Source organism: Telmatherina bonti (assembly GCF_933228915.1).
Source record: "Telmatherina bonti genome assembly, chromosome: 10".
Classification (NCBI taxonomy): Eukaryota; Metazoa; Chordata; class Actinopteri; order Atheriniformes; family Telmatherinidae; genus Telmatherina; species Telmatherina bonti.
In genome coordinates, this window is record NC_136628.1 from 29,658,502 (window position 1) to 29,766,001 (window position 107,500).

At 38.7% G+C, this 107,500-nt stretch overlaps 4 protein-coding genes across 4 annotated transcripts; 1 reads left to right on the top strand and 3 right to left on the bottom strand.

Moving 5' to 3' along the window:
- Nucleotides 1-1,824: 1,824 nt before the first annotated feature.
- c1qbp (complement component 1, q subcomponent binding protein) lies at nucleotides 1,825-4,662 on the bottom strand. The gene is made up of 6 exons (XM_079247193.1): nucleotides 4,280-4,662; nucleotides 3,181-3,331; nucleotides 3,004-3,094; nucleotides 2,800-2,895; nucleotides 2,594-2,719; nucleotides 1,825-2,510 (listed from the first exon to the last, which is right to left on the bottom strand). Exons 1-6 carry the CDS (start codon nucleotides 4,530-4,532, stop codon nucleotides 2,361-2,363), a joined length of 867 nt encoding a protein of 288 aa, XP_079103319.1. The 5' UTR covers nucleotides 4,533-4,662; the 3' UTR covers nucleotides 1,825-2,360.
- Nucleotides 4,663-5,402: 740 nt separating this feature from the next.
- dhx33 (DEAH (Asp-Glu-Ala-His) box polypeptide 33) lies at nucleotides 5,403-13,518 on the bottom strand. Its single transcript, XM_079247185.1, has 12 exons — nucleotides 13,209-13,518; nucleotides 12,551-12,711; nucleotides 12,227-12,454; nucleotides 11,966-12,136; nucleotides 11,533-11,718; nucleotides 11,255-11,366; nucleotides 10,056-10,215; nucleotides 9,759-9,847; nucleotides 9,546-9,673; nucleotides 9,229-9,432; nucleotides 9,056-9,142; nucleotides 5,403-6,850 (listed from the first exon to the last, which is right to left on the bottom strand). Exons 1-12 carry the CDS (start codon nucleotides 13,417-13,419, stop codon nucleotides 6,542-6,544), a joined length of 2,046 nt encoding a protein of 681 aa, XP_079103311.1. The 5' UTR covers nucleotides 13,420-13,518; the 3' UTR covers nucleotides 5,403-6,541.
- A 4,711-nt stretch (nucleotides 13,519-18,229) lies between these two features.
- On the top strand, nucleotides 18,230-35,407 carry p2rx1 (purinergic receptor P2X, ligand-gated ion channel, 1; the record flags this gene model as incomplete). The annotated part of the gene is made up of 14 exons (XM_079247457.1): nucleotides 18,230-18,366; nucleotides 22,438-22,582; nucleotides 26,331-26,402; nucleotides 26,700-26,763; nucleotides 27,957-28,044; nucleotides 28,140-28,220; nucleotides 28,383-28,524; nucleotides 28,642-28,787; nucleotides 30,608-30,698; nucleotides 30,798-30,863; nucleotides 30,953-31,048; nucleotides 31,453-31,536; nucleotides 31,674-31,761; nucleotides 35,298-35,407. 14 exons carry the CDS (start codon nucleotides 18,230-18,232, stop codon nucleotides 35,405-35,407), a joined length of 1,410 nt encoding a protein of 469 aa, XP_079103583.1.
- Nucleotides 35,408-37,241: 1,834 nt separating this feature from the next.
- Nucleotides 37,242-72,204, bottom strand: camkk1a (calcium/calmodulin-dependent protein kinase kinase 1, alpha a; the record flags this gene model as incomplete). The annotated part of the gene is made up of 16 exons (XM_079247176.1): nucleotides 37,242-37,314; nucleotides 37,977-38,024; nucleotides 39,423-39,526; nucleotides 41,547-41,675; nucleotides 42,950-43,037; nucleotides 45,455-45,528; nucleotides 45,864-45,917; nucleotides 48,053-48,252; nucleotides 49,999-50,087; nucleotides 51,862-51,883; nucleotides 52,239-52,275; nucleotides 60,472-60,605; nucleotides 62,293-62,344; nucleotides 64,570-64,623; nucleotides 67,718-67,765; nucleotides 71,872-72,204. The coding sequence occupies 16 exons, from the start codon at nucleotides 72,202-72,204 to the stop codon at nucleotides 37,242-37,244; spliced, it is 1,539 nt and encodes a 512-aa protein (XP_079103302.1).
- Nucleotides 72,205-107,500: the final 35,296 nt, after the last annotated feature.

The window sequence follows — 107,500 nt, forward strand, 5'->3', positions numbered from 1 at the left end:
TCTTCACCACCACTAGGTGTGTAATGCCAGAAGAAAATGTCTTTTTGAATCCCATTACTTTTTCAAGTTTAACAATTTCACTGTTCTTATATTATAAATTCCAACAACAAGATACCATGTTGTTGTTGTGGGCCTAAAGTAAAATAGCAAAAAAAAAAAAAGCATAGAAAAAATTTTCTCATGCTTTCGTCTTTGTTCAAATCTTTTAGGCTTAAACCAGAAATTCACAAGATTAAAAAAAAAGAAAAACACCACACCTGTGCAAATTATGCCTGGAAGGCTACGGTCGCTGCTGATAAGCAGTTGATCATTAGCGGATCAGGAAAAAGACAGACTCCAAGAATGGAGGGTTTATGGGCCATCTTAAAAGAAAGCTGGCTTTATGTCACTTTTGCGATGTCAGAAATGTTTGTTTAAACAGCTTTTTTCTTTTCATTTCAATATGTAAAAATAAACGTGGATTGTAATTTTTCCCTTAATTATATCATTCTGACCAGATGTTCACCCAAAAGCCAAAACTCCCCCTATACTTCTTTTAATATTCATGTATGAGGTTTACTAATGTTTTGAATTGACTTAGAGTATGAATCCTTAAAAATAGAACTTGCCAAATAATCGTGTACACCAGGGATTCTCAATCCTGGTCTCCAAAGCCCGGTGTCCTGCAGGTTTTCCTACCTAGTGTCCCTGCTGGAACACACCAGACTCAGACAAGCCCTGCATATGTCTGCTAAATACACATTGATTTAAATCAGGTGTGTTGCAGCTGGGATCCTTGGAAAACCTCCAGGACACCGGTCCTCGAAGACCTGGATTTAGGATCCTTGGTATACACAGTATACAGTAGTTATGCTACATTTTGGTGCAGATACTGAAGGATGTCAGCTTCCTCTGCTCTGTCGCTTCTTGTAAATGCTTCTTTGTCGCATTTTTATATTCCAAATGAACTCAAAGGTACTTGTATTGTTCCACTACTTCTCCAGGATGTAAACACTGACTTGTTTATTCCTATTACTTTTAGTTTGTGCTGAATATGAGGTGATTGTTTTCAATTCATCACTCATATTGAATGACCAGTCCCCTGAACTCAGCTTCTTGTCCATCACTCATACAACCCACAACTACAGTCTACAGGGTCATCAGAGTATTTCTGGAGATGATAGGACATCAAGACTTTGTATAGAAAGTCTCGGTGATTAAGATATTTTAATGGACTTTTAAACGATCCCTTTTCTTCCATTTTTATAGTTCAGTAATTCCTTCCAGGATTTTATTTATTCATGTAGTCCACATTTAATATTGGCTTTAAATTGTGCAGAACCATTAAAGGATTTTAAACTTCTCACAGCATTAAATGTTATGTAAAAAGCACATCACATTTAATTGAATAAAACTGATTTCTCGTCAACTACACTTTATCTGCACATTCATGTCAAAATCCTTTTGTCAATTGTTTGCAAACCAACATACAGCTGGATTCTTCCCACATGTTCAGCTTAATGCCCTGCATGTGGGATTTAGTGACGTCTAGTGGTAAACTTGTATACAAACCATAATCTTAAAACTCCCCCTTTCATTTACAAAGGTTACATTTCAGATAACTCTAAAACAAATAATCTACATGAAGTCTAAGACTTGTTTGTCCAGTTGGAACTACGGCAGCAGAAGAGTGCAAGATGGCAACATCTTTAGAGATGGCCTCATATCAAACCATCATCAATAAGTAGAAAAACCCTCCACACATACTGCATTTCTTTACACCTACTTTGTAACTTTACACTGAAAAGTCAAATCCATAAAAGAGCAATCTACATTATTTGTGTAAAAAAAAAAAAAAAAAGACCAAATTTATTCCCGTTATCAAATCGTTTTATTGGACTGATTTCCCATCTCTGAAGAACATTGTTCACAGTTGAACTATTTTAAAGTTGAGCTTTATCTTTTGTTACTTTGCCAACCTGAAATAAGACTTGAAAGCTTTTATCTATATAAACAAAGGCTGTCACATATATTCAAATGAAAAGTGACCTCCTTTTATCACTTTCAAAACATTCACAAATGCTGACTGCACCACATCTGCCATCCAGGATTGAGTCTTATGGTTTCTTCACATTGTCACTGTGGCCTTTTACACATTTAATTTAAATGACCTTGGTTAAACTACAGAAAAATAAGCCACATTTGAACAAAGATGAAACATCTGTTGCCGAGTTTTAATGTGCCAACTCTAGGCGACTCACAAACACTAACAAGTCATCATCAGTCTCTTTGGGGGCATCAAACACACACTAACCAGTCATTATCCACCGTTGTCAGGCTCTTGGTTGTAGAAAAGGGACTATTATGGTTTAGGTTTAAAATTAGTTACATTTTACAAAGCCTTGGAGATCTTCCAGGAACTTGATGTACTCTTGATGCTCGATGGCGGTGCTCAGCTCCATAAGTTCATCAGCGAAGGTGTTGTCAACACCACGGTCAGCCAGGAAGTCCATGAGGTGGTCATACAGCGCCTGAAAATAATGTAACAGTCTTAAGGATAGAAAGATGGAGCCCTTGTATTTTTTTTTTTTTAATTCAGTGTAGCAGCTCTTACCCAGTCCAGAGAGTCTGTGTTAAGTGTGTAGCTGGTTTCCTTCCAGTCTGAATCTCCCTCCGGCTGGAAACTGACTTCCCGGATAGCAAAGATGTCGCTGTCCTCCTCGCCCTCACCATGACTCATCTACAACATGGAAATTCAGCCTCTATAGTTACCTGAAACGTATATCTTTAAAGGTGGATTTCTTTTTATTATTTAATCACCTCATCTTCAGGAAAATGGCAATCAAATACAAGGACATGTTTTGCAGCCTGTTTAGTTACTTCCACCACAAAGTTGGGTGTGGACACAATTTCTGGCTGAAAAAAGGAAAGAGATTTCAAGTTAATCACCTTTCAGGCAGATGCACTGCTCATATTTTTTTATAAAAGCAGATCACAAATACAAGGAAGACTTCTAACGCTCACCTCTTCTGCTGATTTCTGCTGCTGCCCTTGCTCCGCCTCCTCTTCAAAGTTTGGTGGAATACTATTATTGACATTGAATGTGACGGTAATTCTGAAAAACAAAAGGAGAGTCAACAGTGAGCTCATTTACTGCCACAATTTTGTCTACACGGAATGAGTACATTTTGGGGGCCTTACTTTTCTCCAGAAACATTTTTTGTGAGTTTAGCCTCCGTGCCGTTCATCTCCAGCTCCCATCCACCTGACATTTTGGGAAGAGCTTTATTTTTCTGGATCTTTTTCTCTTCTTTGATTTCATCAGTCAGGAAGTCACCAAAGGCTTTGTCACCTGTTGAAAATAAGCAGCAACATTGTAGGAGGGTACCAGACCGTATACACAGCAATCTTGATGTCAAGATTTACCTCATTCAGTATAATTTTGAGTTTATCCAAAGAGGCACAATTATCAGCTTTTACTTGAGGAAAATTAAACCATGTTAATGTGTACTTGAAGCAAATTAACTACACTGTACATTGGATATGGCAAATGTCCCAAAAATGATATTCTATGGATCAGAGTGTCTTTCACTAAACTACTTAATGTTATCACATGCAAGAGGAGGGAGTCTATTAACAGCTTCCAATGACTTTAAGTAAACTAATCCCTGGTACTCAATGTTTCCACCTCTGAGTATCTGTACAGTACAAGGTAAACCAACTCTTCACAGTACAAGGATGCTACATTTCACACAAAGGGCCCCGTTTAATTATGTGCCATTTGCGTTTGTTCATTTATGATAAGTAGTAGGGTTGTGCCGAAATGCCTACGGCCGATTCGATTCGATTTTTGGGTGCTGATTCGATTTAAATTGCGATTTTCAAAATTTTTCAATATTACTGATTTTTGTATATTAAAAACAAAAAAAATTTACAAAACTTTTTTAGCTCGCCGTTTTCCTTGATTTCAATTAGGAGAAAACACAGTAGCCAGATCATAATTCTGCTGCTATAATGCCCAAGTAAAAAGATCAATTAAAAAAAAAAAGAAAAAAAAAAGCAATAAAAATGACAAAAATTTACAATGGATTATTTTTATTTATTGGGGGAAAACAATGATTTTATAATAAAAAGTCGATTTTGAAATTGTGAAGCAAAAAAATCCCGATTTTCGCACCCCTAATAATAAGTAGTGTTAAATTAATGACTTGTCAGCCTACATTTAAAACCACTTACTGACTGCAACAAGGAGTTAGCTCACCAGCTAATTGGCAACCTTAAAATAAAACCGGAATGTTACCTTCTGTGTGCAGCCCTCCACATCCACACGACCCCGATGGACTCAACACCTTAGAGCTGAACAGTTTGGGCCTGTATCCAGACGAAGCTCCGTTATTACTGAACATCCACAGAGACCGGGTGAAGGGCCGCGTTGTTGCCGAACTGGGAGAGCACAGTGTCGGACAGCTGAGCGGCAGAGCTCGCGCTGTGGATGTCGTAGCTGTAGAAAGGCGAACTGCGGCTCCAACCGCGCGCACTACCGACTTTAGCATGACTGTGTAAATGTAAAAAGCAGTGCAACAACAAAATAATTTGATTTAAGCTCACACAGGAAACCCTGAACACCACCCAGCACTACTGCTTCTGGAAGACACAGACAACACGTGTGGAAGGACACATTGACCTAGCGTCACTATGACCTCTGCACCGGAAGTAATACTTCAAAAGTGAAAAGGTTACCAATTTTAAAGAAAAAAATTAAAAATGTCATTTAAAACATTTTTTAAAAAAATAAATGGAAGATTAATAAATGAATAAATATTTTAAAATTATTACTCGTGATGCAGCTAGTGGTTTCCGCCTTGTGGCTACAGTAAGTATCGACCCAGTTTCCGTTTTGACTTCAGTAAAACTGGAAGGTTTGGCCAAAAAAACCACCTTAAAGTCTCTTTTATACAATCTGTGCTCTAAGCTAATGTAATAGAAAGCTTACGTAATATCTCCCAATAAAAACAGAGAGGACTTGGAAATCGATTAAAGCAGAATAATGTCTGATATGGAAACATCAGTTGCATCATTACTTCCCTGACACCGGATTAACAAATTTCTGAGCAGAAGTGGAAGACCGGTTGTGAAACAGTTGCATCATTAAAAGCATGTAGTTGTAATGCCAGCAGATGGTGCTGTTGGGCAACATGTTTAAACTCCCAATGGGTTGGTCACCATCACCATCTATCTTCTAAAAGGGTCACTGGGTTAAAACTTAGATATTTCCATGTGTCTCTCAGAATAATTGCTCAGGCAAACTTGTGCTCTGCAACAAATGGAAGACATATTTTTTATTATAAATTATAACAATTGTTATTTTTGAAAGACTACAAAAGAATAAACATATTTATGCTTAATAAATTCATCAAAGGCATGCATTAAATTTTCCTTTTACATGCAGACATGTAAAATATGTGCAGATCTTTTTTTTTTTTCCCCCTTAAGAGATTCTGTAAACAAATGTACATCATATTTTGGCAATTCTCCACAGGGAACCATAGATGCATTTGGTGTCAAAGTTAAAAAATGTTTATGTAATTTATTCTGGTTAGTATATATTGTACAATCCTGAGTCCAGTTAAAAGAAAGGATACCAGTATTTTCCATCCTGTTCTTCAAGATGATATGATTTACATTCTAGAGCTTATTGAGGACCTGAGTGACCAGATCATTGCCTATCATCTCATGCACTGTATACACTAACAGTCAGCATACACATCTGTGTGGGGGCTGAGTACCTGTGCAACACTGTAGAGAGAAGACATGCCGATTCTCCTGACATGCATGTGACTTTGGGAACAAATGGCTTAAACTGATGAAGAAAAACAGCATGCACAAGCTAGCATAGCAAAGGCTGTATGTTAAATGTCATAGCAAAAAAAGTGTCACGATGTGAAAACTTATTAAATTTTTTTTTTGTTTTGTTTGGTTTTGATAGGTTAGCATAAACTTACAAACTTTGTAAATAAAAAGACCATTCTGTATCAGCTCCAAACTATCTGCTGAGAAAGTTTAAGACTTCTTTAAGCTTCTCATTGCTTCTAAAAGCTATTTTTTAAGTGGCAAACATAGCCTTTTTTATGAAAACAGCCATAACTGGTCTGTTACAGCATTTTGAACACTGTTAGTAGTTATCTTCGTTCAGTTTACAAAAATAAAAAGTAGCAGTTTGACTGTTTTTAGTCCAGTATTAAACATGCTTGTGTGAAGTAATCTGTGCTGTAAGACCACATGCAACACCTAACAAAGAACCTCCTAAATAGATGCTAAACATGTAGCTGAATGGTGAGATGGAATTCTGTTGCACAGAAGCAGCGCAGCCTTTAACAACTGATTGTTTAAGGCCGCGCGGACAACTTGACAGAGGCCTTGACATGCAGATCAGAAGTGCTAACAGAAACAGGTCCATGTCAGCTCAGAGGTAGAGGAGTTCAGGAAAGTTCACAACATACTTTATCCTACACTGACTTGCAAAAAAACCCCCAGGACATTAGGATTTGAGGCAGACGTCCTGTTAGCTCTTTGTGAGGTGCAGTTTGCGGCCGAAGTACTCCGGCGCTGCATCCAGCAGCCAGTCAGCGTCCACCAAACAGAGGTCTCTCATGTAGCACCGTGAAGTGTGCAAGAGCTCATTAAAGATGACATAGGACGGCTTGGCCTGGAAAAGGACGGACGAGGGGTGGATAGCCACGGGCTGGTGGGTGTCCAGAGCCAAGTAGCTGCCGTCAGGCTGCAGCTCTGCAGCGTTGGTGAACATCCCGTGAGCGAGGCAGCGGCGAATGTTTCCCATTTCTGATCCACACGACTCCAGCTTCAGATTCAGCTGGGAAGATGGGAAGTGTTTGGTTAAAAGAGGTCAAATGAACTGGTTTGGTCAAGCAATTCAATCTATCAGAGATGTGGTACACACACAAGCAAGATCATCCTTAACAAGATCTCTGCATCACCAATCCTCCTTTTGACTGATGGAGGGGAGGTGTTTATTGCCATGTCCCCTGTCCCTTTACTGCAGATAAAGACATCCATTTTACCCAGTCCTCCATCTAATATCAACCACATCATCAACAACGTAGGATCTTCATTTTCAACAGGCAGTCATCTTTCTACATGTTCATGGCCATGAACTACACAAAAGCATCTGTGATTAATCACCAAGTCACTGAACAAATCATCCACACTCCCTGACTGCTTCTTTAAACTCAATATTACCATGTTCAGGTGGAGATGTTAATTCCATTTCCCTCATCACACTGGCTAGTTTCTGGGAGGGTGATCACTTACACTGACTCCTCCTTCCTGCCCACTTATTTCTATTTCTTTTGTTAAGCCATTTGTATTTTCAGGCACATTTTAAGTCTCCTATTGCCAAACTCCCTGTGATGGACAGGTGAGCTGTCCAGGGTGTACCCTGCCTCTCACCCAAAGACTGCTGGGATAGACTCCAGCATCCCGGTACCCATAAGAAAATTAAAAATGAAGCAAATGGATGGATGGATATTCTCAAACTCTGATCCTTCATTGCTCAACATGTTTGCTTCTCTTCCCATTTTGTGAGGATTTACCTCAAAAATTAGACACAGCTTATCTTTTATCACTCCGTGTTGAACTGCTTACTCAAAGGAAGATAACCTTTCTACGGTTTTGGCAAAATGCAGTGTGTAAAACATTATTTCTATTTGTCTCTAATCATTTTACTAAAATAACTTTTGATTCTCTCAGAATGAGAAATTTATGTCTACTTGCTGAGGGTCCACATATATGGCAGCTGCCATATCAATAAAATAAACAACTACTTGATCTTTGATATCAACAAAACTGGATGGTTGACTTCAGGAGTAACGAGAATAAACTTAGACATAGACATATATACTGTCTACACCTTGGCAGAAAAGGTGGTGGAGGAATACTAGTACCTCAGAGTTCAGCTAGACAACAAACTAGACTGGAAATGCAGCACAAAGACACTTAAGAAAGGACGGAGGAGATTCTGCTTCTTAAAAAGCTGAGATCATTCAGCATCTGCCCCCAAATGTAGCTCATCTTCTATAAGTCTGTTGAGGAAAGTGCAACCAACTTTTCACTTATCGGGCAGCAGCATCAGAAACAGCAAGATGGCAGGTTCTGTGCTGGGGAAAAACTCTGGAGCCGCTGGAGCTGATTGTCCAGTAAGAATACCTGCACAAGCTGCTAAAGACGATTTCTCCCATTCTCTACACAACACTTTTTTATAAAGAACAACAAAACCTTGCTATGAAATGAATTTCCCTCTGGGATTAATGAAGCATATTTCACTTAATTAAATTTCATTTCATATTTGAGCCACAATTTTTACTAAGGTGTCTCGAAAGGGACAAACAACCCAGTTTAAAACTGCAGTGGTGATTGCATTTAAAAAATGCTAGAGCAACAATTAGGATAGGTAGTGCCTTCAGAAGATCATATAAGACAGCACACATGAACACAGTGTTGAAGTAATTACTTGTTGCGCAGTCACTGCTACACCTGAGGCCACTGAATCCACTCACAGATGAAAATAAGTTTACTTCCAGAAGAATTTTGGCAACTGACAGCCACCGTTCATCCACTTGTGCTTGGCATTTGAAGTCATTTATATGCCCATCTGTACCACTAGATGTCAGTGATTCTTACAAACTGTACCTTTAAATAGTTATGTCCAACAGCTCATCACATTTTGCACAACTATTTGCTTTAGAAATACTAATTACAAGTTTTCTTGTATGACTTGATTCCACACTGTGTGTTTTTCCATTCATTTACAATGGCAGTGGAGCTCTCATGCAAATAGTTTACCTACCAATAGAAATGAGTTGTGTGTGTGTGCGTGTGTGTGTGTGTGTGTGTGTGTGTGTGAAGATCAAACCTCAAATACTGTAATTAATGTTACTATTTTTTTTTGGTCTTCATTGCCAAACAACATGTCAGCCCTTCCTGTTTGTTGAGTCAGAGTCTTACTTAACGAATTATCTGAACACATCATTGCTGAGTCAAGAGAACAACAGATGTTTACCTTGAGGCAGATTTCTCTTAACTGTGCTTGGACCTCTTTCACCAGACCCATGTTCCTGCTGTTGACGAAGTTCTCCCGACACCACTCCTTCAGATGTAGACATGCGATACATTTCAAAGTGAGCAGCGGTATTTCCGTGTTTACTTTAGTCATGTACATTTACAAACTCCTACCTTATTACCGGAGACTTTCTTGAACGCTCTGTAAATGTTGAGCAGTGTTACGTGGTCTCCCTCACTGGAGGCGAACTTCTTGCGTGCTGCGAGGACTTCCTCCCGCCTGGCCGGAGGGTTGTACAGCACGGTGTCCACTGAGAGCAGAGACACAATGCTCAGGATCTCCTCGGAGCAGGAGTAGTCCGGGGACATTAGGATGGTCTGTGAGACAAAGCATACGAGACAGAAGTGTAGAGATAAATTTTTCTGCACAATGTAGATTTTTTGGAGGCAAAATATACAAAAAAGATCAGAGCAGAAGCAGATCACTTTACTTTGGCATATCTGGGCTCAAGAGGAAAGCTGGCCATCTTCTTCCCCAAAGCAGTGAGGAGAATTCGCCCTTCTTTTCTTTCCACGGCTCCCAGCAGCTCCAAATGCTCCGCAGCAGAACGGATGGCCTCTGGGATAAACAAGACACATTGCTACCACTGCAAGTCCTGCACGGACCGGAAATGTACAGAGGCTCATGACCAATGGCATATCACCTGGAGAAGGCTTGGACATAAAGTCGAAATTCATCACATCTGGAATCCCTAGTGCCATGAGTTGCAGCATCACACCGGCCAAGTTACACCTGCAAAAGGCACGCACACGCACGCACACACACACACACACACACACACACACACACACACACACACACACACACACACACACACACACACACACACACACACACACACAGGGAGCAGAAAAGCTATTTAATCACTCTGACCTAGAAATATCAACACACAGAAGCTGCTGATCCGCACGCAGCGAGCATCTCAGACTTTGTGTTCTACCTCTGGATCTCAGGCACCGTCATAGGGATGAGATTGTCGAACTCCTGCTCCGTGTAGAGCCGGTAGCAGAAGCCGGAGTCCTCCCTGCCAGCCCGACCCGCTCGCTGCCATGCCTGCGCCTTCGAAACCCGCTGCACTGCCAGCACCTCCAGTCCGCTGTCTGAGAGCCAAACATTTACACACAAATACATGAACCAACAATGCAAAACACGGAGAAGCCTCTGCTTTAGAAATAAAGATGGTAAATATCAGGAGGGTTATGAAGTGAAGTGAGTCAAGCTTAAAACACCACATTCGAGCACTATGATACTTTCTTGAACAGATGAGTATGGCTGCGGAGGGAACTAAATAATCAGAGTAAAGCAAATACTCTGTAGATTAATCTCTGATAAAGACTCACATGTGCTTTATTATTATTACCTGAATGAACTACGATGTTACACTGCTTACAAATCTACTTCTCCAGTTTCTTTTCTCTCAGCAATGAAAACGAAAGAGCCGGATGGCATCAGAAATGCAATTTCCATAAAAACAAACTTTTTCCAAGGATGCAAGATAATTGTCGAACATCTTAAAATTGAAGAGTTTGTAATGTAATAAAGATGCTCCACAATCATAAAAGTCTCCAGATGCAAAGGACAAACTCATAAAAGTTAGCATCAGCTTGTAGTTGCTGATGCTAGCTGTTTAACATCAACACCCAAAAGAAGGAGCTGCTTTCCCGGCTCTGGCGGTTTTTAAAGTAATTTACCATCAGGAGGATAAAACTTAAGGTTTAAAAAGATAGTTGAGAACTAAATGTCTTCCTCAGTATCAGAAAACTACGTGAGGAAAGGTTCGGCATGTTTTTTTGATTTTCTTTTCAGCAGAACCTGAAACACACTCCGGTAATAAGGTTCTTACTCAGACCGTAAGAACAGCTCAACCACAAAGTGGTAGAAGAGAGGTCCTAACCATTCCTGATGTTTTAAACAGTAGTCAGATTGTATAGAATCATCCTTCTTCTCACTATTCCTTATGTACGCATGATCTAAATCACTACATTCAATCCTTGCTTTATAAATCAACATTTTCAGATGCCCTGTGGTGGGTTTGGGTCCTTCTGGAAAGCCTACAAGATAAAATACTAAAAAAGTGAAGTAAGCATTGAGCTGATATCTTCACATGTAAATACATGTGTGATGACTGAATCATCTCACCGGGATTGAACCGTTTGGCCTTCACCATCCCTGTGTCTATGACGTATTTGATCCCAGAGATTGTAACTGATGTCTCTGCAATATTGGTGGAGAGGATGACCTTCCTGCAGCCCTGGAAGGCAGCAGATGGGACAAACTTTTTTTTTAAAAAAAGCTGCAGCATAATGTCAAATGCACAAATAAGAACAATAGAGCACCGTGCTCCATCATCAAGGACCACTACAGAATAAGAGTGCATGTCCACACTGTTGATCTCATGTGTTTACAGATGAATTTACCTTTGGAGCTGGCTGGAAGACCCTGAGCTGCTGTGCTGGGGGTAGAGACGCATACAAAGGGATGACTACCATGGGGCCACAGCTATCAGGAAGATGCTTGGCGATGTCTCGACATGTCCTCGCCAGAGCCTCAATCTCCTCTTGACCTGTCATGAAAACTAGGATGTCGTGGGAAGGTGGTGCCTCCTGTGCACAAGCAATGAGGACAGCATGTCAAAAAGGATCATCTCACTTATTTAAGTGTGCAACAAAACTGTAAACATACAGATTCTCTGCAAAGCTGAAGGGAAAAGAGGTCAAGCGCATGTTCGGCTTTGATTTAAACTTACATAAACGTAAGATTCAGTGGGCGAGATCTGTTTTGTCAGGAGCCTTAGCTTATCAGTTAACCAGTAACACTAGGTGTTTCTCTCCTAAAGAAAGTGAAGGCTACCTGGTGGATTTGGAAAATAGAAACAAGTGCAGCTTGCAGATAGTCCGACTGAGTCTGCTTGGTGTAGTAGATCTGAATGGGGTGCTGTCTTCCCTCTAGGTACAACACAGGCGACTTGTTGAAGTACTCGGAGAACAAATCCACATCCATTGTGGCCGACATCACTATGACCTGTTACGAAAAAGACAAGAAAAGTTTTCAGGTGTGTGAACAGAAACTTTTAAAACAGAGAAACCTGAAGCTCCGACATCATCCTCCTACCTTCAGGGGGATCTTATTTTGTTCTCTGCGTCTGCGCTGAGCGGTCTTAACCACACCAAATAAGACATCCGTGTGCACAGTGCGCTCGTGAGCTTCATCCAGGACCACTACAGTGTAGCGCAGCAGTAAGGGGTCTCCGATGGCCTCGCGCAGGAGCATGCCATCTGTCATGAACTTCAGCTTTGTTTCTGAAGAGGTGACATCTTCAAATCGCACCGTGTAGCCAACCTAAAAGGAAGACTTGAAATTAATGCCACAACACAAGAAGTTTGATATATGCAGAGTTATGGGTTTGTTTGTTTGTTTTTTTAATGTTTTGGATACCAGCTTGCCAAGTTGAGTTCTCTTCTCTTCTGCTACTCTTCCTGCCAATGAGATTGCAGCAACTCGACGTGGCTGCGTGATGGCGACTATGCCCTGACGGCCGATACCTGCTTCATACAGATACTGAGGGATCTGAGTGGTCTTTCCAGAGCCAGTCTCACCTGAAGCACAAGGACACAAAAATGTGACAAATCTATTTAAAAAAAAAAAAAAAAAAGCATTGCACAGCTCACTGCTGTGTAGTAATACAATTCAATTCAATACAATTCAATTCAATTCAGGCTTTATTAAGGACATAGAATCTAGGTCCTTAGAATTTAAATAAATAAATAAATAAATAAAATCAAATGGAAAAAAAAAAAACCAAAATGGTAGATACAATTAAAAAAAAAAAAGAAGTGCAATGCAAGAAGACTTACAAACATAGTGCCAGTTTGTCCCATATTAAATGTGAACCTGACAGAGCTTATTCTAGGACAGACCAGAGCTTGTACAATATCATTAGACAGTTTCAGAGCTCTGCAAATGAATGCAAAGCTCCCATGCTTTCATTAAAAACTGCATTTACTATAAATGTGCAAATTAATCTGCATTTCAAAGTGGACTTTAGCTGGCAGTCTGAACCATGGTGTAGTAGTGTTGGATAACAGTTCTTTACCGATTACAATGGCACTGTGAAGCTGCCTCAGCTGGTTCAGCAGCTGAGGTTTCGCCTGGTAGATCGGAAGCTGTTTCCTCTGGACGTCTATAGGAATGGTCACATTTCCCTTTCGAGGCAGCAGCATTCCAGGTTTATTCTTCTCGAGGCGGAAAAAAACAGACCCCGGCTTGAACCTTTTCGCCGGAGGAGGGTCGGGGTCGTGGGGCATGGTCTAGAGGAAGGAGCCGTGGAAACGAAAACCTCTGCTGCTTTTTCTTGCGACTCTTTGGTGTCAAATAGAAATTAAAGAAAAGTTTTGTCTTCCTCGCCGAGAGACGAGCGTCAATGCGGATGTTTTGCTACCTCTGCAAAAACGTCACCACGTGGTCACATTCAGCGCACGCGTTTGACGTCATCGGCCTGTCGCGTTCAGAGAATGAAGTGAATGTATGGAAGACAAATAATACCTTATATAATGTCATTTTATCTATCTATCTATCTATCTATCTATCTATCTATCTAGCTGTCTACAGACTGAAAAAGCAGGATAATTTATTTTTAATGCAGTTTTTTTAAATATACTATTTTACTGGCAGGGCTAAAAGCTAAAAAGTACCAAATAAATGTAACATGCTAAACAATTTATTCTGTTTTCTTTTGTTTGATATTATTTCACTCCATTTTATTATTTAATTTTTATTTATCTTTTTTTAAATTTATTTAATTCTTATAATATTATCCCACTAGAGGTAAAAAAGAAAAAAAAAAAAGAAAGAAAGAAACAAATATACACTGTGTCTGTTAAATGTGCAGAATTTACAAATAAAGGTTTAACTCTTCATACCCATGACTTGGTTGGACACATTACTAGTGAAATATTTGTTTGTCTGTGGCAGTGATTGAAGCCAAACAAATCAGGATCCTACAATGCATGTAGTTTAAAAAGGTTATGGCTGCTTCTTTAAATTTTGCTTAATTGTTTAGATGGTTGCTTTGGTTGAATTATCAGTTAAATATTTACTGGAAAGAAGATTTTGTTTTTATTTTTATTTATTTTTTTGTTATTTAATATTATATATGCCACCTTTTTTCAGTCTTTAGTAATACTATCATATGGAATTACTTTTAATACATTATTGCAAAATAATCCTCCAGTTATGAAGGTTAGGAATAACAAAAACCATATTGTGAATATATATTTTGCATTTTAAATTTCCTTAAAATTTTTTAACTCCAAAATGATGAAAGCTAGTGTATTGCTTTTCAGTAATTTCCAGCAGATGGGAATAGAAATTGGTGTTGATCATTTTTTTCCCTAAGAAAAACAACCACAAATTTAAACCACTACTTTTTTTTTTTTTTTTTTTTTTTTAAATTAAATGCTTCTTTTTCATTGCAATACATTTTCTGAGACCTGACTATGAAACTGTAACAGTTAGCTTTGTGGATTTGTTTTATTATTTTACATTCTGTCATGGCGTCAAGGCCTGAAAGAGAGCTCAAAGTTGTACAAACATAATCTGACAGGATCACCTTTTCCCTCAGGGGAATAACAAGGTTATAAAGCTCAATGGAAAATGTAAGCAAACACAACAGTGGAATATTGTTTTTCTTTATTCATCTGCAGCTTGACTAGCTCTTATCATGCTTCCTTCAGCCGTATTTACATTGAGAAAAATAACAAAAATCTGTAGTGGAAACGTTTAATCTGTGACAATCTGGCTGTTGAATCAAACTTTAGATTTTGTTTCACTTTACTTTCAACAGACTTTTGGACTGTAGTGGTTCAATTTGTGGAAGGAATGTCGAAACCTGCTTACCGCAGAAAACAGGTAATTAAGAAATTCACAGGAAATTGTGTAACATACTTGGTAACTTGGTCCTGACAAGCAAAAATATCGTTTATTTTTCTCCTGATTTTGTCATTCAGTGACATGTTTGCCAAGATAAGCAGCAACTTTTTAAAAAAAATTTTTTTTTTCCAGCAAAGAGATTCTTTTTAAGCTAAATCCATGACAGCTACTGACAGTCTGTTAGTTTGACACTTTGCTGCTCAAACAGCCTAAGAATAAATTAACTTATTTGTTATTTTACTTTAACACCATCCCATGCAGTGTCAATATTAACTGTTATCAACCCGAGGTTCAAATTAACAGTAACAATTGCTACTTGGATCTGAAAGCACACCTGATGTTTTTGTTCAGGATTTAAGTGAAAAGTTTCTCAGACTTTTCCATAATACATGTTGTTGCCACGAACATTAACAATCATCACAGCATGAATTCTGCCAGTTATCACAATTGTTTTTTTTCTTTTTTCTTTTCTTTCCTTTTCTATCCAGCAACATCTCCCCACTACAGCTGTCTGGATTGCCATAGAGCTGTTATTGGCAGATGGTCAGTAATGACCTGGCACTCCAGGTCAGGCTGGTCTGAGAAAATGAAACTCTCTAATTCAAGGACGGACTACTCTGGGAAAGTTGGGAGGAACTTCTGTGTTTTTCAGCTGCTCCAGCAAGCAGTTTAACAAAATATACAAATTGAACTCGCTCTGGACAGTCAGAAAGCTCCAACATTCAGATGTGTAAACAGTTAGCGTGTGACCTGTTTCTCTTTTATAAATAACACTTTTACTTGGTTCAGCAACGTCATTGTTTTCTTCATTTCTCTGTAGACGCTGGTAAAGAGAAAAGTTCTACAACTTAACATTCCTGAGATTTTGACCCATATGAACATAATAGAATTATGCAGTGACTGCAGATTTATTGAATGAACATACAGGAAGAAGAAGGGTACACTGTGGTCATAAAAGGCCATGGACATGGTAAGAAACAATACTCAGATTGCCTTTTAAACTGTACTATACATGCTTGTTTTGTACTGAGGGGAGCAAAGTGTGCCAAGACAACATAATCCACATTACACCACCAGCACATACAACTGCATGCCAAGAGTAAGACACTGACTCATTAATCCACATCCAGAATTTACCACAGGGACATCAGAATGCAGGTGAATGGTGACAGGGAGAGGGAAGGTCCATACAGGGTTACGATACAATACAATCTGCCATCGGCAACAATGAGGAGGCCATAATAAAATCTTTTTTTTTTTTTTTTTTTCTCTTGTCCAGCATTTAAGCAGGCAAGATGGATTTTCTGGATGCTGTATTCTGCTGGGCAAATTTATTTTGCCAAGAGAAGCATCATAGGTATAATGCTCCCCTTGATATTCTGGATTTTTATTTTATTTTTCTATTTATTTTGCATAATTGTTTGTATTACAAAGTTTGTACTGCTGGACCGGACTGGAGAGGACAGAAGAGGGACAGAAAGAGAATGGAAAAGAAAAGAAAAGAAAAGACACCTCGTAGAGACAAAAAGAGAGAAAGAAAGACAAAAGAAAGAATGAGAAAGAGAATGACCTACATACATTTGCATGTACATAAGCACGCATACCCGCTTATCTATACAGATATCTATACACCTATACATTTTGTATAGGTATATACACACACCAGCCATAATGAAATCTGCAACAGTCAGATATCTGCAACGAGTAAGCCAAGTCCTGAGAAGCCAACTCAATGGTGAATACAAGATCCTGGCAATGCCCTGCCAGTGATCCGATTCACCTGGTAGGATAATAAGCTGGCCATATGAGGAAGTTTAGACCACAAGTGTTAAAATGTGAAAGAAGCTCATCTCAAACTGTGTCCAGTAGCGCTACACAAAGCACAAAGAGGGAGGCAGAGGACTCAGAGCATCCAAGATGACAATTCAAGCTCCATAAACACATTGAAAAGGTAAAGCACCAAATGAATGTTTCAGGTACTGAAAACTGGAACTGTTAGAGGAACCAAAATGGAAAAACAAACTGAAAGCACTAACCACCGACAGATAACTGAAGTGGTTATGAACTATTGTTGTTATTATTCTTATTGTTCTTCTTCTTATTATTCATATTATTATTGTTATATGGCTCTATAATAAGGATAATAGAGCCATATAACACCTTTAGCAATCCATGTAAAATCCCCACAAATCCTTGCAAACCCACTGGATTCTCAGGATAGCCATTTGGTAGTCATTTCCTGAAAATATTCATGTGTTTTGGAGCAAAAATGGTTTTAAACTGATTTTGATCAGCACTTTAAAATTAATTCCAATATACATCCCATTGACTAATCTCTGGAGATTACAAAGCACTTGGCACAGATGACAGAAAGAGTTGTTCCGTGGGAAACCTTTACTGTAATATTCCAGTTTACGCCAGCTGTTTTTATCTGTGCACAAGTGAGTTTGCAGCTTTACTTCCTCTTGCAAAATATTTGAAATGCAAAGCTTCTTGCAGCAAAAGAATATAAGGGTAAATTGTGAAGCTGGAGGAAAAAAACTGCCTGCATGCCCCCACAGAAAATGATGATAGCACATAAGAAGGCTTAGTGTCTGACAAATGGTGACATGAGAGAAGGCAAGCAGGCGGAACTGTGGAATCGGCACTATGTTTGTGTTGCTCTCTATCTCTGCCTTACATGCAGGAAGAGTGTGTCAGTGGAGACGATAAGGTTTGATTGCACTCAGTGAGGAGGAGGTCCGGTGCTTGCTGCGCTTTGCACAACAACTGTTGGATTTTTTAAACTTCCAAAAAAAGTTGAGACTGAAATCCAACAGATGTCTTTTCACTAAATTAACAAGATGCACTGAACAGCTAGAGGATGTAGAAGAAAGAAAGGTACAAAAATGCATCTGGCTGAGCAGGAGAGTGACCCTGTGCACAGAGAGAGAGAGAGAGGGAGGGAGAGGGAGGGAGAAGACAGGGTGGGAGGGAGGAAGGGAGGGAGGAAGTCTTCCACTTCAGGACGTCTCATAAAGCGTGTCAGACGTTACTTATGAGAGGAGAAAGAAGACCCACTCCACTAGTGAGAAACAGAGGCAGGGGCGATCAGTAAGGGATTTTTAGGTGTTTTTTCCTATGCAAGTGGGGTAACGAGAAAGACGCCCCCTCCCACCTTCTCTGTGGGTCAGCCAGTGGGAGAAGATGAAGAGCCAAATCACCAGTTGCCTCTCTGACTTCTTCTTTGAGTATGAGACTCCACGCCAGGTGCTGGTGAGGAACAGAAGGGTGGGAGTGGTTTGCCGACTGATCCAGCTGGGGGTCCTGGTTTATATCATTGGGTAAGAATCACTCGTACTTTTTCTTTAATTTTGTTTGTTTGTTTTCTTTTTTTTTGTTGTTGCTCATTTTAGCTTGCATGGAATGGCCTCAGAAACATTTGTACGACTGAGTGCTAAACGAGAAACTGACCGGACGGTTTGCGGTGTGGGAAAGAGATAGCTGCTGTCACCCACCGTGTCCTGTTTGCAGATTAAACAGAGGTGGTAAACAGATCTCATCAGATAGCAGAACACATATTACTTGTTCTTTAAAGGTTGAGACAAAAACCTCTGCATGCTTCTGCACTAACTCATGCTGAATCAATCTCCACCTCTGCACACTTGCTTGGACATGTTGAAGTTGTTCCACACAAAATTCCTCTGAAGAAGGGTAAAGTCCTAAACCAGTTGACAGCACTGCATGTAGATTTTTTTTTATGCAAGTTGAACATGAATCAAGAGATGTTTGTTGTGCATTTGTCTAAGTGGAAATTCAGTCCTGCATGCCTGAGCAGAAAAACCTGGGGAAGTGAGTGTGATGAACGCGCTGAGGCATATGCTAGCCCAGATAACAATCATCCAGTGCACATTTTGCTGCCAACAATGCTGAGATGTATTACATTTTGCTGGTAATACTGACAGTTACCAAAAATGGAACGAAGAAATACTAAATGAAGGTGGTCTGAGGTTGAGCTGGTTGGAGGTTATTTTGAGATGACCCCTCGCAGGTTTGGGAACTATACCAGAAGTGATTTAAACAATCAAAAGAAGTCCACAATGATCATTTTTGGAAATAAGAATAGTTTGGAAAATGTGATTTAAAAGAAAAAAGAGGGAATTGCTGTAATTTGGGTTTTATATCAAGCTTCCTTTGTGCATACATTGCCGTTCTTGAAATTTGACCTTATTCCACCTTTTGTCACTTGCCTTTTGCAGCCACCAGTCTATAACAAGGTATGATGTTCATGTCCATGAGAGGACATGTAATTTTAAAGCCGTCCACCTCCTCCTTCTTTTCAGGATTTAAACAGTAGAGACAAGCCAGAGCAGGAGTGTGTCCTTGTCTCTCAGCTGCTATGCAGGGAAATTCAAAACCTTTGGTCATTCTGTCAGGACTCTATCTTTATTTTAACCCAATATTTTCCACAAGATGCAATTACAATCAGAAAAAAGTGAATATATACATATATATGTATATATATATATATACATATATATACATATATATGTATATATATATACATATATATATATATATATATATATATATATATATATATATATATATATATATATATATATATATATATATATATATATATATATATATATATATATAACTTAAAAGAAAACTAAGCATCTTTGTCATTAGTTTAGTTTTTATTTAATTCTTGATCCAGTCCAACAATAACAAAAAAAAGGAGAAAAATAGATAAAACATAATCCAAAAACAAGAATGAAAACAGACAGAAAGGAAGAAAAAATCTTATATAAAGTGTCCCATTTTTAAATGACAACTTAATGTAATTACATAAATCCCACGAGATTTAGAATATTTGAGGGGAAAATGTATTAATCAGTTGCAGGAAAATCTCTCCACAAAGTGCAAAGAACAGCTGCTTCTGCAAACCATAACGAGTATTTTCCTAATTAACTTAATCTTTTTACACTTATAGCTTGATGCCAATCCACTGGTTTTTTTTCCCTTTTAAGATTTTCTTAAATGTTTTCTCTTCATTTTAGTCTTTTTTTTCCCCAAGCGAAGACTAATCTTGGAGTGTGAAGTTGGAAAAAAAGCCGAACATGAAGGATCTTCCTCCCTGCCTTTCAATTCTCTCTCTCTGCTTCCACATATACAAACCTTACTTTGACTGCTGTTTTATTTTATTTTTGTTAGATTCTCCCAGTATTTCCATGCTCATATGTTTCATTATTCCATTCATTTGCTCCTCAATGTATGTTTCTATTTGTGTAATATGATTTTAGTTAATGCTTCTGTTGTTATGAGGTTCTTTCACTTTTCAGTGTCAAAAAAATGCACATTGGGCTTTCTGCCAGTGGGTAATTGCTTCTCACACCCTCTATAAAATAGCTGTGCATGTTTGACTATATATTTGGTTGTACATGTGCTATTTACTCAGTGCACACCAGCTGTTGCCTTTATCTCCTTGCGATGCTCACGCGCCCGCATAAAACAATAATTTCTCTGAAGAAAGCAGAAGGTAATGGAAATCAGCAGCAGCCTTGATTATCTACTGTTTGATTGATAAAGCAAAGATATCCTGGGACCAGAAGTTCTGCAAGAGAACTCATTGCCCTTTTCTAGGGTCACAAGTGAAATAGATCTGATTATATTAGCACTGATTTTACTTTTATATGATGTTACATAGACTCAATAAGGCTGTCCTGGGCTGAAATACATCCATATGGGGTGTTAATTAAAATGACTTGCCTCCTCTTATTATCACGGTAGCAACTGCACATGACTTATAAACGTGTCGATAACAGTCACGGTCCTGTTGTTTAAGCGGCTCTGCACAACTTTTCTACCTTAAAGCCCTGTGCTTCTGGCTCGTATGATACACCGATGGTCATCTTACAAATTCCTGCAGCCTCTATTGCGGCTGAGCAGCAACATTTCACAATTTGTTTTTCCAGTCCGAGCATCATGTGATGGCTGCGTTTTGATACATGGTAAACATGTCACACTCTAGTAACTGGATATCAACACAATGGCCATTTTGAATGCACATCATGGCTGTTTCAGAAAAAAAGAAGGAAACAGAGAGCGTGATAAGACCAGAGTCATCATGGGGCTGACTTTTACTGGCTGGAGAGGGCTCAGGGAAGAGGCAGGATGCATGATGGATGCATGGCTGAATAAGCCTTCATTAAGAGGCGGCAAAGTGCAAAAATCTGTCAAGGTTCAGTAGTGCCACGATGGATTTCTGTCTTAACCATGATGCTTTTATTTAACTCTAACCAAAAGGCATAAATTATAATCATACCCAGGAGATTTTGTTGGCTAAACTCAATGAAGGAGTGTGTTTACATGTAACCAGGGAAAACAGCTAATTGGTCTCCTGGAAGTTGAAAGTGATCCTGCACAAGCAGTTAAACTCAAGCAGCAAGTGAAGAAGGGGTGTCAATTAAAGGTTTTGCAGTTGGATTACCAACATAAACCAGAAATAATAATAATGATAAAAACAAACATTCATCATATGTTGGCCACATGACATCTTCATGACTATAAGCAGTTAAAAATCCATTTATTACAGTTCCCATCCTGTGATGTTGTAGAACCCAATCTTAAACATCTGCTGACCATTGCATCATCTCATTAATATTATCAGATTGTGAACATGTGGAGAAATGTTCACATCTAAAGCTTCGTACAGAGACTTAGCTGGATCCATAGTGGAAAAGTTTATATGAGTTGTATTTCCCCTCTTGTAGTGGAGGTACTTCACAGGACAGTGATATTTTTAAGGATGAAAACAAATAATAAATTTGTTGGTTGTAATTCAAGTTGCTCCCAACATTTTTTTTTGTGAAACTGCTACCTAAAAATGCATGATAGCTGTAATACACAGAGGCATAAAATGGCCACAAGTATTTGAATAAGTGAATTGACATATCTCCTTTTGTTATCACAATCCAAAATCTTGCAGGCAGTAATGAAGCCTGAATTTTATAATGGCATTCAAGTGTATAAGAAATGCTATCTGTATTATCAGCAGCTGAGCTTTTCTTATGATCCACAGGCGGTGATCATCTTTTGATAAGGCAAAATATTTACTTTCTACTTTGAGCTTCTTTGCACTGTTTAAGCACAGTAGCTTTCCAGCATAAGCTGTGGCAGCTAAATAACTATTTTCTAGGATTCTGTGTGCTAGATCTGTCCTTTTGATGAGGGAAGGACACTCATTTGCACATGTGTCCCTATCAGCCATGTTGCTGGCTGTGTCGAACGTCATGGTAACATCACCCATACACATGCCCTTGCTGTTGGGGTTGGATGGTGGAGCTGAGGAGGAGAGAGAGCCTGTGTCTCTGACAGAACTGACAGGATGCTCTCTCTGTCTCTCACAGGTGGGTTTTCATCTATGAGAAAGGTTACCAGTCTACAGACACAGCGGTCAGCTCCGTCTTCACCAAAATGAAAGGAGTGGCTTACACCAATGTGAGTGGGAGTGCTAGAGTCTGGGATGTGGCCGACTACGTCTTCCCACCTCAGGTCAGTGATGTGTTGGTTGAAGTATTCATGCTTGCAGGAGCACCTAATCCACTGGATGCCTGTAACATGGCTATTAATTTGACGTGGATTTGTTTTGTACCTGGAACAAGTCAACGATCATTGCAAGGATTGTCGTAAATGTAGGTCAGAGTCACATAAAGTCAGCATTCACAAGTCTGTGAATCAAACTGTCAGGATGAATAAGCATCAGGCTGAGTCAGACAGTAAACATCAAAACTCTGCTCAACAAAAGAAAACCGGTCAGGTTAAACAACTTCAACACTTATTTTCATTCAGAATTAATTTTGTGAACATTCATTTGAAAGAGAAAATAACCTCTTTGTAATTTCCAAGGTTTTACACATGGTTCATAATGAAAAAAAAATCATCTGGTCTCTACCTTAAATATCACGTATTACACTTACTGTGTCATCATTTATTGAACAAAAACTAAATCAAACTACAGAAAAAGTGTGTGAAATAAGGACCTTCATATGAATTAAGAGAGTAAGGAATAGTCTTACTTAGCTTAGAGCTGCACATCAAATTCACTTGATTTGTTGAGGTGTAAACACTTAATTTGAGCGATAAGGCCTATTTGTTGTGCTGTTGTACTCATGTAAGTTTTACCACAATGGCAAGGAGGAAAGACATCAGAAATGATCTGAAAGAAGCTTTTACTCATCAAGCTGGGCTTTAAGGGTTATAAGGCCACGTCCAAACAATTTGGAGTCAATCATTCTGCCTTGAGAAAGATAATTCACAAGTTATAAGCCTTTCTGGGAGTTTATGTCCCAGCAACTACAGCCCCACGTCAAACCTGGTGATACTCAGAGAAACTAAATGAGGAAAAAATGCAAAAGCTACATCTCAGACTCTACTAAAGTAGTGATGTTTATTCATAATGCACGAGATTGGTGAAAAACAACCAGTACAAACACCTCGTACCAGCTGTCGAGCATGGGGGTTAGCGGGTGATGATCAGTGACCACCGGACCTGAACACTTTGCACTCATTAAGTTAACACAAACTCCTGCTTATACTCAAGTTTTCAGTCTAATGAAGTTATATGTCTGATTGCTAAAGCTTTGCTGAAAGGATGACAGGACAATGACCTCAACCACAGCAGTATATATACAACAGATTGGCTGGAAAAGGAAAAAATCAAGACAGCTATGAGCCTGTCAAAGTCCAGACTTAGATGCTGTGGTGGGATCATGACAGAGCTGCGCATTATCAAGTGCCTGCAAACGTCTACACACTATAACACTGTTTAGAAAACTGGAACCAAATTCCTCCACAACAATTTGAGAGACCTCACACATCATCACACCATGCAGAAAATGTTTGTTTCAAGTATTTGCCACTAAATGGGGTTCAAGATTTTACTTCAAAGAGTTTATTCGGTTTCTTTAGATACTGCTTCTTTTGGCAAATAAATAGTGATGCAATGTGATTATATCTAATATGAGGTTGTCTTTATCTTCTTTTAAGACCTGCAGGAACCAACTAATATTTAATTTTGATGTCCTGATATGTAAAACTTTGAAAGAAGTTTTGCTTTATTTTTCCCATGACTCTATTTCATTAAACATCTGTTTGCTGTTATGTCAGATCCAGTCAGTGTACAGACCAGAATGATGACGTGCAAACACTCACAGGTTGGAAAACATGGACCTCGTCATATAATGGCTTTGTCAATATAAGCGTTCCCAAAGTTTTGCCGTGCAAAATTATGGTAAACGGCCAACCGAAAGAGATAGTGTGGTCAAATACACTTCTATGTTTACTTAAAACTTTGCTGCGTTCTGTTATCTGTAAGAAAGAGACAAAGATGACACAATGATGTTTGCCATGTTTGCTTTGACTTTTGGGTGTGGACCTTTCGTCTTTTTTTTATCCAGCATGAGTATGAAATTCCCAACCAACAGCATGAAAAGGCTTTTATTTCAGAGCACGCTTTGATCAAGCAGAAATCAACTAACAGCTTTATTGTAAAATACACCTTGTTGTGAGATAGTTCCCTCAGTCGGCAGCGCTGTGATTGATGTGAAAAGAGACTCATCAGTCCATTCTTAAATTCACAATGAACCATTGTAATGTGGAATCTAGCAGCTTGTTTCCAATGAAGCATAAAAACAATACAGTCTAAACAACTAGATTCCCATGGAAACAAAAGAAAGAAGCAAAAACATATTTTAAAAAAAGTTATGTGATTAATTGCTTAAAGCAATCACAAATAACAGTAACATTTTTTAATACACCCCACATAAAATTCTTGCCATTTTGAAATCCAGTGCCAGTGAACCTAATTTGTCACTGCATTTTAGTGTTAGTTTGGTTTAAGATGTGTTTCAGAGACAGCCTAGACTATTTCAGCCTATTAAAATGAGGCAAAGTGCAAATTTTTCTTGTGATCTCAGAAATCAAAATGAGGCACTTTGAGAGAAAAAGACCATTAGTTTGGTTTTCTTCACAGTTAAAGAAAAACAAAGTTAAAAATGGAAAGTAAAAGAAAATTTAAAAAGTGTCCATGGTGGTGTGAGGGTGCATTAGTACAAATAATACAAGTAATCTGCAAATTTATTACAGCAATATTAATACCATGATTTTAGCACATGCTGCTATGCAAAAAGTTTTTATTTTTGGGAAATGTGTTGACAATGCCAAACTGCATTTTTCATTTATAATGCCTTGCTAAAGCCAATTTGGCCTGTGTTAAATGGGATCAATACTTTTTGTATAGCAAGTCTGATTGTACAGTAGCAGCATATTACCAACACCGTTGTGCCTTGAAACAGAATACACATGAAATTTTAGATATTGAGTGAAAAGATGAAGTTAGATATGAAATTGTCACTTAAATTGACATGTAGCTAAATAGATTAGGATTACTTTAAAATGTCTCAGGATTACGCCTTTCCAGAAACCATGTTGTAGAGATATTTTGTTTCGACATGCTGATTAAAACACAACTTGTTGAGTTTTAGGAGAGGATAAGGACATGGATATAACTTGTCATTAGGCTTAAAGTAATAAAAACACAAACGATTAACACAGTCATGCTTTGAAATAAAACAGCTTATGTTAAATACATAAAGACTTATTTTATAATCCAACAGTTTTCCACACATCCAACCTGGCCCGCAACTTTGTTTGAGTAGATTTAGTGGCTCTATGATCGAAACTCCTACTTTTTGTTTTGCCCCTGTACTTACGTAAGATACAAGTAGCCTCCTAATTTGCTAAAACAACATGCATAGTTTTATTTCCTTTGGAAAACTTTTAAAATATAACACCAAGGTAATACATACAGAAAAACAAAACATAGATATTATGTAGCATTTAAAAAAAAAAAAAAAAAGAGAATAATAGTTCATTATTTCATTGTGTTTGCTAGCTTAAAGCTAATATGGTACGTTGGTTGTTGCATTCATAGCTAGACAAAAACTAACACAGACTGTACACGTTGTCCAGCAATGTAATTTGTAAAAGAGATGAGGACAAGATAAGACTTGGATGGACCTAGACTTTCAGTTTTTATAGGTTCACAGTCTTTATATTGTGCTAAGCTAACTCTAGCCATGCAAACCTAGCATAACTTGGTGGGGCTAAACACTGAAACAACACTGATTATCACAAAAGTTTATGTGTGCATAAAAACTGATTGTTACACATGTATGTGTGTGTTTATGTGGGAAATATAAAATGACCTTAACCCATTTGTCATTCTAATCCAAAAATTCAGGGAGACTCATCGTTTGTCGTAATGACTAATTACATCATAACTGAAGGTCAGGCGATGGGAGAGTGTCCAGAGGTATGTGAAAAGACTTTTGTTTTTCCTCTCCTGAGATATTACTCCCTCGCTCTGTCTGACTTCTGCATTTCCATAAATAGTCACACAAAACGGAAACTGTGTCTCATTCCAAGACTGTTTCTGTAATTGGCTGCTGTACAGTTAAAAAAAAAAAAAAGGAAAGACAAGCTTTTTGGCATAATGGGCTCAATATGACATAAAAGGCTGTGTGTGGAGTGCAGAATTTACTGTATTTTATCCACATGTACATTATATAATGACATAAACATACTAACACCTCTCTCTTGTTTGTAACAGCTCAAAGGCAACTGCAGCACTGATGCTGACTGTGAAGAAGGGAGATTTAAACGTACGGGAGATGGTAAATCCTGACGGCCCCGACAGTGTGTGACAACAGCAGTCCTCACTGAGCCTATCTGTCTCAAATCAGTCCAGATATTTGGCCTTTTAACACACTGTCTTATTTTTAAATGGCTGGCTAAAGTACATCTCAAACTGTACTGAAACTGGTGATGACAATTCATGATGCACAGATCAAGCCAGAGTACAAAGTCAGTTATGAAATGTATTTGCAAAATGGGTTGTGCCCTCTTTAGACCTGCTACAGACAGACTTGTAGACCACTGCTAATGTAAATATTAAGACATAATTTATGGATTGCTCTAGCCCAGCTCTGATGAAAAAAAAAATTAAAATCAACAATGTAAGCCATAGTAACCAAACATTTGGAGTTTGTGCTTGTATTGTGGCTTGATGACGCTAAAGCAAGCAAGTACAACCCTGCCTTAGGCAAGTGGATGCATGCATGTCTATCTAAACAAAACAGACAGTGGAATAACTTGTGTGTGAGCCAACATGTATCATGACCAAACAAGTAGCCTTTCAGACAAATTTTTTATAAGCTTCAACCATAAACAACATTATTGGTGAGTTCAGAGAGCAGTTACATAAACTTATTGTCCTCCGTCTGTTCCACAATTCTGGTCTGAGCCTTTAAAGTCCTGCGTGTTCAACATTGACTTCAATAAGACCAAAGCGTTAGATGTGTCTGTTTTAGACCAGTCAAATTCACCTTGAGGTGCCAGCGTCCTTTCAGAGGTGGCAAGCTGTCTCTATGCTTGTAGACAAGTAAGCATGCGGTGCGCCCCTGCAGCTGAACAGGCTGGTGAGATCTGGTGAAAGGTCAGAAGCTTCAGCTGAGAGACCAAACGCCTGCTAGAGAATCGTCTGTGAACTTGTCGGGCTAACGATGAGAGAAACTGATAGTGAGGAAGCTCATCACATATACAGAAATTACATATAGGGATCCGGACGAGATAAAGCGAACAGCCATTTTACCATCTACTTTGGTTCACTTTTATATCAAGCTTGCGGCTACTGATTTCAATTCAAGATAAGATTGAGGCAGAAAATGCTTAAATTTCTTGAATGTTAAAGCTCACATCCTTTCAGTTTGTTTCAGCGTCTCAGAGCACATGTTGTACTTTTGCCCAATGCTTGTTCCAATTTGAAGTTGTGTCTGTTATACTAAGTCGCCTCTGTTCCCATTTCAAGGACATATGACTGGAGTCTGTGTGAACACCACAAAAACCTGTGAAGTGCTGGCTTGGTGCCCAGTAGAGGATGATGAAAAAATACCTAAGTAAATGGAGACACCAAATTCTTTACTTTGACTGCATTACAACTGAAAAATTGTGTGCATGTTACAAATTTGAATGACTCTTCTCTTCATTGCAGTCCTCCTCTCTTGATGTCTGCAGAGAACTATACACTGTTCATCAAAAATTCTGTAACTTTCCCTTTATTTGGCGTAACAAGGTGAGGAATTTCAGTCACACAATACTGAACTAAATTTAAAACCAGATGATCAGAAATAAATGAAAGAGTCAGATCAATATGTTAAAAAAAAGAAGAGTCAAAGTCTTGAAGAAAATCCTGCTGTGCATAAGCTAATTTTTTTTTTTTTTTTTCTGTTTTCAGGAGTAACCTGGTGGAAGGTATAGATACTGGCTACATTAGTAAATGCCTTTATGATCCTAATGATGATCCACTTTGTCCAATATTCAAACTGGGAGACATAGTTAAACTATCTGGCTTCACATTTGAAACAATAGCTCTCAAAGTGAGTTTGAGGCATCCCATGTCTCCTTTATGTTTAATCACAGATACACGCCTATCATCGTATCGTGTTGTCTTGATGTGATGCAGAGTTCTGTTTTGTGTGTTTGCATCCTGACAGGGAGGAGCCATTGGCATTGTGGTTGACTGGACGTGTAACTTTGATCGGGATGTGAAACACTGTAAACCAGAGTATAAATTTCATGGTCTGTATGGAAACCCTCATGAGAAAGACAAAGCCAGAGCATCAGTGGGCTACAACTTCAGGTGGTCTGTCTGTCTATGTGTGTGTGTTTTTGTTTGCAAAACCATTTTTTTTGGTCAAATCGGAGTTTCATATTTTTGGGAAAGTGTTTACTCATCAGCCACTTTCATAGGTCCACCTGGCTAGTACCGGGTTGGATCCCCTTCTGCCTTCAGAACTGTCTTAGTATTTAGTGTCCAAGATTAGACAAGGTGTTGGAAACACTCGTGAGAGATTTCCGTCCATATTGACACAATGACATCATGCAGTAGCTGCAGATTTGTTGGCTGAACATCCATGATGAGAATCTCCTGTTCCACCACATCCTGAAGCTTTGCTATTGGTTGAGATCTGGTGACTGTGGAGACCATTGGAGTAGAGTAACTTGATTGTTCAAAAAAACATCTGAAGATGATTTGAGATTTGTGAAATGGAGCGTCATCCCGCTCATAGTAACTATCAGAAGATCAGCTCAAAGCTACGCAACACCCGTTTGTTGGTCATTGTGATGCTCAGCTTGTATTCCAGGAAGTTTCCTTGACCATGTCTACGTATTTAAAGGCATTGAGATACTGCCATGTGAGTTGCTGATTAAACACTACTGTTCACGATTAAACGGGTGTACTTCATAAAGTAGAATAGAGAGTATACAAACTCCATATTGTAATATTTTATGTTTTGCTGTTGATCTGAAGTTGTGTTTTACTTAATTTTAGGACCTGGAAAGGAACAGATATATTTTTATTACATTGTTTTCGCTAAAACTCAGAATTAAAAGGTGTATTTCCTTTTTCATGCGACCTATTAAACTCCTGTTAATAGCTTCCCTTTGTCAGTGGCTCCAGGGAAAAACAGCTATTTCCACATCAGCACAAATGTAATTTTCAAGTCGGTCTTTTACCATGCCATAAAGTCCAAAAAACAGCACTTTTCTGCAAGATGTTTCTCTCTTTCTTGTTGAGATTAGGCTCCTGGTAGAGTTGGACTGTCACCTTCATCAGTTTCCTAGTTAGCCTTAGTTACATAATAAACTCTACATGTCACAACAAGCTTTAGTCCTCTCCAGGTTTGCTTAAGGCTGTAAGAGCACTTTCAATTAGGGCCAAAAATCACAACTACTTTGTTAAGGTGAGAAATGGATCATGGTTAAGACTAAAATATATCTCTTTTACAAAGCCATTGCCACTGTTGTGAACAAAATGTTTACCCTTTACATACAGTTGCATGCAGTACATATCACCGCCACTAGAGGTCGTCTGTGTTTTTCTCACTGTTCAGTTGAAGTTTTTTTATTTCCCAAGAAATGAGGAAAATGAGGCAACTGAAAACGTTTTCAGACATCCATTTATTTAGTAATATCCTGGCTCTTGTCAAAAACCAGACGAAAAAAGAAAGAAAGGAGGCTTAAGTGGGCTTAAGTACTTCATTTTTCAATCTGTGACATATAAACCATTGCAACGGAAATGTCTATTGTCCTGATGATTTCCCTTCAACAAATACAATATTGTCTGCCACTGACTAGAAAGCAGTCATTAATTGTTTGCTTCTGAAACTGAAACACTCTACCTCAGGCATGATGAGTTCCAATTTATGATGTTTACTTGCTCTCAGTAACACAGCTCAGCATGGCACTGAATACAATACACTCTGCTCTCTGGCTTCAGCAGTAATTAAAGGGGTGCTAATTGGCTTTCGGAGGGCTGATTACACAGTAATTGTGTTGGTAGCTTTCCATAGTTTTTTTTTTTTTTTTTTTTTAATAGTGGGTTTCATCCTAGTTTAATCTGTACAATAGGTAACAATTTGTGTAACTCAGTGTGACAATCCTGTTGCTTTTTTACAGGTATGCAAAGCATTATGTGGAGAATACAATTCAGAAGAGGACCCTCTTGAAAGTGTTTGGTATCAGGATTGACATCATCGTACAGTCACTGGTGGGTATAGGGTTATTTAACGCATTTTTAGTTGAGAAATAATTTTTTAAAAAAAGAAGAAAAAAAAAGGTTAATATCAGAGAAATGTGTTATTCACAGGCAAGAAAATTTGACATCATCCCAACATTAACAGCGATAGGCTCTGGAGTGGGAATCTTTGGAGTGGTACGTCATATTCTGAATTAAACAGTTTCTAAAAACTAGGTCTACTGACCTAAAATAATAAAATTATGATTTTTTTTTCCTACTTCCAGGCAACTGTAGTTTGTGACCTGGTGTTACTCTATTTACTTCCAAAAAGAGAATTTTACAAGAACATGAAATTCAAATACACAGACATGCAAACGCAGGTAAGCTCTGTTCTGTAATCGTTGCTGTTCAGTTTGGTCACAAGATGGCAGCAGATAAACAAGAAGTATCAGTCCAGACGGACACACAAAAGACGTCAACATGGCATGGCATTTAGAAATATAATTATCTCTTTAAATATGTTTTGGATGTTCAATGCCAAAAAATCCCCCCCCCCCCCCCCCCCCCCCAAAAAAAAACCCCAAACACACCACAGCTAGACGCCTCATAAAAGTCATCAGATTAATGTTGTTTATACCCATAACATTATTTTAAAAAAGCAGTGCAGGTTCTTTTCTGCTCAGCACAGTACAACTAGTTATCTGACAGGAGATCAAATCTGCTCCCATCCCACCCAGGCAGTGTCCCCCTTTAACTGAACAGGCAGAACATTTTGTATTTACAGCAGGACAGCGAGTCGCTCGGTTTAGACTCAAGCATCTATTACACCCTTGAAGCAAATGCAAGACAAGTCCAAGACAAGTCCAACGTGAGTGTATCACGATGTTTGGACAGTACAGCAGATTCTCTTGTATTTAAGTGGTCCGTCATGATGATAAGGGTTACTTTGCACATTGCATGAGAGGTGTAAATGGCTGTCCTGTTGGTTTGGCCTCTCTCTTCTAGGATCCAGATTCAGAGGCAGGAAGTACAGAAAACGAGGTAACTGAAACAAAGAGTTCACAGCTGATCAATAAGGTCCTTGAGATTCGGCGTGAGGGGTGTCTGATGTCCGTTTTATTTGTTCTTTCTGTGCAGAAGTGACTTGGGAGCAAACAAGCTGATGGCCTTGCTGCTTTTTAAAGATGCAACGGAAAGGACTCCTGAAAGAAAACACACTCACAATCTCTCTAAATGGACATCCGAGACCAGAAAGAACAGTGTTTCTTTATCCTTAGCTGCATCTTCAACTAAGAGTACCCTCCCAAGTGACTGTGATATCTGTTATTGTATGTGGAGGGGAACAGAAAACCACTGTATGTGTACTTTTTCTTTTTGTGTGTGTTACTCACTTTGCTTTTGTTCTACTACAAGCACTTTCAACCGTCTCTGCATACAAACATCTGAAAGAGGAATATTTGGCACTTCAGTGTTCCTTTGTACACAATAACTCAGTCTGTGTCTTTGTCATTGCATAAACATACACGGGTAATGTGTTTGGGCTGGTTTAGGTTTGTGCTACTACAGTGAGTTATCCCATGTGTCTAAATGTGAACCAAATAAAAGAGGTACAGTAACACCAACACTTCTGTGTTTGTAAAATGTCAAGAAACAAAACGTGTCAAAATTTTTCGGATATTCTTTTTATAGTCTTCGATTATGTTCAGGAATACAAAAAGCATGCAAAAAATAGCTTATTTATATTGGTACATATTTACACTGTAACAACTGCATTCCATAGGGATGTGCCATGCTTCTGTTTTTAGCGACTTTGCCACAGGCGATTAGGTACATTCAGAGATATGCACAAGACAACATGAGACAAACACCCATAAAAACACAGAGACAGCAGGCACCTTTGACACACATTAGAAGATACACAGCAGTGTTCCAAGACTCCCTGACGTCATATTATGTACACAATTCCACAGTCATCCTTCCTTTGTATGCGAGTCCTGCTACTCATCCCTTGTGCTTGCAGCTGTGACAACTGCCAACTATTTTCCTACAGTGTTTCACTGCAGGAAGGAGACAAAGCTAGAGAGCATCTAAAGTAAAAGCAAGCCTCGGTGGAGGATATGCAGCCCAGGACATCTGAGCCTGTGTCGGGTTTTAAAGGTAGAGATCTGCAACAAACAGTGATGGAGAACAACCAGCCTGGAACTTGTACTCATTAAGGCTTTACAAGGATGAATCATGTGACTCTCCAAACTTATGGCCACTAAAATGTAATAAGAGTTTATATACATATATATGTATAAAAAAACATGATCTTATCTTAAGGTTGTTCTGTTAACCTAAATAATTCAGAGCAACTACATAATTTGGGAAGTAAACCCAACAATGTGGTGAATGGGGGAGTTAAAAAGAACAAAAAACGATAACATGGGCTTTGATACATAACAAAACAAGTACATTTGTGTTTGGTTAGATTAATCTTTGCAGTGAAAATACTTCTTGGCAATAAATTGTTTAACACTGGAAAAGCCTGTCAATTTCCCTTTTAAATATTACGACTGGATCTCAGTGCTGCATTTGACACAGTCGACCATAACATCTTACTAGACCAGCTAAAAACCATGTGGGCTTTCTGGTGCTGCAATTACCTGGTTTGAGGAGTTTTAAAGACGGGGACGACTTTGTGTTTGTAGGTTTTAGGTGAATGCGCTAAAATAATGTGTGGCGGTCCCCAAGACTCCATTCTGAGGCCACTGCTGTTCAACACCTACATTCTCCCAGTTGCTAAAACTGAAAAAAAAGGAAAAAACTCCATATGTTAACATAGCTATGCCGATGACAGACTAATCTACATATTCATCTCACCAGGAGTCTGAACTCTGACAAACGCACTGATCAAATGAATGACTGGATGTGCCAGAACTCAGCTTCAAACATTCATTCATTCATTATCCGAACCACTTAGTCCATGAAGGGTTGCAGGGGAGCTGGAGCCTATCCCAGCAGTCTTTGGGTGAGAGGCAGGGTACACCCTGGACCGGTCGCCAGTCCATCGCAGCAGCTTCAAACAGCTAAGTTCAAAACCAACAACAAAGCCAGAAATCTTGGTGTAGTCATGATATAATTATTTTTAAAGGTTAAAAACCTACATGTATTTTTATAGATTGTTTTTAATGCGTCCTGCACCCCGCAGTAATGCTGTTCATGTTTTATCTAAAGCACTCTGATTCGCCTTGCACATGAAATGTTCTGTACAAACAAGCTTGCTTTGCCTTAAATGGTGCTACTTTTGTAGCACCCCATTTGACACGCGTGGGATCAGTTTGGGTGTCCCAACACAACCATTTTGGCTGCTTTATGACAAATGCTGGTTGAATAATAGGATGCCATCCCAAGGCAGTGTGTCACCAAACTGGTGGCCATTATGAGGAGAAGGGTTGTTTTTTTTTTGTTTTTTTAAAAATGAATAATCTGGTAAATTGCTATCGCATTTCTTCAATCCAATAAGTGACACTAAACTGAAGTAAATATTTCAACAAGCTGTTTTGCATTAGCAGAGATTTGGTCAAATCTTTTTCATGGGCACAACCCACATACTCAACTCTGCTGCTCGACCCACAAATACATTTTTCTTCCAAATGTGGCACAATATTAAAAAAGGATATCAACAGATTTTCCAGTGTTATAAAAAGTATAACCAGGAAGCATTGTCATAAAAAGGACATAATCCACAACAAATGTTTCAGTTTAGTTTTCTTGCAGTGATTGAAAGATTTTTAATGGCAGGTTGTGATCATCCATCACCGAATCTCTCCATAGCCCGACGCAGCGTCTTTGTACTCTCAAGGTTTCAGCTTTAAGCACCTTTTCTGAAGTCATTTTTCTGTGTTAAACATTCATTGTTTTCCCCCTGTTGCAAATGCACAATAAAAACAACAATTTGAACTAATTCTTGGTCCTGCAGGAGTTACATTTTCACACAGAAACCCGGAGAAACCAAGTAGCAATGCTGTGACATGCAGATTTTACATCAGAATAGCAATGCATGGCAAACACAGTAAATATGGTCTTTTACAGGCAGACCGCAGCTTTTCTCTTTATCACAAACTGTACAATGCTTAATGGCTGCCAGCACTGTTAAATGTAGCCACCATGACCATATGTGAGTGAAAAAGTGCAAATATGTAAAACATTATCAGTGTTTAAGTTTCATTTTCAACAACTAAAATATACATTAAAGGATGATTGGCCTGAGTGCTCTGAGAACAGAGTAGCCCATAACGCACTGAAGATCAACACTGTTGCATCTTACCCCTCATGCAGCCGAATGTCTGCACGACTAATTTTAAAAATTGATTATCATCAAGTTGCGGGAGTTAAAACAAAACTTTAAGCCGATATATACAGCTAGTATATCACAGGTCACACTTTTTGGTTTAAACAGCCCTTCGTTAAAGTCACCCAGCAAACACACACGTCACTCCAACGCTTATTTGGCTCAAAACAAAAGTTTTACATTCTCCAAAACTCACATATTATGATTAATTCTACAATGAGCAGCATTTATGACATCAGCATAAACTTCTAGAGCTGGGTGCTTAAAACTACCATGCCATAATCTTTCCCCTTCAGACTACGTCAGTCAGCGTCGCTACTCCACACTTCAGCTTTATACCGTGCTGCGGAACACAGAGGTCAAGACTAATGGAGGAAATACAAAGGGCTGCACTCCACGTCTCTAAGCAGCCACACGAGGGACGCCGCTGAAGTGGAAGGGGAAGTAGTGTTGTTGTTGGCAGCCTGAGCTTAATCATACTGAGATGCTCGAGCTCTCCAGCTAAACATGCCCTTCAACTCGCAGGGGTGATGCACCAGGCAGCCAAGAGAGGAAAGAAGCAAAACGGAGCTGCATTAGACCATCTAACTAAGGCAAATCTGAGATTTTTCTGGCTGATCAAAATAAACCAAATATACCACACAACTCCTTGTTCGCAGTTTAAATGGCTCAACAGACAAACAGTGGCCTTCAATTACACAAAATGTGCACATTTCTGTTTCAGCCTCTGACATTCAACAGCGTTAGCTAACCATCCTGACCCATCTTTCCAAAAAAAGTTTATTTCAATTACAAAAAGGTCGCATTGGCAAATTCAGCTGGAGCTTGGATGAAAATGACCAATGAAGGTGAATTTGAAAGGATATTTTATCTCATATTTCCATTTCTTTTCACACTATTGACTTACAGTAAAGGGAACCAATAAAAATGCATATTTTCTCATGACTTAGAGAGCAGAAATGATTAGACACACAAGAAGCATCTTATCCACACACACACACACACACACACATATATATATACATATATATGCATATACATATATACATATACATATATACATATATACATATATATATATATATATATATATATATATATATATATATATACACACATATACACACACACACACACATATATATATATATGTGTGTATATATATATATATATATATATATGTGTGTGTATATATATATATATATATATATATATATATATATATATATATATATATACACACACACACATATATACATATATATATACACACACACATATATATATATATATATATATATATATATATATATATATATATATATATATACACACACACACATATATATATATATATATATACATATATATATACACACACACACATATATATATATATATATATATATACATATATATATACACACACACATATATATATATATATATATATATATATATATATATATACACACATATATTCACTCAAGGTTCTGCGAAGGCAGCACAGGAGGGAATTCAATCTTTTCTATCTGGACTTTATTATTTAAGTTACCAATGGCACAACTATGAGAAAAGCACTGCAACAACAACACAGGATATACCCTCGGGGCATTTATGTAGAATATTAAAATGAATGATCTCTGATCAGAAATTTAAAGCCCTGTAAGTTCACGAAAGAGACAATACAAAGTCCTGAACATGCTGAAGTCAGTGAGATGAGTACTGAATGGAGCTTTCTCCTAGTAATTGGCAGGTGCTTGTCGACTGACCATGATGCCAAATTACTCACCATGCATAGAAGTAACAAAAAAGTTTTTTCCTATCCCTTATTACAGTGCAATGCCAGCCGATAAACAAATCCCCTTCCAAAAAACATTAATAAAACAATAATAAAACAAGTAATGATCCAGATTTCCTCTCAGTCTCAGCAGTATAGTGTTGGGCAATTAAAACAAACTGCAGGTCTGGATGAACTGTAGTAAAAAAATAAAAGCTAAAAGGAAGCAAAATTTAAAAAAATAAAAGCAAGTTTGAGCATTTGAATTTTTCACACGAGCAATACTTCAGCTTTAAAATGCTTTGTTTTTTAAAATGCAAATGAGGGGCACAGTTTGTGCGTCGCTGATTTGAAAAAGTGTGTGGATGAAGGGGTGTGAGCACAGTGGATCCAGCAGAAGGGGACATGTAGCAGACGGTGTTTCAGATGAAGCTTTGTTCATAAAGGGGGTCAATAAGACTCAAGAGGACGGTTCGTCTTCATGCAGGTCCTCCAGCTCTCCTTCTCTGGGTCCATCTCCTGTGCTGCTTTTTCTAAAAAAAAAAAAAAAAAAATACAAATAAGACAGAGACACAGAGAAAGAGAGGAGGGAGATTAAATCAATACCAGTAGTTATTCTGAGCTTGCAGGGTAGCTGGAATCTTGGCAGAGACCTAAATGATCACACTATTAAAGCTTATGTTTTTGCTCCAAATGCAGCATAGCAGTCAGAGAAGCTCTTTTCTCTTTTTTTCTTTTCTTTTTTAAAAAAAATGAATGTTAAGAGCACACTAAATGATTTAGCAGTAGCTCCTTTCATACAGCCTGTTCACACATCGTCACAGAGCCAGTATAACATCTGTGTGATTTAGATAGTCGACGCAGATACACACACACACACACACACTTGAAACAAACCCTGCTATGTTACACATCACACCACTGATTTGGAAACCAAGTCATCTGAAAGAACAAACGACATCATTCTGGCTTTGTTTGCTTCTGTGTGCTCAATGCAAAGGCCAGTGTCTTGCGTGTGAAAGGGGCTACTGTAAAACTGCATTCAAATGACAGCAGCAGGGTAATAACAACAATGCCTGGGGAACGGCGACTCGATCACGCCTCATGAAGGAGATAAGCGAGTCGTGAAGGGTCTGAGATGATAATGGGCTGGCAGATGTTGAACAAACAGAGCGCCAGATTTCTTTGGACAAACCTGCGTGAGGGGTGACGTTTTAAAGAGGGCCGGAAGGGCCACGAGTCCCTGCAGCAAAGTGGGAGAAAAGATGGAGAGGTCACAGATGAGAGGGCGAAACCACTGTGGAGATGAGCCACCTGCTCAACAAATAGGTACTTGGTGTTGCCATTTATTTTTTTTTAATATGACTGCTATCACTATTAGCCTGATTATCCACCAATATAAAAACTAATAAATTTAAATTCAACTAAATTTTAATGGGACAAGATGAAGCAACTCAAAAGGTTGTTTTATTCCCTTTTTCTTTCTTCTAAAAAGATTTTTTACCCAAAATGGTACCCAGCGACTCAGACTGAATCTGAAAACTGGTGATGTTGAGTTGATGTCATGAGGGTTGATGTTTGGACTCATCATCTTCTCCAAAAAATGAAGGAATACACTAAAAAAATATACAGATCTGTTCTGAAAATTTGCAAATGTTCTTGGACCATATCATAGTATAATCATGCAAACAGCATTAAAAATGAGGTAATTGTAAGGAATTATGTGGATTCACATTACATAATGTGACCAGGCTAATTTACTTTTATTGTAAATTTGATCCTTACATTTATAGTCATAAATCCATTTTCATATAATAATTACACACTTTTTTCTGACTTATTAACTATAAAGATTGAACAACTCAGTTCCTTCCTTCATAATAACAAAGCTACTGAAACATTTACTTTTATTGCCATCAGGGGGCAGTATTATTCCTAATTCCTAGCTCTGATAACACATTCACCTTGTCTCCGAGCTCTTACAGCCAAGAGCACAGCAGCTTAGATAGATGGGAAATCTTCAAATAAACCCATCACAAACATTGATTAAAATCTGCTCCACATTCAGCCCAACAGCGGTCTTTCTTCATGACAGAGTCAGCTAGACACCATTCACATAATACTGTCCCAGGGAGCCGTACAGCAGGGAACGGCTATAGATGCTCCAGTTTGCCTTGGGCTGTATATGTTGAAATTAGATGATTGGATAAGACGATCAGCAATTTTCCGTGTGATGCTTTCAATCCCTGATACAGGAAGTCTAAGGTCAGCCTGAAGCACTAGCTGGTCTGTATCACACTGTGTCACTCTGAGTCCCTCTAGCTTTGAAAGCTAAAAGCAACAGAGAAAGAAACACTTATAAAAAGCTCTAAGCTCAACTGCATACAATGAAAGAAACGCATTATGGTGCTATGGCAACACAAAGCAGCAGCTGCTGCAGCAAGAATAGGTGCAAGTTTAACCTGATAGAATGGAAAGAGTAGACAGGTGTGAGTTTGAGATCTCTGTCAGAATCTTAAGCAACACGGCAGGAGGCCTGGGCTTGTGTAGGTTTATCCTTACAAATGGAATATGAATGCATTAATAATGTAAAAGAAATGAGGGCACGCTGATATTTGCAGGCTGGACTGTGCATGCTTACATGAGCAGGCTGCCAGGCGCTGACATGGACCTCTCTTCTCGCCTGCTCGGGCACTCAAAGGGGTTACTAAAGGAGCGCTTCCTCAGCATTGCTTTGACCAGGATCTAAAAAACACAAGGTGGTAACAAAGATATGCAAATAATCTTCTTTTTTTTTGTTTGTTTCATCTTATCTTTGCTTCTGTGGAGCAAAGCTGTGATACAGTTGTAGACAGGTGGATTTGATTAAAAAGCAATGTGTCGGGGATTAAAAGATGAAAATTTAAAAAAAAAAAAAAAAAAAAAAAACAAATTGGTGAAAAGACACATTTTAGAGCACCAGCCTGAATACTTAATGCATGTTAAATCATTCATTAACCCAATTTGTTGTGGGTGAAGCTTTGCATGTAAATACCACAACCATCTGAGAGAAAGGTTTCCGCAGCTCTGAGAAAGACAGGCGTGTTGAGCATCTAACATGATACACGACGGGAAGTCCACATGAGATCACGTTGTTGCAGAAAGAGGGAGCTGATGCATCTTTTTCTGGAACTAATTAGCAGTATTATCAAACTGAAAATACAATGTTATCTTTGTAAATCCATTTCAAGTATAGGGAGACATCTTTTCTTTCTATTTTGTAGCTCCTTTAACAACTCCCTATAAGAGTTCATTTTTTTAGCTAATTTAGCTTGTAATTTTTTTTTAATGTAAACTGTTTGAGGCCAAGCTTTTATCAACATAAAGTAATTTGAGAGCGACTGTCAAATACACCACTAAAATATTAGTTCTTTGTAATTTCCAGTCTATGAGCTGCTAAGTTTTTCCACACGATTTGCATCCTGTGGCTTAAACAATGATGCGACGAATGTGTGGATTTTTTCTGGCTAACGAGTCATTCTGCTCTTCATGCACACATCCTCATCATAGAAAACACATGTAGAAATGCATATGATGCAGCCTTCCAGTTAAAGGCGAACAATGTAGCTGCTGAAGAAGGAAATAGAGCCGCTGCACGTTGGATGAAGGTGCGGCTTATATTCAGGTGCGTGCTATAGTCCAGAAATTATGGTACTCGTTTCAAAATGCATTAAATGTACATTCACTCATGGGATAAAAAAAACAAAAAAAACAAGTCAAACTGGTTTAAAAATAAAACTAAAATATAAAAGAATAAATAAATTTGAAAGGCAAAGGCTGATAAATCAAACGGTGTCATCTGTTCAATAACACTTAGCAGGTTTACGTGATCATTGGGTTTTTCTTTGTAAAACTGGACTTTAAACACATGCAGTGAATAAGTTTTGATTGTAGTTAGAAGTGTAGTTGCATGCATATGCTGAATTTTCCACAGTTCCCACCCCAAGTTTTCCTGTATAAACACGAGGTGGGAACAAAAATTCAGACAGCTAAAAGACACCCAACTTGTCTGACAATTGTTTTGCAGTAAAAGGTCAACCAGAATAACGGACTCCAACAGCTAACGCTTCCTTTGGTTGACATCTTGGGCGTACTTTATTCCATAATCTGAAAACCCCTCCCATGCGTGTACGCTGAAAACAAAGTTGTTTAGTCAGACAAGCTATACCTGAAACTATGCAAGTGAGCGTTTCTACACACACCAAGAAAGAGTCAGAATTTCTCCAAAGAATAGCAGTTCCTAAAAACTGTGTCCATGACTATAAAAGAACAACCAGGTAAAAAAAAAAAAAAAGTTTCTTTAGTGTCTGATTTATAGAAAAGCTGAGCTACTGGTCAGCTTGTCCTTGAGAGAATCAGAGGGAACGTCACCCGGTTAAGGGTTTGTTCTACAACTGTGAGACTGCAGCAGCAGTGCTACATTACTGGGACCACCCAGTTTACCTTTGGCTGTTCAGATCAACATAGCCACATTCTTGTCTGGAAGATGTTTCTTAAATTAAAGCAACAGAGTGACTATTATGATACTTAAGCAGGCAGATGATGCAGATTCTGGACTCCTACACACAGGAAATGCAGTATGTTTTTACTGGGTGCCTTTTTTGTCACCCTTTGAGGTAAATGAGGCCGTCTTGTGTTTACAACGGGGGACTGTGCTAGTCAAGGAACATGTCCACAAAGTGCAGTCGAATGTCTCTGTTTGACACAAGAGTGCTGCTTTTCTTACCACAGCGGAGAGGCTGGGGACGAACTTCACTGAGTTCTGGATGTCCTCCTCTGTCACCTCCACTACAGAGCAGTGCTCCTCCTCCAGAGGCAATGGGTCAGTGCCTCCCTGGGTCACCCACTGGTCCATCTAAACATGCACAGACACCAATGCCATTTGACATTTTCAAAAATACCCAGAGGTTGTGCAAAACTTGAATAAGTCTGATTTGCAGTCAGTGCAATAGTTTCCATCTTAGCTGGAGGCTGTGAATTTAGTTCCGTATGATCTGTGAACTGCTTGATGTTGGCTTTTTTTTTTTTTTTTTCCCCCCCCAGTTTTTAAACTTGATGGGTGAATTAGCTATATTCTGAATATGGACATACATGTTGACATTTATATGTAAGCATTTGCTACAAGCAAAAGAGCCATCACATTAAACACCACTATGCTAAAGAGAAGGAACATAAAAACAAAGGCTGCACAGTTGCAGTGGATAATGAGCCAAACATAGTCGCTGTTTTAGAATAAAGAATTTCAGACTAATGAATTTATTCCATGAGTTGGCTGAGAGACATGACAGAATAGATAATAACACGGCTAATTATACAAATCTTGCTGTCTTCCACATTGTGTAAGATGTCATCAGAGCTCATCTTTATTTTGAATCAAGTAAGGGTGGCCTGTTCTTTAGTTTATCTTTAGCTCTATTGTCACAATCTTCAGGTTCAGGGAATAAAATGACCTCCCTCCTCTGGGTGTTGCTTACAGCTCAATAGTTTTAGCTGCTACAAATTTAGTTTGCATCAAACATGAAAAAGATAATAACTTCACGACTGCTTTAACCAGGATTTTTATATTCATGCGTTCCTTCAGCCAACTTTCAAGTCTCTAAAAGTGTATTCTTATATTATATACGAATACACACTTAGGAAAATACAGAACATAACGTATATAAGAAGAGATACTGCATCTATTATTTACCTTCATATGTGATTGTGTTGCAATAAAAGCAGATGTGATCAATAGCTCCTCAATACTTTACTATCTTTTATTGTCCTTTTGACTGGTATGTGAGGGTATGAGTGTTTGTGAACAAGACCTGAGGCCTGATAGCTTCATTATCTCCTTTCCATAAACGCAAACAGTGTCTCTGGTGAGAAAATGACTCAGCGACACATGATTAGATTGTGTCATGGAAACATGGAAGGGAGCGAGGAATGTCATCTGTTCATGGCTGGTCCTGAATACCCCCCCCCCCCTCCTATTCGCCCAGTCCTCCAGTGGAACAAACAGGCTTCATCATGCCCTGAAGAAACACAGTCTGCAGAAAGTTACGCGCCAACGACGGGAGGAAGGTAATCTGAGTGGTGTCATCCTAAATAACATCTTTCCATAATTATAGATTTACATTTGGAGGTTACCTTAATCTCAGGGATGGTGATCCTGGTGTCTGGATTCTTATCCAGCATCCTTAAGATCAGAGTCTGCAGCTCTTCACAGACCTTTGGTCTAAAATAATAATAATGATGAAAATAACATTTAAAAAACAACAAAATGGCTTCAAGACAAATTAATTTCTACACAAATCAACTTGGATAAAACATGGACACCAAAATCCCCCACAGCCTCATTAACCCTGGCAAAATTTTATGATCAAATCATTAAGTGTAAATAAGGCAGATGTGATGAAGGCTCATACTTCATTACACAGAGCGAAGCTGAACTTTATCACACTGCATTTATCAGCCTTGTGAGCTCCTAAACATAAGCACCTTGTCAAGAGTTATTTAAGCTTTAAACTACGGAAACCAAACAGTGAAAATGCTTTGCCAGACTGCTTAATCTGACAGATTTTTTTAAGGCAATAAGAGTTATTGTTATCCTGTATTGCACCAAAAAAAAAAAAAAAAAAAAAAAAAAAAAAAAGCAAAAAAAACCAGCAGGGATTATCATCTTGTCCATCAGTGAGATAAATACACTGCTGGGCTGTGAAACAGAAACAGCGTCAATTAAAAACAGGATAGAAAAAGAGATATTGTTCTCATTCTAAATACATATAATTGGTAGTCTTCCTCTGCTTTCCCAGGTCATAAAAAGCACAAGAAAATCAGAACTTTTTTCTTATAGTGTTTCTGCAGATAAAATATTCATGTCCACTTCTTTCATTTATTTAGTTTTATTTTAAAGTAATATTTACCTTTTCATATTGTTGTACTGATAATGACAGAAATGGGTTCTTTGTTCTACTTTATTTAAGTATACAGAAGTACTTGTAAAATGCAGATTTCCTAATTTCATGGAGTGAATTGCAACATTGAGCTAATCTATAATTTGCAATTTTACATTTTCAGGATGTCAGCCAATTAAATTTGAGAGCAAATTCAGTCAGAAACTGAAAACAGACTACTGATACAATGATAAGTAGAGAGCTATGTCCATATTACCATTTTACATAAAATATTAAGGTGAATGAATGACAGACATGATGATGATCCCGGAAATTTTTGGCATAATTGTTTTTGTTACACATTTATTAAAAAAACATATCCTCGGCTGTGTCAATATAACTGGATTTTTAATGTCCTAAAACTGATTCATCGCAGTGATTCAGAGCCATGGACAATTGTTGTGAAGGGAAGACAGCAGCATATTAATTATAACATTGATTAATAAAAAATATTTTGTTCAGACAGCATAACAACAAATTTCACAACTGGCTTGGGACTAAATCAGTTCAAATAAAGTGGATAAACATGTTTCGAGCTTAAATACTGCAGTGACTATACAGTTAGTGCAATAACTTTTTACTTTCATGGATTAACATTGGATACAATTATACATGCTTTATATAGGTTAGAATAATCAATAAAGAGCTAGCTATTAAATGAATGGTTTAAATAGCTAGCATATGAGTCTGTTAAGACAGCAATGGCTTAAAAAGTGTGATCTAAAAGCAAAAGTAAGTGCTTTGGCAGATAAAATTGCTGAATAAAAACCTGAAATAAAACGCTAACTTGAAAGGAAACTGTCAGAAAAATATGCTTCAGACTTAATCTTAACCTGGGGTTATGCTGAGAACCATTGGGACATGTCATCTTATTTTTATCTAAAGGAGACACCAGTGCTCTAAAATGTTTGAAAGCATGAAATGTAATGAGACCAATGCTTATGAAAACTCATCTGAAAAGAAAAAAAAAGAAAAAAAGAAAAGACTGATAGTGGAAGATGTCATTAGAAATCTCAGTAATTATTATAATGACAGTGGCATGACACTGTTGCACATATACTGTACTGCCCTGTTCAGTGCTGACAATAAGGTGCTAACTGTGATTATACAGCATAGACATGAGTATATTTTGTGTGGGAGGATAGCTGCATCAAATGTTAGAGCTTTCTGCGCAGCCATGACTCCATTAGAAGAAGACATAATTTATACATTTAGAAAGTAACATTGTGTTCTTCAGTGGCTTTCTGCTGTCACTCATATCCCCCTCATTTCTCATGTTTCTCAAGTCTGCTTCCTCATTGCAAGCTCGTCCATCCTTTTCTGCCAATATGTTTTTTTTTTGTTAATTATCTCTTTTGTGTTATTCACCCAAGAATACCTGTTTGCCTTTCTTAACCTTTTATTTGAAAGGAAGATCTGGATGGTAAAGAGGCTTGTGTGTGTCCAGGCTGCTGGGGCTTTTTATGTGCTGGTTTTAATCACACACGGGTGACATTTAACGTGCGCTTTTAGCGACTGCCTTTTATTTTCCTATTATTGTAATTTGTAAGGAGAAAAAAAAAAGATATGCAAATGAGAAAGAAGCAATCTGCAAATATGACAAAAATAAAAAGAAAAGCCTTTAGCTGTGGGCTGAAATAACACCTCCATCTTTTGGAATAAAGCAGATTTCGTGCAACAATGCAAGCAAAGGACTCACGTTTCTGGGAAATCCACAGGCTTGGTCCTTATCTTATTGTGCAAAGCCAATATGTACTCGTCAATAAATGGACACTGCCGGTGATGCAGAGAAGAGTGAGTGAAAACCACAAGGTAGGTGCAATGATTTACTACTGTATCAGATATGATCTGTATCCTAAAAGACAGTCAAGACAAATTACAACAGCAGTAATGAGCTTCCAGTGTTCATACAAATGAATGATTGCTGTAGAAAGTCGCTGTATCAAACCAGAAAAACACAGTGACACATACTATTTCAACGGAAGTGCCACTGGGTGCTGTAATGATTAAGGAAGTTTGCGAAATAACACCCAGCTCAGCCTTGACTGTTGCACTTTGTGGACCAGATGCTGACAAATAAGTGAAAGACAGAAAATGTGCAGACTTGCCTTCCCAAACACAAAGCAGTAGAGGGTGACTCCCATGGCCCACACATCCAGCGCCTTTAAGAGAGTGCCAATAGTGATGTTAAATGCAAATGAATACCAAACAGCTTTAAAAAAACAAAAAAAACCAAAAAAAAAACACATGTAGAAACCCACTACACTAATGCGAACACCAGTTCGCATTAGTGTAGTGTATGGGATACGGTGGGGTTTTGGTTTGGAGGCGTCCGTTGTCCGATGCCTGGAAGATGGATTTGTGTGATCAGATAGCAGAGTCACCGTTGCTACCCATCAGGCTTTTTTGTCCTCCAGTCCGCCTTTCTCTCCATAGCGCTATTGGAAACCCACTAGTGTTCCCACAATAGAAATGGGATGATTAAACCAGCCTTCATTTCCGTGTAATTTATCTTAGCACCGCAGCAGTTGCTATGAGATACATATTGTACCCAAAAGGGATTTAAGTGACATATGAGTGTCGGATATTATAAATATCACTTCTGATTTCCGGGCTCTCTGGAACATGGCTTGACCAAACCAAAATGTGAAACAAGACGAGACTAATCATTGAGAAAGGGGCACTAGGTCTGCATAGATTTCTTCAAGGCTCGACAAAACAGCAGGAGGAGGCACTTCAGTGGCTCTTTCCCCCCTGATAGCTTTCTCTCAGCAATCAAATGTTCTATTTTGGTTCCTGTTTTATGGATGAGCAAGGTCCTTGGAGTAAATCAACCAGCCTTTTTGACCTCCGCAGGAACGAACACGAGTCCCATGCAAATAAGACTAAGGTTGTATGAGAAGGGGGTGGCAAAATCAAGACCTGCTTCTGGGAAGGGAGAGTTGTTAAAGTAGATTTATTAACTCCTTCTCGCTCTGATCGCTGGTGTGTCGCAGTCAGTGCTTGCAATTTTCTTGTGAACACTGACTATGATTTATATGTGGTGTTGTTAAAACCATATGCCACTGTTCTGATGGGTTTGCTCTCTCCCAAACAGGTCTCTATTGCAATTGAGGTGGTCTCAATGAGACTGTCTATATCAACAAAGGGACTAGGGCAGGCCTCTTCAAATGGTGGCCCGCGGGCCACATGCAGCCCAGAACCAACTTCTATGTCGCCCAGCTTATGTAAAAGAATAAAGATATTAATCAAAAACCTTCAGTCATTCCTATGCTAATTTAGTAGCCTACAATCCTACAGTTCTGCAGACCATGAATGCAGCGCTTGGTAACATTAGCAACATTAACCCCAGCGCATGTTATTGTGTTTTGAAGTTGTAAGAGTAGTGCTAGCTAGCATGTTGCTCTCTGTCCTAAAACGCTAAATTGACAACTAAAACCGCAGATTTAACCCAGCCTGGACTGATAAGTATTTGTTTATTTTGCAGTCATATTCGAGCACCAAACCGATGTGTTTAACATGCAATGAGTGTGTGGCGGTGTTTAAAGATTATCATGTGAGGAGGCAGCACATCGAGAAGTTTAGTTTGATATGAACTTTTTATTTTAAAAGTTAAGAGAAAAATAGGCTCTGACTGGAATTTTCATTATTTTATTTTGTGCATTTGCCCTTGTCATGTGGGACTGAATTTAACATAGAAAAAATAATAAACTACTTATTTTTCAAATTGTAAATGTGTCTTTATTTATATATTTATTTATTTTTACTGATTTATATTCCCTTAGTAGGCCAGGTTGACCTTCATGAAACTGTGGGGGAAGGGATTTTTTTTTTCCTTTTCTTTATTTCTTTGGGTTTTATTTATAACTCATTTATTTTGAAATAATTTAATTTTGAAATTTGGTATCATTTCAGGCATGTCTTTTGATGGACAGGTACCTAAAATCCCTGCAAAAAGGGCGTGTAGCACAACAGTGGATCTCCGTTAACAGCGTTACTTAGCTTTAGCTACCTGGTTAGCTCGTATTAGCTCCAGACTGGTGCAGTTAGCGCTTAGCTACAGGCAAGTCCGAGTTTGCCCATTTTTGTATTTCTCATAGTGAGACATCGAGCAAAATATTATAAAAGGGAACTACTTGTGACGTCACGGAGGCTCTGTCAATCTTTTATATTCAGTCTATGGCGTAATCGTGTCATTATTTGATATTAAAATCAATGCTGTTAGATTTGTGTGCAGCTGGTTTTGTGTAACAGTGTTGGTGCTTCACAAAGCATCCCTCCAGTTGTGTTAACTTACTTTTCCACTGAAGCTCTTCCGCTTCTCTGATAAAGTCTCTGGTGCCATGAATGCAGGAGTGCCAGCAGTGCTGGACAATAAAGCATCATTGCCTTCAAACTGATTGCTGACCCCGAAGTCGGCGATCTTCACATGGCCGTCATCCCCCAGTAACAAGTTGGAAGGCTTTATATCCCGATGGATAATCTTCTGGTAGTGTACTTTAGATAAAGAAAAAAAATCTTAGAAAATCAGGAACAACATCTGAAATGCAACACATGTGTTTGGACAGCTGCTAGAAGTTTAGCTAGGCTGTGGCTTGATGGTGGACAAAAGCTTAAATAACATGCAGAATTGATAAGATTTACCCCATAATAATGCAAAAAAGGACCAATTTTATGACAAACTTGTAAAAAAAAAAAAAAAAAAAAAAAAAAGAAGTCCCTTTTCTTCTTTGCATTTTTAGTGAACAGTAATTGGAAATTGGTACAGAAATTAATAAGATCACTATTGCAAGATGGCACTAAACTGATGGTCAGAAACCACCAAATCATTAAAAATCATGGATTCAAAGTAATGACTATTCTCAAATAAATGAGAGGTTTGATTTCAACACCCAGCTGTTCTTAAATCTGATGATGGTATCATACAGCTAATAGGTTATGAAAGTTTGTTTTTTTTGTTTTTTTTTATCTAAAAGCAGCACATCATGGTATCTCAATTCACATTGAACATTCAAAATCTCCATATTTAGCTCCAGAACTTTATTCCCACTCTCTATATTAAGTACAAAAACAGAGTACTTTAGTTTATTATCTTTTACAATCAAATCCTTTATAATTAATTTTCTTTCATTATGAAAAAAAAAAAGCCAAAAACACTGAGATGACAGACAGATTAATGCAAAATGACGCATGTAACCATGTCCCAGAGGAAATCAGCTGCATTAGCGCAGGTTTGATTGTTGCTGTTAAGATGGATTTGAAGATGAGAACTGAAGGTTATCGCGGACTAAAAGTTAAGTGCATCTCTTAACAGCCTTCTGGATCTAAGCCCTGGACACTTCCCTGATTGGATAAGTGGTGCCTTCTCTTCTGACGGGGTCTTATTGAAACATGAAACACTTGACTTCTTAAAAAGCCTCCGCAATTAAACGTTCTAGCACTCGTGGTACTTAATTCGAAAAACACATGTAAAAGACAACCAGAACAGCTGCTCACACTGGTGATTTAGATGAATGTATGTTGTAAATATCACTTAAAACACCACTTTCATTTTACTCACATTACATAACTCGTATTTAACAGAATTAATGAAGAGCCCCTCAAAAAACAAGCTCCTGAAAATTCTTAAATAATTAATGATACTGAAAATATTACATATAAAAACTATTTAAACTATTTAAATGAATAATATGAGAAATGCTAAAAATTTAATTTATGATGAAACTATGAAATAATGTTAAGCAGGTTAAAAGGTAGCAAACCCTTTAACCTTTCAGATTTTTATTACATGCCTTGTTCCCTATAAACCAACAAACTCCTTGACAGCAAATGACTGAAACTGATCCGTTACAGCAGCGAGAACAGCTTGAGAAAAACCATTCCCCTAACCAGAAGCTCAATACTGATTTAACAACAGACAACGGTAGCCAGACCCTGGGGTGATGGTGTTTGTTCCTTTAAACAGACAATAAAAATGAACAAATAAATATAAATTTATATATGAATGCGTCTGTTAAACCTTTTACACTTTGAGCAGCCATATTCAGCATGATAAAGGATATCATTAAAATAACAGCATGGTATGATTCTTTCCTGGCAACCAGACCTATCCTTTCAAGGGCAATTAGCTCTTTAGGTAGGTGAGAGAATAAATGCATATTATAACAACTGCCCAAACAATATAAAACCATTTCACATGCATGCATGATTCATTGTTAGTGTACATGCGAGTGATATACTTACAGTACTCTATGCCCAGGATAATATCTCTGAAGTATAAGCGTGCTTGCTCCTCTGAAAAAGGTTTGTCTGTGGGCACTTCCATCACTGGACTGCAAATACATGCAGACAAGACATGCAAATGAGATTTAAATTTAAGTGCATTATACAGATTATTATGCAAGAGGAATATAGGGTTTGATCTTAGGCCTTAGTACTGGTGGACCGTTATATATATTTAGGAAGAGGTTAACATTTCAGTGTTTATGGTTGGGCTGGAAGTGGATATTATCTTATCTAAACACAAAGTATTAGTATTTTAATATTTCTGATCTGATCAAATTTATTCGGATCAAAATTACAGAAGGATGGGTTATGCCGACTGCTACTCCAATTGGATGAAAATGTAAATTTTAGGCAGAAATGATCCTGTGAACATGGGTGTTATGTCAGCGATACATCAACATAATGTAAACCACTTCATGGTAATGCTTGTTTGGTGAATTACGTTGCAAGTCACTTTATTCAAATCCGTGGGAATTGCTTGTTCCACTATTCCAATGTGAAAACATCCACTATGTGAGATAAACAGACTTAAAATTGAAAAGGCGATGCCCAAAACAAATATCCAGTAAGTATAGAGCAGCTGTTGTTAGACTCACTGGGCAGCAACAATGCAGAAAGTAAACCATATAAAAGAAAAGGTTCTTCTCCTGAGAAGATGAAAAAAGCTTCCTGATGTGCTGAAAACAGCGTTTGCTCAAGTTTCTATGCAAATCTTGAAGTTTCTGTTGCTTTAGCTTGCAAACACTGACTCTTCGTGTGTTACTGGTGTGAGCAGCTCTGATCTTAGTTCTCCCAGTTGAATTCTTCCTCACTTTTCCAATCAGGAGGCACTCTGCTATTTTTCTGCTGAAATTCAGTTACTACCTACTCATGTGTACTACAAATTCTCCTCTATCAAACCAAAATATCCCTTTGAACAACTACTGATCATCTGTTTATATAGAGGCGGTTGATGTGCAGGGATAACTGAAGGGAAGTAGTCAACATCATTTAGCTTTATAGTTAATTTAAAAGATTCATCTATTCTCTAAATAGCCCGAGGATCACTTCACTTCCCTTTGTTACCAAGTCCTTAAAGTAGTTATAGGTGCAGCTTTTATTATGAACAGCTGAAGCAACAAATAGTAGATCATAAAAATTATGATCACAACACTAATGTTGGTCACGTTTCTATTACATGCAATTATTCATACCGTGTGCTAGAAGTGCTACTCAGTTGCTACAGCCGGGGTCTGAATAATCTGTGGCACAAGTCCTTAAAATAAATGAATATATCACAACAGGAGCTCTTTTAAATCACTTGTATTAACAAGCTGAAAAGTTCATAGTCTTTCTGTCAGAAGAAAGGAAAACCAAAGTTTCTCTTACTGTAAAAATGCCCAAAAATAGAGTAAATATTTAAAAAAAAAAAAAAAAGAAAAAAAAAAAGAGGAAAATATTACTGATGTATGCACACATGTGAATGATAACAGCTCCTCGTTGCTGGCACTAATTGTTTAAACAAAAAAAAAAAAAGAAAAAGAAAAAAAAAAAAAGGTGGCTGATTGACAGATTATCATATTTTCAGTGGTGTAGGAAGGAACAGCTCCGGCATCGGGACCAGAAACACTTACATGGCTGGCTGGCTTTGGTGATAACTGTGAAAACCTAAGAACATTATGGCTCCCTTTGAAGCCTGGGATGGAACAAACACTAGCAGTGTGCTGGCTTGGAGCAATGGGAGAGGACATTGCAGAGAGAGAGAGGCTGGGATGGAGAAATGAGGAGTTGGAGGTAAAAGTTTAAATTATTTAGAAATGAAAGGAGGTGCTCTCAACTCACCCTTTACGCATCAGCTCAAACACTGTGGGGGAAAAAAGGAAGGAGAAAGAAATGACGTTGCAGGTATGACTAAACATGTTATTCCTTCATTCAGTTTGACCGCTGCTACCAGGGGTTAACACACGTTTTACATGTTTAATCTCCTTAAGCATCTCGCAGTTTTATATTCTCTCTCACAGACATGCATCCTAACTGTGACCTGGCACGGCTGATGATCACTCTCTGCATAACGTGCTAGCCCCGAGGCGGTGTGGAGGGGAACAAGAAAGGATTTGGATTCTGAATAAATTACATGAACGCATGTTGGTGGCGTACATGCCAAAGGCTCATTCAAGGAAGCCAATATGAGGTAAAGGACAACAAAGACAAGAGCATACCCATGTGAAGGTTGTCCTCAGATGGATCATCCAGCACCTGAAACAACAACATTTGTTTGATCAACTGGAAAATATCTAGTTATACACCTTCAGAAAAAAAAAAGATTATAACCGTCTACAGCAACATATTTTACGTTTTGGCTTTCAGTGTACTGTGATTTAAAGGTTTCAACAGCTTTTCTTAATGATCTCAAAATCGGGTCCACTATACCAGGGTTTTCCAACCTGTTATCAACAGAACCCCCTTTATCCACCTGTCAAAAACTTATGGACCCCCAACCTGGCCGTCATTAAAACTATGCTTGGTGTTATGCTTTTGATTGCTAAATTCTCAATATAAAATTTAGATTGAGTCCCATCCTTTTCTTTTAAAAGTGAAGTTAAGGTAACGATCAACATAAAGTATCAATTTTTCTTCAAGGTTACCAGGACAGAGACAAACAGCTCCACTACCATGGCTCCACCAGCTCACCAACCTTTCTAAACCACACTGCCTATGGAGGAAAATTTATTGGATGCACAAAGTGTTGCTGACTAAATCGCCTTTTGATTTCTAACTAATGGTATACATTTTTTAAATACAGCTATATAGTAGAATTTTATGATCCACATTTATTTCCTCTGGGACCTGGTTTTATCTATAACCCTTGTTTCATGTGAGTGAAATGAACACAGACATGAACAATGTGTATATCTCACACGTTTTGGGAAGACCAACTCTTGTAGAAGCCCGGTGGTCTTTAGGGGACCCCCTTGGGGAGGTCAACAATCCCAGGTTTGGAACCACTGCCATAGGGCTTTAGGGTTTTAGCTGTTTCCCTGCTTCAACACACAAATTAATGAATGATTGCACAAAACTTAAGTTGGGTTTGTTTAATTTGAATCAGGTATGTTTGAAAGCATCTAAAACCTGGAGGACAGGACCTGGAGGACAGTGGACATTGAGGACCAGAGCAAGAGATCCTTGCTCTGCAGACTGGCATGTAAACTCACTGGTCTCTTTTCATTAGTCCTGTTGGTTTACAAAAGTTAACTGTGTCAATGTGAAAGCAGGAAATTCATATGCAGGATCTGCTTTGCTTTATTGGTTTCAAATCAATTAATCTAAATGTAAAAAAAACTGTCTTGCAGGTCTCAGTTTATGTTATGGTCAAAAGTAAACTATAGCTGGCATGACCTATGATATGACTTTTCTGTCATGACAAGTGCTTCCAAGTGCTAATAAACAGCAGGGTGATTTTTTTTTAATTGAATATAGTCGTTATAGTCAGTCTCAACAAGAGATTTGCCCATTTCTATAAAATGGGCAAATTTATCTGAATTTGACAGTTGACAATTTATTTGGTAACAAAACCTTAGGGATAAAAAGGGAGCTGCTAACCCCAATTCCTCTGACTCTTAAACATATACAGGTTTACTGTGGAGCGAACTGGCTGCAGGAGTTATGTACAGCTTCAGGGTTACTCAGCTGGGTGACTCAGTTACTCCAGAGTAGAACTTTGACCTGAACTAAAAGAGAAATCTGAAAAAAGGGGGAAAACTGGAAAACCACAGGAAATTTTGCCGACATCATGGTGGCGAATCAGCATGTCGAGACCCACATAAATGACATGTTACCATCGTCAATACAGTCGCATAGTTGAACAGACAACACTGTCATGACAAAAGATCTCGTCTCTCAACGCTCTAAATGAGCTGCTTTAAGAGTTCTCGGCCAGACTGGAGGCAGACTCAAAGCTGAGGAAGTCATGCCCTTCTCTCCCTTCTGTTTGTCTGTGCTTGATTGCAGAAGCGAACACACCTGTGTGGCGCCAGTGGCAGCGTCTTCAGCTTCAACCGACTCTGCAATCAAGCCTTTTCTGATAACCTGTCTGCTACCAGCTATTTGCAAGAATTAAGAGTCAGTTTGTGCCATTTGTGATGCATCCCTCCTGCCACTCTCCCGTCTTATCAGCATATTTTGCTTGATAACCCCTGTTTTCCAGGGTTGATTGGTGGCCTCCACTGCCTCTGTCCCCCCACCAAGCCCTTGGCTCCACAGCACTCCTCAGGGGCTCATATCAACTCTTCGTTTCTGGATTCCCTTCCTGCCTGGCTCTCATCAGCTTCTCTCCAGGTTTAGTTTCAGTCTCACTCTCACACCATTTAACCAGGTGTAAGTAAACAAGCTTTCAACAAATTTCTACTCCTGCTGTTTTCTGTCAGCACTTTGCCTCCCTTGCCTCATTTGTGACAAGATGTACATTCAGTAATGTAGGAGAAGACACTTTAAAAAAAAGATTACATCCACCACATTATTAACTGGTGTCTTAGTTACATTAATGTCTCTGAAAACCAAATTTGAGCCCATTTGTTATGTACAGCAACAAAATCAAAGCAACGCAGTTGTGCTTTGAACAGATGAGAATGAAATGGTTAATATCTCTTTCATTCATTGTGACAAGGCCAATAGACTATTCTGATTGATCCGCCCTTTCAAGCAGCGCCTTACCTTTTTAATAGCAGTTTCCAATACTTCTACAAAATGACACAGTCAGGACATTTTTTAATAGTCTGTTCAAGATTCTAACGTGAATTTGTGAAAAGGGGCTTTAATAACTTGATGACAAGTTATATCATGAACCAGCTCTGGTTGGGTCTGAAAAGGAGTGTCAAAATGAGAAATGGAGTTATTAAACTGGAGGGAAAAACCACTATAGAGCATCTCCCCTCATTTTAGCTTCAGCAGCAGATATTTTAAAGTCCAACCCCAGTAAAAAATTATGTTTTTTTGTGTTGTTCATGTCTATGTAGCATTTTTCTGGTTCTAAAGGACAGATCTTGTGAAAAATGAGATCAAAACGGTTTTTCCGAGTATTTCTATGTTTAAATCATTGTGAACCAATGGCAGGCCACAAAAGACAAGCTCACACAGAAACTCACTAACAAGTCATAAGCCCACAAGGTGGCGACACCAGCTCCCGCCCCGCCTATCCGCCCAATCAGAGTCTGACATGGCAGGTCAACATGTGTAGTAAAACAAATCTATATACGTGTGTGTGTGTGTGTGTGTGTGTGTAGTGTGTAGTGGGTAGTGTGTTTCGAAAAGAAGTCTGTTTCACCCATAGACCGTATATGAAAGATGGACGGAGCCTCCGGCGGTTAAAAGTGAAGCCTATGCAGAAGTGCATAAAACTGCAGTTCCCCCTTTATCCACTAGGGGCTCCAAAACAGAGCAAATCCCCATAGACTCCCATGTTAAAAAGACCAACTTCACAGCAGAAATAAACATGTTTACAGCTTGGTTCATAAATCCATTTTCGGTTTAATAGGTCAGGTTTACCTTCATGACAACTGTGGAGGGAGTGAATTTTGTTCTAACGCGCCCATTTAAAAGTAATTTAATCTCAAAGTTTGGCATATTTAGGGGCGTGTCCTTTTGATTGACAGGTACCTGATCTCCCGCTTCAAGTAAGAAGAACATAGAACAACCGCGGTTTTTAGCCAGTTAACAACTTGAATTAACCTTAGCCCGCTTACCTCCGTTAGCTGGTTAGCTCCTGTTATCTCCAGGTTAGCTCAGTAAGCTCTTAGCTACAGAAAACTTCGCTCGATGTCAATCATCCATCATGATGCTCACAGCCCCCCTCTCAGCTCCACCTCTTTGCCTATATTTATATTTTCCGGGCAAGACGACATGCATGACAGTGCCAAGATGGCGATGGTAGGAACCGCCCACTGAGCTTCAATTTAGCTCAGAAATCTATGGGTGACGTCACGGAGTCTCCGTCCATCTTTTTATATACAGTCTATGGTCTCACCAACTGGCAACAAGGAAAAATGGCTTCACCAGCAAATTAATCATGAAGCTGGGTGCTGTGCCTTTCATCAAGTGGACATCCTGCACGTTTATGGTAAGTATATCTTTATTTTGGGTGCCGATAATTCAATAAAGTGTGTTTGTTAGCATTAGCTAACATTACATTAGCTGTCTGTGGAGCAACACGGCCAGAGCTGTATGCTAGGGCAGCTCATGCTAACTTCAACTGCATGGTGCACAACGTTGCGCTCAAGTAGAAACAAACAGACTAAATTAGTCACTTTTCATCAAATTTTTTGCTGCTCACAACTACTTGTTATGTGAAGATAAAGCAGATGATGCTTGTTCTTACCAGAGCAAGTATCCATATCTTTTTTGGAGCAAGCAAAATCTTAGCTTTTGCTCCACTTAAGTACAACGAACACACACACACACACACACACACACACACACACACACACACACACACACACACACACACACACACACACACACACACACACACACACACAAAAACACACACACACACACACACACACACACACACACACACACAGAGGAGTGTGATTCAAGTCAAAAGCTGGTTTAATTTCAGGCAGACTTGTTATTACAGCACATAACTTTGTGTGCTTTTCTAGTCTGAGTTGCTGTTGATCAGTGTTTTTTTAAGATTGGACATTTTAAAAAATGAAAAGGGAACACTAAACAAGATATCTTAGATCTTGATAAATGAAATATTCCTGTTGAAAATCTTTGTTCATTACATAGCGGAATGTGCTGAGGACAAAATAACACAACAATGATCAATGCTAAACAAAATAATGAACCAGTGGAGGCCTGGTTTCAGAATCATGCTCAGAATAAAAGTGTAAAGATCAGATCACACGCTCACACAGCTTCTGTGGAAATTCTTCAAGACAAGACAAGGTTCAGCAGCTTGTGGGTTCCACATGCCCGTATGCACTCCCTACAATGTCTGGGCATGCTCCCGATGAGACGATGGAAGTTCTCTCAAGAGGATCCTCTCAGACCTGGATCAGGGCATCAGTCAATCCCTGGACAGTCTGCAGTGAGACGTGGCAGTGGTGGATCGAAAGAGGCATGACATCCCAGAGGTGCTTCATTGAGTTCAGGTCTTGTGAACGGGCAGGCCGGTCCCACAGCATCAGTGCCTTCGGCATGTAGAAACTGCTGACACACTCATGCAACATGAGGCCAAGCATCAGAGGGATTCCAGGTCAAGTTGCAGCAGCATTTGGTCTTCATGGAATCTGTTTCTGAAAGTTTGAGCTAAAACATGTACATTTAGTGGCTTCCTGCAGGTTATTTTGTAGGACTTTGCAAGGCTCCTCCTGTTCCTCCTTGCACAAAGGAGCAAACATCAGTCCTGCTTCTGGATTGTTGTCCTTCTGGTAATCTCCTTTCATTTCCACCTGTTGTCCTTTCTGCTTGTAATACTGGCAAAAGTGACAATCAGTGTACGGACAGACCGATATCTCCAATGTGACTGATATCTCAAATGCGACTGCCTTTAAGTTACATGGTAATGATTATATATTTCCTTTATTTTTTAACATTATATAAGCATTAAGGATGGTGGCTGCAATAACAAACATTTGTTAATGAGACTGTAATGTACTCAGGTTTCAAGTGAATAAATATGAATTATTTCAAAATCATCCATCCCTACTTACCAAAATTATATTCTATGTGTTGGATTACATTCAAACAGACAGAAACCTGCTGTAGAAGAAGATTAATCATTGCGCTTTGGGGCCAGACAGCTGAGCCCCAACTAAACTGCATGGTCCATGCTTTGCCTGTTTGAGGAGACGCCTTACAGCAGGGCTGTTCAACTCGGTCTCAGAGGAGCTGCAGCCCTGCAGGTTTTCAACATATCCCTGCAAAAACACACCTGACTGAAATGAATGAGTCATGGTGCAGAACTTCAATGGCTTTAAGATCCATTTAATTTGGGTCAGGTGTGTTCAGACAGGGATACGCTGAGAACCTGTAGGGCTGCGGCCCTTGTGGTACCGAGTTGAGTAGCCCTGCCTCGCAGGTTAATAAGGGCAGAAAAATATTCACCTAAAGCATGTTTTTAAAAACAATATTTCCAAGTGAATGTCACAGCAAAGGTCAGTGCCAGCCAAGGACATATGGCACAGGAAAAACCAGTTTGGGAAACTCCCACTACAGCTTCAGGGTCTTTACCGACATTAGTTTTCACGTGCCTGGAAGGCTTGAAAGGTTATTGTTTTACTGGCATAGCCTGATTTTTTTTTTTTTTTTTTTTAAATCACACACACTGCACGTCTCTTTTGGTTACATATTTAGAGTTTTTGCAGCTTCGGTGTAGTTTAGTTTCGTTTGTTAAGGATCCCCATTAGCTGTAGCAAGCTACAGCTATTCTTCCTGGGATCTGGCACAATAATAATATCAAAACAAAAACTTGTAAAAAGTTACACAGCACATCAATATTTCAGTACAATCCTGGAATACAATTATTTACATCTTCAAAATCATTTCTTTAAATCAATTTTTACATACATAAATGCATGCCTGTAATGTCCATTCATATTACATCCTATCATGTAAACTATTCATTTACAAAAAATATGCTTACTTATAATTGGATATCAACCTATATATTTAATTATCTATAACACAAATCTTCAAGTACACCTCTATCCACATTATCAATTTGTTTACTCAACATTCATTTGTATTTATTATACTTATCACCAAACCCTTATAATTATGATTTATATAGATACCTGTACTTTTTAAAAATAGTCTTTTAATAATATTTTACAGTTTTTAAGGTCAGTGTTTAATTTAATGTTCTTCGGTAGAGAATTCCATATTTTCATGCCTCTATATCTTTTTATGGCACCTGATTTTGCTTTATGTAAGCTAAAATTTCCATCTTTTGCATGTCTTGTGGTATATTCATGATTTCCAGCACTAAAAAGTAAAGTTATTAAATAAAATAACAGGTAGTTTTAATACATATATATTGGTGATGTCGTTGTGTGCAAAGTGAAGACCATTAGCTGCTTAAGAATTTTATTTAAAACTGTCGATTACTGTGTGGACGAACATGAAATGGAAAAGAAACAGACTTTTGGGAAATTTCATAGATGGATATCGGGTTTATAATGAAGAGGGTACTCTCATAACTGAACACATTGGTGAGAATTGGGCCGGCTTGACTGTCTCTTCCCAGCCATCTGTGACAAATGACGAAATCATCCTCATCACTTTTAATCTCTTCCACTCAGCAGGGACTTTAGTGTATAAAATCAAGAGAAAAATCTATTCATAATTAGATGGACTGGACTGCAGCCTCCTGTCATCCTGACCCAGGCAAAGCCTATTTAAATGAGATGAGAGCTGGTTTTCCTTTTTGCCCACATGTTCCGATAATAACAGCAGCAATGAGGGTCGACAAAGAAGAAATAGATATAAGGCAAATATGTGTCTTCTCTGCAGGAGCAAGCACAGAGGAGCAGAAATACTTAACTGCTACTTAAAAACGGCATTTCTTGCATGCACTTCATCCAGGCAAGCCAGACTGGCCAAGCTAAACTCCTAACGTCTCCAGTGCCCCCACCATCTGGCTCGGACTGAAAAACACTGATTATATCACAAGGGAGCAGAGTGCATCTTGAGTCACGTCTTCAAAACTGGCGATCATATTTTCTGAAATAACGCCTCTTCAGAGGCTGTAAGTTAATTTTAAAACCAATTCAAATCAGTTTGAAACATTAGATCAATTTACAGGCTGGAAGCCTTTTCTTATCCGAGATAAATGACCCAAATTGCACTGAAGGGAAAACCTTCACACACATTGGACACCTGTTCCCCAGCAGCGCAGGGTTAAGTCACTTTTCTCTCAGAAATAAACTCATATTACAAAGCATGAGTCAAAGCACACAGCAAGAAAGGTTATGTGAAGGCAGAGCAGTGCAGGATAATCCTGATCAAAAAGGATGTTCAACCTGCTGTCTGAGTCCAAACGCAGTTATGAGAAAAACAGCTTTGAAGTGACCTCCCTCCCTACAAAATGAAACCTTGCTCTTTTCCATTTTCCAGTGCAAACAACACAGGAAAAGAAATCTCAAACAAACAAATATGAATTTGCAATGCCAGTTCATACAGTAGAAGGTTGCACTCAGTTTGTGCTAAAGGCCAACAGTAGCTTGTTAGCATGCTCAGAAACAGAACTGACATGCTGAGGTTTATGATCAAATTTCCTTTCAGCAAATAAAGTTTGTCATATGTTGTTGTGTGCCTGGGTGTTGGAAGGTATATGATTGCCACATGTTTATTGTGTTGAGCCAAACAAAACAAATACTCAGTAGTAAACAATCCATACCTGATCCTATTATTTCGTACTTGATAAAATGTTAAAGATAAACAAAGACTTACCTCAACAAGCTTAACGATGTTGACATGGTCAAGTTTTTTAAGGATGGCAATCTCTTGGTAGACCCTTTCTAGTGGTCCTAAAATTTTGGGCTGCTCTCCTTGGGCTGCTTTCGGTCCTCTTGGTGGTGGACGTCCTAAAAATCCCACAAACAAGGTTATCAAATTATTTAATTGCCTCAAAATAAGCCAATTTTATTCTCTATAGAAAATAAAAAAATATTCTTAGACATATGTAAGCAAAGTAAATGTCTTTACAAGTTACACGTTAACTACATGCAAGTCCTCATTTTTACAGCTCCACTTTCCTTAGAAACTTGTTCCCTTTACATCAGCTAGATGGACACTCAGAGTAGAGATGGGCAATACTAACACTTTTCTATTCATTAAGATAAAATTAGTATTTTAAAGTACCTTTTCATCAACATCATAGATCATTTTTGTTCCTTAAAAAGGAAAACCATAAGATTTCACAGTGTGCAATAATATCTTTATAGTTCAGGCAATATGAAATCTGAATAAGGACCATGAGAGAAATTCAAATATATAAATTTTTCTATTAAAGTGAAAGAACACACGGGTCAAGTCAAGAATCTGAGCTAAACCAGTAAAATATAAAAAAAGAACATCATCATGACATCTGACTGGTTACTATAACCATCAGGGCTGTGACGATTTGCTTTTGTCCCGATTCGATTCGATTGGGTGCCGATTCGATTTAAATTGCGATTCTCAAAATTCTTCGATAATCCTGATTTTCGAAGATTAAAAGCAAAAAAAAAAAAAATTGATCAAACTTTTTTTTGCCAGTATTTTTTCTTGATTTCAGTTAGGAGTAAACAACACAATAGCCAAAAAGATCAATAAAACCAATAAAAATGACAAAAATTTTATTTTTTATTTTTTTAATTAATAGATTAATTTTATTTCATTTAAAAAGAAAAAAAATAATTTTTTTCACACAAAAAAAATTTATTTTAAAATTGTGAAACAAAACTATCCAGATTTTTGAGTTTTCGATTTGATTTTCCATTACTGAATCCAATATTCTGAATGGCAGATATCAAAGTATTAATCCCCATCTCCAACACCCATCTCTTAGTGTTCATCCAGGCCAGTGTCTTCTATCAGTTTTTTAAAAAATGATCCAGTGACAGTTCAACAGGTTTATCTTTTATCCAAACTTTAGCTTTCTGATGGATTTTATGAAAGACAACCTTTTGTTTTTTTTGTCTATTTCCTCCAGGAAAACAGACAAAAAAGAAATGTCTCCATCAAGGTCAAGAAAGGGGAATTATAGTTCTGAGATGCACTTGCAATACAGCACAGAAAATGTTCCTCTTCTGCAGCAGTAGTGGATGTCAAAAAGGCTTTTAAAAGTTACATCTTTGATCCGACTGTCTGACCGAATTTATAGCTGTTATAAAATATGCAGTCTTATCATCTGGATGGATCACTGTCATCAGTGCATGTTGAATCTGTGATTTTCGGTCAACAGGGGGTTTGCAAACACTGATTTAAACAGTGAATTATCAGTCTCATGAAATGGTGTGCTCATTTGATTTGTTCCACGCTGACAGGAATATTTTAGCTAGGTCTCATCTTGGTAGAGGAATGTGACCACTACTTTTTGTCCACAAGCTCATACAAGCCCCACCAGGCTAAACTTCATTAACCTTGGCAGTGAAATGTAGCCAGGAAAAAAAAAGTGATGAATTTACAGAGTGAATTTCACTTTCTTTAAAAAAGATTTGATTTGTCAGTGCAGGTCTTTTCTCCTGCTTTCTCATCATACAGAATACAAAGAAATAAACCAGGACTCACGTGGAAAACCGCACTGCTTCATTAACTTCTTCTTGGATAAAACCTTCATGGCCTAGGAAAGCAAAAAGCAATGCTAACACACATCAAAGAGCAAAAGATGAAAATTCAGTGCAAATGTTTAACATGTCTTTGTTATTCACCTTCATATAAGGGCAACAGAAAATCTGAAAGTCTAAAACTACTGAATCTTTTATGAGAAAAAGCAGCTTTTAGTATTTCAGGGATAACTGTTTGTTGTGTGTGTGTGTGTGTGTGTGCCCATGTATATCTGTGTCTCAATCTCAGGTAATTATAGCATTTCATAAGAAGGACGAGAGAACATTCACTGCATGTTGGACGTTTCCCAGCAATGCTGTCAGTGTCATTTCACTGTTTATTAATTCGTGGAAAGGTGGAAGACGTTCCATTTGTAAAACACAAACTGTCGCTGATGTGCAGCTCAGTGCTTGCTTTGGTCACCATGGCTATGACTGTGCAGAAACCAGGTTTGGCAAGAAAGCAGATCCTCCTCTGTGCATAGTTTCCATGGAGTGCAGACTGTGTGTGTGTGTGTGTGTGTGTGTGTGTGTGTGTGTGTGTGTGTGTGTGTGTGTGTGTGTGTGTGTGTGAGAATGCGTAAGTGCAGAATTGTGGGAGGATGGTTAATGTGGAGAGATAAAGCACTGCTGAGCCAAGCGGTTGTTTAATAGTTGTCCAGTTTTAAGTGAAAGTTTATGTTTCAATGTGGACACTTATGTCTTAATTATAGAAGTAATTAGTAATTATATTACTCATGACAGCACTGTCTTCATTACAGTATATATAGTGTCCACCCCAAGTCTTAAATTCATCCTGCAAATAGGTGAAGATGCATCTTTTTTTTTATTTTTCTAGCTTTACTTTAAAAGAGCAATGAGCTCCATTCCTGAACAAAGCATGAAAATTACTGAGTCAGCCATGCATTGCAGAATTAATGGGATTTAAGTGGAGTATTGATCAAAAGCTAATGTAGGTGGAAATTGCATTAAGGTTCAAGAGTAATCATCATGTTGCTCATTTACTGAACCTCAGCGCCATCAGTAAAGGCTCCGTCACTTTAATTTGTGAACTGACAGATTTTGGAAGGACAACTTCTGTGTAGTACCTAAAAAGTTGCAATAAAATCACAGAGGCTTGACAAAGACTTGGATTACTTCCCAGTCACAGGGGAAGCTCTGAATTGATAAAGTGTGCACAGCAGAACAAACAGATCTCAGGTCACCTGAGAATAGATGAATTGAAAATGCTCTTTGAAAAGGTGAAATGTGGATTAAGCTATAAAACCACTTCTGTTAAACAGATAAGCATGGATCAGTGAAAACACAATTTCCATAACGCAAGTTCACTGTGTAAATTATTAACTTCTTCGTGGCCCCTAAATATGGAATGAAGGTTCTGAAGAGCTGATTGTTTCAGTCAATCCTGCTGCTCGTGGACTTTTCTCAAGGAATTTTCTTGGACTGGGTTGTACACTTCTGCATGTTTGAACAGCTCTGCAGGTCAGCATTGTGTCAAGATATACTTCCAAAGAGTCCATCAAGAGTTAGATTCCATGCAGGCACTTTCTTTTATCCATTTTCTCTCATTGCATGAGGCTAGTCTATGTCCAAACACGACCATCCCGATGTTTACAATTCTGCTTCAGTGAATTCATAATCTTCCATTTTGATATTGGATTCTTTTTAACTCTGAGCTCCTACTGACTTCACTTCAGAAACACATCTTAAACCCATCCAGGGTTGGCAGCTTATGTCAACGTGACTCATCCAAACACTCTTGCTGTTGCTATTGCACACGGCAGCTTAGTTATGTTAAGGCATACAACAGATTACATTTCGAGGTGGTTGAGCTTTCAGGGGAACAAATCACCTACATGGAAACCTTAAAATGACCTTGTGTCGGTGTGCTGGCTCATATCCAGACTCATCCTCATGGGCGGACCTCAGAGACATACACAAACAGCACAACAGCAGCGCTGCTTTGAAGACACATAAAAAAGGTCTTGGATGTACTTCAAATGGCACCGGAAGCCATTCTTATGTATTTTTAAGTTTCTTCCAAGACAACTGATGCAATCCAAGGGGATGAAACCCACAGCTTGGCAACAAAGAACAGAAAAAACAGGGGGAAAAAAAATCAATAGCATTGGACCTGTCCAGACAATGGGGACTGAGAGGTTTGATGAAGCTAAAGGACACTGTGGCTGGAAGGTATTTCATCAGGAAGTGGCTGAAATATAAAATGACTCGTCTAACTTACGTAATGTTTGTCATCATCTTCATTGTAGGCAAGCTTAACCACACCATAAGAGCCCTGAAAACAACAACAAAGAGACACATTTTCAAAAGGCCGACATGATGCAACATTTTGTGTCTGTAAGGATATCATGTTAGGAACTGGTGAAGGAATACCGATATTCATGAACATTCGAGAACAGACGGCGACATCTTGCTGACAGAATGTTTTCAAGGCAACGCCGTTCCCGTTCAGGATCAACATTTTTATTTTTTGGCAGCACAAAATGACTCCTCACACACACACACACACAGGCACACACACACAGGCACACTTCCCCGGGATGCATTTACAATCTGTGTCTGATTTGTTTTCTTCTCTGTTAAGTGAAAGTAAGTCATATAACATCTTTGAAAACTGACTAAATATTAAAAAAATTTAAGACTAACTAAAATTTGTATGAAATATGAATTTAGATCAGATATTTATCCTTTTAAAAGTCTAACAGAATGCTGTTAGACAAGGTTGGTCTTTTTATCTGGTCTCTGTTGATGACTAACTAAAGATGCTGATTTGTTTGCGGTCCTCATCTTGTATATTACAGCCATGTTTCCATCAACAATAACTGTGCAACTAAAGTAAAGCAGCCTTTTAGCACTAAAAACAACAGTGTGTAAGCATAGCAGAGCAAAAAGAAAATAGGAATATTCTTATGAATTCTTGTTAACTGGTTTAGAACAAACAAGCTGAGCAGAGAAGAGTTCCCAGAAGGTAAAACAAATAATAAAACAAGTCACATCAAACTTACAGTAATTGAAAAAAAAGAAAAAACTAAAAGGAAATTGAAAAAACAAGACATTAAAAATGGATGCACACAGTGATTTTCCTAAGTTTTCTGTCAGAATTACAATGTGAACACTATGAATTCAGAAATCCGACTGGGAAAAGTGGGAGCAGACTCACCTACCCCGAGTTTACTGGTAAAGTTGGCGGTCTGACAAAGCAATGTCTAAATGTACTTGTTTAATTGTACTGATACATCACTTTGAGTTAAAAGTAGTGCTTTAAAACTTACACGCAGAGATTAAGTTTACAAAATGCCTGCATGTCCAAAACGCTGATAAAAAGGGATGATGTAGTCTTTCTGCTAACATAAGGAACTGTTGCTACCACGTTAGCACCTGAAGTCTCAAGCAAAACAATGGCAGCGTCCATGTTTTCCGACTTTTCCAACTCAATTTGGTTCCCAGTTCAGACTTTCGACCTCAAATTCATTCCAACATTCATAAAATTAGCTATGAAAGTTAATATTTCACTAAGTCGGAACTTATTAAATAAAAAATCATTCTTTTTTTACCTACTCTCTGCAAAACAACTACTGTTAGCTAAAGACTAATACTTCCTACAATAGATAAACTAAGACTACGTTCACACTACAGGTTGAAGTGACTTAAATCCGATGTTTTTGCCCCTATGCGACCTGTAACCGATCTTTTTTCAACAGTCTGAACGACACAGATCTGATATTTTCTAATGCGACCCAGGCCACTTGTATATGTGGTCCTAAATCCGATATGTATCTGATCTTTTGCCATGCGGCTTCAGTCTGAACGGTCAGGTCGCATTAATCCGACCGACGCGTCATTGACACGCGACAACCGTCATTATTCTGCGTTTGTTGTTTCTGAACTCTTTATCGGTAAATGCGCTCACATCACTCTCCCACCAATCCTGACTGCGACTCCGAACCCAAACGTTTCTCTCTACAGTTGTTGCTGCCACAGCTCCACAAAAGTCCTTGACCAAAACTTTTACTTTCCTCTTCCGTAAACGTCTCCTGAAAACGAACCCATTCACAATGTTGTGGCTACGGTTGGACAAAACTTTTATCAAACTTTCCATATTTTCTTCCACAAACACAAAGACGTCACACGCACGCTCACTGCACGTCGCCGTGTCTTCTACGCATGCGGGACACTTCTGGTGCGCATGAAGTTCATACAGGAGATCACATACAAGTCACATTTGATCGGAAATGTGAACAGACTTCCAAAAAATTCAGATTTCACAAAAACATCCGATATGAGCAGCAAGCCCTGCAGTCTGAACGTAGCCTAACATACACAAAGGATAAGAATTTAAGAAAACTGCCCATGGCTACACCTAATAATGGGTTCTAATCAGGATTTTTCTTTTTTTATCTCTCAAAAGTTAATAGTTTTTGAATGTTGATGCTACACTAAATACGTTCTCTGTCATGAAACTTTGTGTCTAAGACTCATTTTGATCACAAACTGACATCCATTATCCACATTCCTGAGGTAATAATTGTCCCGCGGCATTCCAGGGCTCACAAACCACACTTCACATCATGTTTTCTGACTCAGAGCAACATGTGACAGCTGCATTTTTCTTTGTGGCACAGTGTCACAAGGTAGCAACTGGATATCAACACACAGGCCATTTTGGGTGTGCGTCATCACTGTTTTAGCAAACAAACGCAAAAGGACGTCATTGGAGGAAATGAGGAAAAGAAAGATAAGTGACAAGAGTGAATTAAGACAGAAGTCAACTTCTAACTAATTTTTTCTGGCTGGAGAGGTCAGAGAAGAGACAGAATGGACAACTGATTATTAGACTTTGTTAAGGGGAGACTATAGTATAAAAATATGCCAGAGTTACATTTTGCCACTTGTCACAGAAAACAATTACCTACGTGGATTTAAAAAACAAAACAAAACAAGAATTAACCTTCTGTAACCAGCTGCAATTCTTTATTCTCACTGTAATCACACTGGGTTTGAGAGCAGCTTATAAATAGTGCATATTATCCCCAATAATCTGCCAAAATAATAATAATATCTCCGTCTTCATCCTTATTTGGCTATCAGTAAACATTTACTTGCCAATGGGAGTGAAACGAGAGCTTGCCCTCATCTTTTGCGTGTGACTCACGCAGCCATGGCTGCAAGTGTGGCCAGGAAAAAGATCAATCTTGCAGCACATTCGCTCTGCAAGCAGTGAGCAAGTTTTTGGTGTGGCTGAAGGACATGCCATGCTAATAATCATTTTGTTGCCCATTTTCTCAATTAGAAGAAGGAGTTCCAATTCTTCTCTTATAAACCATTTGAAATTAAGCAGCCTACAAAGGAGAGGAGTCAGATATACTCACCTTTCCAATTTCACTCTTCAGTTTATACTGGTTCAACTGGACGCAATCCTGGGAGCGGAGAAGGAAAAGATGGGACTTTAATTATGAACAGTAACATGACCATGAGCAGCGTTTCCATGTGAAGTGAATGCTGTTTATTTCTGAGATGTAGGAAACGATGCAGTCTGTAGTTTCTGTTGACTGTCTGCAAATCCATTAGAGTGTATGGCTTAAATGGCTGATTTGCAGTTCCATAGCAACCACCACCACAGCACAGAGTCAGCCAGGGGCAAGGCGGCAGAGACCAGACCACAGCAGGACAGAGAGGAAGAGGAGGGAGCAGGCGAGAGGCAAGGTGAGAGTTTGGTGGTGGGGGTCATTTCATGAAGGAGGCAGTTCTGAGAGTTGAGGCGCATGAATGGAAAAGTAATGAGCGGAAAGTGAGCGGCGAGAAGGAGGAGATGAAACTGGAGACAGAAGGGTTTGAAAGGAGTTCTCTCGTTACTGCCGGGGGTGGCGATGGCTCATGAGGCAGACCAGTGCCTGTGGTTTCATACTGGAATGTGTTTAGAGGATGAGAGGTGGTAGCACAGCACAGATCTAACAATGTGGCAGGACTCAATGTACAGCATCAACTGATCTGCACAGGATGCTACCAGGCAGGGTTTTCTGAGAAAATGTGAAAAATATTGACCGTTAGATAACATGCTGGTTATGTGGCTTGTGTTCATGTTGCTGCTGGAGATGTGAGGACATTGGAGAGTTATGCACTGTAGCAAACAAATACAAGATAGGAGCTTTCGAAGGTGAGCGAGGCTTAAAAAAAAAAAAAAAAGAGGATTGTTTGCTTGGTGGAGGAGAGATAAAAAGAGATGAAGCATAGAAAGAGAATAAAGGGGGAAAGACAAATGGGCAAGAAAAGAGCAGTAGGAGGGATTGTCAATACTCTGCATGAGGTAATGGCTAAAGCAGACAATGCAGAAAGCATTAAATACATGTGCAACACATGCATTAATCAAACTACAATGCTTTTACCTTCTTAAAATCTTAGAAATGTTTTGACTGCAACTGTTAAGACTGCAGCTTTTACATGAACAATGAAGCCTCTGCTTTCCTTCAGCATGCAACTCGCCAGCTTTCACCTTCCCTTTTCTTTCATACCCATCTTTGCCTGCCTTTATATTAGATCTGAGTCAAGCTCTCCATCCATTACTAAACAACTGATCAATTTATGCAGGACAAATCCATCACTGCCACTGTGCCATCTAAAATCAATGTTCGTGCATTACGATAAATCGTGGCCGTAAAACCATCTATAACTGTGGCAAAAAAGGGATGTTTGATTGTATTAAAAGTCTAGAAGGGAAGAACAATTCCCTCCTTCCTGTCAATTCATAGCTGAAGCAAAATGAGACTGCTGCAGTGGAAGGTTGTTTATTCTCTGTTTCGTATGTCCTGGCGTGATTGGCAGATGCACATCAGAATCCCTCTGGTGATGGTTTAACATACAGTTAGTCACACATAAGTAGAAAGTAATTTATGTTAATCTAGTTTGGTGTAAATGCCTGCAAAATGTTTCAGACTGTGCAGAAATTAAGCCCAGAGTCCGTAGAGAACTGCTGGATTAGCTCATGTGAAAATGTTCGATTAGCTGTTGGGGGACATTTAGTTTGTATTCATTGCAAGCAGTGGATTATTTATGTTTTATAGGTCTAAGGCTGGATTTCCTTCTGTTTGTGGCATCTATTCCTGCTGAGTATAATGATGTCATCGTTGACATTAAGTGGCTCAGTGATCTCATTTTGTCTCCACTCTGTTTTGTACTCGCATACTCCATACACGTATTCAAACACATGACAGTGTATGTGCTCCTCTAGCCTTGGGAAAATCCGGCCATTTTCTTTGGATTATCTTATTCCAAATTTTAATCCACCAAACAGAAAAGTCATTGTGCAAAAGAGCTGAAGCCGATTCCCAGGGTGGGAGAAAATGATAAGATCACAGTGTCTACATAACAGTAGAAAATGGTAGAGAGTGGGAATCTATAAAACTATGTTTCCTTCAGGTGGCTTTATGAGGGACTTTCCTTCTCTGGGAAAGAAATCTTTCCTTTTTTTCAACAATGTTGGAGATCCAAAGCGGATTTTTTTTCATATTCTTTTTAAACATAAAATTAAATGCATGATGCACATCAAAACTTTTTTTTCTCCCCTCTTTTATATCCAAAACAATGACATCATGACTGATATTTATGCAAGTAAGAAATGTTGCTGCTCTTGGTCACCCTGCAGATGCACAGAGGGAAGTAAAGTATAATCAACAAGTCAATTTTATGGTTCAGTGCAGGAAGGACAGGAGCAGACAGAGAGACAGGTCTGTGCATCTGTGGCAGCAGTCTGTTAAATTCAGAGGGGTTCCACATCCTGGCAGATCTCATGAATACTTAATGTTCACATTGAATTGGAATAAGCCAGAGGAAAATGGAGATTTAGGGGTCAGCCACAGACAGATGATACTTCTAATATATTTTATGAATTAGCATGAAACATAGTCATACACCATGGGTGGAAATGCATGCTTTCTGTATGAAACAAATAAGCATAATTATCATGTTTACAAATACAAGCCTATAATGGCTTTAACAGATTCATTATTTTAATGATTAGTTTGACATATTAAGTAATGTGCTCCCTCACTGTCTTTACAAGTTTGATTCAAAGACTGAAACTACTATATTCCTTAAGGATGGCTAGCTTAGCATAAACAATGAACAATAATAAACATGTTACATCTTGTGATTTACTCTGTATGATTCAATATTTGAAATCAAAAATACCTTTCTAAAATGCCTTTCTAATTGCTCTTTATTACATTAATCCTGATTCCTGGTCCTCAAGGGCCCATGTCCAGCAGGTTTTACATGTTTTCCTGCTGCAACATCCTTGACTCAGACAAAGACCTGCACAGAGCTTAAAGATGTAGCCATTAAATGAAACATCATGGTGGCTGATGCTCCAGGAAAAGTGGTTACTGGAGACAAGCGCAGCTAGCCAGCTAAGGTTTGTTTGTGGTTTCAGCTCAGATTGTTGCCCTCTCACGACACTGATGTCTGCCACCAGCATCACTGATAATCAAGACTGACAGTCTTTTTTCCTCAGCACAGCGAAGTGAGATTGCTTATAGCCAACAAATGATCATGTAGGACGGTTATTTTATTCATTTGTGTTGTGGGAGTGCTTGACTGTGTCCCAAGTACAATGCAAGTTACAATGAAATGTGTGTAAATCAAGACATAAATGGCTTCAAGGCTATTTAACAAGGCGGAAAAAAAAATGTGAACCCTTTTCTAATGCTTATAAAGTACACAAACAGGCATTTTGTAAATACAAATGACATGAACAAAAACACAGTCTTCATCAAAATAGGCTCTAAAATGACTTGCATAAAAAAAAAGAAAAAGAAAAGATATGAATGCACACATATTCAAAGTGAATGTTTCAAACTTGAAGGTGTTCATCTGATGCAACTCCCGTTGTAGTGTATGCAACGCTGGGCTTGTCTGCTCACTCCTGTCGAACTGAACAAGCCTGACAGTGTAGATTTCTTCACTGAATGTGGGGTAGAAAGGCACAACAGGAGGTTGAGGTTTTCTGTATAAGACAGCATTGCAGTCACAATGCCTTCAACATGTCCACAACACAACATATTACAGAGCAGGAAACTCTTCAGCTGTCACTAAGGCTGCATCACATCCCGCATTAACAAACACACCTACAGGAAAAACATGCTGACCAGAATTAATCATGCTTTCAAGAAACCAGTTAAAAGTGCTTCTGTCAAACCCAAAATTCTCCTTCACGTCAACATTTTACATATAATCTGACATTAACATGAATCCTGTGTGATAGCAGAGGTATTAGCCTACATTAGGCTTCTTGTATGTAGTTGTAACGGCACAGTGAAGCTGCTCTCAGTCTGTCTCCCTCCCTGCTATGACACCACCTGTCACACCCAAATGCACACAATCATGTCCAAAGTTTCTGATCCAAGAGTGTAGACAGCAGAAGAGGAAAAGATCTAAGAGCAATATTAAAGCTCACGGAGGTTGGCTTTGCTTCTCGAGTAGACACAAAAACTGAATTATCATTAACAACAATAAAATATTAAAGACTCACCTGAGAGTCTGATATGGACACCCGTTTAGACTCCACCGTGGGCCTACGAGCCACACGAGGCGAGATGTGTGTGTAGCCTCCTCCAGAGCCGGATGACAAATAAGTGCCCCTCTCCTGAAGTGACAGCTTCCTCCCAGTCAGGTGGGGCCTCAACACCTGGGTCCTTTTAATCTGGGTCCCGTCTTGCTGAGCCTTGCCGTTTTTCACACCATTAGCAGCTGAGCTTTCAGAGTCTTTTGTTGTCATAGCAGCCATGATGTCTGTTAGACTGCTTGCCTGTTTGGCAGAGCTGGGGTCCAAGCTCTCACAGCCAGAGTCACTACTCATAGCCATGGCAGCTGGAGGGGTGGAAGCGGTGCAGGAGCCGGCGGTGGCCAGAGTACCAGGGAGCTGCCACCAGCATCAACGTGACCTGGGCCAGCGTGCGGTCCCAGTGTTCAGATTCTCACCAGAACTGGAAAATAAAGAAAGGAAAGATGCTGCCATTTCTTCTGGATACAACAGAAGTGCATCGGCTCACCATCTTGGTTCACTTCTTATTTACTCTGAAAATCTCTCTAAAACACAATGCTAACACTGTCCAGCAAGCAAAAGCAGCCAGAAAGATAAAAAGAGTGTACACATCAAACATTCATTTACACACACAAGGTGAGCAGTTTGTACTAGTTTTTGCATTTTGTATAAAGCGACTGCTGATATAGTTCTGGGTTAAACCTGCCATGGCGTCTCTGCAGACATGACTTAGGGCTGTAAAAATACTAAAAACTCCTTTGCATGTTTCCTACATGCATGAATTATTGATTAGGCAGAATATTATTATTTATAACTTGTCTTCCTGGGCTGCACGGTGGCGCAGTGGTTAGCACTGTGGCCTCACAGCAAGAAGGTCGCTGGTTTGATCCTTGGCTGGTTTGGTCAGTGGCCTTTCTGTGTGGAGTTTGCATGTTCTCCCCGTGTATGCGTGGGTTCTCTCTGGGTACTCCAGCTTCCTCCCACCATCCAAATACATGCATGATAGGTTAATTGGTCACTCTGAATTGCCCCTAGGAGTGAGTGTGAGCATGAGTGTGGTTGTTCGTCTCTCTGTGTGGCCCTGCGATGGACTGGCGAGCTGTCGCCCAGGGCCGGCTGGGATGGGCTCCAGCTTCCCCGCGACCCTGAATTGGAATAAGCGGTTCGGAAAATGAATGAATGAATGAACTTGTCTTCCTGAATAAGTAAACATCAGTTTAAAACAAAAAAAAAAAAAGCAACAACAGCAGATTCAGTTTTATAACATGCTAAACCTGGGATGTCCAAAGTCGGCCCTCAAGGGTCGCGGTCCTTCAGGTTTTTTATGTATCCCTGCTCCAGCACACCTGGCTTCCATTAAATCCATTCAACAGCCAATGACATTCTGTGCAAGGACTGATTCATTTAAGTCAGGTGTTTGAAGCAGGAAAACCTGCAGGATTATGGCCCTCGAGGACCGGTGCTGGACATCTCTGTCAAAGGTCAAAGGTTTACAAGTAAAACTGATTAAAAAAAAATTAACTAAAGGTTACAGAATAAACTGTCAAATGGAAAAGTAAATCTAATCTCTGTCCATCTCTGTTCCCTGGAGGGCCAAGTTACCTAAAGTAGACATATTCTCATTCAGTCATAAATAATAAAACCCAACCATTTCATCTGTAAGCCAATCAAGTTTTATGACTTTTTGATGGCTCATTATGACCATGAGAGCAGACTGACACAAAGGAACACAAAAGGCCAAATGTTTGTCATGCAGCATAATCTCTTTCTTTATATTCTAACATTAAATGTAATTTATTTAGTGCATTCCCATCTTTCATCTCTGGTAAAAATTGTTTTGGTTGCTGATTGTGGCAGACAGGGTATATCAGAGCTACACAACCCATCTGGTTCAGGTTCTGTTCTTTATCTGGGAGAACCCAGATGCAAAGTGGGCCTGACATTGCAATCCAAGGAAAACATCACACCTGTCGCTGTAAAAAAAGTGTCCATGCGTTTGTAGCAGGAGGAAATCGACAGCTTTAATCTCTGAGGAGCTATCTGAGCCTACTGCGTAGTTCCATCTTGGGAAGATACATTTTGAAGAGACAAGGAGCTCTTCTGAGATGTTCAGTAAATGGGCCATTATGTGCTATTTCTGAATTGTGTCAGGAAAGGATAGCCTTATGTTTAAAAATAACCATGTTCTACTTTGTCCAGGTGTGTCACAGTCATTCATGCATTAGGATAGCCAAAGCTCAGAAAAAACTGCTCAACATCAAGATATAAATGTGTGCCTGTGAAATGGCTTTAGAATAATCAAAGCCAGATTGTTCCACTGTGGAATCCATATCAGCGATCTTTTAATGTTAATCCAGATGAGCTAAACTAGAAACTCGGGAAAACAAACATCAAAAACATAAAAAAGAAATAAATTAACACTTCTTTCCATTGGAATTATGAGGGTAAGTAGTAGCTAAGTGCCACTTATTAAATGAACTATTAAATGTACTTAATTTCCAACTCAATCTGTTGATTTCCTTATATAGGCTATTATGAATTGGCTTTCATTGTGTTTTTTTCTCTGTCTGTAAAGGGTCTTGAGATGGCACTACCGTGATTTGATGGTATATAAATAAAGTTGAACTGAATTGAATTACTGATTATCATCAGCAATAGTCGCTGCATGTTTAAAAACAAAGTTTTGATGGTCTGGTCTGGAGGATTCAGGTGTTTCTTTAACATAATGCCAAGGAAGAAAGACATCAGCATCTTCCTATGAGGGGACATCCCACATACTTTCTGAATTTACAAGGAAGGAAAGAAGGAAGAAAGAAAGAAAAAGAAGTCTTCACCTTTGACTCTATATGCCTCAGTTAGAAAGAAAGCATAGGTAAACAGGAGGAAGTCATAAAAAAAAGCATGGCTACACAAGTTTGTTCAGTAAAGTTGCAACTGAACAAACCTAATGACTTCTGGAATAATTCTCTTTGGACAGATGAGACTACATAGATGTTCAGCCACGTTTCTTTGAACAATGAAAGCAGCATATCGACACAAACATCATTGTCAACTATCAAACACGGTGGTGGAAGGCTGATGATTTGGGCTTGTTTAGCCAAACCTGTCTAAAATCTTGTGGTGAGACCTTACCAATGCTGTGCATAAACAGATGCCTCCAAAAGCCAATGGACTGATGCAATGTTGTAAAGGACAAGGAACCAAATTTCCTCAACACCAATGAAAAAGACTGATTATATAATCAGAAAACAGGTTTTGGCTGCAAGCTTTTTTGGACATAAATGATACAGGTTAACATGCCTTGTATTTTTGTTCTTGCATCCTTACTTTATCTGATTAAAAGACATATAAAAACATATAAAATCCTAATACTTTTGCGCAGGTATACAGTGTTGTTTTGTAAACACCTCTGTATATTAACACTTGTAGTAATGACATTCATAGCACAGCACAGGAGATAATAAAAGGAAATTAACGGCACCAGTAATAAAACCTGACAGCTGTGGCAGTGGCAATGCAATGAGTAACTTAAATTGTGGTGTTTAGCTGACAAAATGATAGATCTCTTCCGTGACTCAATTTATAGACATAGTCATGAGTTCACAATTTCAAATAAGTATAATCACTTTGTAGGGATGTTATATTGTAAAGTGATTCTTGTGTGTCACTGCTGCCCACGGCTCACACAGAAGAAGTTGCCCAAACCATTTGCATATTTTAAATGAATGCTTTTCAATTTATATAAAGTGCAAGTGTGATAAAAGGGAGGGGGGTTGCTTTTAACCGCCAGCAACAAGGGGAAGCGCATTGTGCGAGTCCTGATTCATTTGAGGAAAAACAAAGCGTAGCTGTCATATTTTGCTGATTTTCATCACAGCTAGTGATTATGTGTCTCCTGAAACGGGCTCTCTCCTCTGCAGCACCATTCAGCCTCGCTGCATGTGTGAGCAATATCCCGGCAGAGGTGGGAGGCAGAGGAATAGCAGTGGTCTGGTTATTCATTTTAGCTGCACTGTGACTTATTAATTTACAGAATCACACACCTATAAAAAAAAGAAAAGAAAAAAAAAAGAAAAAGCAATTAATATTCAATCTCACATGAAACATTTTTGTTTTCAAAGCTTCCATCCATCTAGAGGTAAATATGTGACACAGCCATGATATTGTAACTATCGCTGGTAGAGTAAGGCTTGTGTAAAGTTATATAACAAACAGAAGGAAGGAGCACATGCATACAACACCCATTTATTCAGAACTGTGTATGTAGTAGTATCCTTCTCAAAAAGCTTTTTGACAATAAATGCTTTGTAGCTTACCTGCACCATCATACTACTTACAAAGAGGAACACAAGCTTTGTAATTTAAGGAACTTTATGATAAAATGCATCAGATGATGCAAACTGCCAAATATCACTTCTATTTTTTTTGTAGATTTGAGTCCATGTGGGGAATTCCTCTCCAAGCTTAAACCTTAAACTACACAAAAAAAAGGTCAGACTGTTGCACTGAAATTTAAGCAAAACCACTTTTTCTTTTTTTCTTTATTTTTTTAGCTCATTAATTCCCTTGACATACATTAATGGGTACACCTGTGCCAAACGTCACTGCTCACACTCCCACGGCTCCGTTAACACTGCAGGCAAAAGTGGCTCAAATCTGACTTTTTTGCCCAAGTGATCCAAATCTGGCCTTTTATGACAGTCTGAACAGCGCAAATCCAATTTTTCATATCCAACACATTCAAAAGTGGTCCTAAATTAGAGATATATCTCATCTTTTTAAAGTAGCCTTAGTCGAAACCATAACTTCATCAAACTTTTTTGTTCTTGAAGAAACAGATGGGAATATCAAATGCAAAGCAGAGAAGAATGAAGCATGGCAGATCCAAATTGAATCCACACAAACAGTACCAATGTGCAGAGGCAGCAGCCCCACAAAGGCCATTAATAAAGATTTCTGCTCTTTTTTTTCCCTCTGTCGCCTTCTTTCAGTTTGGTCATAAATTTGTCAATACCAACCGTGCAAGAACGTCCAAATTAGTACACAAACACACGTAGCATCCATATTTAATTCAATAAACACGACCCACAGGATATGTCTTCTGCGCATGTGAGTAACTTCAGGCTGCATACACCCACATCGAAGTATGATGGAGGCTACATTTAAATGATAATGTGACAAACCGCAGATTTCTGCAAAAATCAGATTTGAGCATTAAAGACCTGCAGAGTGAACGTAGTTGGAGTATTTACACTGACATTGTTGTTAAGCACTGAATCCACTGGAGGGCAGTGCAGCGTTCAGAGTTTACTTCTGAGTCGCAATGTCACTCTCAGAAAAACGCAAACACGACGACAGTGGACAGGACCATGACGGTACACGTTCTCAGGCAGACATGAAGAGGCAGAACAGTAGATGGAGGTGATCTGCAGTGTTGTTTAGCACATCACAACTTCTTCTTGCTTCTTTTATTTGTCACATGTGAGCTACGCTGCAGCCCAGTGGATTCCGGTGTTACTGCTCGTATCTGTGTACTTTGCATCTGCAAGCTCTTTGAAAACACGCTGAAATATGCACATAAAGGGTGCCGTAGATGGACAAAGCTCTGTCTATATGCATATTTTAGGAAGAGCATTAAAAAGGCTTTGGGTAGATTACAATGTTGCGTTTGTGCTCCAGAAGCTGTTGAACATGACCTAATTTTTACAGAAAAAGAAGCAGTAAAACATCACTTTTATCACAATTCTCCACCATCTTCTTTGCTTTATTGTGCATTCCAGCTGTCTCCAGCTGTCGTGAGATTGTTTTCCAAATGGAGAACTCATAAGTTGCAGAGGTCCATTTTAATATGTTATATATGCAAAAAGTTCTTTATGTAAATGGTACTGAGTCATTGTGTTAGGGGTGAACTGTTCATGAAACGCCAAGTCACCGTGTGATGTTTATCAGTCATTATGAAAATTGGCTGGTAGTGTTCTTTATGGTGCACATTTTTACAATTGGTTCCTGATGTTGTTTTCTAAAGGCTGTATAGACGCCGAGTATTTGGCTGTTTTGGAAATGTGTATTTTCTCCAAGTTGGAGCAGCATGCATGTCTACAGCCTAGTAATGACATTATAGACTCTCTGGCCTTTGTCATTATGAATCAACTGGAATGCAGCATTATTTTCACACACCATGTATAAGCATAAGCATTTTTAGTGGTTTTTGACAAACATTTCTTGAAATTTCCTTTTGAAAAACTTTTTAAAAACAAATTAAGTACAAAAGCACACGTAGGATCCACATTCAGTTCCACCTCCGTGTGATGTAGCCTTAAGGGATATAAAATATCTTGATTTGAGCTGAAAGTGGTCAGCTGCTATAATTTCTGCTTTTTCAAAGCTTGATGGTATTTAATCATTTCAAGTGTTTTTTTCCCCCTCAAAACGTCTTCCTACGGTGACTTGCAAGTGGAAGCTTACCAATAAAATTTGTTGCTTTGCATAGCGTCAACCCTCTGCACAGATTCCTTTGCAGATTCTCTCTGAAGTTTTCCTGATGGCAAACGGCATGTAGCCTCCTCAGTGGCATCCACATTAGCTGAAACCTTCGTTGGTTTTCCGTTTCATTTTCAGTTTTGCTTCCCTTTTTTATTCTCATGCACCAACTTTTTGTAAATTTAAAATTAGAATGGCTGCAGGAGGAAGATGTTTGGGTGCTTTCTACTTTAATGAAAATGGGCTTAATTCTCATTTTCAGACATTTACAGATTTACTGAGAGGAAAAGCTCAATGAAATGTGCATTAACTAAGATTAATGAATTCACTAAATAGTGGCTTTAGAAAGTCTCATAATCTAGCTAAACCATATCTTTGTGAAACCAAAGCCCATCAAAGACCTGCAGTGGAAAAAGACAAAGAAACTTAAGTTTTATGTTTTTTTAAGGGAAAAAAATAAATTGAGTATTCAGTAGGATAAGAGATTACAAGCCTTGAATCTTTCTCTTGACAATATGTGCTCCAGCAGCTGGAAATATAAATAAATACCATACCTTTCGCTTAATCAGAAAAAAATTGAGGGGAAAAACAGGAATATTAAACCCTTGAGAATACTCCATTTTGCTAAATTTTGTGTTTCAAATGCACACTCTTTGCTGACGTTTGATTGAAAGAAGCTTCGGCAGAGATGTTTACAGTAAAATGGGAAGATGGGCTTAAGATGGGAACAAATGGAGCCATTTGGTTTCCATTAGTAAACCACTTTTACCCCAACCCGTGTTCAATTTGTCTTCCCTTCGTTTGGCTGTGTGCCGACAGCAAACGCTGACATCCAAGGCCACCACTGAAATATAGTCTTGATTCAGCGGTGAGAAAAGAAAACTCCAAAAGATTCTCTTGGCCTGTGGCTCTTCATATAAAAGTGTTTTTCTTCATGTTTTTCTTTAGCTCCTTTGGGGTCCTGGATAAAGTGCAAAGAGCAGACATGTTCAGCAATGGGCTGAATGCACCCTGGTTTATCCAATACAAGTGTCTGACCTGGTAGGTCTGCTGTGATATTGTTTTCTGAAAAATACTGTGTATATATGAAGCTACAGAGGATTAGGAAGTGCTATGAGACAAGGTCGCCGCTGTGTTGAAAGCGTGTTTGCTTTAAAACTAATAAACAGAGATTTTTTTCACTATAGCTGCATCTTACTCAAAATAACAGATTAAAATGCAATAAAATGTAGGTTTGTTTCCACTATTACCATTTTTCTTTTATCAAAATCAATAAAAAAAAATGTGCAACTGAGTCATTTTTAAGGTGTCTATGAATCTCTGTGTTGTAAGATAGAAGACATATGCTCATATGGTGCTACTGACAAGCTGTGAACTGATGTGCATCAGAGCGAGGACGGCATTGGAAGACAACATATTGTGACCACATGCCTGCAGTACTGCAGATCAGACATAGAAACTGTGTTTGAAGGTAACCACACTTCACAACAAAGAGAGAAACACTGTCGACTCCTCGACACCCAAAAGAACTAAAGAAACCTGTTAAAACCAGGCTCTTAGGTTTGTATGAGTAAAAAACTTGCAGTGGTCAGAAATACACAAATAATCCCAAATTATGTGATTAATCACCAAGGTGAACATTTGAATAAATTATTTAATAATAAATCCATGCACAAAAGCAACTTAGTTTGATATTAGAAAAAGATTTCTTAAATCTTTGTTAATATAACGAGACCTAAAACTGCATATTTAAAGGTACATGCTTTTTCAGCCTGACATGGAGAAAATTTGAAGGAGCAGTCTTTAACAGTATAATAACAATGAATAATACAAATAACAACAATAATAAATTAGAATCGCAGTAGAAAACCTGGGTTTTTGTTTGTCTGTGATAATCAATACGGCAGCCACAGGCTGGAGGGAAAAACCCAGAGGTACAGACAAACAGTAAAAGCTTTTAGCTGCTATATCGTTCTTTTAGCTGTTTTCATCCACCGTGTTTTAAAACACAAGGGGATTAAAGACATTTTTAGAGACTCAGGGAAACTAACCACACTCAGCAGTGCTGTACTGTAGGTCTTATTAAAATAAGCTTAAGATACTCATCTAATGCAATCTTACACAATGCCACACAGGGGTTATATACATTTCTCTCCCTCTTTGTTCTTCTAATTTTACCATTCAACTATTGTCTACACCCAATCTCATCCACTGTCTATACCTGCGTATTTCTGTGCACGTTTGAGGAGAACTGGAGCACACCAGCGTTAACATGCATGAGGACAGGCCACCATAACATAACAAGGTCAACACAAAGACAAATGAGACAAACAGCCCTTCATGCTAACATCACTCCTGACGTGAATTTTAAAAATCACAGATTAGCCTCACATGAATGTTTCTGGACTGTGGAAGGAAGGTGGAGCATGAACTGTAAACAGGAGTGAACCTGTGCTTGCTAACTAGGGCTGCTCGATTATGGCAAAAATTATAATCACAATTATTTTGACTGAAATTGAGATCTCTATTATTGAACTCGATTATCCATTATCTTTAACAACATAATTTTTTTTACATTAAACGGTGACTTAAAAAAAAAGAAGTCTTTAGGATTCCACATATTTTAGAAACAAATAGAAGAAACAAATAACATGAAGCTTTTTCTTGACAAAGTACAAATACTGATGTAAACTGAATAAATAAATATAAATAAGGATTAAACAATGCTGCGTGTCATGGTGTTCTCGACTCCGCGTCGGGCATTATAATCGTCTAATGCACGGTTACGAGTTGTTTAATCCGCTTATGCCAGGGTCCCACACAGAAAACATTTTATAACAAGTTTGTATTTCTTTTCTACAACATTTGCTGAAGTATAGGAACTATTTCATGTTGGCCTGGATGTAGTTTTTTATGCCAAACAACCGCTGTCAGGCTACAGCGCGATTCTCTGATTCACTTGTTAAAAGACAGCTGATCTGAACCAGCTGATTAACGCGTTGCTACGGAGACGCCACGTAACGGTGTTCTGGACTCTGCGTCATGCATTATAACAGTCTAATGCATGGTTTCGAGTTTTTTAATCTGCTTATACCATGGTCCCACACAGTAAACATTTTATAACAAATTTTATTTATTTTTTACTAGATTTGCTAAATGTACTAAATTATACAAATTATTTCATGTTGGCCTGGTTGTAGTTTTTTATGCCAAACAACTGCTGTCAGGCTACAGCGTGATTCTCTCATTCACCTGTTAAAAGACAGTTGATCTGGACCAGCTGATTAACGCGTTGCTATGGTAACGCCCCCTAATGGAGGAATATTACAAGGATTTGACTCGCCGAACTACGTGTGCGTGTATACGTAAATATGAAGCCGGTTCACTCTGACAATGGTATAAACTATGTTGTAGTGAGCTTCCATAACCTACTGCAGGTATTCTACATCGACCTGCAGCCGGAGCAGACAGACTGGCCGCCTGGGAGTGCTTTAGGACGGGAGACGCTCCCGCTGCTCCTTCCTTACAGTAACGGCAGAACAATATGTGCCTTCAAGTCAGTCGCCAAAACACCAGAAAAGTCTCTAATAAGTCCAGTAAAAGTTGCTAGAATTGTCGCTAGTAGCTTTTAACAAAAAAAAAAAAAAAAGGCGCCAAGTTGGCAGCAGTGTCTGAATGAAACCAAAGTGGTTGTGGGAGGAGTTTACAGCACAGCGCTGCAATGCCAGAGACGCTCGATTGGCAACTGAAGACAGCAGGAGAGGAAACTGCAAAGAGAAAAATAATTGCACCTTTTTATTTTCATGAATGTTGAAAACTCAGATCGTAATTGAGGAAAAAATCCGATTCATCGCCCAGCCCTATTGCAAAATCAAAGAAAAATAAGTTTTGAACCATGAACCTCTACACACCATGTTGCCCTATTTTTCTTTTTTTTTTTTTTTCTATCCACAAGTCTGGAAGGCATAATTATTACACAATGAAGAAAGTCAGAATTACAAAATGTGTGTGAAGGAGAGAAGCTCAGATTTACTGATTGCCCCAGAAAACACAAAACATAAACATCAACCATAAACCATCACATTGTAGCGATAAAGCAATAGGTCATAAGTTTCTAATATATTAAGCCAGTATCATAATTCAACTAGTGCTCTGCTCACAAGTTCAAAGCGTGTTGCTTCATGAAACCAAACTTGACTTTTGCAGTTTTACTGCCGCATCATCAAATAGTTTGATGTCTGTTATTAAACCATACATTGATCTTATTGGCAGGAGAGCCAGACATATGGCCGTTAATGAAACCACACTTAAAACTAATTGAATTTCAGCTGACAGTAAAACGGCTATGCTAAGGCTATCTTGGGGTTGAAAGTGCAAGATGAATCTTTGAGCTTTGATCCCTTCCACACTTTAACAGATAAATCTGAGTTATTAACATTTACAGCCCTGCTCGACTCACGGATTCAGACAATTTAAGTTTGTATGTAATTTCTCATATTCTATAAGTACCTTTGTCAAAATAAGATGTTAATATTAGAGCAGGAAGGATCCTTATGGTACACTTCAACACAACATTGTGCTGCAAGGCATATTCACAGCTGTATCTCCACTTTTCACTTCATTAATAACAATGTAAAGATAATTACAAGGACAAATATGGGAATAAGCAGGATTAAATTCACTCTGAGGATTGTGATGAGCACACTCTCATCACAGCCAGCCAGAAGCAGAAGCTGCTGTGCTGAAACTGTTGATTGTCACAAACCTGCCTGCATGCAACATTTTCTCCCAAATTCTGACCATTTTTATGTTGTTGTAGAATAAAAAGGAATCAAAGCACCATGTTCCATGGGTGATATAAAATGCAGTGAATCTGTTATTGTTAGAAAAAAAGAAAAAAGAAAAAAAGACATTTCACTGCAGGCTTTTACAGAAAACAGGCACCACACTTGCAGGCTCCTTTCCCATCTTAAATCAAAAGGCCACATTCAGCCCAAATCTATAAATCCATCCAACTCTTCTGGAATTTAAAAAAAAAAAAGAGCTCTCAGGTAGTTTTGGTTTTTTTTCTCCACATGCCTACAGGTTGATCAGGTCTTCCTCTCACTGCCTTCTCCTGTCACTTTTCATCCTTCTCAAGTGAAGTATAGGTCACATTAACTGCTGAGGAAAATAATGCAGGAAAAAGAGCAGCGTGGAAAACAAGCACGGACGTCAATTGAATACTGATGGATGATATAGGAGACCGGATTTGCATAACTCTTATCTACACACAAGGACATGAACACATACATACATTTCATATGATAATATATTTTACAGACAGACAGAGAAAAATACATCAATAGATAGATATTATTAGTCCTCATAATTTTTGCCAAACTGAATTTAGATCATATGATGCAGAGTGAATAACATCTTAACCAGCAGGATCTTATAATCCACCATCTACTGTCAGCTAAAGAAACTCTCAGGTTGACAGATGTTGACAAATACTATACACTTACCAACTGTTTTAATAAGCACACTACTTGTACCAGGTCTGATGCCTTCTGTCTTTAAAACTACATTCCTTATTTGTGGCATCCATTCAACATTTTGGACATGTTTGTCAGAGGTTTTTATTCATATTGACATGTTAAGCTCATGCAGTTGCTGCATATATGTGATTTAAACAACAGCTATTCAACTCCAGTCTTTAAGAGCCAAGGTCCTGCAGGTTCTCAATGTTTTCCTGCCTTAATATAGGCCATATTGCAAAACCTGGCGGCAATCTATTCAATTCATTTTATTTGAATAAGGCGTGTTGGCAAGGTAACATAAGATCTGTAGGGCAGGGCTACTCAATTAGATATTCAGGTGGGCCAGATTTTCAAATAAAAAAATGATCAGAGCCAGTAAATAAAGTAAAGGAAAATAAATCAGTAAAAATAAACAAATAAATAAAAGAAATACATTTACATTTTGAAAAATAAGTAGTTTATTAATTTTTCTATTTCAAATTCAGTCCCACATGACAAGGGCAAATGCACAAAAAAAATTAATGAAAATTCCAGTCAGAGCCTATTTTTCTCTTAACTTTTAACATAAAAAGGTCATATCAAACTAAACCTCTCGTTGTGGAGCCTCTTCACATTATAATCTTTACGCACCGCCAATCACTCATTGCATATTAAACATCGTTTTGACGCTCAAATGTGACAAAAAATAAACAAATCAGTCCAGGATGGATTAAATCTGCAGTTTTCGTCTTAAAACTGGTTTTAAATCAACCTTGAAAACATCTTTTTTCCTTTACTTTTCTCTTAATCCCACATGCCTGACTTTTCTGTCCCTAAATTGAAATGTACTGACAGGATGAGAAACTTGGGAAAAAAATTACCTTCCACCATTCAAATATTTTTCTACATATACATATATATATATACAAATAGGGATGGGCGATATGACCTTTTAATAGCCCGATATTTTTATGGCATCTCACGATATACAATATATATCTCGATATTTACCTTAGCCTTGAATTAATGCTTTGGTGCATACAATCACATCAGTAAGATGATTTTGTGCCTCCATTAAAACATAATTGTTCATACTGCATTAAGATATGCTGATTTTAAACATCCATGCCAAAAGGATGAATTTGTAACGAAGCAAACTGATCAAAACCGCATTTATTGAACAGTTAAAGCAGTGGCAGAAACATGTCATTTTAAAACAAAATAAAGTTCCTTTGCATGATGTAATAAATGCAACGTATGAAAATAGGGGCTCTAGGGGGTGACTTTTCAAATGATGAACTATTATAAGGCTTTGCTTTATGGATACGTCTTTGAGTTGTCGTGTATTTTTTTTAATCGCAGAGTTTAGCGTAGAAATCAGTCTTATAATACAGGCAGAATGTCCTCGTATCGTCTCCAATAAACGGCTTCAGACAGCTTTTAATTCAGGGTTTGATTCCCACTCCTTTCTGTACTTTCTAGAGACATGACGAGCTAGATAAATATGCTTGTGTCACACACACACAGTGGATGAGGTGAGTAAGTGACAGAGGCTGTGAATGTAATCAAATATAATGAATTATTTTTGCGTGACGTGAAAAACTTTACAATTTACGTCCCACTCTATAATCCAGAGCGGGATCAGTGGCGAATTTTGCTGTTCATTGTGACTGTAGGTGCAGTCGTGCAGGTGTCCTCTCTGCTCCTCTGACTGGCTGCAGCTGCAGCCGGAGCGACTGAGTGCTTTAGGACGGGGAGAGACTCTCGTTCTGACAATAACTTTACAATATGCGCTTTAAAGTCAGTCGCCAAAACACCAGGAAAGTCTCCAATAACTCCTGTAAAAGTTGCTAGATTTGCCGCTAGTCGCTTTTCACAAAAAGTCGCCAAATTTAGCGAGAAAGCGGCTCCACGCTGCCTCTCATGACGTAGCACGTAGCTCACGTTATGTACGTAACTAGGTGCGCTTGCTTTAACTCTCGGTGCAAAGCAGTGCAGAGTCGAGGAGGAGTGAGAAAACCCTGCCCACAGCTAAAAACAACTGCGTGACAACAGGATACTCGAATATGAATATAGGCATTTTCTATATTCGCACAGGGGACTAGCAACAATATGTCGAGTATATTCGATATATCGCCCAGCCCTATATACAAATATACACTATTAAAAAAAATAAAGGGAAAACTTTAACAACACAATGTAACTCCAAGTCAACCACACTTCTGTGAAATGGAACTGTCCACTTAGGATGCAACACTGACAATCAATTCCACATGCTGTTGTGCAAATGGAATAGGCAATTGGCAAGACACACCCAAGAAAGGAGTGTTTCTGCAGGTGGTGACCACAGACCACTTCTCAGTTCCGATGCTTTCTGGCTGATGTTTTGGTCACTTTTGAATGCTGGCAGTGTTTTCACTCTAGTGGTAGCATGAGACGGAGTCTATAACCCACACAAGTGGCTCAGGTAGTGCAGCTCATCCAGGATGGCACATCAATGCAAGCTGTGGCAAGAAGGTTTGCTGTGTCTGTCAGCGTAGTGTCCAGAGCATGGAGGTGCTACCAGGAGACAGGCCAGTATATCAGGAGACGTGGAAGAAGCCGTGGGAGGGCAACAACCCAGCAGCAGGATCGCTACCTCCTTCTTTGTGCAAGGAGGAACAGGAGGAGCACTGCCAGAGCCCTGCCAAATGAGCTCTAGCGAGGGCTGGCCAATTAATCGGATTTTAATCTCAATTACGATCTGGGTTTTCAACGATCATGAAAATAAAAGGGTGCGACTATTTTTCTCTTTGCAGTTTCCTCTCCTGCTGTCTTCAGTTGCTAATTGAGCATCACTGGCATTGCAGCACTGTGCTGTAAACTCCTCCCACAGCCGCCCAAAAATTTGGTTTTATTCAGCCACTGCTGCCAACTTGGCGGGTGTCTCACTAAATCTGGCGAATTTCAAAAGCTCCTTGGTGACTTTTTTTTGTTAAAAGCTATTAGCGACAAATCTAGCGACTTTTACTGGAGTTATTAGAGACTTTTCTGGTGTTTTGGCGACTAACTTGAAGGCAAATATTGTTCTGCAGTTACTGTAACGGACAAGCAGCGAGAGTCTTTCCGCATCCTAAAGCACTCCCAGGCGGCCAGTCTCAGTCGGCTCTGGCTGCAGGTGCAATGTAAAATAATTGCAGTAGGTTGTGCAAGTTCAGTACAACATAGGTTATACCATGGTCAGTGACAACTGGCTGCATTATTTTCGTATAAACGCATACGTCGTTTGGCGAGTTAAATCACTGTAACATGCCTCCGTTACAGGCCGTCATCGTAGCAACGCATTAATCCGCTAGTTCAGATCAGCTGTCTTTTAACAGGTGAATCAGAGAATTGCGCTGTAGCCTGACAGCGGTTGTTTGGCATAAAAAACTACATCCAGGCCAACATGAAATAGTTTGGATAATTTTGTATATTTAGCAAATCTAGTAAAAAATAAATGAAAATGTGTTATAAAATGTTTACTGTGTTGGACCATGGTATAAGCAGATTAAAAAACTCGAAACCATGCATTAGACTGTTATAATGCATGACGCAGAGTCCAGAACACCACAACGCGCAGCGTTGTTTAATCCTTACTTATATTTATCTACTGAATTTACATCCGTATCTGCACTTTGTCAAGACAAAGCTTCATGTTATTTGTTTCTTTTCTAAAATTTGTGGAATCCTAAAAACATTGTTTAAAAGCCATGGTTTAATGTTAACTATATTAATGATGTTTAATATAATGGATAATCATGTTAAATAATCGAAATCTCAATTTCAGTCAAAATAATCATGATTATAATTTTTGCCATAATCAAGCAGCCGTAGCTCCAGCAAGCCACAAATGTGCATGTGTCTGCTCAGACTTTCAGAAACAGACTCCTTGAGGGTGGTATGAGGGCCCGACGTCCACATGTTCCGACCGTAAAGGTTTGTGCTTACAGTTTGGCATTTGCCAGAGAACACCAAGATTGCCAAATTCCCCACTGGCGCCCTGTGCTCTTCACAGATGAAAGCAGGTTCACACTGAGCACGTGACAGACGTGACTGAGTCTGGAGACGCCGAGGAGAACGTTCTGCAGACTGCAACATCCTCCGGCATGACCAGTTTAGCGGTTCTCTCCGGGTACTCCGGCTTCCTCCCACTGTCCAAACACATGCATGTTAGGTTAAATGTTACCATACAGTGCCCATAGGTGTGAGTGTGAGCGTGAATGGTTGTTGTCTCTGTGTGGCCCTGTGAAGGACTGGCGAGCTGTCCAGGGTGTACCCTGCCTTTTGCCTGAAGACTGCTGGGATAGGCTCCAGCGACCCTTAATCCGACTAAGCAGATAGGATATTATATATTTATATATATATATATTATATATATATAAATAAATATATATATATGTATGTATAGATCCATTTACACATATATAATAAAAAGATTGACCTTCAATTACACTGAAGTCAGGAAAGTCCAGTCACGTCATAGAAATTTAGAAGTTGTTTGAGCAAAAAGTGTCTTCAGACTGTCAAGTCAAACAGCTAGTGAGAAATATTTTGTTTTCTCTTTTTGCAAAATATCTCAATTTAAACTCCATTTACAACTCAGTGGGGAATCGTCCCTTCTTGTGATTGTTCTGACTGGGTTCATTTATTTTAGAAGCAGCACAGCAGGTTTTTTCTCCATATTTATATTCATTCACCTATTCCAGGGTTGTCAAGCTTCTTGAGGGCAATAATGTTGACCTTATCAGAACATCAAAGCATCCTGAAGGACCGGCTCTGGATACCCCTGACACAACTCTTCCTTCTTCTGTAACTCTGTACTTAAAGTCTCCACTAAAGACAATAGAAAGTTACAGGACTTGGGGTAAACAACAATCAATAAGTATACAAGAAAGCTCAATGTGAAGATGTGGCAATCAACAACCACTAGGAGTGAAAGCAGTATAGAATTTATTTCCTTTAGAAAACAATGTTCGCCTGTATTGTCACAAACTGATCCTGGAAGTGTTTAATGTAATCTACAGGATTAGAAGGCAGCTAGCTGTATCTGTAAACATGTTAAACACATCCCTGTGTTGCAAGTCAATGTGATGTGATGGAGAAAGCCAGCAGCTCCACTCCCGGGCTACACAGTGAATGGACAGACCGCGAGTGGTGATCAATCTGACTGGACAGAAATATACTCTGGGACAATCCCAAACAAATCCATGGCCACTCTCTCCAAGCATGGCTGCCTCAGACAATAATAAGCCCGGGATTAAACAGGATGTAAGAGTGCAAACTGGCAAGTTGGATGAGCCAATTATTTCTCTTCTGCTCACAGTGACAATGCGCTGGCAGTTTCCAGCATGGCTGACCTTCCTGGAATCCAAGAAAAGTCACCTGACGAGGGTCATTCTGACAGGTACAAACCCGTCGAAAATGAGAGGGAAAAGACAGCCAACCAAATCTGCACAAAACTCACTGACTATATTTTTTAGGTGTGACTTCATCTTCTGGTTATGTGACACTGATCAACCTAGCCAGTGGCTGGTTGGCCAGACAATCAGTTGATCATTTATTTTTAGATGCAGTTTGCACATAAGGAAATAAGCATTGCATCGACCCGCAAAATTCTCCTGCAGAACTTGCAACATTCTTAAACAGAAAACCCGTGATGGTGCAAAGCAGCAGAGGATTAATGTACTGCTGCAGAAAATGAGAAGCCATTTATCTTCTCCCGTGGGAGTGATACTCTAAATCCAGAAGAGCATCACATTGATCTGTATCCCTTCTCGTCGCTGGTAGAAACGCTTGGGCAGTCCGGTGCTGCATCTTACAAAGCTGTACTAACTAAACCCAAATGCATTTTGCTCTTCACATACCCACAGGTATTCTACTCTAAGTGGGTCTCAGATTGGATGTATGTGTTGTGTATATTACAAAATAGGTGTCAAAAATAGCAGCATAGTAATGTTTTAGGCTTCTGACCAAAGGAAATGATTTAATGAAGACAATTAGCAGCATAATTAGCCTTTGCTATGGCCGGTTAAAACCACTTACTCCATTAATCTGGTTTGACCCATAATGTCAGGCACATAATTGTTATTGCTGTGATTTGCATGGTGAGAAACAAATGCTTTATCCTTTTTTTTTTTTTTTTTACCCTTATCTATTTCAAACCAATCTTTAAATGCGCATTTTTAGGGTAAAATTGTTTTTTTGTTTTAAAAAAAAAAAAAAACGGTGGTATTTAAGGTGGTCTTTGTCTGTTGAAAGATCACAGATAAAGCACTATGAAAGCATCGCAATGCACAAGCTGCAGGCATTACAGAGAAATTAATCTTTAGCCTTTTTTTTTTTTTTTTGGTGAATCCTCTAAATAATGTTGCTATACAAGACATCTGAATGTGCTTTCCCAAGAACCCGACTTTCCTGTCATCATAGAAGAAAAAAGGTTTTATTCAGCATATATATCCTCCTACAATCTGAAACTGTGAGTTAATCCTGGTCTGCAGCAGCAGCCTGAGAAAAACCCTCCAATCGGTGTAGTCAAAGCTCGCCTGTAATTCCAGCTTTGCCTCATTTGTCCATCTCTTCAGTCTTAACAACAGGCTTAGCAGATATTAGTTTTTACCCATAAACTGGGTAAAGATGAGCCATGCACTGATTAGAGAATTCCAAAGCTGACCTTTGCTACTGTACAGACTGCTTCCATCCATGGTGGGAACTTTACCAGATGCTAAGCACAAGTGAAAATAGAAAAAAAAAAACCTCTTAATTATTCTAACTCCTTAGCTTCTTGGTGTGATGAGACTCAATCATGGACTTATAAAACTGGCTGTAAAGATTTACAACTGCTGATGTATCTGTGGTTTTCATAACATCTTCAATCTAATCAATGTAGACAAAGGACCAAGAGGTTAAAGTGGTGTGAAAACGCAGAAAATATTCATTTAAAAAGTTTATTTTCCAGTTATACATTTTTAAAGTTTGGACACATTTTTGAAAAAGTTTAATTTAATCTTTTTTCCCTTATTAAGATCCCACCAAAAGCCTTCACCCAGCTTCATGTTACACTGGGTGTATTATCAGGATCCCTGCTTAGACTGCCAAGACCACTGCTACTGATATACACCTGACCTATTTAATGTTGACCTTTATAAAAATGATTAATTATATTATTTAATCATTAGTTTAATCATTTATATGATACTGTATATTATAAGTCCTTTATCTCAGTAGGACGGTTCCTCCCTGTTCATGTTTGCAGGGGGAGGAATTACTGTGTGACAGAGAGTATAATATGCATCAAAGGATGCCGACTGGCTCCGTCTCAAATTAGGGTGCTAGTTCGTTTGCTATCGATACAGTGGCGTGCAAAGCACCGTCTCATTTGGAGGGCGTCAGAGTTCATCCAAAAAACCCACACTCCATCCGACGCGCAGGATACTAGGGGTGTATCCTTTGCAGCCTTGATTCTCCCCGAATTTACTTTGACCACAGTGGTGAATGAGCAGCAGATGAGCGCTGAAAAGCAGCCAAGTTTAATTTAGTTTACCTAACTTTAAAAGAAATTTGAGAAGGTCAAGTACATCAAGGACATTGATGTTGTGTAACATTTATGTATTTTTAAGTGGTTAATAAAGTGTCTACTGGCTCTAAAATACTGTTTTTCATTTTTAAAAAAACTGATAAGAAATAAAAATGAAAATTTCTGGCACCATTTGAGGTTAAAAACATAAACTTAACAGAGAGAAATAATCAGAATATGTTGATTACTAAACGTGCTAAAATTAAGTGTCTGATTACATAGGAAATAAAAGGAGGAGGAAAAGTGACTAATCGATTGCCCAGGGCTAAAACCGCTTGTTCACAGCTAGTAAACAATGGCTCTAGAGTCAATTTATTCAGTCCTGTTTTTACTTTTATGTTCACACCTAATACATATTCACAAGACTGTTCAGCATGTGCCGGAGGAGTGTCAGCAAGCTATGGTCTGCATCAGAGTTCAAATGAATGTTCACACTGCTCCAAACAATTTGTTCCATCATGGAAACACACAAGGGTTGGTTTACAGCAGACCTACACGTCTCTATGATGCTGACATTCGTCACCAGCTGTTGTAACGCCTGACAGACTCTTCCAGTAATGAGAAGACATGGTAAGGAGTGGGGACTATTTACAATCTCAGCTTTTAATGTCGAGGCAGGTCTGGCCTCACCTTGAATCTCCTTACATGCTCTATTTGGATATAAAACATGATGCAATGAAAGGTATTGAATGTTCATAAGCCAGATCTGCGAAGGTCCGCTGAGAAGCAAAAGTCATTTCATCTTATTAGACCAGAATGAAAATTTCCCAAGTGAATTCACAGGAGTTCTGTTCAATATTCCCACTGTCCAGCGTTTAACAAGCACTGTGGCTCAGCTTCCTTATGGGAGTCTCCTACTAGTCCCAACAAACTGCTGGGAGCATTGCTACCAGAAGCCAAATTTAAGACGAAAATTAAAGATTTGTTTTGTAAAAATGTATCTTAAATATTTTCTGAACTAAAAAAGCACTCTGAGAGCGCGAACCTCCGCCAAGGCCTTAAAGAAGTTCTTGGATCTGGACCACCACCACAATAAAATCAGTTCTTCCTTTTCACATTTCCAAAAACTCCTGAAGATTATATGAAAATCCGTGCATAACTTTTTTGGTTATCTTGAACAGAAACAGACAAACATATAAACGCCAGGTGAAACATGACCTCCTTGGCTGAGGTAATTATTCTGCAGGATACAGAAGAACACAGACTCAACACAATTAAGATACCTTATATTTACATTACAAAAATAAGATTTATGGACTTGTAATCTATCATTAAAAAAAATGTCCTCAACTTCAGATGATTATTGGCTGATCGGAGTATTCTCAGTCTTTACATGCAGTTATTTTCCTCCTCAAACATGAAGGATACACAGTAGTTTATTCTCAATAAATACACCAAAATCTACCCGTTAAGCTGCAAGCAGCTTTTCTCCCACTTTAAGTATGGGTTACTGAAACATTAAAGATTATTTTTCTCCAACATCATGAAAAATACAAAACGAAACGTTGATGCGAAGGCCCAGGGGAGACAACGTTGGGCGATCTCCAGAAGTGAGATGGATTTGACGAATGGTTGGCTTGCCAAAATAGATTTCTTTCTCTAAAGAAGAACAAGAGTATCAGGGTCAGATTCTGCTTTTCACTCCTCCAGGATTTCATCATGAAAGACAACCAGCTCATCCACACAGACTGATATTAATATCAAGTGACTGAAAGCACACCTGAGCAGATGCAATAAGGCGAGTCACGTAGCGAGGCTGAAGAGGAGGCGACTGTGAGCGGCTGAGGTTTAAGATCCTTCTTTTCAGATGGCAGAACTCTTTGAAATCACAGGCATGTGTTTGGAGCTTTGAGAGCCGATTCCTGGCCCAGCAGCTACGACACCGCTACAACAGCAGCAGCAGAGAATCTGCCAGAGCCTCCTACCAGCACTGCAGTGCACATCAGCTGCAGAGGCAGAGAAGTTATAAACCTTTGCATTCATTCCTGAAAACAAATTAGCACTGAAGCAATAGTTAGCTGCTAATCTGATGGAATAAACTGACTCAAGTATGATTCGAGTATGATGGTGCGGGGGGGAAGGTAAAATCCTCAAAGTTATGATCATTTATAAAAAAAAAATTTCAGTTTAACAGTTTAAGACCTTTTTCACTCTAAGCGTGAAATGTAAACCTACTGGTGAGTCCCTAGGTTCATCCTCTGGATGTCAGTCTGTCTGTCTGCACAAGTGCTATAGAGTATCCAAAGATTTTTAAATTAGGTTTAAATGCTTGTTCTGCTGTTTCATTGCCAAACAGACCAGCAGTTTCACCATCAGAGCTATAAAGCAGACATGACAAATAATGGGGAATATATGCAGGGTTTAGAATCTAAATAAATATAGCACTTAGAAATTAGCTGATTGCACCACTTTGCACAAAATAGAAGGGCTGTGACGATACGCTTTTGTCCCGATTTAATTAGATTCTGATTTTTTTGGGTGCCGATTCGATTTAAATTGCGATTCTCGCAATTCTTCAATTTGGCAGATTTTTGTAGATTAAAAACAAAAAAACAGTATAGAACTTAATTTTTTGTTGATTTCAATGAGGAAAAAACAACACAGTTGCCAGACCATCATTCTGCTGCTATAATGACCAAGACGACAAGTGAAAAGATTTATGAAAACAATAAAAAAGAATGACCAAAAAAAATTATAATGGATTATTTTTGTTTATTTGAAAAAAAAATTTTTAAACTGTGAAGCAAAAAGTCCCAGTATCCGATTTTTCGATTCGATTTCCGATGTAGTTTATGCATCTATAGAATAAACGGCCTATTTGATATAAATCCCCGACAACACCATCACTGCAAAGACAAGATTTTTACTTATATGGTTAAGGTGGTTAACAGACATGTGCTCCATGCATCACAAAGCTGAAATCACCTACTGGAGTAAGATGTAAACAAAGAAAAAAACTAAATTACCATATGTTAATGCATATCTCATTACTTGTATGTATCACATAGCAGCTGCATGTAAGTTGGGAGGCAGGCAATGTGGGTGCATCAACTTTCAAACTGTGTGTGCAAGCTTAAATCATTAACTCTCTGCACACTGTCAGTCCTTCTGGAAGAAAATCCCTTTCTGGAAAGAAGCAAGGTTGTAGGTGTCTACTATACCCAAAGCAGCCTGGTATGACAAGTCACTGCAGAGGAAAAGCTGATGCCAGAGTTTGAGGAGGAGTTTGGACTGCACACAGACAAGCCCCAAGAGGATGGTCAGGAACTCAACAAGCCATCAGTTATTGCAGTTAGCTTTCCTGCCATATGGACACAGCAGGAGAGGTCTAGTGACAAACAACAAAGGAATATCTGGAGGTGGCAGGACAAAAATAGAAATAAACAGTGATTTAAGAGCTGCTTCTCATATTCAGCATTAATTTTATTTTAATGTTTCAACATGCTTAAAGGAGCAGCATCACACTGGACAAAAACTCTTCCTCCAAAACAAAAAAAAAAAAAAACAAAAACAAAAACACACCAGCAAATTAATCAATTCTGGATGTTTGTTAGCTTTGCTTTTAGTCTAGATGTCGTCTACCAAATAAACATGTTCCGCTGAAAAAAAGAATTACCTGGTGCTGACTCCCAGAGAGCATCTCATGCACACTGGTGTCTCTCATATACAGGCTAATGAGAACAGAGGATAAATGCAATGGGGCGGGGTGCAGTCTAGTACTTGGCTGAAGTTAACTGAGAGATCTGACAGCTCCCAGAGTCCTTACTGGCCGTGCTTTGACTAATTAGGCTAATATGAAGATGTGGCTGTGTGCCTCGAACAGAATGAACTAATAAAAGACCTGCAAAAATATTCATGTATTCAATCTGCAAACACTCCTAAAAATCAATGAAAGGGACCCTTCAAGTTTGATGTTGCTTTCTGTGTGACTGGCTAATCCTTTTTTGCAAAATGATGCAAAGGTACAGTTGTGAAAGGTCACAGCAGGATGCCTCTGTGCCTTTAGCTTTGTTTTATCACATGCTAACTTCAGCTAATGTCACTAAATTATGAGAAATATTCAGCTTGATAGGCTTTCAAAAAAGAGTGAAACTCTGAAACATAACTGTTCAGAGATGTATATAATGGACGGTTTTGTAGTTTTTAAAAAAGCATCTACATGCACTGATAAGGTCACCACATGTACAACAGAGACTGGTTAATTATTAAACAAGCTAGGCAGCAAAGCAAATTCAAAGCAAGCTATTAAATGTATTTTGGAACTAACCTTCGTCTACGTTGGGTGGAGTGTATGAATCATGTTCAGCATGGCTGTAATAAACAGACATTTTACTTCAATAAATAAGATGTATATTCCCAGAGGAGGATTCACGCACAAGCCTCTTCATTAGTCCATCTTGTTAGCACCAGGTTAACAACTGCTTTAATTAATTTTTTTTTTATTTATATATAATCACATGATAGCATCACACAATTGCTGCAGATTTGATCCATGATGAGAACCTCCTGTTCAACCACATCCCATAGGTGCTTTAATGGATTGAGATGCACTGACTGGAGGCCACTGGAGTACCGTGAAGTCACCGTCCAGAGACCAGTTAAGAATATCCGAGCTTTGTGACATGATGCATTATCCTGATGGAAGTATACATCAGAATATGCTACACTGTGGTCATAAAGCATGGACATGGTCAGCGACTATACTCGGATAGGCCAAGGAGTATGAATGATGCTCAGTTGGTACTAAGAGGCATGAAATGTGCCAAGAAAACCTCCCTATTCCACTGCCAGTGTCCTCAAGCATTGGTACAAGGCAGGATGGATCCATCTTTTTATGTTCACACTAAATTTTGACACCACTACCACGCAGAATCTGAATTTGAGGTAACTGTTTTAAACTGTTACTTCAGTCATGTCTGCAAAATATGGGCTATTTTTATTCTTCAGAAGAGTCAACGCCTGAATACTTCCATGAGCCACGTAATAAATGTGTTCTGTGACATTTTCATTTGGACCCAATGTGCCACAATTGCTCCAATAAAAACAGCAAAAAAAAAAAAAGAAAAAAAAAACATTAAACAAAGAGAAAAACTTTTTTTGTGTGTAAAACTGAGGGACCTTAAGGTTTGTAGCAAGTCTAACTGCTCAGAAAGTCTGGATAGCTAAAGGATGCTAGCAGCTCTGGTCACAAATTTTACGCTTAGATTTCTGGGTCATTTCACTCAGTTAAGGAATTTTCACAAGAATAAAGGATGCTCCACTTCAGCCACCGTGTTTCACAAAAAATGTCATGAGAAGATGTGACCTTGAACTCAAAAATACCTTTTTACCAACTCCTGAAATAGTGCTGGAAACAAACAAACAACAAAAAAAAATCACTTGCTTAGCTGCTGTCGGTGACGTCTTAATACAATGGAGATCATCCACTTTGCCACAAAAAAAAAAGAAAGAAAGAAAGAAAAAGAGACATTTTACAAGTCGAGTAGTAATCTGTAAGTCATCAGGAAAAATTACTAGGATAGGAAACTATCCGTAACAGAAGAGACGAGGACAGGACAGAGCCGTGAATTTGTTCAAGTTACTAATGACGCGCATCAGTGCTCCTCTGACGGACACACAATGAGGCAAGTAGAAAAAGACGAAAACACAACATCACACACGGAAATAAAACTCAAACACCACGCTTCAGCGTGACGGAGAGCTTCCCTGTTATTCTGTTGACTCGGGTCGGTCAGTCTTCGGCAACGCTACAGTGAATCAATGACGAAGTGAGACACACCATGAGAATTTCCAGGAATTAGCAGCAGATTCCACAGAGGAGGCGGGCGTTGATGCAACACCAACAGCACTTAAGAGAAGAGACACTACAGAAAGTACTTCTTCTCTCTATTTTTCTTTTTGTTCAAGTTGTGATATGAAAGCTCAAGGAGGTTCAAATAAATCTTTTCTATGGATGTACCAAGCCGAAGCTTTGAGACTCCAGAGTAGATTAAAAAAAAAAAGAGAGAGAGAGAATTAAATAAATAATTAAATAATGGTCGTACATTACAGGTTGTCTTCAATCTGTGAAGGAAAGTACTCTGTGAAAGTGTTTACTCCTCTCCTACAAATTACTTATTCAAAATAGCTCTTTAAGTCTGATGTAGAGTGAAAAAAGAAGGCAAGTAAATTCTAACCTAATGCTTTTGCTAAATGCCTCTCAAAAATCCCACTAACGCCTTACTGTGCTAGGATGAGGCCAGACAGCCGCACACTGCCATTTTTATCACGTTTGATCTGAATGCCTGGAAATCCATCTTAGGGGGAATCCCTCACTCTCTCACACTCACAGATATTGAACCATGAATCTCTCTGCAGCACTTCAACATCGGGTTATCTCACATCAAACAGGGTCTTTTTCTATCATAGAAAGGCTATTTATATTAATTGCATGCAGCTCAAAAGAGATGCAGCAATCAAAAACCCAATTGACACGACGGCTGAAAATAAAAGTGAAGCTGCAGGGCTGCAACCAGCATGAGCGAGATCTGGCCGGAGCCTGTTTATTCTCTCAGGCCTGAGCAGACCCGTGTTTGACATGATACGACGGCGCGTTTGTCAGGCCTAAAGTGTTTGGGATGTCTATTAAGATCACTAATGTACTTACAGCATTGGACACACACACGCATGCAGTTTCAATTTCTTTCTCCTCTTCAGCCTGGTGCAAATGATTTCCCAAAGGGGCTGAAGGACCAGCAAGCTGTTGACATGTCCTCTTTTTTTTTTTTTTTTTTTGGTTATTATGAGAGCTGTGGCTCTGTAATGGTTACCAAAGGCCATGTTAAGATACAGGTTCAAAGCAGGCAGCTAAAAAAAAGGAGAAAAGGAAAAGAAAGAAACTCAATACCATAAGCAGTGTTTGGCAGTGTGTGCCTTTATTTTTTGTTCTCCTTTGCAAGGAACTGACAAAACCACAGTTCTGAAGCAAGATTTCAGCAATGTTGCACATGCTCAGAAGGGCAAAATAAAAACCAGCCACTTGCTGCTGGTTTGTGCAGATTGAAAAAAAATGTTAATCTTCCTGTTAGTCCTCATACAAACCCTGTCATGCCATGTCTCTCAGCCCCATTTCTGGCATTTAATGCCCATAAAGCTGCTAGTGAAACATTAAATGCGCCCAAAAGAGGGAAGTTGAGCAGCTCAGCAGCAACACTCACAAACACGTCAGCAATGTTGTTGCTGCACAGCCTCCGGCCAATTCAGCTGAACTCATTTTACATATTGACCCGAGGGGACTGAAGCCATCACACTGCCAACCTGGTTTCCTCAATGCTCAGCAAACAACCCATTCTGTTGGCTGAGGTGAACGATAGGCATTTCAGTTATGTGCTGCATTGACATTTCACTCTGAAATCACCCTTCATGGGATGTGACAAGGAACAAGGGACAGTAAAAGGAGAATTAAGGTGTTCAAAGCATGTTGAAAAAAAAAAAAAGACCAAAAGAAACACCACAGGACAAGAAGCTTGCTCAATGAAAGAAATGTTACAGTTTTATGGCTTTTAAGCAGAGGCAGAGTTGCTCCAAGCAGCATGAGATCAATTCTCAAAACAGACTTTACTACAGTAAGTGTACACCACAGAATGGCTGTCTAGAGGCCACTAGACATGTTTATTAGAGCTGCTTGTTGACAGGCATCTTGATATGTTGTCAGATCCTTAAAAAAGTGGCAGAAATCTGATATTAATATGTGACTAGAAAGGATCAGAGGCCAGTTTTTAATATAATGTCCCAAACACAACAGCTGGATTGTTCAAAATGCTTTGTAATGGGGATAAAGCAACATCCCTTCATCGCAGGTGGATGACACAGATCAGTGACACGCCACGTATTTCCTTGCACTCTCCAGCTCCACGGTGCACAGTGGATAAAATCCGGTGCAACAAACCGCAGAAGCATCCAATCTCCCAGTGAAGCGATTCACAAAACATCAGTAAAACACGACCAGGGGAGCACGTGCATGAGATTCATCTGCATTGCACAAGGACACATTCATCTTTACTTCCCTACCAACGCGTTAACACTGAACATAAACACACCAGGATGATATTGAAAGTTTCACTTACCCGAACGTGGTCCGGAGCGGGTCTTCGAGCCCCTTTCAGCGTCTCCCTCAGGAGGATCCGGAGGGATGTCCCGTCTGGATGCGCGGTGTCCGTTCAATTTCTCTCTCTTCACGGCAGACTGTTCAGTCGTGCGGTGCCGTAGCCGGGCGGACACACACACACTCCTGTGTTAGGTGTGTGGCAGGATCAGCTGCTGACCTGAGATACGTCCCATGTTTCACACCCTCGCTTCCGGAAAACATGGACAGAGCCGCTTACACTCTCCCTCACTGTGTGTGTGTGTGTGTGTGTGTGTGTGTGAAGCCGTGGAGTGTACGTACACAAAGCCTGGTAGCTGCTGCGACCACCGCAATGAGCCCACGGAAGCGGCTGGAGGGATGACCACGACCACTTTGACACACTCTGACTGCTTTGTCGTTACGTCGACAGCGCGCGGACCCCAATAACTTTTATTATTCGACAGGGAATGAACCCACGGGTCCTAAAACCCGCACTGTTTGTTTGCGCGGCGTAATCGCCATCCTTTAATTCCTGCGAGGTGTAATGTTCATCCTGAATGAATGACTCAGTTTCTTTATTGAAGCGTTGCACGTGGCCGGAATTTTATAATAGGCTTTATAACTGCACGTGCGGTTCCATATGTGGAGTCTTTTGTGTTGCGCCTCCGTGGAGAAACTGAACAGCGTATTTGGTGCAAATAGCGCCTCTACTGGGGACATTTAGGTGTGGCTTTTCCAAATGACAAATTCATGGGGAAGTCTAATTTACATTTGTGCTCATATGTATTCATCCCCTTTCATTAAAGAAAAGGCCGAATTTACAACAGTCACTTAAATAACTGGAGACTTAAAAAAAAAAAGGAACAATAACTAAAAATTTGCAAAAATATAATTTAGTAATATAAGACACTGTTTTTTCATTTAATTGAGTTGAAGAAAGAAAGAAAAAGAAAAACAAACAAATTGGTCCAAACAAATTAGAGCACTTTTCTGTTGAACAGTGGGACAAAATACCTGTCAACAGGTGCAGTAGTCTGACTGAGAGGAACAGAAAACACCTGACTGTAGAGGAAACATTAAAGGATTGTTCAACAAAATATTAGTTCTTGAGTGATGTAATATCTAATAAATTATCTTATTTGTATGCTTTTTAAAAAAAAAAAAAAAAAAAAAAAATTCTATTGAACAAATAATGGAATGAATTAGCTGTGTAAGCCCTGAAAATCCAACACATGAGCAAGCTTAAAGCACTCCAAGCAAAGCAGAAGGGAACCAAAGTAAAACTTTTAAAGGAAAATTAACTTTGCTTTTGATATGAAAAATGTGAAAATCAGGATATTATCACACAAGGTGATGTACTTTGAGTAAACTGTTTGGAGAAGTGTTGTTAATATATCAACCACTCCATTAGCAAACAATATGGGACAAGTTAGCAAACATTACTGTCACCACTTGTTTAGAAATGTAAAGGAGTAACAGTATTGACTTTATAAGGAATCCCACAAATGATAATGCAAACATTCACTATGTGAATGCAATTTTATCTCCATCCTCCTACAACTTTATTTAACTGAACTACTACTACTAAAAACAAAGCATTTTTAAAACTTAGAGAAGATGTCTAGTTGCCCAGTTAACTACTCAGCATAAATAGGTTAGGTGAGAAAAGAGCCAGATATTGATAAACTCAATCTTGAGAGGATTTAATGTCAATAATTTTGTCAATAAATCAACTTTTGTGCTTGTATTCAGAGAGGGATAGCAGTTCAACAAATATTCCCTCATTTGCTGTTTTGATGGCAGTGGGGAGGAGGTGTTTCCACATCCCACGCAAGAAAGTCCCTAACTGTTGCTGTCAACTTCATTAACCCATAAAAACCCTGCGTGACATATATGACATACAGTTTCTGAGACATTTGGCATCACTTTATGGTACAAACTTTGCTCAAAATCCTGTGGAACACTATATGATTCTCATCTTTTGCCTTAATGGACACCAGAAAGCAGATATACGCTATATAAAAAAAAACATTAGCATACCACATGGGCATAAATGGTAAATGACCCTTAAAAGTGTTGGTACTTTTGTCATATATATTTTGTTAAATGGACAAATGAAGACCTCTTTTTAAAACATCGGACTTATCTGATCATTTTTTCATGGGTTGGGTCTTTATGGGTTAAACAGGCTTTTCTGTAAAAGTCAGATAATATGTATAATAGTCAGATGGATGTTTAATATTTTAATTAATTATAAGTTGTCATTACTCGTGACTTTGTAATTATTTAAGCAAAAATGTTTGAGGATGTGTAAATGTCTCAGTGCAATCTCCAGGGCTGATATGGAAGAGTAGAAGCTAAAGAAGAGGGTGGGGATGTTACAAGGTAATCTTCTACTGTTTGACACTGTGCAGGCTCCAGTAAAGTCACACATACAGGAGATTGGATTTATACAGAATCCTCACTGCCGTCTCACTGCTTGGTTAAGGCTTTCTTTCATGTAAGATTACAGAGGTCAGTACAAGCCCTGCTTTGCATTAGCTTGTTTATTAAGCCATTCAGGACTTGTGAGTTTGTGAATTGCAACTCAGATTTAATATAATATCCTTTAAGATAAGATGGATACACACATACGTATCCATAATTCTGCAAGGTGAAACATTCAGTTGATGGGACAATGAATGGCACACATTTTTTTTTAATGGAATGGGACTTCAGAAACGACACTTTTAATGGAAATTACCTGGTAAATTTTAAAAAGAAGGAAGTCGATGTGTGGAATATCTGGCGTTTTTTGGTTATTTGTGAACAATGGTAAAAATAAATACTGTTCTTGACAATAAACATGAAAGGAAATCCTCCATGATGCACTATTATTAATCAGTGGGTACCCCTCAAGATCAGAAAATATTAGTTTCTTTGGTATGTTTTATGACACAAAGAATACATATCACCTTACTGGACTGGTTTACTCAACATTTGATACATGTGAACTGTTTGACAGCAGCTATGGATCACAGAGAGAAAACACGATAATGCTTCACTGTGATAACTCAGGACAGATTAAAATCTACAAATAGTTTTAAAAGTCCACATGGGTGACACGTCAGTGTAGATTTCAGTAGAACATACTGGCTTTCATTGTCATGATTTTGCCTCTGAATAAGATGGCACTGCAATGCTCCCTCACGTCCAAAACAAATTATCTTCCTTTCTTTCCAAGAATCACCATCTCCCGTCTGAATACCCTGGTTCCATGTTAATTGAGCTTGCATCATGGAGAAATTTTATTATTTTCCCTCATGTCATTGGGAATATGAATATTCTGACTTACTTATCATGTACCTGCTGTGTGTACAAACTGAACACTGCAGTAAAAATCCAGTTATAAAATCGACACTTCAGTCTAAATGAAACCAAACGAAACCTAACAAAAAACTGAAAAACACGGAAAGGAAAACGTGCAAATTCAGGGAAATTAGCAATCCAACTATGGTCATATTGTTGTTGGCTATCAATAAATGTGAAAGGAGAATCATAACAGTGACACATTGCTGGAACGGACAGGTTCTAGTGGTTCTAGCTCTATCAATTATGATAAACTAATCATTTTACCATTCATTTTGTCAACAGTCTAAGACAAATTTAGACAAAAAACACCATTGTTTAACAAAGAGAAGAAATTAAGACAAGTGATTGTGGCTTTTTGACATAATAAATAGGTTAAACCACCATTATTATCTTAACAGTTCAAGCAAGAATGCAATTTCAGCCTCTGTAAGCTCTATAGACATCTACTATTTGCATAAGTTAAACAGATTCTTTTCAAAGTAATCCTTCGGAACAAAGTGACCATTATGTAATGAGTATTCAATCTCTGGCAAACTGGCTGAATAGTTTCACATACAGGGTAGTTTAGCAGGCTATTTGTGTTTTTTTTTTTTTTTAAATGTAAAATCTTTTTTTTTTTTTTTTTGAGCAAGGGTGTGGTGGTTCCCCAAGGCCCAGTGCTAAGGCCACTTCTCTTCTTACCGTCATCCACTCAGACAAAACCCAGCAGCATCTGTCATTCCTGATATGAGTCAGTGTCAGCACAGATCTTGGCTTGTCTCTCTGATATGTCCACAAAAAGACATATCAGTTGATGCCAACATCAACTAATCATATTTAAGACCAAACCACTGGTCAGCCCAGTCAATCATTCTATCCAACAGGAAGCAAAAGGCATTTTCAGTCCAAAATTATCATACGTAGACGCCCAATGTTGGCATGAGCAGCAAAATGCATCCAGTTATGGAAGCATACCTCTGCACCTTCAAGACTCTTGTGAAGTTTTCTTCCCAAAACATCTCCCCTTTAAACACTAACAGTTAAACATATCTCAGTCTCACAACTTCAAAAATGATGATATAGTGTTATTCCGACAATTAAGCTGCAGTGAAGTAAATCTGAGGGAGTAAAAAGTTTGCATCCTTTTGAACTGTATGTCGATGTCCTTTATATGCAATGTTCCAAATGCCTTTCACTGACAGGTTTCAATGAGCCCTGGTAAGCCTCACCATATTTCCCCTGATATCCCAGATGTGTGTGTTCAGTACATAAGTTAGAATGGCTCTTTGATCCCCTGCTTGTGGGATTGTCCCGCAATTCAGTTGCTGCAGACTTGTCAACTGCTGAAAATCCTGTTCGACCACATCCCAAAGCTGGTCTGTTGGATTGAGATATTTGTGACTGTGGAGGCCATTTGAGAAGAGTGATCTTATTTTCATGTTCAAGAAAGCAGTTGAAGATGATTTGCGCTATGTGACGTGGTGCATAGAAGTAGCCATCAGAAGATGGTACAGAGTGGTCTTAAAGGAATGGACATGGTCAGCAGCAATACTGAGGGAGGCTGTATTAATTAAATGATGTTCATTGGTACTAAGGGACACAAAGTCTGCAAAGATAATATAGCCTACATTAATACCCCACCAGGAGCTTGAATTATTGATACAAGGTAGGATTGATCTACGCTTTAATGTTCACATTCTGACTGATAGTCTTAAAGTTACAGCAGACATGAAAACTTTTCATTTTCCAAAATTTTTCCAACCTTCTATTGTCCAGTTCTGGTGAGCGTGTGAATTTTCTCTTCAGTTTTCTGTTCTCAGCTGACAGAAGTGTTACCTGGCGTGATCTACTGCTTTAGCCCACCTGCTTTAAGACTGGACATGTTGGATGTTCAGACAGGGTTTTCTGCATTACCCTGGTTGTGGCTAGTTTGAGTTGCTTTTGCTTTTCAGATATCTTAACCCTTAATCAGGCACTCACTGAAATACTGGTGCATAGCTGTGATAATTGACGTGAAAGTTGTGTCATATTTGACCCCAACGGAGCGTAGACAAGTTGAACAGAGAGGTCCTCAGACTGACCCCTGATTGACTCCATGAATCCTGACCTCTTGTTCAGATTCATAGCTGTCAATCGTAACAAAATAACTCCAGCCATCTAAATTCCTTCCTGTTAAAGGGGAGTTTTTTTCCTTCCCACTGTCGCCGCGTGCATGCTCAGGATGGGAGATTGGATCGAAGTCATGACTCGATGCAATCAGTTGGTTTCTACTATAGGACATGTATGAATTGGCTTGAAATTATATGTATGTTGATTCGTGTATGTAATGTGCCCTGTGACAACATTGTTGTGAATTGGCGCTATACAAATAAAGTTGAATTAAATTAAATAGGACCTGAACAACACCCATGTTCAAAGACACTCAAATCCCATTTTGTCCTCTTTCTGATGCTCATTTTGAACTTTAACAAATGCCTAAATGCATTGAGTTGCTGTCATTGACTTGTAAACTGTTTGTGTTTACAAGGAGTTGAACCTGATAAAATGGCTGGTGAGTGAACACGATGTAAATTTAGTCAAACTTTAATAAAAAGTTTTGTTTAAAACAAAAAACATAGATGCTTTTGAGGCCAATATATAAATCGGCTATTATTTTCCCACTGGTGTTTAGCTACCCAGGTGTAGTCACTGTACAGTATTTTTGACCACTTTCAGCTGGAACACTGAATTATTAGGATGACATAATCTGTAGCCTCAGAGACCATTTCCTTTCCCTGGTGCAGACATGGTGGAAGTTCAGTGAAAGTTCATTTGCTTCCTTGACAACAGCGTCGACCTCACAGCACAACTCAGGCTGACATGACGAGATAAACAGCAGAGTGTCTTCCCTCACAGCAAAATTACCCCAAAATGTTCAGTCCTCTCCATCTCTCTGTGTCTTAAGGCAGTTTTTAGTTGCATGTCCTCTCAGAGTGTCCCGCGAGTTGAGCAGATTTTCTTTCCATGAGTCATGGCAAAAAGGAGCAGAATCCCATCCTTGTATGAGCATGGGAGACCAGCCACATGGGAGGCGAGTTCTACGTAGGCATTCTGCATTACCAGATTATTATCAAAGATCTGCATTCCTTCTTGTGTCAAAGCTTCCTCTGTGTTATTTTTTTCTTTTTCAAAGGTACACAGCTCACAAACATTTGGTGCCGTCGTCAGTCTCAGAAAAACAAGGAAATGTGTGAGTCATCCAGACATAACAGGGTGGACATAAAAGTCCTCACACAGACAAAATGTTGGACACATTCCCAGTAAATAAATACACATTAATTCAATCTTTTGTCAACCATCTCCTTTTAGTCTTTGTTTTTTTGTTTTCAAAGGAGTCTCTCGGGGTTGTGTTATTTAACTTTCACTGAGTTCAGCCAAGTTCCTATTATTCTGTATCTAATTGGATACCTGACTTTGATTGACATAACGGATTTGTTCATTTTAGTCCTTTTCATCAAGGAAAATAAGGGAAAATTACTCACTAACTGATGAAAAGTCCTCATCACACTGTGCTTGCATGCTGTTTGATAGCAGGAAACCAGCAGTAGTTTAACAAAAGTTACCAGGAAATTGATCACAATTAATGTGTGATTTTTCAAGATGCTGCTGCTGTGACTTCAGCTCAGTCAGAGGACACCTTGCAGGCATTAGCTCATGTTGTTATGAAATTAACAAAACAAAAGCACAGTCTTCCCCAGCTTACACACCTTCGGTACTAACCCAGAAAGTGGGTGGCCCTTCCCTTTGCATCTAGTTTACTCAGCTGCTGTTCTTGTGCAGTTTGTTTGTATGCTTTTAGTCTGGACAGAGTTCCTGCTGACTTCCCCGATCTATCATCCCTACAAGGCTCAGTGTGGAAAAAACAGCCTAATATGAGACATCTTCTACTCTCCCTGCAGCTGTTGGAACTCTTCTTCTTCCCAGAAATGTTCTCCCTGGAGGGGGCGTGATTGTGTGTCAGCCCCCCATGTGAGTTCTGAGGAAACTTAGCACTGTACCAACAGCTTTGTGGTTGCTGATAATTAGTCAAGTGTATATGCATGTGATAGTTTATCATACCGTTTGTATTGCCATTATGAGATATTGCTGGGTTTCCAATTTAGTTAAGCTGCTTGAAAAAGATGACAAACACAATACAAAAGTACTTTGAGAATTAGTTTCTTCCCATGAGCAAAATGAGGAGGGAATATGGTGTAATATCGCCCTCTGCTGGTCTAAAGTAATGACAGCAGTACAGTGATTTTATAATAAACAGGATCCAATTTCTCTTGATTCATATGTATATGAAAGCCAACACAGTTTTACTATAATCAAATAGTGTTTTCTTTTAAGTATTTCATGATCTATTGGGCATTGTGTGGAGCAGAACACAGTTATGGTTTTGTCTTAATTTACTGTATGTGGAAACACATCCAGAAATGGTGATCACTGCGCTGAGAAGAATTGCTGAAAGACACCCATTTTTTACGGCAAAAGTTTTCAGAAGTATCACAGACTGCGACTAGTCAAGGTGCGTGTGTGTATATCTATCTATCTATCTGTCTATATATGGCAAATGCCTACCTGGAA

What these genes read in the sequence shown, in the direction of transcription:
- c1qbp (XM_079247193.1), bottom strand. Translation starts at nt 4,532, where the DNA reads ATGCTAAAGTCGGTAGTGCGCGCGGTTGGAGCCGCAGTTCGCCTTTCT. An exon ending in TGGAGGGCTGCACACAGAAG is followed by an intron (nt 3,332 to 4,279) that starts GTAACATTCCGG and finishes TATTTTCAACAG; the next exon opens with GTGACAAAGCCTTTGGTGAC. An exon ending in AGCAGAAATCAGCAGAAGAG is followed by an intron (nt 2,896 to 3,003) that starts GTGAGCGTTAGA and finishes TCCTTTTTTCAG; the next exon opens with CCAGAAATTGTGTCCACACC.
- dhx33 (XM_079247185.1), bottom strand. Translation starts at nt 13,419, where the DNA reads ATGCCCCACGACCCCGACCCTCCTCCGGCGAAAAGGTTCAAGCCGGGG. An exon ending in TTGAGCCCAGATATGCCAAA is followed by an intron (nt 9,433 to 9,545) that starts GTAAAGTGATCT and finishes TTTGTCTCACAG; the next exon opens with ACCATCCTAATGTCCCCGGA. An exon ending in TAAGAGAAATCTGCCTCAAG is followed by an intron (nt 6,851 to 9,055) that starts GTAAACATCTGT and finishes CCATCTTCCCAG; the next exon opens with CTGAATCTGAAGCTGGAGTC.